This window comes from Sorex araneus, chromosome 4 (genome assembly GCF_027595985.1).
Source record: "Sorex araneus isolate mSorAra2 chromosome 4, mSorAra2.pri, whole genome shotgun sequence".
Classification (NCBI taxonomy): domain Eukaryota; kingdom Metazoa; phylum Chordata; class Mammalia; order Eulipotyphla; family Soricidae; genus Sorex; species Sorex araneus.
This window is the reverse complement of record NC_073305.1, coordinates 135,252,822-135,359,411: the sequence shown is the minus strand read 5'-3', so window position 1 is coordinate 135,359,411 and position 106,590 is coordinate 135,252,822. Positions and strand designations below refer to the sequence as shown.

General features: G+C 44.3%; 2 protein-coding genes across 2 annotated transcripts; both read right to left on the bottom strand.

Moving 5' to 3' along the window:
• Positions 1-19,173: 19,173 nt before the first annotated feature.
• On the bottom strand, positions 19,174-84,120 carry CCDC162P (uncharacterized). Its single transcript, XM_055137083.1, has 18 exons — positions 84,000-84,120; positions 82,008-82,109; positions 77,532-77,693; positions 61,941-62,053; positions 61,444-61,579; positions 60,994-61,197; positions 53,002-53,194; positions 50,330-50,451; positions 41,031-41,231; positions 39,772-39,893; positions 36,601-36,829; positions 34,353-34,555; positions 30,892-31,047; positions 29,614-29,707; positions 28,487-28,624; positions 20,593-20,704; positions 20,099-20,148; positions 19,174-19,228 (listed from the first exon to the last, which is right to left on the bottom strand). The coding sequence occupies exons 1-16, from the start codon at positions 84,108-84,110 to the stop codon at positions 20,597-20,599; spliced, it is 2,394 nt and encodes a 797-aa protein (XP_054993058.1). The 5' UTR covers positions 84,111-84,120; the 3' UTR covers positions 19,174-19,228; positions 20,099-20,148; positions 20,593-20,596.
• A 2,531-nt stretch (positions 84,121-86,651) lies between these two features.
• Positions 86,652-105,322, bottom strand: LOC129404365 (putative uncharacterized protein C6orf183). The gene is made up of 8 exons (XM_055136720.1): positions 105,311-105,322; positions 104,480-104,634; positions 100,617-100,689; positions 99,611-99,721; positions 94,896-95,009; positions 92,104-92,298; positions 90,751-90,898; positions 86,652-86,821 (listed from the first exon to the last, which is right to left on the bottom strand). Exons 1-8 carry the CDS (start codon positions 105,320-105,322, stop codon positions 86,652-86,654), a joined length of 978 nt encoding a protein of 325 aa, XP_054992695.1.
• Positions 105,323-106,590: the final 1,268 nt, after the last annotated feature.

Below are 106,590 nucleotides of genomic sequence, written 5' to 3'. Positions count from 1 at the left end.
ATGGGGGTGGGGGCGGGGTGGTGGCTGCAAGAAAGACTTTTCTGCACCAGGAAACTGGAGAGGAGACTTTTCTAAAACTTTTCCCCAGGACAGGGAAGGAGAAGGGGTGTGTGTGTGGATGAAACAGAGGAAGGGAGGGGGCAGAAGGGAGACAGAGAGAAAGGAAAAGAAACAGGGAAAGTGAGGGAAGAGAGGTAGGTAAGAAGAAAAGAGAAAGAGAGGGAGAGAGGAAGAGAGAGAGAATGCGAGGGCGAGAAGAGAGAGGAAGGAGAAAGGAAAGAGAGAGAGGGAGAGAGGGGTGGTGGGTGGGTGGTGCTAGAAAGGGAAGAGGAAGAGAGTGGGAGAGCGAAGGGGACAGATGAGAGAAGAGGGAATCAGCACTCATGGAGCCTGTCCTGGAGGAACCCTCAGAGCCAGTCCACTTTGCTCCTAGCTGGCTGGTCTCAGGAGTTCTGGATACCCTTAGTTGCTGTACCTGGGCGTTCACTGGCCTCCTAGTTCTTTACAAGGAAACCCAGTGCAAGCTCCCAGCTACAGCCTGTGCTTCTCTCTCACTCCAGAGGGACTTTCAAGGAAAGAGAATTCGACTGCAACAGAAGGTCTGCTTTCTTCGTTCAACTGTGAGGCCCCAACCCTGAAATCTGCAGTCTCCCTTTCAGAAATATTTGAGCGAGCCAAGGAGGGGGTCCAAAGACTGGTGTCTGTGCTTTGCACGCAAGGAGGTAAGGGTTCAGTTCCTGGCACTCAGTCTCTGGAGCACTGTCAGCGCCAAACAGAAGCACAGGTCTGGGAGAAAGTACTGAGCACCTCAGGGTGTGGCCCCCAAAGAAACAAAGCAAAACCCTATTTTAGAACATGTAAATCCATCAGAATCATTCTCTCTGACTCCACCAGCCCTGAGCAGGCTGGAAGGAGCTGGGTGGACCCAAAGACTGACACCAGCCCCTTTCTACCTTCTTTCCCCCCTCCCCTCTGGGAAGCACCAGCACCCGGCAGCCTTGGCCTGTAAACAAATAATCCCAGAGTAACACTAATGTTTTCACTGCAGCAGGACGAGGCTGTACCTCAGAGGCCTGCGCCCACCTCTTGCCATGGGGTCTGGGTTAGAAGCATAGAAACAGTAAGAAACCATTTCCTTTCTCCAGAAATTGAGGTCCTCAGACTTGTGGCTTTGTCTCCCACTGGGTCTCTGTATTATATTGGTGGACATCACCCTTCTCCGGGACAGGCATGTGCAGGCCCCCGGTGGCTCTTGCTCATGTTCTTTCCTTAGCTTGCTAGGATGGTCCAATCCCTTGTTCCTTTCTTAGCTTGCCGGGACTGTCCCTCTTTCTTTCTCCACTGACGTGAGCCGGGGTCTCCTGAAGAGGCCAGAGCCCAGACCGGCTTCCTCTAGGCTCACCTCTTTCAGCTGTCACGGGACCCCCTTTGGAAACGGACCTAGCGCCTTCCACCTCATCTCTATGGGGCATCTCTCTCCCAGGGAAAGTATTCTTTCTAGCCCTGACTGAAATCCAGCACCCACACCCACCCCAAATCCAGCTGCTCCCCCTCAGATGCCACTCCAACAGAGTATAGGGGCGACTAGGAAACTTCCAGGAGGTATTGGAGACTGACTTGGAGCCTCATGCCTACACGGTTTCCCCTCTCCCTCTGAAATCTAGGAGCATCTTAATTTTTCTCTCGAGCAAAGTCCACTTACAAGAGTCCCTGAATTAGTCAAGAGACTTCAAAGTGTTTCGAGATTTCGCTGGCCTCTTGATGCTTATGTTGAATACTGGCTTGTAGTGCTGAAAGTGTGCTCTGCAACAGTTCTGAGCCTTCTGCTCAGGCAGCACCACCCCCTGCCTCTCCCTGCTGCTTCAGATACAGCTATCCGAATCTCTCTGCCTTCCCCCCAACTCTCTGAGACTTCTGCCTGAACATGTCTGAACTCGTGCAGTACTGAGCCTGGTGCAAATCTCCTGGCAAACAAGCAAGGTCTCCCACAAGCATATTTCCTCCATTCACTGCCAGGGAGGAAGAGATTGCAAGCGGATTATCTATAAGATCAGTAGGTGGATACAGGCTCCTTCTGTTCTTTAAAACTCTAGCCAACAGGGTCCAGGGTCCAGGCATGTAGCACCGCATGGTCCCCAGCGCATACCAGTTACAGACATGGGAGCCCCCAAGCATTGCCACGTGTGGCTCTGGGGATCCTCAGCAATTCAGAGTCTGAAAAGTGTCCTTGGGCCTTCACATTGAACCACCAGCCCAGTTGGCTAAGTATCACTAGGATGATACTGGGCCCAGGTCTCTTGAGCACTGCTTGGGAGGGCTCCCATATACACAAGCAAATAAATAAAATCCATTAATTACAAAACAGAATAGAACAAAATCAAAGGCACTCTATTCCAGAATCATCCACACCTCAACTTAGGGTTCTTAGTTTCTCTTCCTTTATTTAATGGAACTCTTTCTCCTCTCTCATAGGTCCTAAGTAGCACTGTAGCACTGTCATCCCGTTGTTCATCGATTTACTCGAGCGGGCACCAGTAACTTCTCCATTGTGAGACTTGTTGTTATTGTTTTTGGCATATTGAATACACCACGGGTAGCTTGCCAGGCTCTGCCATGTGGGTGGGATACTCTCGGTAGCTTGTCGGGCTCTCTGAGAGGGATGGAGGAATCAAACTGGGTCGGCCGCGTGCAAGGCAAATGCACTACCTGCTGTGCTATTGCTCCAGTCCAAGTAAAACTATTTATTTTCCTGGGAGAAAAATCCTTGACTACAGTGTTATAATGTATTGTTATTAGTTGCTTAATATTTATATGACTAATTACATCATTTGGGCAGGAAGAAGATGATTAATAGCAAGATCGATGTTCTTGCTTCTAATAACCCAGTTTAATAACTTGTCTACTTCTCAAAGTTACCTGGTGCATCTATCCTAGAGTATAATGCTGAGTTGAGTACACAGGTTAGCTCCTGGCACACAGCACGGATACCTCAGTATTCTTACTACAGGGCCACTAAGTAACTGAGGGCTGTCTGCCAACTTCCTGAAAATAAATGCTTAGCTCTGCAAAGGTTAGGGAGGGAAGAGGAGGAAAGGAATATTTAACAAGGTTTGTCTAATCTTCTAGAATTTTTTACAGATTTTAATCCACATAGTATCTCTCTAAAACAGGTATGGGGAGCCAGAGAGAGTAGATCATTGGGCTGAGTGCAGGCTTTGAATGCAGAAAACCCAGGTTTGATCCCTGGCACTGCCTGGCCCCCTGAGTATCGCTGACAGTGATCCCGGAATAACTCGCTGGAAATAGCCACTAATCACTGCTGTGCCTGGCCCCAAAACAAATAAATAAAGCAGGCATCATTGTTCATTTTCTAGAATAGCAACTCAGAGAAAGAAGTGCCCAATTTCCAGTATCCAAGTGGCAGATCCCCATATTCTCTGTCCCCCATCCCTATCTGTATCTCTCTGTCTCTCTGATTCTCTGTCTCTCCGCCCCACCTCCTCACCCTGGCTACTTTGTGATTAACCTGCCAATTTGCCAACATGGAACCAGCTGGTTTGAATACAATATATAATGGCATGTTCCCTCTGCTCTTCTTATTGCTGGCACCTATGAGAAAGTATTTTAGTTCTCTCTCTCCAAGTATTAAAAACTTCATTGTAATTAATTAGAAAGGGAATTATTTCACAAATCATCACACTGTATACTTCAGTAGCTTACAATTTCATGTGTTAATTATATCTCAATATATCTGGTAGTGGAGGAGAGAGTTTCACAGGATTTCAGCTGATTTGATCACCCTTAATCACTTACCAATGCCATCAGTTCCTCCCCAGTCATCTCTCAAAGGGCTGGGACTTAGAGGAAATTCAAAACACACTGGACTATTTCCAAGTTTGGCAAAACTGAGAAGGTAAGCCACAATGTCATGGAGAGTGGCCATCAGCTGCAGCGTCAGCTCCAGGGCTTGAAAAGCTGCCTGAGGAGAAAATTAATACCAGGATGTAAGTTTTAAGAAGCTTCTAAGAAGCATATAAAATATGGGAGCATTGATTTGGAACAACATCTTTAAGCAAGATATTTGGGTAAACATTTTCACAGATATGGAATAATGATCACAAGATAATGGCAGAAAAAGAGAACAGCATCACCTAGGCTTTGGCATGGGTGTTCTCTGCCTTTGGATTAGGAATCTTTTGTGGGGAGGGATGGGGAAGCGTTTGGCAACACATTTGCCTTTGTTGAAAATCAATGTGGCCAGTAGCCCATCAAAATGTGTTTATATGACAAGCAAATGAATTCCTAGCAGTGACCCATAGTCAGGCAACATTGCTCTGCGGCACAGAATATGAATATCTATAAACATAAATATTTATTGACATGAATTAACATGTTAATGAATTTAGCATGAGCTTAAACATTCCACTGAACATCAAACATTAAATATTGTTAGAACCAAAGTACAGCCATTTCCAGCGTGAACCAAAATGCAGCCATTTTAGTTGTTAGTAGCCATTTGCTATTCTGTATGATTATGTAACTGACAGCTGAACTGGGCATGAACCCGAGACCACATCTTGGGAAAAGGAACAGAATGAACAAAATTTACAATGCTTGCAGATAGTGCCAGCCAATTAATTAGTAAAGAGAAGAAATCTAGTGGTGGGCCATGCATAGAAAGAGTAGAACAAAGAAGCACCCACAGGTAGTACTAAGCATTTTACAGAACAGTTAGGGAGAAAGAACAATGTGGTTTTGGGGTACTTAAACCCTTCCCAGCTGGCGGGGTCATACACCAAACATTTCTCTATGGGGTGCAGCTCTGGCCAGGGTCAGTCTGTAACAATTCTCTCTCTCTCTCTCTCTCTCTCTCTCTCTCTCTCTCTCTCTCTCTGTAACAATTCTCTTTAATAAAATCTTTGAACTCCTTACAGTTGTCTTGTATTCAAATCGCAGACCCTAACAATATTAAATCTTAACATTCAAGTGAAGAAAAAGTGAAATATTGTACTCTAACTGCAGAAGGTAGTGTTTTTGAATATTAAACACTTAAATTAGCTTTTACTTTTTAAAAGTTATTTGTTTGGGGGCAACACCAGGAGTTTACTCCTGATTCTGCACTCAGGGGTCATTCCTAAAGGGGACTGGGGGAAAATAAGAGGTGCCTTACACACTGTACTCTTTTTTCAGTTCCTTTACCTATTTTTTAAAAGACGCTTGAGGATTCTTAGATGAACAAAGGATTGTTCTTATTTTAAGTCTTCCAGGAAATGTCATTCTGTTTCCCCTAATGGTAGCACCAATTTACATTCCTATCCACAGGAAAAATGTTTCCCTTTCTCCACAGCTTTCCCAATATTTGCTCCCATTGGTCTTGACGATAACAGCCTGACAACTGTGTGATAATATCTCACTGTGATTTGTATTTCCTTGATAGTTAATCATGATGAGATCCTTTTTGTGTTCTTATTGAACATTTGTTTGTCTTCCTTGAAAAAATGTCTGTTGAGGTCCTTTGTTCATTTTAAAATAAGATATTTTCCCCTAACTATCAAACTGTATGAATTCCTGTAAAAATTTTGGCATTACCCTCATGTCATATGTTTGGCAAATAGTTTGTCCTGCTGTGCAGGTTGCCTGTCCATTTTTTCTATTGTTTCTTTTGCTGTGCAAAGACTTTCTAGTTTGATAAGATCTTATTTGTTTGCTACATATATATGTATGTGTTTTGTTATATATGTAACATATATCATATTTTATTATATATGTAACATATTAGGTGATGTATATGTTTTGTTATATGCGCATATTAATTACAATATTATTGCCGAGATAAATGTTAAGGAGCCTTTCCCCCTTTTTTCTAGAAGCTTTAGAGTTTCAGGTCTTTTAATCTTTCTTTTGTGGGTGGTCTATAGGAATATAGGGGAAATTTCCTTCGACACCCTGAGGTCCTTCTTGGACTGTCACTGTCATCCTGTTGCTCATCGATTTGTTCGAGCGGGCACCAGTAATGTCTCTCATTGAGAGCCTTATTGTTACTGTTTTTGACATATCCAATATGCATGGGTAGCTTGCCAGGCTCTCCGAGAGGGGTGGAGGAATCGAACTGGGGTCAGCCGTGTGAAAGGCGAATGCCCAACCGCTGTGCTATCAAATTTAATTACATGTATATGGAGAATTTGTAAATCATAGGGTAAAATGAGAGCCTGATTCCTCTACCCAGAGCTGAGAGATGACAGGTCCTGGGATATCATGGTGAGAGCAGGGGTCTCACATGACAAGACAGTTCATATGACAGGATTGTTTTTTTTTTTTTCTCCAGGAGGAAAAGGACATTTCTTTCCATACAGCAGATAAACAGGGATGTGGGCCCACCCCAAAGAGTATAAAAACCCAATGCAGGAGAAGAGGGCACAGGATATGGGAGTGGCACCAGACATTGCCCTTGGGCCCCCAAATTTGGTCGTGGTGGTATGACCTTTTGGTGGGGACAGGGCCTTTAGATCACAGGACTGGGATAAATGGGGGGAGGGTAGGGGTGGTTAAACTTTCTTCTGCCAAAGATCATTTGGATATTTATCACATTTGTAGGTCATACTAATAATTTTCAGGATGTACAATGCATGCAGATGGATCACAGTCAGACAATAAGAAACGTGCATGAGAATCCCCTTATTTACGGGGACAGACCACATGATTTCCAGGGGTTTCTACAGCCCACATCTAGGTGTTCCTCACCCCTGCTCCAGAGGCTCGCCTGCTTTACAGTCAGGTTCTCTTCATTCTTTATGGGAATAAAACAGTTTCTCCTGAAACCTCACAGGGCCTGGCTGACCAGCTTACTAGAAAAGGCTAACTGATCATTTTTTTCTTTCAGGTTTAAGACAGAGGTTAAAGTTCCTTCTTTGGTGCCTACTATTACTACATGATCCAGCAACTCCACTTCTGGGTGTATATGGGAATGGAATATAATCAGCATTTCCAGGAGATTCTCTGCACTTCCATGTTCACTGTGATCTTATGCACAATACTGAAGACAAGTAGACAACCTAAGTATCCCAGGGACTGATGAAAGGATAAAGAAAATATCATACATACCTTCCCCCCTCACACACACATGCATATACATATACAGACATGCTCTTTCTTTTTACTGTGGGTTGGGCAGTTTGGCCATATCTGGCTGTACTCAGAGCTTACTCCTGGCTCTGTGCTCAGGGAGCACTCTGACAGTGCTCAGTGGTGCAGGTCTGGGATCAAACTGGAATTAGTTTATGCAAGGTAAGTGTTCTATCCACTGCACTCTTCAGCCCTATACAGACATTTTCAACCATAAAAGAGAAGAAAATAATGTCATTTGTGACAATACAAATGACCCCAAGTCATTTTGCAAAGTTAAATAATTCAGAAAGGGGCTAGAGGAAGAGTACAGCGAGTAGGGTGCTTACATTTGCATATGGCAGCCCTGGGTTTTATCCCCAGCATCCAACATGGTCTCCACCAAGTTTTGTCATGAGTGATCCGTGGGCGCAGAACCAGGAATAAGTCCAGAGTACTGTGAGGTGTACCTCAAAAACAGAAAGGAAGGAAGGAAGGAAGGGAGGGAGGAAGGAAGGAAGGAAGGAAGGAAGGAAGGAAGGAAGGAAGGAAGGAAGGAAGGAAGGAAGGAAGGAAGGAAGGGAGGGAGGGAGGTAGGAAGGAAGGAAGGAAAAGAGGAAGGGAGGGAGGGAGAAAGGGAGGGAGGGAAGGAGAAAGGAAGGAAGGAAGGAAGGAAGGAAGGAAGGAAGGAAGGAAGGAAGGAAGGAAGGGAGGGAGGGAGGGAGGGAGGGAGGGAGGGAGGGAGGAAGAGGAAGGAAGGGAGGGAGGGAGAGAGAAAGAAAAAAGGAAAGACAGACAGAAAGAAAGACAGACAGAAAAAAAGAAAGAAAGAAAGAAAGAAAGAAAGAAAGAAAGAAAGAAAGAAAGAAAGAAAGAAAGAAAGAAAGAAAGAAAGAAAGAAAGAAAGAAAGAAAGAAAGGAAAGAATCCAGGCAGAGAAATGCACATATGGTATGATCTCACTCACATGTGGAATTTAAAATCAGAACCAACAAAAAGCCAAACTCATTGCAAAGTAGCTGCCAGAGGGTTGAGAGAAACAGGGGAACTGATGGTCCAAGTTTACCAAGTTTTAGTTACAAGATTAAAAAGTTTTTTATAATATGTTTAGTTATATTTTAAAAATTTGGGATCTAATATATTGCATGATGCCTGTAATTAATGCTAATATATTGTATACTTTGAAGTGAGTATTCTTAACACATATATACACATAGTTAATTTTGAGGCAATGGAGGTGATGGATGTGTTATCCATGGAAAACATTTCACAATGTATATATGTCTAATTCCTCCCGTAGAATACTTGGCATAGATGTTAAGATGTTATTTGATAGTTTACTCCCCCCATGATCACCCTGCAGCCACCCCCCGAAAAAAAAGCTGGTGAAAAAGAAAGGGTGAGAAATCTCTGTTTAACTTTTCACAGAATAATCAGAATGTTCCCAAATTGCCATTTTCAACATTTTAGTTTAGAAAATATTTGAGTGCTTTATGAAAGGATTTTAATGTTTGGTTTTTTTTTCTGTTCTTTATCATGACAAGTGCTTTAACTTTTTCCTTAACTTAAATGCTTCATTCCCAAGAGCACGTATTTATCAACAGTATAAAGCTCCAAAAGACACATTTTTTTTTCATGTGGTAGTAGATTTGGATAGTTTATACACTTTCCAAAAATGCCTCTTCAAAGAAGCAAATAATGACACCCCCTAATTTCGAGTTCCAAGTGTTTCTAAAGGAAAATGTTAGTGAAAGCAACGCAGAGGTATGGGGTTTCCAAGATGAGACAAAATTTTAAGACAGTCTTTGGTATTTTAAGTATATTTTACTGTAGCAAATATTTACTAAAAATATCCATAAAAAATGTGGAACTATGATTTTCTTATTCTTGCATCTGATAATTAAAGTGAATTAAAATCTCTTTTGAGGGGTTGCCCCCCGACCCCCAAAGTAGTGCTTGGGATCTCTTCTGGAAATTCTCAGCTAACTGGGCCTGGCAGTTCGGTGCCAGAGCTTGAGAGGGCAGAGGAGCTTGGGGCCCAGAGGTGCCAGGGATCTGGGCCCCAAGGGATCACCGGGTTAAATCCCCCTTTATTTATTTTTTGGTTTGGGGACCACACCCAGCAGTGCTTAGGGCTTACTACTATCTCTGCACTCAGGAATCACTTCTGGTGGTTCTTGGGGACCATTATGGGATGCTGGGGATTGAACCCAGATCATCCATGTGCAAGGCAAAATGTCCTACAGGCTATGCTATCACTCCAGGTCCCTAAGTTCCCCCTTTTAATGGATCAAATTAAATTATATATGTATTAATATGTGTTAACTGGAAGATGAATATATCTCCATGCCCTCCACCTCCACACCTCATTCCTTTTTTTTTTTTTCCCTTCTATCAGTAAGTTTGGCATTTGGAATCACCCCTCAAGTCACCAATTGATTACTTCATTAAGTGTGATCTCAACTATGTCTCATTAGCTTTAAAGCCTCATGGTGGAAATTTCTTGAAGGGGTTGGAAGGAAACAGAATTTATTAGGAATGTCAGAAGCTCAAATTAGTGTTCGGCAATGCCTATGGAGAAACAGAATTCAAGATGCCCAAAAGAAATGCTGAAGAAGCTGGCAAAACTATAAATAGGGGCTGTGAGAAGATTTTAGTCTAGATGTTCTTAGAAGAGGGGAAAAAAGACAACCTCTGAAAAAGATATGTGTACCCGTGAGACATCAGAAACCCACACCCCAAACTCAGCCTGCTTCCGTTTTGGCACACATCAAACTTGACAAACCTTTTCTGGCAGAGTTTTGAACATAACCAGCACTTCGGAAGGATGGGGTATGAACCATAAATTGAGGAAAACGTTCCCGTCAGCAGACAGCAAACATCGCGGTCGGGGCTGAAAACTCCTGCAGATGAGAAGACAGCGCGGGTAGCACAGTTTTCCTCTTCAAACAGGAGGTGGGGGAGCAGCAACTATTTATACCTCCTCCCTCCAGCCACAGCCGGAGCCCAGACCGGATTCTGGTGGCCCACAGGCTGGCCTCCTAGCCCGGGCCACAGGCTGGCAGAGGTGCCTCACAGGTGTCCACTGTTATAAATATCTGCACTGAGGACCGGCCAGCCAACCAGAGTTCACCTCAGCTGTGGGAAGAGGAAAGTGTGGGCATGCAGTGGGAGGGAAGATGTGCAGAGGAAGGGCACAAAGTAGGTGACCTCGCCATTCTGGATTTCACATATCTCCTCACTTTGCTCTTTCAGCAGCCCGAGGTGTGCCTACTTTATTTCCGCCTTCCTGAAGAGGGAACGAAGGCCTTGGGAAGTTAGGTGGGGCTTGTCTACTCAGTCCCGAAGCCTCTCCAGTTCTAGAATCCAGACTCCAAAGACGTGGGCCTGAGGCCTCCTCTCCTCACCATACTGCTCGCTGTGAGCTTCACACTCTGGTCAGCTTTACTTTCTTTTTCTTTTTTGCCTTTTTGGGTAACACCCAGCAGTGGACAGGGGTTACTCCTGGCTCATGAACTCAGGAATTACTCCTGGCGGTGCTCAAGGAACCATATGGGATGCTGGGAATCGAACCCAGGTCGGCCTTGTACAAGGCAAATGCCCTACCTGCTGTGCTATTGCTCCAGTCCCCAGCTTTACTTTCTCCCCTTCCTTATTCCCCTCTCCCATAAACCTCATAACTCAGGCAGTCATGCAACTGTCTTTGAGTCCAGGTTTATATCAAACAGCATCCATATCTATTAAGTACATTTATGCTGGTGTGTAGCACAGGTGGCTCACACATGAGTGAGGTTTAATTAACATCAATTGCAGTGCCACTGTCATTGTCAACATGTAAAGGACTCCCTCCAGCCCATGTACCCACTCCGAGCCTGAGAAATATGTCAGTTACCAATTCTTTGGAGTCTCCAAATCTCCCTGGGGACCCTGAGAGGAACCACCCTCTTGAACACTGGTCATTGCTGGCTTTTCTCTGTAGTTTTTTTCCTCAAATGTATACACCATTAAATGCCTAACATTTGGGGTTTTTTTCCCTTTTATTTTAAAACTTTCATACAAATGGAAGCTCTTGATCTTTCAATTATCCCCACATGGGAAAAGTTTCTATCTGAACAGATTCTATGCTGTCAAGTCCAATGAACTGTGTTCATCTGGTGTGTAAAATGGTGTGTTAACTGGTATGGAATTTGGCATCAGAGAACCTGATTCTGAGATCCATCAGCTACTGCTGCATGACCTCAGACAAACTATGCTCTGTGTCCTTTCATCCATTAAATTGGGATAAACATAACTAAGAGTGGTGTAAGAAGTGATGTAAGGGGAAAGAGGATTTTTTTCTAGGATTTTGTAGAGGACCTCTATTAAGTTTGTTACTATTTCTGTAGTATTGACAAACGTGGCTGACGATGAGAATTTTCATGGCCCAGGAGAGAGGCACGTAGGGCTGGGTAATGTGTTAAGAAGTGGGGATCTGAGTATGCAAATGAGGGGATGTGCTAGAATTGAGGGTCTGAGCAAGGCCAGAGCCCAGAGCTACCCCAGGTTTGTCTTGCGTGCTGGGCCAGACAGCAGAAGGAAGTGTGCTGAGGGTGTCAACTCCCCTTCATGGACCCAACCATGGAGCCTGGGCTTCACCTGAGCACTAGCTGTGTTCTCTCTGCTCTCCCCTGGTTCTGGAAGATTTTAGTCACTTTTCTGGCCACGGTTCCCATCCAAGTATCAGTGGCTTCTTGAATCTGCATGCTCAGTCCTTATTTTCCTCAGGGTAACAGTTTGACACACATCAACTGAAAGTTCAATGCTTCTACCTCTCCTTCAGTCCAGGTCTAGTTCTGTTATCATCTCACATTGTCATCAGTTTTCCTTCTGATTTCTCTATATGTTGGGGGTCTCACTGTCCAGGGGTATTTTTGAATGGCTGATCTTAAATCCGAGTCTCCGGGTGAGAATCTGATGGCCCTTCTTTACTTAAGTAAGATGGAATTCATTCTGAGGGCCAAGTGCTTCCAGTATCAAACATTCTGAGTAAGAATTTGTGAAGTCATTAAAACTCTGTTTATAAAGGGAATCACTGACCTTGAGCCACTTTCACCTCTCCCTGCCTCCCTCCACACTCGGGTCACTTGGCACTCAGTAACAAAGTACGGGATGTCTTTGGAGAGTTTTCTTTGACTTTAGCAACCACCAAGTCAGACTGTCTTGCCAAGGAGCAGATCAAAATCACCTGAATCCAGTCTCCTCCCTTACTATTCCACCATGGTATTGGATGGTGCCTCAAGATACGCTGAATGTAAAAAGCACGAAGTCACAGGACTGCATCTGCGCACAGGGCCCAGCGGATCTTGGCGCTGGCAGCAGCCTGTGGAGCCCTGTCCTTGGCCTCTGACAAGTGTCCCAGGAATTGCAGGAGCCTTGCGCATCTTGCCTTGTCCACTCACCCACTCTCAGCTGCCACTTCCATCCCTGCCTGCCCAGAGTGGCCTCAGCTATGGGAGGAGAGGAGGGAGCACTGGGTGCTCCGGATAGGGGCAGCGTGAGGTCTGAGCCCCATGAGAAATCTCTTCCCCTTGGGCTGGTTCAGCCTTTCTCTGGTCTGACAGTTCATTCACAAGCTCAGCAGCATCCCTCATCACTTGTCTCTTCCTTCAGCTGCCCAAGCCCTGACCTCAAGCCAGACCCAACCACCACCTGGAATGATGCTTCCTCCAAGGATAGTGGACACCCCATGTTGCCAGCCTCACCTTCCATACCTTCCTTTTCCTCACCCAGTCTCATCCCCACAAAATATGTTCCCTGGTGTCATGCCGCCCTCTGCCTTCCCTTCCATCTGTCAGTCCCCTTCTGATCTTACTTTCTCCCTTCCTTGGCTAAGTTCCAGTTAAGCCCATGGATGATTGTCACCAGAACCTTTGATTCTTTGCTGCTTTGAACTTATAATCCTCCTACTAAGCTCCTCCCAACCCCCCAATTCTGAATTTCTCCACTATTTTGCTTTCTGCTTCTAGCTCATGCTGTGAGCACAGCTGGAGGAAGTCACACATTAATTCACACTGATACAACAAGAAACCGGTTTCCAGCCTATGCTGTGTCACTTGGGGACAATCCCTCTGCTTTCCTTTGATCAGCTCTCATGCCTGTGTCCTTTCTCCATGGATGCCAAGTCTTCTTGAAGCCTCGTACCCAATGCCCAATAACAGATCTGCTGTGACTCTAACTGACTCCCCTGCATTCCCCCCTCTGCTCCCTACCTTCTTCCTTTGCACTAGAGCAGCACCCCTGGAATACAAATGAAGAGCTCCTTTGCCTTGAGGCTCTTTCTTCCCAGAGAAGGGCAGGATGTGTAGGGAGACTCAGTGTAGGGAGACTCAGTGAATGAATGGAGTAAGAAGCATCTGAGACTTGTGGGGAGATGAATGGCAGAAATTCATAGCTGAGGTTTCTAAGCTGTGATTCATCATCTCCTTCTCCAGATCTCTTCCTCTCAGTGGTACTGCCATCCTTTCTCCCTCCATTAAAAATTCTGATTAAAAATATACATTCTTGGGGCTTGAGTGATAGCACAGCAGGGAGGGTGTTTGCCTTGTATGCAGCCAATCCGGGTTCGATTCCCAGCATCCCATATGGTCCCCTGAGCATCGCCAGGAGTAATTCCTGAAGTGCATGAGCTAGGAGTAACCCCTGTGCATTGCCCCCCTCCAAAGAAAAAGCACACACAAAAAAACATTCTTGGGCTGGGGAATATATAGTAATTAGGATGTATATCCAGCATGTGCCTGACCCGAGAATCTCTGGGTGTAGTCTTGGAGACACCCAGCACCATTGGGTGGTTTAGGTATCCCCAGCACTTGCAGGATCCAAACACTATCATGTTCTCAGGCCTTTGTGTTGAACCAAAGGCATAGCTAGCAAAGAATCACTGGTGGAGTCCCTGAGAACTACTTGAGAACCCCCCCCCACCGCACCCCCAAAACACACACACACACACACACACACACACTCACTCACTCACACAAATCTTGGGTTGGAGAGAGAGTAGCAGACAAGGGATTTGCCTTGCACGTGGCCAACTACTGTGTTTTTTTTGTTTGTTTGTTTTTTATTGCCAACCCCAGTTTGTTCCTCAGCGCCACATATGGTCTCTCAAGCACTGCAAAGAGTGATCCCTGAGCACAGAGCCAGTAGTAAGTCCTGAGCACTACCAGGTGTGGCTTCCAAACAAACAACAACAACAACAACAACAACAACAAATCATTCTGAATCATTCTGCAGTGTACGAGTCTGTGTCACAGAGGGTATTCACAGATTACAATCTTCACCATCATCTCCAGAACGTTTTGTGTATCTTCTGGAAGGGAATTGAATCCATCTGTGAAGAATGGCACTGCTATCTTCTCACCCACCCACTCTGGAGACTCAGGCGACAGCCTAGATGTCTGCCTCTCTGCAGCCCTGCACGAAACTAGCACCTTGCTTAGCTCACCTCCTGATCATCCCTTGTCTATGGCGTTTGTAGCATTATCAGTGGTTAGGACCAACAGCTAGCCTGTCTGTTGAACAACAAAGCCCGGGCTTCCATTCTTGCCCATCACTTTGTCCATTCTACTTCGTGGAGCTCCTCTCATGACCTGGAAAGAAGCCACTCAGAAGTCCACTCTGTCTCACCACACAGTACGTAAGCACACAAAGACTTCTCAGGTTAGACTAGACTTTCTCTTGCACACCTGAAAAACCGGTCCTCTTCAACATCCTAGTTAGGGGGCCCTTCCTCCCTGAGGTTTGCTCCCTTACTGCCACCCCAACAAGTTTTTCAACTAACATTGAGTATAGCTTGGTGGGTTCTTTCACTATACATTTATTCATTGTCACATGCACTCTCCTTATCTCCTTCCCCTTTCATGGAGGATAAGGATTATGTCCAACCCACTGCTAGTAGGAGCCTGGAACCATGACTGCCATGTACAGTTGTTCAAGCTGTGCCCTCAGGTGTCTAATGGTGGCCAAGATCCAGGCTCTACCTCACTTGCCAAAACTCCACAGCCTGCTACAGGGCTGGCCTGGCCAGGGAAAATGCTAACTTTGAAAGTTATAGCATGTCGCATTGTCTGGTCAGCATACATTTAATATTACTGTCTTCTCTGTATTACCTAAATGGAGTCTAGTATCCTTCTAGCTCTTTCTGGAACCATGATAGATTTGGAGTCCCTGGAAACTTCTTGAAAGGAGAGTTCCTCTTGGCTCCTCATTCTAGATATGTTGAGGGACAGTTCCCTGTTTAAACTAGACACAGTGCTCTATGGCCTTGTCAGGATTTATAGCATCTTTCAATCTTATTTGATTTTGTGTTTTTGGATTTGCTTATGCTTTTGGACCACATCCTGCAGTGTTCGGGCCTTACTCGTAGCTCTTCATCAGGGATTACTACTGATGGTGCTCAGGGTTTGCCAAGTACAAGGCAAGCACCTTACCCACAGTACTATCTCTCTGGCCCTTCAAGTTGGTTTTATCTTTTCCCGTTTGATTTTAGAGCCACCACCCTGGGGCTACTCCTAACGCTGTGTGGGTACCATATGGTACTCTGGATGGAACCCAGGCCTCCTGTGTGCAAAGCCTGCACTTAGACATCTTCCAATTTGATGCTCTTTCTAGTTGAGGATGGCAAGTCCAGAGCAGAGAAACCTTGCTCCCTCTTTCCTTGACAGTGGCAGATTGTCATCACATGCAACATTCTCACAAGTTTTGGGATATCACAGAGTCCTCTGCAGGGCACTAGTGCATTGTTGGAAGCGACACTATAAATTAAGCTTATTTCTTACCCTGGGTCTATTGAAACTCCTTATTTTATAAATGAGGAGAGCCACCTGTCTTCCATGACCCTTGTTTCCCTGCTCTATCCTTTTGTCTCTAGTCAACCTTGGCTTGGGATAATTCCCATGAATCATTTCATGTACACTCTTCAGTGACACTTTCCCAGGAAGTCCTTCCTCAGCACTCCCCCCTGTTCCCAATTCACTGGAATCAAACTCTAGATGTGCAAGCACTAAGAATCATAGCATGTGGAACTTCAGAGAGCTGCTTCAATTTCTTCATACACTGTGTGAAGGGAGGAGGGTCAGAGATGGGAAAGAAATCACTTGCCTGAGACTGCACATAACTGAGCTGGGGAATGTCTCAATATTCAAACTCAGAACACACAGCTCTCTCTATTACCCCTTCCTGTGGCTGAAGTTCAATTTTTTATTAATAGTTCAAGGACTTTGGCCTTAGAAAGAATCTTTCTATGGTACCACTTCCAAATTTTCATGGTAGACAGAAGTTTCTTTCTCTATGTTCCAGTTTATGGGAGTTGGAGAGATGTGTAGAACCCTACAGAGCTCAGAGAGCAGGAGATGGTATGGAGGAGGAACCCTCGACTGGGATCAGCACCAGCTCCTGCCTGGCTGCCTGCCTTGGGCTCTGGGTGGGCCCTCACTTTGCTCACACTTTCCTGGCCCAAAGTCTTACCCTGAAATTATCACACATTAACTGACCAGATGATTTAGGGGTCTGGACTCTCCACCTTAAATGACTCTTTTCCATTTACACAAAAAATAGAGAACTAGACCAGGACCAGGTAGTCAGAAAGATTCCCTGCCTCCTGTCATCTTCCCTCCCGCCCCTCCTCCCCACTCCACACATACACACACCGTCCCACTTCTACTTCCTGCTTTCTTTATTTGGTGGCTGCAAATAAAACAGTTCAGGAACAAAATTAGACTTCCCAAATACATTTTATCCTGAGCACAAACGTAATAAGCTAGAGGTTAGACTTCTGGAAACAACTTTTTGATGCTAAATGGAGATTGAGTTTATAAATAGTTGTGTTGGCTAGTGGGTAAGTGAGATCATGCAACTAGGAAGCCTTAGAGGATTATTCAAGGCCCATTTGTGTGTTAGAGAGATGCTCTTCAGTCTCATCAAGCAACCATTATCCAGTCAAACCCTTCTGCAAAACAGCTGATGAAGGCATCAGTGCCTCTTCTCTTCTAAATCTGGTCTTCTGTGAGGTGAATCCTAAAGTTGCACTGGCTGAACTCAGGAACCCTTCTCATCAGAGCAACCCTTCTCATCAATTGGACACATTCCAGGAATCAGCAGGACTGGTCACTGTTTTCACAGTCAGTTATTAGTGAAGAGTTAAGGACTCAACTCCTTTCTTTTGTTTGTATTTGGGCCACTTTCGGCAATGCTTGGGTTTTTTTCTGGCTCTCTGCTCAGAGATCACTTCTGGTGGTGCTTAGGGGATATATGGGATGCCAGAGATGGAACTTGGATCAGCTGTGTGCAAGGCAAATACCTACCCACTGTCCTACCATACAGGTCCTATCAACATGTTTCTTGTTTGTTGTCAACTCTCCCTGCCCAGGCAGGTTTTCTGGTGCTGATACTGAATTTAGCTCTTCATTTCTTTAGACTTGTTCTAAAGGGGACCATACCCAGCAGTTCTCAGGAGCAACTTCCATTTCAATACTGGGGGTTGTTCCCAATAGTGCTCAGGGAACCATGTAGTGCCGGGGATCAGGCCTGGGTGTCCTGCATGCAAAGCACATGCTCCAGTTCATTGAGATAACTCTCTGGCCCAAGAATTCAACTTTCAATCTCTAAATGGTATTACTTTTTTCAGCAGTTGGAGGAAACTTGGGGGGGACCGACTGCTGCTGTAAACTACTACTCTGGCCTTTTTTGAATTGTTTTTTCATTCCTGTCTTCTAGGTGAATGCCAGCTTCTCTATTATCTCATCTTTGAATGCCTCACGACCTTCCCTTCCCACTTCCCCTCCCAGTCCCTCAGTTAGAAGCACTCTCTTTTTGCTTCCATAAACTTAAAATATTTTAAATCTTTGGAGTGATTTGTTCATCTACAGAGACAAACATTTACTATGCTGCACATGTTGTTGGATCGAAAGGCTTATTCACCTTTGTTAATCAGCATATAGCTAAGAGCCTGGCACTGAGAACGTAAGACAAGTCTAAAGAAATGAAGAGCTGAATTCAGTATCAGCACCAGAAAACCTGCCTGGGCAGAGAGAGTTGACAACGTCTAGAAAATTCCCCTTATCTTGTTCTACTGGATAAGAGGCTGGAAGCTTTCATCAGAACTCCATCTGCCGTTACACTGGAAGTGTGTCTCCGGAGATCAGCCCAGGAGTGAAGTTATTGATCATTCTGCCATCCACCAGTCTGTAACCCATCTTCCTGAATATGTGCTTCCCTTTTCTTTTGATCACTATAAAAAGGCCCTTGCGATTGGGCGGACTTGGGGGTGGGGTGGGGGGATGTGAGTCTGCCATCTCCAATCTGCTGAAGGACTGACCACTGACTGCAAAGGCAAGCAGGTGAGTGAACACTAGTGGGGTGAATGAAGAACATTTGGAAAGTGGAATGGAGCCTGAGAAGGAAGTATGGAAGCAGCTCTGCTCTAATCACTGCATATCACGAGGCCTCTCTCTCTCTCTTTTTTTTTTCTCCTATGAGACAAATATAGGGCACTGACTTATCTTGGGCACGAATGTACCATTTCCCACCCCCACTGAATATTTCTTCTTCTCTACTGAGTAAATGATCTGAAGCCAGGACAGCTCAAGGTCAAGTTTAGTAATTTGTTTGCTTTTTTTAAGGTGCTGGCTTATGGTTGAAGGGCATGACTGATGAAAATCCCTGGGCTCTCAGGCAAACAACTCTTCATAGATTGAAAAAGCAGCCCACAGACCCTAAACAAAGAATGCCTTCTAGGTTCAAGTACAAAGGTGCTCTTATTCTGGGAGCATTAATGTTTCCTTTTGCTCTTTAGGACCCAAAGAAACTCAAGGTCAAATGCAGGAGGGAGAACAAGATTTTCATCCCAGTCTTACTTTAGCTCTCTCCCCTGGGATGGGGTAATGGCATGGAGGGCAGCTAACAGGGAAATTACCTACCTGGGGTTAGCCTCAAGTCCCTCCGTGGAGTCCCCCAATGCCTTTTTCTCTTGTGGGTGCCCCAGCATGAAGAAAGTGTCCCTGACAGCGGGGAAATCGGCCAGCAGGGCTCTCAGGCTGTTGCAGTATGCCAAGATTTGACCTCGAAGTGCATGGTGAGACATACGGCGGGTTAATCTACAGAGTCAGAAGATAAGGTGCTCTAAAAGAGACTCCAAACTGTTTATTCCATCTCTCACAAAGTTTCCCCTATCCACCTCCAGGGGAAGACTTTTCAAAGAGAATACATGTCCAGGGAGCAAGCTCAAAGGGCTAGTGCTCATGTTTTGCATACAGGCCCAGGTTTGATTCCTAGGACCGGAAGGTCCCCCTGAGCATTACCAGGGAGTAAACCCTAAGCACCACGCCAGGAGTAGTCCTCAAATACCATTTGGTAGTGCCTCAACAACAAGAGACTCTAGGGACCTAGAGGAATAGCACATGGTGCTCAGAGCACCTGCCTTGCAAGCATATGGTCACAAATTCAAATCCTCAGTGTCCCACAAGTGCATCATCTACAAGGGCACCTCAATGAAAGAGATGAATGCCAGGGTTTGGAAGTGTGGCCTCTGGTGAGCAAGTGTCCGAGAACTGCAGCAGCCCCGAGCAAACTCCACAACAGTAACTATATGTCTCAACACAGAGCTCGAGACCCTGGCCAGCAAGTGTGCAAGCACTGCAACTGAAGGAGGGCAAAACCTGGCGAGTGCCACAGCTGTGTGAGTACCACACCCCACTATACCACCCTTATGAGCACCACGGCTAAAAATGGCAGGGCCTCTACCATGGAACCAACGATACGTCTGGCCCAGAAATGCCTAGTCTTTGCTTCCATTGCTTCTCTGTGAATTGGAGGAGAATATATTTGGTCTTTACCAATAGGTCTGGGGCTTGTTTAAACATAATCTCGCTGACGCGTTGGATTTCTACAGTATTTATTAGGTACAATTTGTTATTGAATTCAGGGCCAGGGAAAGCAGCTTGTGTGGGTCACATCACTCTACTTACTTCTGACAATATTCAATTATCACATCTCGCTTGATTTTCCCAATTTCATCCTGTGGTAAAAGAGAATGAGGGTTGGCAGTCAGAACTTCCCAGCCTGTATGCTTATAACTTGGTGCCAACTTCAAGTGTTGTTGAGTTATCCCTCCTAAAGTTCCCCTTGTTGGGAGTTCAAGTCCTCGGGTCTCTCCTGCTCCTACACAGACTCTTGAGCATGCCCAGAAGGCAGGACCCAGACCACTCTGCACCTGGGCTTCTTGGGTGCTGTCTGCAGAGAGTCCTGGGGTTGGGGTGCACTCTCCCTCCAGGAAAAGAAGAGTCTTGCTCTACAAGAAGTCACTCAACCCCACCAAGGGCCCTGAGATCCTTCATGTTGCCTTTGAGGCATGATAGGGCAGTAGCAACCCACTCTGCTGTAAACAATCATGCTGAGAAGTTGGCTGTTTGAGGTGCAAGGGCTAGCTAGGGGCTTTCATAGTTCCTTCTGGCACACTCACAGGGCTATGCATCTTGTCCCCTGCTGATGATTTCCGGAGGAGGAAAGTGGTCAGCATTGCATCTCGCAGCCCCACTTTCTCTAGTTGAATGGACACAAAAGCCTCCGGGCTCCTGATAAGAGAACAGAGATGTAATAGGACCTGGATTCTCGCAAGTTATCTGGGGCCAAGAGCACTCAAGGTCTGTGTTGGGTGTTGGTTCTGAGACAGGAGAGCACGTGCCTCCCCTGCTTCCACCATTACTGTTTCCTCACTGGGCAACAAAGATGGACCCTTCCTCCATCTGCCCAAGGCTGGTACAACAAACCTCATGGCCTGGCCCAGTGTGCTTCCTGGGTCTCTCTGTGCCTCCCTGAACTGAAGTGACCTCCCCAGGGGCCACTTGACAAGTCGTGTCTGTTTAGCCCTTCTGTCCACACCTGGGGAATGTGGATGGGGGACACCTGAACTCTTGCTGGTTACATGAATGAAACCAATAGAGTAGCTTTGCCTGTGGGTTTTTCTCCCCCTCTTCTAAATTTGCCAGAATTAAAAAGGAATGCCATGGGTAGACTTCCATAAAATATTCAGAGGTGTCATGTTTCTACAGAATACAAGCCTCCCTCTTTTCCTGCCAAAGTGAAAGGAGAGCAAGACATCCTGGGCCTCTCCTGACACAGCTCTGCAGGGGCCAGGGTTCGCCTAGAATTCCAAACTTGCTAATACAAAACCCTTGTCTGACAGGAGAAAGCCATTCTGGGCTCTTCCATTTAAAATTGACGTGAAAACTTTAGAGATTCATGCTCGTATTTTTTTGTTTTCTTTCTTTTTTATATTTTGCTTTTTGGATCACACCTGGCAATGCACAGGGGTCATTCCTGGCTCTGTACTCAGGAATTACCCCTGGTGGTGCTCAGGGGACCATATGGGATGCTGGGAATAGAACCCGGGTCAGCCACATGCAAGGCAAACATCCTACCCACTGTGCTATCACTGCAGCCCCTATTTTTTTGTTTTCTATCATCTTTTGAGTTTCAAAAATACGAAGGAAGGGAAGGGAAAGAGGAGAGGGAGAGGGGGAAGAAGCTGACATTAAGAACTGTTGGCTCTCCTTCCTAGAATGGAATATACTGGAAGGTGCTGAGTCTTTTCAGACTTCATACAAGGTCATCATACATGGTCTTGTTATGATGGAAATTTATTACATGTATCTTTGGTTTTATAATTGATTTATAGAATCTACTTGAAAGAGATTATTTTGCTTGTGGGTAGAAAGTTTGAAAAAGTTGCCCACCCTGTCTGCACTTGGGATGAACTTCCCTGTTCCAAGCTAAGAAAATGCTTACTATAGGAAATGCTCTGTAACCATACTGATAAGATGCCATCATGTGTGTGCGTTCCTGCATTGCTTGAGCGTGAAGCAAAGTAATGATGAGTTAGCAGTATTGCCCTATAAAGACAGGCCCTTGGACCCCTGATTTTTAGGTGCCTGCCTAACCTAGAACCACAGGTCTGATCAGGTAGTGTAATAAAGACTGTCTTGTTTACTCACCATGGATTGTCTCGGTGTGCTTGATTAAGTGAATACCTACTAAAAATTAAACACCTGCTGGGGTTGGAGTGAAAATACAGCAGGTAAGGTGTTTGCTTTCATGCGGCCACGTGGAGTTTGTTCCTCAGCACCCCATATGGTTCCCCAGGAATGATCCCTGAGCTCAGAACCAGGAGTCAGCTCTGAGCACTACTGAGTGTGACCCCAAAGCAAAAGCAAACCCAAAAAGTAAACACCTGCTAGTCACTGGGAATTTATGCATCCTTCAATTCTATAACTCTATGTTACGATCTGACTTATGGGAACAATTATTAGTTAAGTATCCCTTTTCCCATGTGGTACCTTTTGGCAGCCTGGAATCTCTCTGAAGGATGAGGAAGGGTGTCTGGGGCTCTGTGGGGTGAGGCTAGCAGCAGGTTCTCTCTGCCATTCACAGTCCTGGAATGCCTTTTGAGTGGGTCTGTTCCACCATGATTTCTCAGGTCTGAACTCATTTCCTATATTATTCAAACCAAATTGAAATCACTTGGTTGTATTTGTAAGTCTTATTCTACTGGATGTAAAATGGGCTCATAGTTTGTGACCCCGAACACATGTTTGGACTTTTGGGGGATTAGGGGAGAGAGAAGAGAAGGAAAGAAAGGAAGGGAGGAAAAAAGAAAGACACTGCATTACCCAATAAAGGGGAGAGGCACTAAATGTGGTTATTTTCAGACTAGGGTGCAGTTGTCTAGCATGGTGCTTCCCTAGCTTTTTCTAACCGTGGCCCCCTTCCAACCTCCTTTCCTTCTATGATGTCCCCTGTCCTACCAGTTGGCTCCCTAGTCTCATGTTGTGACACCCTATTTACATTATCTTCACAAATATCCTGGGTGTCCACAGGTGCCTATACAGCAGCTGGTTGAGAATTTTAAGTCTAAAGGTGTCTGAAATTGCTACCTCACAAAGTGGCTAGTTAGAAGGCTAGTTATAGTATGGCCTCCATGAACTATTGCTGATGACCTTTCTGTTGCAAAACCTAAAATCCTGCTCCCAGGTGCCGGCTTTGAGGACAGGTTCTGAGGCTGCTCAGATCAGGACCTGAGACCATTCCCAGGTGACCCTGTAGGCAGTTTCTGAAGCTGCTCCCAAGTGCCTCTGTGCACAGGTCCAAATGCTGCTCCCCGGTGCCTTTGCAGACAGCAGAGTCTAAGCAGAGGGGCAGGTGCTCTGTGCGTTCAGGTGCACCATCCACTCCAGCAAGGAGAGGGAGGCATAGGGACCCTGGGAGACAAGGGAAGGGGAATTGGACACTCCCAGTGTTTCTTTTGGGATTGGCGTTTGCAAGGTACGATGGATAAAGTGTTTTCACATCTCTCTGAAATACTAAAACAATTCTCCCAAGGAAAATTCACTTTTCTTTAAAGAAAGAATAACAAGTTCTCCAACTCATAGGACTGAAGGGCCATAAAAAAAAAAGTGAGACCAAAGAGAAGAAAAAAAAATTGGTAAAATGTCTAACATTTCCATCCTGCTTTTTTTGGGGGAAAGAAACCTGAGCTCCCTAGGCTCCTGAAAAATGTTAGAAATCATGGCTCAGGGGTGTGAGAAGGCTGTGCATGAGGAAATGGGGAAAAACCCCTCTGCCTTCAGATGGTAGGACGGATGCTAAGTCCTATCTCCTCACTAGGAAAGGGGGCGAGGCTCTGCATCCCATGAGGATATTGATTTTGGGAGTCACACCTATCAGTGCCTAGGGGGTGCTCAGGAATCCAAGCAGTATCAGGAATTGAGCCCAGGCCTCCATGTGCAAAGCATGTGCTCTAACCTGCTGAGAGGCCTCCCTGGTCCATTGGGAGGCTATTGAGGAGGTTCTAGGAGCCCATCTATAGCCATTACTTAGCTGGCTGCCTGCCTGAATCATAGCTGCAGAATTACATTCAGGTCTGACTCTCTTCATCACATAAGATGCCAACCATGCCCATATTTCAGGCTGTTCTCATGGCTGCCTCTTGTCCGTCCTGTCCTACTAACATATTCATATCTGTTTTAATATTTAATTGCCCTGTACCTCAAATGTCCTCCTTATTTCTGTTTAAATTTTTTTATGGGGGCGGGGAGGAGAGAACAGTGGCTTCCAAGCAGGACCCAGTTCCCTCTGAGAGATTCGTAGCCAACTGGGATATGGTTTAATTCAAGGGAGAAGTGAAGGACATGGTGCCTCTAGGGCCCTGAGGTGTTGGAGATTACCTGGTGGTGCACCTCCAGGGCTGTAGCTAGCAAAACTTGGGGACAAGATAGTACCAGGGATTAAATCTGTACCATTGAAAGACATATATATATGTATATGCATGTATATATATACATATACATATATATGTATATGTATGTATATATACATATATGTATATGTATGTATGTATACATATACATATACATATATATATATATGCCTTAATCCCTATCCTGTCACTCCAGCTCCTGATCAAACTTCCTAAAGAGTTATCATGAAATAAATATTTGTGTTCCAAATTTGTAGGTGACAGATTTGGGGAGCTGCACCTTCTAGAGAAAAGTAAGTTGGTCAAGGTCTTGAGAGGGACCCTGATCTGAGAGGCTGGTGCCCTTAGAAAAAGAATGAGGGACATCAGACTTTTTTTCTGTAAATGTAGGAGTACTGCTATTTATTCAGCCATTGATTAACCTGATCGAATTGGGCAAGGAAGAGATCACTTAGCTTCCTCTTCCCATAGGGGGCTACAGTGAGAATGAGGGCAAGAAAAGGAGCTGCCCAGACACCTGCAGTACAGGCACTTTGATCCTGGACTTGCAGCCTCTAGAATACTGAGAAAATGTATTTTTATTATTTAAATCACCCGGCACAGGGCATTTTGGTGTGGCAGCCTGAGCAGCACACAGTTGGGAAAATACACACTACTCTGCTTTGATTACCTCCTTACAGCTCAACTTGGACGACCTGGCTTTCCCTCATGGTCCAGGAGCAGAACAGAGCTCAGAGAGTGAGCAAGAAACTTCCCAGACCGTCAGGTGGCCTTCTCTCTCCACCGTCCCGACTGGCCTTCAACTTTTCTGTTTACTTTCTCCTTTGAAAACCAACCACTTGAGGGCTGGACAGAAGGCTCAGGAGGCTTCGTGTGAGCCTTGCATAGAGGAGGCCCCGTGTTCCAGCCCTGGTGTTGCTCCAATACTGTTGGGAATGACCCCAGAACACCACGTCAGGAGTAGTCCCTGAGTGCTACCAGACATGGCCCAAACAAAACAAAAGAAAGAAAGAAAAAGGAAAGAAAAAAAGGAAAAACAGTTGTCTCATTAGGCTATAACCGACACATATAAAGTAGCATCTATGTGAAGTGTTTGGCCATAGTGGACCATGGCCACACAGACCACAGCCATCTCCCTACTCTGCTCCCTTTTTCCATAGCTATCACCCTACTTCCTGAAGCTCAGGTTGGAATGCATCACCTCAGATAATATCTAAATGGAATTGTGCCATGTGTACTCTTTTTGGTCTGCTGTCTACCATCTTGTTGTCTACACCTACGGCTCATTTCTGTGGACTGCTGAGCAGCATTCCTCTATTATGGAAATGTCACCACTTATTCGTCTACTCATCTGCTAATGAATATTTGAGTTATTTCATGTTCTTGGCTGACTTAAATAAAACTGCTACAAACACACGTGTACCAATCTTTGAACGGACATGCGCTTTCATTTATTTTGGATGAATACTGAGGACTGCAAGTTGTTTTCAGAGGTGATTGTACCATAAGTTGGTTATGAGAGTTCCAAACCCTCCTCATCCTTGCCAGCACCCACAATGGTGAGTCTTTAAAATTTTAATCATTTTAATGGATGTGAAGTGACTTCTTGCTGAGCTTTTAATTTGTTTCTCTAATGACTAATGACACTATACATTTTTATCTGTTTAACCACCATCTGTTTATCTTCTTTGGTGACTCATTACTTCTTGAAACTCTCCTCTCTTCCTCTCTCTTTGCCTTCCTTTTCCTTCAATCCATATCATCATTCAATTCTTATGAAGTCATTAATGCCCTTCCTGTCTCAGTTTTAGGAGAGCCTGTAAACACACACACACACACACACACACACACACACACACACACACTACGCTAATTGTCTCTCCTTGTCTTTATAGGATATTTTTTGAATGCTTTCTCCTATACAGTGACTTTTAGCATTTGGGCCTTTCCCCTAATACACACTAGTCTACAACCTTCTAGAGATCATGAATTGCACCTCATTGTTACCTGAGAAGCTTAATTTACAGTTGGGTACTGAATTAAGATTTTTGAGGTGGAATTAAAAGAAAATCAATTCACCCTCCCTATTTTACTTTTGATTTCAATAGTATGAATGCAGTAGATGTAGAGATAGAATAATCTTGTTAAAATCATGCATTTGAATGATCCTATTAATGTGAAGAGTAGCAAGAGATAAAGAACAGTTGATGAATATGATGAGCTTAAAAGGATATTTATAGACATCTGGAAAGGTGGTTTCCAAAACCCATATAAGATTTTATACTTGCTACATTCACCAGTACTCAAAAACATATCTTCTTACCAAAAACATCTTATTGATGAAATGTTCCCAGCAGCAGAATTTATAATAACCAAAAAGTTAAAAGAGCCCTCTTGGGGCTGGAGTGATAGCACAGTAGGTAGGGCATTTGCCTTGCACATGGCTGACCTGGGTTCGATTCCCAGCATCCCATATTGTCCCCTGAGCACTGCCGGGGTAATTCCTGAGTGCAGAGCCAGGAGTGACCCCTGTGCATCACTGGGCATGACCCAAAAAGAAAAAAAAAAAACATCCCTCTCTCTGTGAATTGATGAATGAATAAACAGATGTGGTAGAGCCTTTTAATGGAGTATTACTCATCAGTGAAAAGGAATGAATTACTGGGTCAGGAAATAACTCAAGTGGTGGAGCTCTTGCCAGCATGTGTGTGGCTCAACTTCACAAGTCCTCAGCAGTGCATGATCCTGTGGCCCTAGCATCAACCAGATAAGTCAGGAAGGCTTCCCAGCACCCTTGATCCTAAGCCAGTATCTTTAGTTTTACACTGCCAGGAGTTGCCCCAGCTGCACTGCTGGGTATGGTGCCTATTTCAAAACACAGGAAAGAAGTAGTGATAGTCTATGACTTGAACAAAACTTAAAAACATGCAAAGTGAAAAAGTCTAGACATATAAGTTACTTTGTTCTATGATATCACTGAACTGAAATGTCCAGAATAAACAAATCCATAGTCACAGAAAGTAGATTTCTGGTTGTGAGTGTGAGGGGAGAGGGAAGTGGGGAATGACCATGAATGGCTACCGGATTTTGTTTTGTGGGGCGGGGGCAAGGGCCACACTATTAGTGCTCAGGGGCTATTCCAGGATCCAGTCCTCAGGGGTCACCTCCTGGGAAATCTGGGGACCCATGTGGTTCTGGGAACAAAACCTGGGCTTCCTGCATGTTTTCCAGCATTTTTCTCTCTGAGTTTTCCCTCTGATCCAGCACAGAATTTCACTGGGGAGTGATGGAAATGTTCTGGAGTCAGATAGTTTTCAGGATTACATGGTACACTTGAAAGGGGTGAAATATCCCTTTGCTGTTGTTCATCGATTTGTTCGAGCAGGCACCAGTAACATCTCCATTGTGAGACTTGTTGTTACTGTTGTTACTGTTTTTGGCATATCGAATACACCACGGGTAGTTTGCTAGGCTCTTCTTGTGTAGGCGGGATACTCTCAGTAGCTTGCCGGGCCCTCCGAGAGGGGCGGAGGAATCAAACCCGGGTCAGCCGCATGCAAAGCAAATGCCCTACCCTCTGTGCTATCGCTCCCGTCCATATATACACATATAAATATATATGTATTTAAAAAAATTTATATACGTAAAGTTTATTTATGTATGTTTTATTTGTGTATATTATATACAGTGCATGTATTAATTTTTGTGGAAAATAGAAGGGACAAATGTAACCATTTACTTTTACAAAATTAAATAAAGAATTAGATGCAACAGAAAGCAACAGAATAATTCATATACAAAATGGGTTGGAGTCAAAAGAGAATATTTTCTGCTAGATGATATTAATTTGTCAGTACTCTAGAATCATGAACAAAGCATTACCAGCAACCCATTGACAATTAAGAGACCAGTGAGGTGTTTACTGATCTTCAGAAATACAGGAGGAAGGTAAACAAAGAACGAAAGAAGGTGAAAATACAGGGGAAAAAAGAAAATGGAGAAAGAGAAGGAAGGAAAAGGAGAGAGGGATAAGGAAAGGCAGAGGGGACACAAGGGGTTGCCTGGAGGAGAGGTGGGGGGAGGGCAACAGCCTCAGGCTGACCTTGACATGTGCAGGGCGGCCCCCTCGGGGCCTGTGGTAGGAGAATGCTTGCTGCACAGCCACCATCAAAGCATTCTTCTGAGCAGCTTGGCATGCAAGGACTACTTGCATATTTTCCACTCCCGAGTGGAATAAGAGCTAGAGGAAGAAAATGTGAACTGTGTTAGGAATTTCTCTCTGCAACAGAGGTCAGCTGTGGATTGACACTTGTTCGACATGTGAATGGATGAGTCTCTCTGCAGGCCATGCTGAGTCCTGGTGCTGTGCTCCTCAGTCACAGGGTGGACACATGGGCTCGCCCTAAGCAGCCGTCGTCACCGTAGGAAGACAGCCTCCAAGCCTGCCCATTTGCTCTGCAGCTGACACCTTTGGGCTTCCCCACTGGCCGGAAAAGGTTCACTAAGCTCCAGTGAACTGGCAAACACGGGCTCAGCTTCGAGCTCTTGTCAAACTGCCAGTATCAGATTAATGTTTAACACAAGCAATATAAATGCATACACGCATACATAAGGACAAATCTGCCTCTGTGACACAGTAAAAATGGTATCGATTTAAGATAATCAGAGAATAACTCCAGGGCAAGTGCATTTTGAGGGAGGGGGATGTCACACTTTGGGATGTTTAGGGCTTACTCCTGGTGCTGTCACTCACCCCACTGTACTATCTCTCCTGCCTGCATCTTTTAAAGCCTTGATCCAAAGATGGTTCCCCACCTGCGCTTTTTAATATCTAACAGAAGCTATTTTGAGAGGTGTTAGTTTCTATGGTTTGAGTCGGGCCCATGTGCACTTCAATAAGGCAAACTCTTCATCTAAGAGGCTGGAAGCGTTTCTTATACACAGCAGCCAAAGCAATACAGATAAAATGTGCTGATTTTGTCAGGAACACATGAGCACATTGCTGAATGTTGCCATAGTTTCCTTTTTCTTTTTCCTTCTTTTTGCTTATTTGGGGACCACACCTGGAAGTACTCAGAAACTACTTACTGCAGTGCTTGGGATTGCTTTTTGGGGTGCTCAAGAAACCACATGATGTTCGGGTTCAAACCCTTCCCTCCGGCATGCATAACCTGTGGACCTTCCCTGTCTCCTACCCCCATTTGTTTCGAAAAACAAAAAAGAAATTACCTTAAGAATGGTTTCTTTTGTACAGAAACTAAATTTGCCCACTTGGTTATCATCTACCTCGGAGATGGCTAAGACGAAAGTAGTAGGAGCATATCTGCAAGAGGAAACAAAGTTGTCTTTATGAGCTGTGCAATTAGCCAAGAAATGTCCATTCTGATGGGACACAATGACAAGGACTGAGTTGTGGGATATCAGTCAGAGAAAATAAAGACTTTTATAAATGCACATGTTTCTCCTCACAGCCTGAAGGACCCCAGGGTCTTTTCAGTCCTGGGACTTGACATCCTTGCAAATTGATTATAGTGACTTATAGTGACTATCCACTCTGGCATATTTGGAATTTTTCTCTCTTCGTCATCATGTCACTGCTCTATACTGTTTTCCTCTCCCCCCCCCCCAATTTTGGGCCACACCTGGCAATACTCAGGACTTACTCCAGGTTCTCTGCTCAGGGATTACTCCTGGTGATGCTTGGGGGATCATATGAGACACTGGGAGTAGAACCTGGGTCGGCTGCATGCAAGGCAAATGCCTTGCTTGCTGTACTATTGCCCCGGCCCACTCCTCTTTTCCTCTAACCTTCTTGATCTCATCTGTGCAGACCCCTCACTGACTTGGTTCCCATGTTTACTCCCAAAATGTTGTCCAGTTCTCAGCCTCACATGGTCCCAACGATCATCTAAATGTTCCCGACAGCCACATTTCTGTCTTGGGCTGAAATCCTCTGTCCAAAACTCAAATCACTTATTATCTTGGTTTCTTTACCTGGAGTTGGATGTGTCCCTTCTCTTGCAAGGTGACAGAATAATGGGCATGCCTCTGCTTTTAAAGAATAAGCCACTCTACTTGTGTTTGATATCTGTCTGCTATAATGGTAGTCCAGAGACGCAGCTTTAAGGAATGAACAGACATCAAACAAATGCAAATTCAAGACATAATATCCTTGGATGCGTAATTCAGTGGCCTCCTCAGATCTTGCTGGATCTCTGGGTCATTATTTGGAGGACCAGCCATGGCTGGGGCAGACCACAGAGCACTGGGACTGCTTTTGCTGACTAGCTATATTCAAATTCGTGGATTATGTGATTGCCATCTTATTTTTTTCTATCTCTTATTAAAATAAAAGGGAGAGGGAAAGAAGGCATCACAGCAGATAAACTATTATGCAGAGAATTTAGACTGCAATAAGATTTGTGTAGTCAGCGGTGAGAGAAATGATTTTGTACTGCTCATTCATTCTTACTGTTCCCTTTTCACTTGGACCTTCTCAAGGCTCACCTGTCCACATGGTCACTGTCCTCCAGCACCGAGGTAATAAAGACAGGGGGCACACAGTCTGCCTTGTCCTTGAGTGATGCAAATTCAAAGTGAACAGGTCTCAGATACAAATGGAACTCTTCAAACCCCATCTCCCATGCCAGCTCCTTATAGAGACTAAAAGGGGGAGAAAAGAGCCAAGAACATTTGCTATTATTTGCCCTGAAAGGAAAGTCAGTGGTAAGAAAACCAAAACATCAGAATAAGCAAAAAATCGAAAGTCAAAACAAGAGTAAAGCCAAGTCCGGTATGAAGCAGATGAGTCATTGCAAAGCTCTGTGTCTGCTCTATGCAAGGGCTGTTAAAGATAGTAGTCAGGGTAGAAGGAGATGCTTCAGTACTTCCTAACACTCTCACTTCCTGGAGGCTGGCTTCTCTTCTCCAGACTCTGCAGGACACGGAAACTGTGATCTTAAAGGGACATGGCAACCTGACATGGCCCTAGAACTGTTTCTCCAGTGGGCAAGACTTTCCATGTGTGTGTGTGTGTGTGTACTCTCCAAGGGGGTGAAACAAAGGGCACTTTCTGTTTATTTGCTTAAAGAAGGTAGATTTCCAGAGAGGCACTAAGTAATCTTTTTTTCCTGAAAAGAGGGTGATAGGTCATGTAACTTTGAGAACCTGTGTCCTAGAAGGGCAGGGTTCCCTGACATCAATACATTGGATTAGAAAAAGCAACCACACCGTGTTCGCACATGTTTTTCAGGAACTACTCTGCAGAAGCAACAACTATTTCGTGGGAAGGCTTAGCAAGCAGAAACTCAGACCCCCTAGTGTTCCCCCACTTCCATTCCTGCTTGCCTTTTACTTTCAAAATAGCCAGAAGAACCTAAACCCTTTTATAAGTTCTGTTTTAGAAGGAAGTGCCAGAAAACACATCATTATCATCATCATCATCCTATTTTCCCTAGACTTTCTATTTTTTCCTCAAGGTCTTCATTCTGTTTCAAAACCCACTTTATAATTTCCAAGAAATAGACAAGATAGAAGCTGATCGAGTGTTCTAACTGCATAGATATTCCACAAAGGGACAGAATTGTTTCAAATTCCATGAAACAAACAGTAGATGTGATTACTCATGCCTTCTTCACAAGGAAGTTCATTCCCAGCAATAAAGCCGCTCCCTTCTTACAAAAGTGGGATGTGTTTGGCTTCCTCAGGCATCAGGTGGTGACATTTGATTTCAACACAAAAGTACCCTCAACACAAGCACCTAACCATCTTTTCTCAGAGCCTTCCTGCTTGGGCAACCTCCTTTGAGGAATTCCATTCCCCATGGATCCTGGGTCCCCATGCTCTGGCCTCATGACCAGTCTCCCAGTCTTCATCCATCTCTCCTCTTGTTTCAGTTCCTGGTATTTCCAGAGGTTCCCAACTTAGTCCTCTTCTGAGCATCTCTGTCTCTTCTTTGGAGACTGTGGCACTCCACCCTCCACTGTAGTACTCCCTTTTCTTATGCTTACGAAAGAACCTGCCACTCCATCTTTGTTCTGACTCAACTCTGAGGTCTACTCCCACAGTTCCACAGCTTGTCATGAAGCTCCATTCAGAAGTCTGAAAGTGAGAGGCTGCCTTTGCTCTGCCTTCCCTGCTCTCCCACTCCCATTTAACTCCATTTCATGCAGCTGGCACAGCGAGTTGGCACACAATGGCCCTGACCCTGTTTGCTGGTTGCTGTAACCAAGTACCCTAAACTGTGTGGCTTAAACAACAACACTTGGCCCCAGCACTGGAGGACATGGTGTTGGCAGGGCCCATTGCTTCTGAGGGCTGAGAGGGAAGGATGTGTTCCCACACTCTCCTAGGCTTACAGATGCCATATTCTCCTTGTGACTTCACTTTGTGTGTTCTCTGGTGTGTCCAGTTTTATTCTTCTGATTAGGACACTAGTCATATACTTGTGTATGACTAATAACTTCAGTTGAACTTTATTGCTTCTACAAAGGCCAATCACATTCTGAGGTACTGGCATCCAGGTCTTGAACATAAGAACATTGATGCGATACAGTCTATAACATAAAAGCCCCTTTTCCCTTATCCACCAAGAAATAGCCTGGGATTCTATAGTGTTTTTGTTCATGTGACAGGTACAGATTTAACTTTAACCTTACAAGCACCCTGAAGGCAAGAATAAAATATTTTGAGGGGTGCAGCGGAGGCCAGAGAGATAGTATAGCAGCTAAGGAACTTGCCTTGCATCCCACCATCTCTGATTCAAATCCCTGGCACCTCATGTGGTTCTGACCACTGTCAGGGGTCCTTCCTGAGCACAGAGTCCATAATAGTCTCTGAATATTACTAGCTGTGGACTCCAAACCAACCCCCAACTCACCCCCAAAACTAGAAAAGAAACTTTAGGGAATGCATTAATGTATTAAAGAATGTATTAAAGAATGTATTAAAGAAGTTTGCAATATTATCTTGGCTCCTAGTTTGAATTCTGTGTCTATAACTCTTTAGTTATGGACTTTTAGGTAAATAATTAATCTTAGCTTTGGTGATTAGGAAGTAAGCTACCTCGTAAGTTTGTTCAGAGAATAAATGAACTATCATATAGGAAATCCTCATACAGGTCCAGCCATAACAGGCCTCGGTCATGATTGGTGGGGGAGAGGATTCTTCATCTTCAGGACCTCATGGGAGGTGTGGGGGGGAAACAATAGTCATTCTATGAGTTTGCCACAAACTCTAGTTCTTTGTTTTCTGCCTGGGTAGTGTGACCATTTATACACTTTGTCATCATCTCATGATCACACTGGCATCCCCTCTCCCTGATCCCTGCTGATCTGGCCTGGACTCCACCACTGGATCATCTGTCTCCTTTTCCTGGCTCCCAGCTTCTTTGAGTGTGGATGCCGTCCCCCACACTTGCCATGAGGTCCTGACACTGAAGTCACACAGAAAACTTTGGCAGCAGTAAAAGTCTTCTGAATGTGCAACTGCAAAAATGAATTCAAGATCAACCGCCTGTGTTGCAGGTTTCTGGCAAAAAGGGTTCACACATGCCCAGAGTTTAAGCAGCCTTTCTCTGGGCACCCCCACCTCATCTTCTGTTCTGCTATTCAACTTCATTGCATCCAAGAGCAAATCCAATCCTCACACACCAGGCGCTGGTATAGGGCGCCTTCTCACAGTATGACGGACAGCCTGGTGAGCAACATGGGTGAGGCTTCTGGGCTCTGAGGGCTTGGGGAGAGAAGAAATGGATAGTACCAACACTGTGTACCTCAGCGCAGAGCTGAGGGAAAGAGCTGGAGGAGTGAGCCAACAGGCCCTAGGGAGCCTGTGAGGGGACTGAGCAAGGGGCAAGGCGAGGCTTTAGCCATTTTGAAAGATCCCTCTGGCAGTCTTGGGGGGTCCCCAGGGGTTGCAGTTGCAGGAGGAGAGCCACCCTCCTCTGTTCACCCAATCCCCACACTGACCGGGCTAAGTGTACACTGGCCAGACTCATCTCTATCAGCCGGTGACGGAGCGTCAAAAGTTCCAGAAGTTTGGAAAATGTCTCCAGGAGCAGCGTGGGAGAATGCTCGCCTTGGCTCTGCCTTGTGTTGGTTGCAGCCTTGAGCGCCAGCAGACCCATCTCCCCGACGAGAAAGGGGTTGCCCATCACTTTAGTGGAAAAGAGCTACAAGAGAACAGAGTACTTTTCATCACACACACACACACACACACACACACACACACACACACGCACGCACGCACGCACGCACGCACACACACATGCTCTCACCCACGCACGTGCACACAGAGTGATGTTGTTCCGGGGGAATCACAATATTGCTACTGTTACTGATTCTGGATCCAACTCTCCTGGGCTCTGACACTTGCTAGTGGTAAGACTTGGGGCAACAAACTCCTTTCTGTCATCAGTCCCTGTCCTCCCACTCTATGCTGGAGTTAGGGACAGGAACGCCGCTGTCTGAGAGGAAGTGGTGGTTGACAACCACTTAACAGGGAAGTGGGGAGGGTGAAGTGAGTCACCATCAACAAAAGGACCTGGTGATAGCATTAAATGTTACTTGTGGAATCAATAGGTTAAGCCAAAATAAGTAGGAAAGACAATCCACCTAAATAGAAGCAGAAGTTCTTGAGATACTTATAGTAGTTTAGTGACTAAAGTAACAATAACTATTCTTATAAACCCCTCTGACTTTGGGTGCAAAATGCCGAAGAATGTTAGGATCTATGGACTTATTTATATGGTCACAAGCTTGACAGGAAGTAGGTATTTTAGATGCCACTGTCTCTGCTTCCCAGGTGAGGGATGAGGCGACACCAAGCCTCTCTCAGGCCACACAGATGGAGTAGGAGAAATCCTGACAACTTACAAGGGAGCTCATGATTCTCTACTTGAAACTACATTGGTTTTTAATGTGTCAGATCACTGGGCTCCTCCTCTCTGACATCTTTATCCCTGTCTAAGGCACCACCTCTGGGGGCCCCCTAACTGGTTGTAGTTTCGTTCCCCAAGGATGAACAAGCTCCCTTAAGAATCCACTGACCTACTGTAAGCTTTACTTCCTTGAGGTTGAGTCCTCCAGACTCTGAAAGTTTCCCAAAGTGATAGACTGGGCAAGTGACAGGAAGGTCTCACTTAGTACTGTTGATAAATTCTGTCAAACTGTGACTTTAAGTCACATGCTATAGACCTGCAAGTAGGTTCTTGAATAACACTCTTTATTTAGTGCAATGTTGTCGGGCTCCTCTTTTTCTCAGGATATTATTAGAGGGCTGTTGTTTATTTTCTGAAGGAAATATTGACCCATAGGAGTGTGTGTGTGTGTGTGTGTGTGTGTGTGTGTGTGTGTGTGTGTGTGTGTGTTTGGGGTCAGGGACTAATACAAAAGATTGAGCTGAATATTTACCATATATAGGTCTAAATTTGAATGCATTTCAAAAAAAAATAATAATTAAAACTGGGATATCAGAAAGGGGGAACTAGAAAGGTATCTCAAAGACTGATTGTGATTGATAATAAAATTTAAAATTCACTTGAAATTTTTGCTACCATATTATAAGATGAAAAAAATTCCCCCCAATAAATGGTAATAAGGTAACTGTTTGGAAATTTGACATGAAAAATTCTACTTTAAGCCTACCTCAACACACACACACACACACACACACACAGTGGAATAGTAAAGAAATAAAAAAAATTTTTTTACTTTTCAGGGTGGGGGTGGGGAGTTTGTTCACACCTGGAAGTGCTCATGGTTTACTCCTGGCTCTGTTACCAGGGATCACTCCTGGCGGAGTTCACATGTGGTCCTGGAAACTGAACTGGAATCAGTACATGTGAGGCAAGAGCTCCCGTAAAACAGAGCAGTGCCCCTTAGTACTCCTAGGTGGGGCCCAAACTCCCCACTACCATCCAGAAAATAAATAATAAAATATACAACAATAAATTGTATACAATAAACCAGAAAACATTTTCTCTGTACCTATAGCTAGCTAGCTCCTCTTTATTTTAATTGTAGTAATATCTCAATAGACTAAAAACAGTACTAAAAAGGAAAACATCACTTAAAGATGTTGGCAAGGTGGAGGCCTATGATCAATCATCTTATCCAATCTGAATACGAAACCAAACATGACAAGGAGGCTAAGTAGTAACATCTGGAAGGAAACATTCTCTTTTAAGAACCCACCCTCAGCCTTCAGGAAACTCACATCTTTCCTGAGCTGGGCACTGTACCAGGTCTCCGGTTTGGCGGGGTTGAGCCACACCTCCAGGGCCAGCTGAAGCACCCGTCTTTCCACTAAAGCCAGGCGGCCTGCAGATGTGGGTTTGCAGACATGGCGGGCCTCCTGAAGGAGGTGTTCAAGGGCTCTGGGGATGAGTGATGCCAAGCCCAGGGAAGGGTGGAACTCCAGCAGATAAATATTTTTCAAAGTTGGGCTTAAAGAAGAGGTAAAATTAATGTCGATATTTTGCACAATAAAGAACACAACCTGTTTCCAAACATCTGTATATTGTATGTTTTAAAAGACGAATATAAAATACTTTAATTCCAGGGTCAAAATCTTGAGAGTTTAAAGGTATCTAAGAGGCCATCCATGGAACCTACTAGGTTACAACATACTTTTTGCTTTAATACTAGCCCCTTCACATTGGAAAGACACAGGAATATAGCTTGGAGTCTAATAAGAAGACTCTGAAGGCCGGGGCTACAGAGATAACTGACAGGCTGAGCTCATGCTTTGTGTGCAGGAAGCCTGGATTAATAATCCCAGTACCCCACAGTCCCTTGAGCACTGTTGGGGGAGATACCCCTGAGCACAGATCCATGAGCAAGCCCTGAGCACTGCCAGGTATGCTCTCTCCTAAGGACAGACTCTCTTGGGCAGAGAGATGATTCAAAGGGCCTGAGCACTTGCTATACATGTGGGAGCCCTGAGTTGGATTCTTCTTACCACATGATACCCCCAAGCACCACCAGTATTGATACTGAGCATGGCCAGTTGTGCACCCCCATCAACAAAGAATAAAATTCTAAAATTGTATTTAGCAAGAGTGTTTACATTTTAGGCAAATAAATGAAAGCAAGATAACTTAAAAATGATTAAATATAAAAAAATTCTTTCGTTATTTTCTTTTTTTTAACCTTTCTTTATTCCTTCTCTTTCTCCCCTCCCCCCAAAAAAAACCATTAATGAACAAAGATCATCTCTAATTTGCAGATAGAACTTCTGGAATCACTCTTGTTTGCCAAAAGGATGCAATATTTTATAAATGGATTAGGCCAGAAACAATACAACACTTGTCTGTGAGCAATCCTCTGGAAACGGAAGACACAACCCAAGTTAAGGGTCTTTTCTGCACCTATTGAATAAAAGACTATAAATATTTCTTAGATCTACACAATGGGATTCCTTTTAGTCCCTTAAGATCTAAGATTTTTAAAAAAATCAATCTACAACTGGAAAGGAATCTCATCTAGCAAATGTTATTTGCTTTGGAGACTCTGACAACAGTTCTTGGTAACCATATAGCCCTTGCAAATTCTGCCAAAAACCATTTCCTGAGCAGGAGGCGTTTGCCATAGCTGCATACACACGCAGCTGGTCTCTCAAGTTTATTACAGTGAAGAAATCAACCCTGAGAAAGTCTGTGGAGAAATGCAATCTTGGGTCAGAGAGAGACAGAGCGAAAGAGTGAGCACAGGCTTTGCACACAGGAGGTCCAGGTTCTATCTGCGGTATCTCATGTTCCCTGAACATTGCCAGGAGTAGAAATGAGTATCACTCAGGTGTGCCCCACCTACCCCCACATCCCCCCTTGAAAGAAAGAAGGAAGGAAGGAAGGAAGGAAGGAAGGAAGGAAGGAAGGAAGGAAGGAAGGAAGGAAGGAAGGAAGGAAGGAAGGAAGGAAGGAAGGAAGGAAGGAGAGAGGGAGGAAGAGAGAGAGAGACAGAGAGAGAGAGAGAGAGAGAGAGAGAGAGAGAGAGAGAGAGCGAGAGAGCGAAAATACACGTGTGACGTGTGTACTCGAAACTCCCAGGGCTCTTTCTCAAGCAGCGGGGTTAGAATGTCAGCTATGAAGCCCCATGGCAATCTGCTGGTGCCCAGGATGACACCATTGCCTGATGTAGCTTTCTTTTTTTCTAGACAGTCTGCTGCACTGTTGAACTGGACGCTGGCATGTGTACAAGGCCAAGCCTCTGTTGTTCAGAACTGCATCCTCACCCCCTAGCACACTGCTTAGTGCTCAACAAATATTTGTAGGATGTGGAAAGAAGCTTGGAAATTTCTCCACCCACTTGGAGGCTAGAGACAGTGTGACACTGAGCTGCACAGACCAGCCTGAGATGTGGCACATCCTTCCCAGTTCCCTCTCTCCTCTCAGAAGCTGGGAGGGTGAGGGGGAGGAGGCATATGAGTTGCTGAGAGGGTGACTAAAGCATGTATTCTCTCTGCACTTCATTCTGGGAAATGGATCTGCTTCTTATGGGGGTGAGGTCACAAGGTGAGGCTGCAGAAAGCTTTTCGGCACCAGAATAAGTAAATTCTTTTCTGAGAAACTTTTGCACACGTCTGAGTTGCAGAGATGTCAGCTAAGGGGCACTTCTGGTTTAACTCCTCTGATGGTATTTTAAAAGCAATTGCTGTTGTTCATGATTTCTCCAAGGAATTAGATTCTGTACCCAATGGCAAAAGTCAAAATTTTAGCCAGCTATTTTTGTTATTCAATTTTTTTACTGGGGCCCAAGAGACAGCACAGGAGTTAGGGTGTTTGCCTTGCATGTAGCCAGCCCTGGTTTTACCCCATTCACCCAGCCAGGGGTCATTCCTGAGCATAGAACCGGGAATTGTCCCTGAAAATCCCTGGGAGGACTGCCAAAAACCTAAAAGTTTATTGAAGTATCATGAATGCCATCATGTCACTATCCTTCCACCTCTGTTTCTTGGTCCTTCAGGGTTCTGTGCTGCTCGCACTACTGGCCTTGGTTCTGTCCATGGTATCGCAGTAGCCAACTATTCTTTGTTTTACTTTATTTGAGGAGAAAAACCCAGCAATGCTCAGGGCTTATTCCTGGATATGTGTTCAGGGTTCACCCTGGTGAGGCTCAGAGAACCATATGGAATGCCAGAGATTGAACCTGGGTCAGCTGTGTGCAAGCAAATACCTGAACCCCTATATTCTTTTTTGTCCTCTTCTTTATTGCTTACTAAGCAAACATGTTTTGAGCATGCAAGGGAAATCCTTTCCTGAGGCTTTCATACCTACTTCTCTCATCTCCTCAAATACTTGCAAAGTGCTCTGGAGAATAGTATTTAAACTTAACACTATACCCTTAAATCTTCCAGAGGAATAAGTGTGAAATGGTTAAGACAACTAACCAGCTATTGTTGATGGAAATAAGTTGTTGGCGAATGATGTTCAATGGCAGTCCAAACTTATCGCTGTCATCTGCATCATCTTCTCGCCAAAGCCTCTGGACATACTCCCGCTGACACTCTATCTAGAAAGTAGCATAAAAGCAAAAATTAGAAAAGCTAAACTTTCCCATGGATGTCAGACTTGAACCTTGGCAGAAGAACATCAGTTCTTTGCTCATGTCTCATCTTATGGGACCATCTTTCCATCACAGCCAAAAAAAAGAAAAGGCAATCAACTTCCTTTTTAAGAGGCAGAAGGAAACATTTCAGTGAAATATTTGACCACCAGAAAACAACTCTAACAGGCCTAAGGTAAATTTGCAGCAATTACTTTATCTTTTGGGCCTTTACCCCAAAGGACACATATTATGATCATCTCCTTCAGTGTCCTAGGAAAACTTGAACACAGAAATATGATTATGTATCTATATTAATGCACTGTAGCACTGTCGTCTCGTTGTTCATCGATTTGCTTGAGTGGGCACCAGTAATGTCTCCATTGTGAGACTTGTTGTTACTGTTTTGGCATATCAGATATGCCACAGGTAGCTTGCCAGGCTCTGCTGTGTTGGCAGTCTATTCTCAGTAGCTTGCTGGGCTCTCTGAGAGGGACAGAGGAATCAAACCCGGGTCGGCTGCATGCAAAGCAAATGTCCTACCCACTGTACTATTGCTTAAGTCCAATCCATTAATATAGACAGAATTTTATACATGAATGTCTTAAAAAAGGGGTCATGATTCATCCATTTTTTTTAGTGCAGATAAATGACTGTTTAGTGAAAATAACTCATAGATTCTCTGCTGACCAATAAATGCAATTAGGATGAGAGATCTTTCCTTTAAAACTGTATTTTGGACTGGAGAGATATGACAGGGGTCAAGATGCTTGTCTTGCACACTGCAGACCTGTTTCACATTTGGTCCCCCAAACTTTGCCAGGAGTGATTCCTGAGCACAGAGCCAGGAGTAAACCCTGAACACTCTCTAGTATGCCCTGCAGTTCTGCCCTCCCCTCCCCCCAATACACACACAGACACAGAGACACACACACAGAGTGCCAAAAACAAACAAGAAAGCTATACTGGCCATGTCACCCTAGCAAACCCTGATCTGATTCTGGACCACAATAAAAGGAAAACACAATTTTTCTTTGTACACGCAATCTTGTCCTGTGAATTTCTTGTCACCCAAGACCTGTTTGAAAGCCTGACTGTGCCCACCTGCTGGTTGAGGATGCCCCTCACGAGCTGCAGCATTAGCTGTAGGCAGGCCCGCTCATCCTGGTAAGCTCTGATGAAGTAGGAGTGGCGGAGATCAAACCTGGGGCGCCTGTGCATGACGTCGGTGATCACCTGTGCTAAGGCAGACCTCTCTTCTGGGTCCAGGGCGTGCTGGTAGGCTTCAAAGTAACAGTCAAGAAGCTGCAAACAAGGCAGAGAGTCAGGGGGTACAGAGGCCACTCTGGGCCCGGCAAAGAGAGCTGGGACGCCCCTCTGCTCCAGGCTCTGGAAGGGCCTTGGCCATCAGCTGAAGAAAGCCCAGGAAACCTTGCTGTCTATTCTGGGGCCGGTGATGGCAGCCCCACTTAAGCCAAATGCCAGCAGCATGAAGGAGGCTTAGACACAGCGCAGGACGGCAGGGAGGAACACTTGGTTTGCTTTGGTCCCTATTTTCCCTATCGAAAAATAGGGGTTATAGAGTTAAACTTTTTTTTATTATTTAAATTTATTTATTTTTTAATTAGTGAGTCACAGTGAGGGTACAGTTACAGATTCACACATTTTCGTGCTTGTTTTTCCCTCATGCAATGTTTGAGAGCCCATCCCTCCACCAGTGTCCATTCTCCACCACCAATGAACCCAGTATCCCTCCCACCCCCCAAATCCCGTCCCCCCCCCCCCGCCCCACCCCACCTCTGTGGCAGGGCATTCCAATTTGATATCTGTTATAGAGTCAAACTTTTGGAATGTGACTCAGTGGTAGAGCATTTGCCTTGTATGTTACGGCCCTAGATTCGCCCTTGGCATGGGGGTGGGGAGGGCCAGAGAGATAGTACAGGGAATTAAGGAATTAAGCACTTGCCTTCCACATAACCGACCCCAGTTCTATCTTTTGCACCCTGTATGGTCCCTGATTCCCTCCAGGAGTGAGTCCTGAGCTCAGAGCCAAGAATAAGCCCTGAGTACTACTGGCTGTGACTCAAAAAACGCTCGAGGGAGGAGTGTGTTTATATGTAATTATAATTTAATAATGATAAACTCTTGGAGGCACTCAATGACACTTTATGGAAGGCATTTACCTCCAACATCTCCACAGAACCCTTGCCCCTCTCCCACTAACTTCAACTCCAAAGGCTGGCGGGCTGCACCTTCCTCTTCCTCAGACCCTGAGTTCTGACCTCACTTCTTGAATAGTTTACCCAAACTTTATCCCTGCAGGAAGATGGGGTGGGGCTAGCATGCTGCGGGTGGGTGGTGGTGGGAAGAACCTCCCCCCAGGAAGGCATTTGGGAGACCATGAAGCAGGGCCTGGGTGTGACTCAAGGTATCATGGGAGTTTCTGATTTAGGGGAGTTGACGTCTTTTCTAAAATCCAAAGAAAACTGCCAGATACAGACCATTGACGAATGTGGAAGTTCAGAAAGAGATCCACTTCAGTTGCCCTTTATTTACATTTGCTGGTGAGCACTGGAATTTCTGTGGTGTGTGTAAGTGCTGATTGTGTGCAATTAGTCTCGGTGCTGATGAGAAAAAGCTTGCTGGGCTGGAATCCCCAGTGGGGGAGCCTAAGGGCCAGAAATCAGAAGTTCTGACCAACACAATTACTTGTTTCAGATTTGAAACCCTTAACATGCCTAAGATACTTTTGGAGACCCTGTTCCACACTGTACTAAAGGTATTGAAATGTATTTGCTTCTCAGTTAAATATTTTTCTGTAAAAAATTTAAAAATATTTATAGTTTTCCCTTTTAGATTATTTGACTGTGAGCAACACGCTTAATCGCTTAATAAATGATTGGCTATGATTTCTGGGCACTTTTATATATGGGGATTCTTATATTAAAAATAATCATATTTTTGTTTGTTTGTTTTTGGGCCACACCAGCATTGCTTAGGGCTTACTCCTGGCTCTCCACTCTGGAATTACTCCTGATGGTGCTTAGTACACCATATGGGGTACTGGGGATTGAACCTGGGTAGGTTACATGCAAGTCAAGCACCCTACCTGCTGAAATATTGCTATGGCTTCTTGCTTTTAGATGTTCAGTTAAAACAAAAATCATTACATCTCATAGACACATAATTTAGAATTTATTGATAGCTAGTTTTTATTTTTTTAAATTTTAGAGTAGTGCATTATTTTCTCTGAAAAAAAAATTTCCAGCCCTGAAACATTTGATGGCACATAAAAAGTTCTTTTCTTCCTTTTTTCCAGGTAACTAAAAAAAAAAACAACAACATTCTTGGGGCTGGAGCGATAGCACAGCACGTAGGGTGTTTGCCTTGCATGCAGCCAACCCGGGTTCGAATCCCAGCATCCCATACGGTCCCCCGAGCACTGCCAGAAGTAATTCCTGAGTGCAGAGCCAGGAGTAATCCCTGTGCATTGCCATGTACTAGATACTGAATTATGCAGAATTTCCTTTGACGAGCATGCTCTGAAGGGATCTTGGATCAGCCTTACAGATGAGAAGAAAAACACCCATGGGGCTAAAAAGCTCAGGACACAGAACGTGTACCACAGGTAAGAAACACACTTGCTGGGTGTGCGTGAGACCAAGGAAGGTTGTGGTCACTTTGCCTTTAAGTGAATCCAGGGTAAAAAGATGCAGATGGCGACCTAAGTTAGTGACTTCAATTTTTTTACATCTACACTTCGGTGGTGGAAAACCACAGACTGAAATAGCCTTGCTCGGTCTGCAGAGTTATGCTCTAGAATAACATTCAATGATTAAGTAATAGAAGACGAAGCAAAGAAAAAACAACCCAAAAACCATACAACACAACAAAAAACCCTAATCAAAACTAAACAAAACAAAAACCCCAAAACTGAAGCAGTGACTAGTTACAATAAGAATGGTGCCGCTCAAATGCCGTGAGGCAGATGAGGAAAGAACAATTACATCTCTAATTCAGTCTGGACTAGCATGAGTCTTTCTGGCTGGACCAGGCCAATCCGAGGAGCTGGGTTTTAGTATCTGTACTGCCGTGAGCTGTTTTTGTATAGAGCCCTATTGTTTGGTTTTTTGGCAGGGAAGATTCTCAGGGAGGACCTTGCTGCTGAGTACGATCTGCCAGTGCTGGGTGGCAGAAACGTCCATGCTTGCTTTTGTGGTGATTAGAGTTGATGAATTAAAAGGCAGATTGTCTAAACTAAGTCTGAAGCTCTGATCAACAGTGAAAACTTCTTTCGGTAGAGTGTCATAAGCACTCTCCTGCTTGACCTTGCAACCCTAGCTGTTAAGAAGAAGAAAAATAATGGCAACGGCTGTTCGAGCTTTGCTCTCAACATGGAAAAGCTCTCTACAGGACCCTGGCAGGATGTTTTTATAAATTCTTTCCCACCAGGGCGTAGGGCAACCCCACAGTCCTGATCTTTCTGCCTTGTGGATTCTATTTATTATCTATTTGCCAACTGGCCCATTTTCATTTCAATGTTAGGCTGGTATTTGCCTAAGAGGTCTTCCCAGCCTGTCAAATGTCATCTGTGTGTGTTAAGAACCAATTCTTTGGCCAAATAATACATGGTACATACTGACAGTTGACATTAAGTATTGGAGCAATGAGAGAAATTCAACCTTATCTTACATATATTCTTTTTACCACAAGCCTTTTAATTTTTGGAACTAAAAAATACCTTAAAATTCCATTTTGGGGAGTAAAGAGAAAGTATGGGGGTAAGGCACTCAGCAGACTCTGGTATGATCCCTGGTAACACATATGATTCCTGAGCACAAAGTTATGAGTAATCCCCTAGCACAGAGCCAGGAAAAAGCCCTAAGTACAGCTGGATGTGGCCCCCAAACAAACGAACTAAACATCCATTTTGAAATGTATTCATTTTATTTAATTTATTATTATTATTATTATTATTATTATTATTTTGCTTTTGGGGTCACATCTGGTGAGGCACAGGGCTCTGCACTCAGGAATTACTCCTGGCAGTGCTCAGGGGACGATATGGAATGCTGGGAATCGAACCCAGGTTGGCAACGTGCAAGGCAAACACCCTACTAGCTGTGCTATTGCTCCAGCCCCAAAATGTATTCATTTTAGGTCAAATGAAAGTGTACGCTATAAGTCACAAAAGCTGGCACAACTGTTCAAAGGAAAATGTCCTTTGGGAATCATGAAATTCTTGTGTTCAAGTGGCTCTGAGTTCATGTCCCCTGGTGGTGGTGGAGAGAGTTACCAGTTGATGCAAGTATAACTTAGGAGCTGAAAAGCTGATTGTTTTCTCTGAGTCCGAAATCTCTAGCTTCTTAAATTGTGAGTCATGTAACTGAATGTTGAGGTAATTAAATTTTTTTTGTGCTTTACAATCGGCAAATGTTTCGTTTGTATATCTATTTTATATACTTATGTACCTGGGGTCATGTAAAAATTTCTTAGGACTTCAAGATAACCCAATTCTTGTTTTTTTTTTTGAGGGAGGTATTTGGAGGCTTCACCCAGGGGTTCTCAGGACCTACTCCTGGCTTGGTCCTCAGGGATTTCTCCCAGTGATATTTGGGGTACAATGTGGTGTTGGGGATTGAACCTCTGCCTCCTGTATGCAAAGCATGCTTTGACCTCTCTCCAACTCCAAGATAATCCAATTCTATACTCTTATTACTCCAATATACTTAATAATAAAAAAAATCTGAGAATGTTGGCAGTAGAATCAGTACTGAAAATCTATTATGGTCCAGCTAAAAATCTGATTTGTCTATGAAACAGAGCTTACATGGAAGAGGAGGCAGGTCAGAAGGTGCCCTTGACACACTGGTGCAGGAAAGCAGGCATGCTGGGGATGGGTGTGGTGTGGGAATGACATATGCATGAAAAATATAATTAACAGTATCGTAAGTCCAAGTGCCTCACGAAAATGGTTCAAATAAAAGCTAGTTCTTATGTGATAGTGGCATTGGGTTATAGAATCCACATCTGTTTTTCCTAATTGCGTGCTAAAGAATGAGAAGTGAAATATCATAGTAGCCTCATTTTATTGAACTACTTAGCAATGAACAGAATTAATCTACCCATTTAAAAATCAATGAATCAGAAAGATGGCTCCATGGGCTGATGTGTGTGTGTTTTGCATACAGGAATCCCCATCTTTGATACCTTAAGGTTTGCCAACCACTGTGCCAAAAGTAGCCCCCCGAAGCACCATTCGATGAGGCCCAAAAGTAAGAAAAAAATTAAAAATTGATTTCAAGAACACTTCTTATCAGAAAGCCACAGTTTGGGCACAATAAGTTAGTTTCTACCGAACATTTACTCTTGAGGTAGAAAGAAGGGAGATACTTTAAAATATGATTCACATTCTCACATTAAAAAAATTTAATTTACCATATCAGAAACTATTGGTCAATCCTGCAAGCTTAGCACAGGCCAAAGTGTGGAGACATTGCCACCCACCTCAACACTCACCCCCGCCCCCACCCCAGTTCTCTTTGGCCTTCTAAGTTTTGGTTTTGCTAGAGTCTACTTAGGACCTCCATGGGTTGGGACTTGCAAACACAATGAGGGAAGAGGGGCAGCTTGGGTACAGAAAAGGGGGCTCTGCTGATGTTCCTGGGCAGTTATCTCAGGGATGGGGGTGGGGTGAGGGAAGGAACTGTCTTCAAAGCCCCAGGCTCATTCCTTTAAGTTCTGCCAATTGTTTTCAAACATAGGGTGATCTACATCTCCAGGAGTATCAGAACAGAGAGCAAGGGTAAACCATTAATTCTACTTGAGAAACAATTCAAAGAAAACATTTCTACTTCTCTTCTAACCCCATCACAGGTCACTGAGAAGTGGCTTCCTCCACCCTTGATTCTGACAGGACTGTGCAAAGCTGTCTGGCCCACCAAGTCATGGTGAGGGCTGGTTTGGAACACTCCCCCTTCCCTTTGTCTCTTGTCTCTCACTAGTCCTTCTTCCTCTTATGAATTCTTCCTGTTTGATTTTTGTTTGGGGGGCCACACCCAGAGGTGCTTAGGTTCTTACTCCCAGTTCAGTTCTTGGAGTGGGGGTGGCGGTCGCTCCTGGCAGTGCTCAGGGGACCATGCTGTGCTGGGGGATCAAACCTGTTCCTCCATGATGAAAATATGTGCTCAGCCCTCTGAGTTGTATCTCATGGATTCTTATTCTATCATCCTCTGTCCTTCAGTGGGTTACAGAGGCCCCATTTTAGGCATCTGTTTTTTTCCTCATCATTATGACTTTTCAGCTGCATTTCCCCATTTTCACTCATGCTCAGAAACAATCCTTAGTTCCAAACCCACTGCTTTCCCAAAGTCCACCCCCAACCCATCTTCTAGCAAACTCCTCAAAATATCATGCATGGAGGCCAGAGGAATAATACATCGAGTAGGACACTTGTCTTGTACACAACTGACCGGGGTTCAATCCCCTGCATCCCATATGGTTCCCCAAGATTTGCCAGAAGTGATTCCTGAGTGCAGAGCCATGAGTAAAGCATGAGCACCGCTGGGTGTGGCCCCCAAACAAAAACAATAGAATGCCTTGCATCCTAGACCCTAGGTTCTCTTTTCCTCTCTCTAGCCAGCCTCCTGCATTACTTCAGGTCATGGTTTCCTCTCTGACCCTGTACCAATCACTGGATTCCCACTCTCATTCTCTCTGCCCAGGAGACAACATTCAAAGCCCGCAGAGTCCCATTCCGCAGTATTCTCCAGCCTGCCAATTCTCTTTCCTCCTCACTGCCTGCCTTGTATAGATGCCCTCTTTGAACTTTTGGTTTATCTTGTAACAAAGGACACCTCTTTCCTCCAGGAGCTCTTCATGCCGATCAGTTTCTCACACTGATGCCCAAACAGCTGTTGAAAATAAAGCCTGGATCATGTTTCTCCTCCCCCACCCCAGCAATGGTTCTTCTTTTCATAAAAGAATAGTTCTAAACATAGCTCAGATCGGATCAGCAGGCCCTTCACAAGCTGCGTGCGGAACACGTGTTCAATTCCTCCCCAGGTGCCTTTCTGTCCCAATGCCAACCATCTTCTCTCTGTTCAAGCTTGCCGTTCCCAGTTTGCATCGCCTTGACATTACTGATGCTGCTTCCTCTGTTTAAGAACCTTTCCTTTGCTGCCAGACAACATCTTGATCATCTTTTAGTAAAGACAAAATGTGTTTGGGAAGACTAGCAACCATTTCCTTTACTCAGCAGGGCAAATCTTTCCCTACTGGATCTTGAATGTGTTCACTTGTAAGCTATTGGGTTAACATTTTTACTTAGAGATTGCATCAAATTTTATAGACTTAAAATTCCTTAAAGATTGAGCTCATCTTCTCTTATTTATTTATATGTCCTTCGTGTTTGGAGCAGTTCTTGGTACAGAGCAAATACTTCCTGTTGCATGAATCAGCTCTCAGCAACTGATTACTCAGGGGAATAATTCAGGCTAAGGACACAAATGAAGAGCCGTGCATCTACAGAGTTCCACTTATTATTGAGCCAGGAATTATTTAAAGATATGAAAATGTTGGAGACAGAAAAATAGTACAGGGCACTTGCCTGGCATGCAGCTGACCCCTGGTTGATCCCTGAACCACCTATGTTTCCCAAAGCACTGCCAGGAGTAATTCTTGAGCTCAGATTAAGGGGCATTTCCTGACCATTTCTAGGTATGGCCCAAACCCTTCCCAGGGTTTGGGATACACCAAAAAAATACACTTTAAAAATGTGCTATTTAACTGCTTTAAACTTACCTTGTATATTTTTGCTCTGAGAACTTTCCCAACTGCTTTCACCCACCCCCAAAGGTCATAGTAGGGTCAGACCACTTGTCTTGTCTTTCACAAAGTGAGACTCATCCCAGACTGGACTATGAATGTGGATGAGACCATCATTCATTCTTGAAAAGCATATTCCTTATCAGAAGGGCCAAGATTTTCCAGCCTTCTAACAAACCAGGCTCATCAGAGAAGAGGACCTTCTAATTTTGTGTGTGTGTGACAGGCAAGAAAATGAAATTTATTATTCACATCCTTGCAAATAGCTAGGTTAATTAAATGAGGTGATTATTTACTTGGTTGGTAGCCTCTTTGACAGACCCACTGGGCTTAAGAATCAACAGGGCCAAAAAGACACATGAAAAAATACTCCTCATCACTAATTATCAGGGACATGCAGATCAAAACAATAATGAGATATCATCTCACACCACAGAGACTGGCCCACCTCCAAAAGAACAAAAGCAATCAGTGTTGGCGCAGATGTGGGGAGAAAGGGACTCTCCTTCACTGCTGGTGGGAATGCCGACTGTTTCAGCCTTTTTGGAAAACAGTATGAACACCTCTCAAAAAATTAGAAATTGAGCTCCCATTTTGACCCAGCAATACCACTTCTGGGAATATATCCCAGAGATGTGAAAGAGTATAGTAGAAATGACATCTGTACATATATGCTCATTGCAGCACTGTTTACAATAGCCAGAATCTGGAAAAAACCTGAGTGCCTGAGAATAGATGACTGGTCAAAGAAACTTTGGTACATCTATACAATGGAATACTATGCAGCTGTTAGAAAAGATGAAGTCATGAAATTTGCATATAGGTGGATCAACATGGAAAGTATAATGTTAAGTGAAATGAGTAGAAAGAAAGGGATAGACATAGAAAAATTACACTCATTTGTGGAATATAAAGTAACAGAATGGGAGACTAACAATCAAGAACAGTAGAGATAAGTACCAGGAGTGGGCCTTGCATGCTGGGGGAAAAGGCAGCTCAGATAAAGAAGGGACCACCAAGAAAAGGGTGCTAAGAGGGCCTGTTCAGGATGGGAGATGTGGGCTGAAACTAGACTATAGACCGAACAAGATTGCCACTTAATACCTCTACTGCAAACCACAACACCCACAAAGGAGAGAGAGAGCAAAAGGGAATGCCCTGCCGCAGAAGCGCGATGGGGTCGGGGGGGAGGATGGGGTGGGGGTGGTAGGAGAGATGCTGGGACCATTAGTGGTGGAAAATGGGTGCTAGTGGAGGGATGGGCACTCGACCACTGTAAAACTAAAATGTACACATGAAAGTTTGTAAGTCCATAATTGTACCTTACAGTGATTCACTAATAGAAAATTTAAAAAAAAAGAATCAACAGGGCCAGAGTACAAAGGTTGAGATGGTCATGGCTCTGGCACTGATTCATATACCAGCACCATGTATGGTATCGAGCACTGACTCACATGGCCCCTGAGCACAGGCCAGGGTTGGCCTCTATGCACTGCCATATATAGCCCACAGACTAAGCAGCAAAAATGTTGTTAGAACACTTATCAGATGCTTTGTTTTCTTAGTTAAAAAAATACCTGGCGCTTTTTTTCTAGAAGAGCTGCCTCCCATGTCCACAGGTCCGTCAGCACAGCAAACCTGTCCACCTCCGCATGTGCCCATTTCCCGACAGCAGCAGATGCACTGTCACTTTTGTGACCTGGGAGAAGAGGAAAGGGACTGATCAGAGGGAGTCCTCTAAAGATGTTCCAGGAGAAAGGCGAGGTTGTCAGCTCCATCTCAGAAACGAAGGCTCAGAAATCAGTCACTGGGATTCTGAGAACCAGCTGAGGAGCCATGGACAAAGATTTGATACACAGCATCATACATGTTGATTCCTAGGTCAACAAGGGTTTAGTTTATCTTTTCTTTCTTAATTTAAGCAATATAGATGGATTTTAGAGATATAATTGAAATTCAGTTAACTTGAAACCATCATCACCATAATGTCCTTAAATCTATCATTTAACTATAAAACACACCTTTCCCCTTCTCTAATGGCAGATCCCTAATGAGTTAATGACAAAGCCGGTTTAACTCGTTTTTTCAATTGATCTTAGTCATGTCAAATACTGCCAGAGATGAAGATATTCCTTAATTAATTATGGTCATTACTAACTTAAGCAATACAGGTAATCATGATTATTGTTTAGCTGAACTATTTTCTTAATATATTCATGTCAATTTTTACTGTCAGCATTATTACACTTTAAGTTTGTGAATAGCCTTTTTCAGAAGAGAATATTAAAAAGAGATTTTCAGGCCAGAACACTGCTAAAGTGATGGTGCACAAACTTATCATTCCAAAGGCCCCGAGTTTGATCCTTGGTATCACCTTGTGGCCCTAAAGGCCCCAAACATCACAGGGGATATTACCAAGCAGTGAGCACCTCCTGGTGTGATGACTATTTTTAAAAGTTTAAGGGCCAGAGAGATGGTAAAGGTGTTAAAGCTCTTGCCTTGCATGTGGCTGACCCTGGTTTGATCCCTGGCACTACATGATCCCCTGAGCACAGGGTGTGGCCCCCAAATACCTCTCCCCAAAGAAAGATTTTCCCGGTACTATGAATTCGAGTTTAATAGTGATCACCTATATGATAGGAACAAAAGAAGGACTTTGATCAGGAGCCCCTTTAGCAGCACTTGGAAAACCATTTCACATCAGATGAGGGACTACTTCCTCACTCAGTGAGAAGGCAAACATGTGGGAAACGTAAGTGACCACCGAGTAAGTGTTCCAATCAAATGAAGTTCTTGGCAGCTGGAAATAGCATGGTGATATAAATTAACCTTAACAAAAATGAGGTGCCAGTGTGTAAGATGCACAGTAAAAGTGAAAGTGAAGAGCTGGGGGCCCGGAGAGATAGTACCGCGGGTGGGGCATTTGCCCTGCATGCAGCTGACCTGAGTTCAATTCCCAGCATCCCATATGGTCCCCCAAGCACCACCAGGAGTAATTCCTGAGTGCAGAACCAGGAGTAACCCCTGACCATCACTGGGTGTGACCCAGAAAACAAACAAACAAAAAAGTGATTATCTTGAGTGAAATGTCCTGAGACAGCACCCCAGAGCTCAGATCCCCACATCTGTGAAGATGACAGAGCTCCACTGAGATAAACTCTGTGACCTGAAAAGCTAATTGTCAAACATTCTCGGAGCAGCTCGGAGCAGCACTTTATAACAATATGAAGAGTAATTCTTCTGAATTAGTCTCCATTGTTTCAGAGTAGCACAAATCCTTGCCCAAGATTCTTTTAAGAATCACCATGTTGCTGGAAACTCTAAGGTCTCATGTTATCTAATTCCAAAATAAGAGTCCCGCTGTCTTACCTCACCTATTTCTAAAACTGGATAAATCTGGATGATGCAAAAAAGGAAGAGAGACAACACAGGATGGGTTATTGAATCACGCTGAGTAATGATTTCTCCCTTTGGGGCTCATCTAGCACTTTCTGGCCAGAATCTTTTCACATCCTTATAGTTTTTTTTTTGTTTTTTTTTGTTTTTTTTTTTACTAAGAACCCAAGAATGTCTCTACTTCCAAGTGTGGTTTCCCAAAGTCAATCACTATTTTGTGTGTGGATCACTTAAAGAAAAAATGACTCATGTTGGGGCTAGAGCACTGGTATAGCAGGTAGGGCTTTTGTCATGCACACTGCTGACCTGGGTTCTATCCCCAGCATCCCTTATGGTCCCCCTAGTACCACCAGGACCAGGAGTAATCCCTGAGTGCAGAGCCAGGAGTAACCCCTGAGCATTGCTGGGTGTGGCCCCAAAATAAAAACAAACAAACAAATAAAACACTTAAGCAGCAAGAACAGTAAGGAAGGCTGGAGGGGCAGACACCGTGTCCTAGAGAAGGGGGACAAGGAGTATGCCTGGGAAGCAGCATCTGCTCTAAAGTGACTGTGTTGAAGGTAGGATGTGCTTATTGAATTCTCTGATATCTTGTCTCTGCATTTATATTTGGGGAGTGCTAAAGAGAGTCCTTGTGCTTTTGTTTGGGCTACTTTTTTCTTTGTCTTTTATCTTGTTGGGGGCACACTCAGCAGCACTGTGGGGGAGTTTGGGGGACTCTCGGGGGGACCATGTGGTGCTGAGGATTGAACCTGTGCTTTGTAAGAGCTTGTGTGCCAGCTCTTACAGCTCTGAGCTATCACCCCGGCCCTTGACTGTTACCCACCCGCCATCTCCCAGGCCGACTCCTGACCTTTTTCTTTCTCGATGTAGTGGCTAGCGATGAGCAGCAGCTCTGTCTCCAGCTCCTGCAGGTCCCTCAAAGCCTGGTCATAAATGACATACACTCCTTGTGGGTCCTGGGTGTGGATGCAGCCTGCCTCCACACTGTAGTAGTCGTCCTGGTTCTCTACTTCGGAGAACTCCATGAAATGGGTGCCATGGACCTGAAGGAAGAAAATCCAGGGCAGAAGTTACTGGAAAAGAGAGAGTTCTATTTCATAGGCCCACTGAACCAAAGAGCGGGCTTCCGTTCCCACACTGCAGGCTGTCAGCATGGAGCTGCAGAAATTCTGGCTGCTTAAAACCTGGGTAGAGAAAAAGATATTGATAATGAATATTGGTGGGGGAAGGCACGTTTTTTATTTTTCATTTTTGCGTGTTTGGCTTGTGGCCCAGACCCCTGTGGGATGCAAGAACTGCTCTTGGCTCTGTGCTCGGGGCTTGCTTCCCAGCAGTGCTTGCTGGACTGAACCCAGCCTTTCACATACCAAGCATGTGCTTAGCCCTTGGACCATTTCCCCAGCCAGGAAGGGTAGCTTTGAGATTGCGAATGAGCTGGTAAAGGGTTGTTAACCTGGTTATCACAGGATTACTTGGGAAAAGGCAGACAGACAGTGGTACTGGGTGATAAAGGGCCTTTGAAGCCAGTGAGCCGGGCATCAGGTCCAGCCGCCAGGCTCACACCCCTGCCAAAGTAACTCAATGTCACTGGCCTGTTTCCTCATCTGTACCATGGGGGGCCACCACAGTTATGGGGTCAGTGGGGATGTCACAGGGTTGTGAGGGTCAGTGACACTATACCTAAGAGGCACTTGAACTCTCTAGACCTTGCAACTGCAATTTTAAAAAATTTAATTCTCTAAATATTTCTAAAAAGTATAGGCACAATCTCACTTCTTAGTAATATGCTATGTTGGATAATACCTGCCCCAAATTTATGTCCAACTGAACTAAATACAAGGAATGCTACTTTACTGCTGCAAATAGTCTTGGTAGGTGTGATCAGGTGAAGATAAGGAGATACTAGGAGGTAGCTGGTTCCAATGACTCCAGTGACTTTTTTTTTTTTAATTTTTAAAATTTTATTGAATCACCGTGAGATAGTTACAAGCTTTCATGTTTGGGTTACAATCTCACAATGATCAAAAACCCATCCTTCCACCATTCCCCACCACCAATATCCCGGGTATACCCCTCCTTTCCCACCCTCCCCCTGCCTCTAAGGCAGACAATTCCCCATACTCTCTCTACTTTTGGGCATTATAGCTTGCAACACAGACACTGAGAGGTCATCATGTTTGGTCCATTATCTACTTTCGACATGCATCTCCCATCCCAACTGGTTCCTCTAGCCATCATTTTCTTAGTGATCCCTTCTCTATTCCATCTGCCTTCTCCCCTCCGCTCATGCAGCAGCCTTCCAGCTATGGGGCAGTCCCCCTGGCCCTTGTATCTATGGTCCTTGGGTATGACTCCAATGACTTAAAAGAGGAAATTCAGGGGGTTGGGGGTGCTCAGAGAGCTCGATCAGCTGAGTTCCTGGCACTGCATGGTCCCCAAAGCACTGCTGGGAACAATCTCTGAGCACAGAGATAGGAGTAGATCCTGAGCACTGTCAGGTGAGGCCCCCAAACAAAGCAAAGAGAATCTTGGGGCCTGGAAGATAGGTCAAAGGGCTGGAGTGTACATTCCAGCATAAGACCCCGGGTTTGGTCCCTGGTACCACAGGACATCTGAGTCTGGACGGAGGTAGCCCTGGTGGCCTCCAGGGGCACTAGGGAAACAAACATGAAAAACAGAACAAATCAGAGACAGAGACCAGACACTCTTATTCTGCCTTTTTCCAAGGGCCTGTCCCTTGCCTCTCTCACCCACCCTGTCAATTTTGTCTCCAGGGCCAGCGGATTCCCCTGCCTCTCTCAAATCATCCAGGTCTTGTACCTTCAGCCCCCACCATATTCTTCTGGGCTGTTATTATCTGGACTGGTCTAGAGTCTCTCAAACGGGCCAAAATTCTTAATTGATCTAGCCACATTTCTTCTGGATTTTCCTTCCTTGCATTTCATGCATAGCTGTTAGAGAATCTTCTAGAAATGTAGTTTTTTATGCTTTGGAGGGGGGGCAGGGGAAGGAAGGGCTGGGTCACTCTTTGTAGTACTCAAGGGTTATTCATGGCTCTGTGCTCAGGAGTGACCCTCGGCAGTCCTGAGGGTACTTAAGCAGTGCTAGGGATCAAGCTAGGGTCAGCTGTGTGCAAGGCAAACACCTTACCTGATATACTATTTCTCCAGTGCAGTATTTGCATAATTTTTATATGAAATTTTGATCAGCTGAAGTAACTAGAAGTCATATACTTTGAGGAATGGGGAACTAAGCAACTGCTATTTCTGGCTCTGTGCTCAGGAGTGATGTCTGACAGTGCTCCAGAGAACAGGTGGTGTCAGGGATCAAACCAATAAGGAAAATAGAGCCCCACCCACATTTCAAACAGGCTGACATTTAAGAGCAAGAGATGCCCAGGGGCTATTGGTACAGTCCCTAACCTTACTCTTTTTCTGTCTAGAGCACAGGTAAACACAATTCACCCACTCAGATACATGGTTCATCTCTGGTATTCACACTTCTTTGGAGGAAGGGAGATAAACAGAACAGCAGCAGCAACAACAAAAACTCTGAGAAAAGTGTTGGGTGTGATTTGCTGCTACATGGTTGGAACTGGAGAATATCATGCTGAGTGAAGCTAGTCAGGGGAAGAGGAACAGACACAGAATGATCTCTCTTGTATGCAGGATATAAAAAAAACATAGTAAGGGAACAGAAATGAGGCAAAAGAAAACAAGATCTTGTCTATAGAACTGAGAGTACCAGGGAGGGTGCCAGGGGCTGGGGACAGTGGGATGGACACTGGAACTCTGCTGGAGGGTGTGATGTTGGAACACTTCATGCTAATAGTTTTTAACTATTTATTAGTCTCTAACTTCATGTTAATAGTCATTAACAGTGTTGTAATTCATAGTGTCTCAAAAACTTTTTAAAATAAAAATGATGTGTGTGTGTGTGTGTGTGTGTGTGTGTGTGTGTGTGTGTGTGTGTATGTGTGGTGTTGATCACACCCCAGCCTTGTTCAGCTCAGGGATCCTCCTGGTGGTGCTCAGGAAACTATACATGGCGTTGGGGAGGGGACTGGGGTTAGCCATGTTCAGGGCAAGTGCCTTACCCTTGGGACAATCTCTTTAGACCCTAAAAATGTCTTTGTGAGAGAAAACAGTAGAAAAGTTTAGCAACATTGGCCTATTTTTTATTACACAAAATAAAATTTTAAATCATACATCACATTATTTTTTTTATTTGGGGAAGCCACACCCAGCTATGTTCATGGATTACTCATAGCTCTGAGTTCATGGGTCATTCCTGGCAGGCTTGGGGACAGTAATGGGTGCCAGGGATCAAACCCAGGTCAGCATGTGTCAGGAAATTGCCTTACCCACTGTACTATCTTTACAGGCCTCATATATCACATTTTATTTTATTTTGTTATTGTTCTTGTTTATTTTTTGGGACACACCTGACAATGCTTTGGGGTTGCTACTCACTCTGCACTCAGAAATTACTCCTGGTGGTGCTCGGGGAACCATATGGGTTGCCAGGATCGAACTTGGGTCTGCTGTGTGCAAGGCAGACAGACACCTTACCTGCTGTACTATTGCTCCAGTCCCCCATATATCACATATTAATGGAAAAATACACCAGAACATTTATAGATACTTATCCATTTTAAACGTACAGTTCAGTGGCCTTAGACACTTTCACACTGTTGCACAAACATCACCACCAGTCAATCTTCCATTTTGCAAAGCTGAAACTTGATGCCCATTCAACTAAAACTCCCCATTCCTGCTCTTCCCTGCCCCTGGCAACCTCTGTTCTTTTATTGTCTCAGTGGTGTGACTACTCTAGATCCCTGTCAAAGTGGAATCCTACATTGTTTGGTCCTTTTGTATTAGTTCCTCGCACTTAGCATACTGCTTTCACCAGATGTGTGCGTGTATTGTATTTGCTCATCCAGCCAAGGACACTTGGATTGCTTTCATGTTTTGGCAGCTGGGAATAATGCTGTTATAAGCATAGGATAAAATATCTCTTCATATCCTTCTTTCAATTGTTTGGGTATATGCCCAGAAAATCTGAGTCATGTGGTCATTCTGTCTATAATTTTTGAGAAACCACCATTCTGTTTTACATAAACAGCAGAGCATTTTGCATTCCCATCAACAGTCTACTATGATTCCCATTTCTCTAGATGCTCACAAACACGGGTTATTATATATTATATCACGAATCACAAATTATGAAATCCCCCTTAATGGTTGATTTCTCGAGCGGGCTCAGTAACCTCTCCATTCGTCCTTTCCCTGAGATCTTAGAACTCTCTCTCTGCTTGGCCCTCTCAACGATGTCACACTGGAGGCTCTTTCAAGGGTCAGGGGAATGAGATCCAGCTTGTTACTGGATTTTGCATATGAATACACCATGGGAAGCTTGCAAGGCTGTCCCATGTGGGCAGGAAACTCTCAGAAGCTTGCCAGTTTCTCCCAGAGGGAGAAGTAGGCTACAAGATATCGTGCTGTGCGCTTTTGGGAGCTTGTTTTTAAGTCTCTGGGTGCTGACCATTGATGGAATTATACACACCTGTGTTCCTCTGCTAGTACCTTCATGAATGAGGCCTGTCCAAATGTGTGGAGAGGGGCCTCGAGCATGGCTGTAACTAGGTTCGGGTGGTCTTTGGCCACTGGGAGCTCTGCTCAGGGTGGGGAGGGAAGCTGGAGCCCATCCCCTTCGAGGGGCCCTGGGGAAGACAGCCAGGCATTGCGGGCAAGAGACTCTCTGTATATATGTATTATACATATATAATATATATAAAATTTTTGAGAAAATACGTTTTGGTGTGTGTCATTTAAAGTATAAAAACAAAGAGCCCACTCTTCTATCCCCAATTTATTTTCCTTATAGCATTGTACTTGGGTGAGTATGTAATTATTGGAAGAGATGTTAATGGTAAGGCATTTGCTTTGCATGTGGCTGATTTGGGGTTTAATTTCCAACACTGCATATGGTTCCCCTAAGTACTGTTAGGAGTGATCCTTGAATACAGAAACAGGAGTAATCTCTGAGCACTTATAGGTACGAGAACAACAACATCATTTTTTTTAAATAGAATCCATTTATTCTCTCTAAACAGTCATAATATCCTGGCTCTCAGCAGACATGCCATTTGATGTGTGTCTGTAATATTCTCCTCTGAAATCATTGCACACATAAAGATGATCATCTGCTTGGACAGTTAACTTGCCAGTATCAGAGTGTCAGTTGGGTGGGTACTATATGGGTCCTTTCAGTTCTCTGGTTCTGAATTTCTATGGATTGTTTTAAGTGCACTGCATGACAATAGGCTTAATTTCCTTGAAAGTTCTCTTCCTTCTCTCTTCTGCCCTCCTTTCCCCTCTGCTGTTAATGTGATGACTGGGCTTACACACAAGCTTGGTTGTGGTGCCTACACATCTGGTAGTGGTGTTCACCAGGGTCACTCTGTTCAATTGTGGTGCTCACACACATCCTTGCCAGGGAGTTGCATCCACAGTTGCCATGCTCACACATGGCTGGCTGGAATTTGCTGGCATTGCCAGGTCCTACACGGCTGAGCCATCAGGAGGGAGCATATACCAGGGATTGAAAACATGATGTCACTCTTGCAAACCAGAATTTATTAATTAACTAATTATCCTTATTGTAGTTGAGACCACAAGGTTACAATAGTGTTAGTGTTTTGGTTTTGATTTTGGTTTTTGTTTTGGTTTTACTGCACCATCTTCACCCTCCAAGTGCCCTAGACCCTCCACCCCCCACCATTCTTATGTCATCTTCTAGTCCACCTTCTCATTTACCCTACCAAGCCCCTCAATTTTGTCATCCAGGACCAAGAGTTTATAATCATTCATTATATTAAAAAACAAAGCTAAGGAACTGACTTTTTCAATATTTTGGTTAGAGTAGTAGTATGAAAAGGCAAGCAATAATTACTTCTTCAGCTAAAAAATAACCCAAACTTTGGAATGATTCATATATTTTTAAGTCTGAAAATTAACAGATGCCAAAATAACTATTTGAGAAAATATCATAACTACAGAAACATTGGTGACCACTTTTTCTACCTTATTGCGATCACCTGATGATATAAATTTTAGACCTTTTGGTAATGTAGTTAATAGTTTCCTCACTAGATTTAAAAAAAAAATCATCTGTTCAGAATTTCAGCTAAGGCCTTATCAAAATTTACTGAATGACTGACACTATCCATTGGCTTCAATCTTTCAATCTTTTTGCCTTTGGGTCAATGCATTGGCTCTCCTCAGACTCCTCTCCTACCACTGACTCACAACAGCTTTGCCACAGGCCTTCCAGAGGCCCAGAAAGGGATAGCGTGACCGTGCAGGGTAGTGAGTGCTTTGCTTCCTGGGTATTGTTGTCGAGTGAACAGATGTCATTGCTAGTCCTGCACTTCCTGCAGGGGATTAAACACACTGGGCCTAGGGAAGGGTCTTTCTCTTGGGACTTTTCCGAGGTCAGCTCCCTAGGGTGGCAATCCCAGTGACCTTACTCCCAGAAGCCTAGGCCCCCTCAACCTTATGGAACAACCCAACAAATGAACCTTTGTGTCTCCCATCACCCACATGAAGAAGAAACCCAGAATCAAGGATAGTCATGTTGGTTTAAACACTGACTAGGCTCCATACAGGGAGTGTGGCTCAACCACATGTCCTGTAAAAGCCCTGTTCAGGGTCAGCAAGAGAGCTCAGAGGTATGTCTGTGACCCCGAAAACACTCCACCCTCCCCACCACAAGGCCCTCAACACTGCCTGGCACTGCGGGGGTGGGGGAGTGGGGCTTCGTGTCTCCCAACAAATTTAACTAGGCCCCGGGCAGCACTAGGCCTGGGCAGCATTGCCACACCAGCCCCAGCAATAGCCACTGGCTAGGCACCCACAAATGTATTTAACAGTAAATAAAACCTCTGACCAAAGGTCACTTCTAGAGTTTCATTCATGAAAGCAGCAGCTTCCTGTGGCTTGTAAGAAGGTCCCCCAGTCACATTGTTTCTGAGAGCATGGGTTTGAGATCAAGATAATGTGTTCTTTCATGCACCTCTTCCTACATTTGATGGGGCAGGGTGAGATTTGTTTCCCTTTCTTCTTCTTTTTTTTTTTTTTTGGTGTTGGAGTCACACCTGAGCATTGCCAGGCCTTAGTCTTCGCTCTGTACTTTAGGGGTCACTCCTGGTTATGTTCAGGGACCCTGAGTAGTGTGGGGATAGAACCAGAGTCCACGACACGCAAGGCAATCACCTCACCTGCTGTACTGTCTCTCTGGATGCCTTCATTTTTACCTCCTACCTGCATCCCAGAACAAACAAAGGAGAGGGCTCATGGATAAGAAGCTTTTACAAATCTATTAACAGATAGCACACTGCTGATATGATATGAAGTAAACTAATTATTAGAGCCAGAAGGATTGGTTTTATAGGTGTGTTTGTTTCCGAAGTTTCTTAACCTTCTCCCTGCTCTGCCGAAAGGCATACTCGCCGGCTTCAGTGTGCTAAGCCAGGCCGGTTCTAGGGAGGAGGGCAGCGGGGGAGAGAGAGAGAGTCTCCTGCAGTGAATGGCTGGAGATGAGGAGGAGGAGGACACTCGCCAAGGAAGAAGAGCAAGCAGAACAAGGGGCCTTGGCTTCTGGTTGTGACTGTCATGGCCCGAAGCAGAGCTAGACCAGAACAGTGCTATATTGCCCACCTGAGCACTGAACCAACTGGCCTGGTGTGCGAGTATCACCAGGAATGTGCCCTCTTCCCCCGAGTCCTGCGTGGGGCCACCCACCACCTCTCCCAGATCAAAGCAGAATCCATCCATACCCTGTGCTCAGCAGGTGTCCTGTGGACATAGTGGTCAGATCCAAGACCGTGCAGAGTGCCCAAACCTCCTTTGGCCGCATTCACCCCAGAACTGTCTTCCAGGGTCGGGACCAGGTTCCCAGCAACCACAGTCAGGCCCGCAGTGTTGATGGTCAGTGTTCGCTCAACAGACCTGAAGTAGTTGAGAATTCCTAAGCAGATGCGCTGAAACAAAGAACAGAGTCAGAACTGTTTTCCACCCACCTCCAGCCCTGGGGAATAGCAAGGGGAGATCTGGACGGTGGCAGGAGAACCCGGCTGCTGAGAAAGGGAAATGCCAGAAAGGTGATGATTTCATGAAAATATCAGAACATGGAACAAAGTGGGCAAATATAACAGGCGTGGGACTGTCCCGGCGCAAAGTTTCTTTCTCAGCAACCCAACTTCCAGATGTCTGGGCCACCCCTGTACCTGCAGCTCCCTGATTCGCAGGTGACGTAGGTACAGAAAGGACAGGTAGGTCCCTCTCCTCAGGACAGGATTCCTGTCACTGGGTGCACACCCATCGTCCAGGCCCAACAGCTGTAAGGTCGTCACATAACTGTACCTTAGAGGCAGGAGAATTAAAACAAACACCCTTCAATGCCAAGTGATCAATAAATCAACTAACTCCACAGATCAAAAGTCATTTTTCTTGAGTTAAGGGAGCTTCATGGTAGTTACTATTTTTTTTAAATGCTTTTTTTTAAAAAAAATGCTTTCTTTAAGGAAGTTTTAACAAGATGATTAGTTTAGTGGTTTTTCTCTAGCAGTCTTGCTTTCATTTCATTCTTTTAAATTGCTTTGAAATTCATTGCTTTTAAATCTTTTTGAGTTAAGTGGTACCCGGTGTATATATCAGTTACTCAATGCTCACCCCTACCACCAGTGCTACATCTGTTTCCTTGAGTCAGTAATATAATATTTACCCTGTTTCTTTTCTCTGCTCTCCCAGTCCATCCACATGTAGACCGAGACTTGTTGGTGCCTGGTTGTTTCCATGCCCTTCCATTAGGAGATCTTCTTCCTTCAAAGTTTCATTCTATCAGGAGAGTAGCATTAGTTAGAGGGCACAAACATTCGCCATAGCTTTAACAAGGTCACTAGTGGATTTTCATAGAAGTGAACCTCATGATGAACATTTAGATGAACAAGTGGAAGAGTATCTTTCCCCTGCCCCCTTTTAAATTGAATCACAGTGATAAACAGTTACAAAGTTGTTCATGATTGGATTTAAGTCATATAGATAGATAGATAGATAGATAGATAGATAGATAGATAGATAGATAGATAGATAGATAGATAATATTCCAACACCCATCCCTTCACCAGTTTACTTTTCCCACCACCAATGGTCTCAGTTTTCCTCCTGCCTTCCTGCCCCTAATGCCTGACACTATGGCAGGTACTTTTCTTCTCTCTCTCTCTCTCACTTTCTCTCTCTCTCTCTCACACACACACACACACACTCTCTCTCTCTCATTCTCCCTCTCTATCTTTCTCCTTGACTCTCACTCTGTCTCTCTTTTGGAGTCTTATGATTTGAAAGATTATCAAGTATATCACTTTACCTACATTCAACACTCAGTTCCTGTCCAAAATGATCATTTTCAACTATTATTGTCATGTTGGTTCCTTCTCTGTCCTAACTTCCCTTGACCCCACACACTTGTGGCAAGCTAGAAGAGCATCTTAACCCATTTCACATGAACATCACTGTATCACTGTCATCCCGTTGCTCATCGATTTGCTCGAGCAGGCACCAGTAATGTCTCAAAATATGAAAATCCTGAGTTCTAAAATAAGTTGGGTTTCTCACTTGATTGATCATTGAATCTTTGCTTGATGAAAGCATTCATTTTATAAAAATCAGATAGTTTTTTGGGAGGAAGGGGGTATTTAAGCCACATGAAGACTCCTCAAGGACTATTCCTGGTTTTGTGCTGAGGGATCATTCCTGGTGGGGATCGGGGACCATAGGCAGTGCCAGGGATCAAATTGAAGTCATCAGCATGCAGAACCTTGACCCTCAGCCAATGCAGTCTTATTCCAGGCTGAGAGAGATCAGTGAATAAATGTCTCATTTTAAATTCTGAGCTATTTTATTTCATCATTGTAAGTCATTGGTCAGTTTTCATCTTTGTGAGATGGCATGAGAATAAAGAACAGTAGCCTGAGGTGAGGACAAGATGGTACAGTGGACATAAAGCCTGGTGACCAACACCTCACAGGTGTTCTCCCAGCAGCCACCCACGAATGCCTGTCCTGTCTGATCAACCGCAACATTCAACATGAACACTTGTTTCTCGGATGCCAGAAAAGGATGTGGGCATGTTATTTTTTGTTTTGTTTTTAATTTGGGGGGTGATACCTAAAGGTGCTTATGGGACTACTCTTGGCTCTGTGCTCAGGACTGATCACTGGCAGTTCTCCAGGGATCATGTATGGTGTTGGGGTATGAACCAGGGTCACAGGGATGATATTGGAGATACTGAGGATTTGGCTTGCTCTGATCTGCTGGTTAGCCCTTCTCTTAATTCCTTTCACAACCATACCTGGACCTACCCCTGATTCTTATGAGCCTATTCTTTCCTAAGGGCACAGATCCTCATTAAGATAGTGAGTGACCAGGTTGAAGGCTGAACCTCCCTTCTTTGAGTCACTATATTCTCACACTTCATTCTGACAATCCCAGCAGACCCTGATGGCAGACACTGTGGGGTGTATCCCAATGTCCAGTCCCCCCTCTTCCCACAGTAACCGAATACTTTCCCTGGCACATACTGCCCATGAAGAGGACATTTCCAGGAGCTGTAGAAAGCGCTCAGTGGGCTGAGCACAATGCAACCTGGCTTCCACCCCCAATACCCTGTGGACCCCCGACAGCCGCCAAGAACTACCCTGAGAACAAAAGCGGGGAATAGCCCCTGAATACCTCTAGGTATAGTCCAAAAGCAAACAAAAAGATATCTGGAATTTCTGGGACTCTCTTGAAGCCATGAATAGCAAGGGGCTACTAAGTTTTGCCCCATGAAGGTAAAACATGGTATGTGGCAGTTTCTTGATATTCCCCAGCTGAGGAGGCTTCCCCTTCCTGTCAGCCATGTTGCAACTCAGAATATGAATGGTGCCCCATGGCAGAGCTGGAATGGGTCCCTGGGGCAGAGACCATATTTGTTGGAATATGAGGAAGGGCGGAGTTGGGCCCCTGAGACCCTGTGGAACAGAGTCTCCAGACCAATGTTATGCTTCCACTCAGGAACTCTGGATCACAAAAAGAGAGAGAGAAAGAGAAACTCCCTCTTCTATAATTTCTGTTATTCTGTGTTTAATTATAACTAATAGCCAAGCCTAACCTTAACCAATATAGTCCCTGGAAGGAGAAGAATGAGAGCGGGGGTATGGGAGAGAGAGAGACAGACAGAGACAGAGAGAAAGAGACAGAGAGAATGAGAGAGTGAAAGAGTGTCGGAGAGAGAGGGAGAGGGGGAGAAAGGGATTGTCCATCTTGATGGCAGTGGGTAGGGTGGCAAAGGAGAATAGATGAAAGAAATTTACCTAACCAGAGATCATGTAGTGGCAGCCCCTCCTGCCCAAGGTAATTATTGGACTTTGTTCTGCGTATGTTTGCACATCAATGGGTTTCCCTGTAAACCGTCCACAACACCAGGATGGGAGCAGTGCCTGTACATTGCCCTATGCATCCTCTTTGCTGCACAGAAACACAAGTTCATCCTCCTCAAACAGAGAACCAGAGAGCTAGTACAGCAGGCAAGATGCCTGACTTGCACACAACTGATCCTGATTCAGTGCCCAGCACCCTTATGGTCCCTTGAGCTCCACTAGAAGTGATCCCTGAGGCAGAAGTAAGTCCCGGAGTACTGGTGTGTATGAACTCAAACACAAAATTGTTTTTCAAAAAGACAAAATAAAAGGAACAAGTTATTTTAGAAAAGTGTTAGCAGGGCCAGACAGATAGTTCAGGGGTTAAAGCTTATGTCTTGCATGTATTTGATCCCAGTTTTGTCTCCAGCACCATGTGGTCCTAGGAGCATCACAGATGCAGCCTAGGAGGCTCCTGAACACTGCTAGGTGTGACTCTGGAGGCCCCCAGAACTGCTGGGGGAGCCGGAGCTCCACAGCAGCATCTTCAGGCTCATGCATTGAACCCCTGACTTTATTGGCCAGAGCCCTGGGTAACCTGAGCTCCTCCTGGAAGCCTCCCCCAGCGCCCCCCACACCCCAAATCAGTAGAAATGCATATACCACAAGGGAGAGAGGAATTAAGATGGTTTCTATTTTATCCAGAATGGGGTTGCCAAGCTTCGCCTCTCTGTGCTCTCATGTAGAGGTCAGTGCTGCCACTGGAGGCTGTGGGCACCAGGCTAGAGCTGTGCCCTCCTGAGACTGGCCTGTGACTTTCTCCAATTGCTTCTCAATGACCCAGCGTCACAGACAACAAGACATCTGTGAGAGATGCTTTGAAAAATATGACGTAAAAACCATCAAGTGCTGCTAAAAGTCCATCTGCCAGGGAGCAAGGGAGGAGCCTGGCAAGGGACTCCACCACAGTGTCCCAGAAAGGGGCTGCTCAGACCAAAAGGCCCTGGGAGTGTGGTTCTGAGAGAAAGGGATGCTTCAAAACCCTCAGGCCTTCTGAGGATTCTTCTTCCTATCTCTGGGAGGTAAAGCCCCCTGATGCTGCCTTTCCCTGGGGACAGGGGCTTAACCAGCACAGAGGTGGTCCTCTATTTTATCAGCACTGAACTCACACTGATTGCAAATCATATTTTGTCTTGGGAAACTGGCAGGGGAAGTATGGAGTGGGAAATTTGGGGGGTAAGTTGAGGCAATGTACATTTCTCTCTTTTTAAAAAATAATGTAGGAGTACTACTATTTGTTCAGCCATTGATTAAGCTGATTGAATTGGGCATGAACTCCACATTACCTTTTTATTTTTAATTATATCACTGTGAGAGTTACAAAGCTTTCATGTTCAAGGTTCAGCCATACAATAATGGAACACCCATCTCCATCAGTGCACATTTCCACCACCCACATCCCAGTCCTCACCCTGCCTCTATGGCAGACAATTTCCCCAATACTCTCTCTCTAATTTGGGGCATTATGTTTTGCTCGAAATTTCCCACCACCTTTTAAGCCTATCTGCCAGGAGCAGACACTAGATAATTTATTTTTCATTGCTCATTTTGAATATCATGAGAGCTCACACAGCAGCAATTGTAAATGTAAATTTCTAGATTGTAAATGATTGGGTTCCAGAGACATCTCTGTATGGCACTAATCTGTTTTGGGATTCAATTGGGAGTCTCTGGGCCAGGGCTGTTGGTGCGCTAAGATGGTACCTGGAGGCAAATTGTTGGCATGACAGCCAATGTGTTAGGCGGGCAGGGACCTGACATGTTTCCTTCCCATTTCACTCCCAAAGACTTGATCCCGCCATCATAGAGCTTTTCAGGACTATAAGAATCTGTCCTAGAGCCTAGGCCAACAGGGAGACTAAGATAAGGGGCCCAAAAGCCCAGAACTATTTAGACCATTTAGACATCATTGCAATTTTCTGGCCCTTTTGTAAACACTTGCTAATTGATAAGGGATGCCAGAAGCCCTTAAAAAGGCCTTTACCAAACTCCCTTACCTTAACTTAGTCTTATACTAAGTTTCTTCCCACTCGGGGAGCTTCTTTTCTTTCCTCTTCTACTTTCCAATAAACTTTTCCATTTTCCAACTCTGAGTCTGAGCATCTTTATTATTCAATATTTTCATTCTTGAATGAATGAAATGTCCCTTCCATCTCAGGGACATCAAGAGAATCTGTCAACACTGGTGGAGGGACATTTATACTGGTGGAGGAATTGTGTTGAATTACTGTATGCCTAAAACACAGCTAAGGTAACTTTGTAAAGAATGGCTCTTTAATAAAAATAAATAAAATAAAAACAAAAATGATCTGCTTTTTAATTGACTTTATTTTATGGTTTTGGAATTCAATAAAGGTTTTAACAGACTAAAAGGAAAAGGGAGAAGGCAGGAAAGGGCATAGATTATAGGAGGGGTGTCCCTAAGTTGGATTCCCAAAAACATGTGGTTTTTTAAAAAATTGTCTGTTTGTTTTTGGACCATACCTGCAGATGCTCAGGGCTTTCTCTTGGCTCTGCCACCAGGGATCACTCCTGGCAGGTTTGGGGGACCATATGGGGTGTCAGGGATCAAGCCTGGGCTGGTGGCATGCAAGGCAAACACCCAATCTGCTGTACTATCTTGCTGGCTCCAGGACATGATCATTTTTAAATGCCCTATTAAATGGAATAGAGTCTCTTTTCCGCATGCCTGGCTGTCTTCCCTGGGACCCCTTGGAGGGGATGGGCTCCAGCCTCCCTCTCCACTCCGAGCAGAGCTCCCGGTGGCCGAAGACCACCGGAACCTAGTTGCGGCCATGCTCGAGGCCCCTCTCCACGCGTTTGGACGGACCTCACACATGAAGGTACTGGCAGAGGAACCCAGGTGTGTGTAATCCCATCAACGGCCAACATCCAGAGACTTAAAAGTGAGCAACCAGAGGCGAACGGCTGCTTTGCGGCCATGTGATACCTGGTAGCCTACTTACTTCTCCCTCTGGGAGAAACTGGCAAGCTTCTGAGAGTTTCCTGCCCACATGGGACAGCCTTGCAAGCTTCCCATAGAGTATTCATATGCTAAATCCAGTAATAAGCTGGATCCCATTCCCCTCACCTTGAAAGAGCCTCCAGTGTGACATCATTGGGAGGGCCGAGTCGGGAGAGACTTCTAAGATCTCAGGGGAAGGACGAATGGAGAGGTTACTGAGCCCGCTCAAGAAATCGATGATTAATGGGATTTTGTGATTGTGATCATGATTGAATGGAATGAAGGAAACCAAGGAAAGGGTCCTCTGTTTCCCTAGCCTTTGCACACTGAAGCATGGACAACACTTGATGCTTCTCGGGGACTGCTCCTGGCTGGGGGCTCAATGGTTGCTCCCGGCGGTGCCTGGGGACACTGTGGTGTCAAGACCAAGCCCCAACCTCCAGTGAACAGAGCCTGTGCTCAGCCCATCAGTGCTCTTGACTCATACTCATCCTGACATCTGACCTCTGGAACAGGAGGGAAGCAGTTGATGGGAGCAAGGCTGACTAGTCCAGATTCTCCTATGTGTGGCCAATGAGAAGAAGCAAAGGAGCAGGCAGAGAGCTGTGTTTCCTGCCACGTGACCCCTTTACATAGTCAAGAAGAATGGGCAACTCAAACCACTGCTTTAGAAGTATGATGGCCAATAATAATAGGACTTCGTGTCACACAAAACCATTTTATCTAATTATTGATGTATTTTTGCACCTGACATGTCAATACACCAATTTTCTCTTGGGAAATCGCACTCGACCCAGATAACTTAATAGTTGCTGGTATAGTGGGATCCACTCAGGGCTGGCTGGCCCATTCCTTCTAATGACAGTGGGTTTTTGCAAGAGAACACTCCCCACGTGCAGTCCATTTGGACCTGAGTTATCTCCTTCTAGTCAGACATGTCCATCAACCTACAATACAGCAGGATTCATGTTAAGGTGGATTTGGGAAAGCAGGTGATCTCATAAATTGCAAGTTGCAGGGGAAAATTGTTGGGCAGAATCTATGAAAAAGTAGAATTTTGTGTGTTCTGTGCCCACCCCAATTCACTGTTAAGTATATCATCCAAAAACTAACACGTGGGTAGCTGGAAAGGTAGTACAGCAGGTCGGGCACTTGCCTTGCACACAGCTGAACCAAGGTTTGATCCCTGCATCCTATATTGCTCCCTAACTCACCAGGAGTGATCCCTGAGCACAGAGCCAGGAGTAAGCCTTGTAAAACTTCTGGTATGGCCCCCAAACAAAACAGAAACAAAAGAATCACACAAGGGCACAAAGAGGCACGTATAAGAAAGTTCAGTAAGTCCTGATTTCTCAGGGGCTGGAGGAGGGGGCAGAGAGGTGGTCACGGTGCCCCCAGGTGTAGCTACAGGACACAGGGAGCTGGAACACAGCCTTCAAAGGAACAGCTGACAAAACTCTGAGACATACTGCTGGGTGGCCAGCCACAAGTGGCAGAAAGACCTTCGAAGAAATACATCACTCACAGAATTCCACTGTTGGCACTTCCGCAGTGCCACACATGCAGTGAAACACATGGAATGAGTCAGAGAAGTTTTGGAGCTCACCTCTGAGCAGGCAGAATGGAGGCCAGCAGAACCTGGGTGAAAGGGGTGACGGTGGTGGGCATGAAAAATTTGGTAATATTTGAAGTGTTTTTTTTCCAGGAGCAGGTATTTTTTTTTTTTTAAGTTCTGTGTTTGGGGGCCGTTCCCAGGACTCAGTCCTGGATCTGTGCTCAGGGATCACTCCTGGCTGGGTTCGAGGCATCGCCTAGAGTGCTGGGGATGTAATGACAGTTAACTGCATGCAAAGCAAATGCTTTGCTCACTGTACTATCTCACTGGTCCCTTAAAATTATTATTTTTTTAAAGTCTCAGCAACCAGTCTTTCTATTTTGAGCCCAGTGAAGGGTGGAAATTTTGGAGGCCAATGTGTATGCCTCTGTGGTGATGGATACTTTGCCAACCCTCAGAAGCAAGGTGGCTGCTGTGAGTCTAGCACTAACAGTAGCTCTGCAGTAACTGTAGGTTTTAATTGTCAGGAAACAAAGCAGGAGAGGAGAGCTTGAGAAGTGACAGGGAAGCTACAGGTCACACAAATCTGTGAACACCGCCAAGCTCAGTGGTGGCAAAACCTCAAAAATAAAAAAAAAGACATTTGAGACAATAGGCAGATGCAGAGTAAAAACCTCAACGACTGTATTTGTGACTCATTGACTAGTGGGTCATTTTTGTTTCTATTCTGTGGAAATTGTGAAGAATTCCAACAAAGGGTTTTAATGCATATTTTTGGAACCGATGCTGTTGATTACTAAATATAATAGTCTGGTCATGCGCCATCAAACACCACCAGCTCAACCCTGGTATCTCGTGGTACCTCAGTGATAAGTCAAGCCGAGAGACCAGCTAGAGATGGTCAGGGGCATATTAAAGAAAGGAAGTTAGTGAAACAAGTCACAGATCCTCAGAGATGGGAGACAGGCCGGACAGAGGTGGCAGATTGTGGAGGCAGCCTGCAGTGTGAAGAGGGCATTCTGGGAAAACTGGCTAATTCCAAACAAAGTACAGTTAACAGGAACATACCAAAGTCAGTTCCTTGCTTGTGACAAATGTTCTCAGGAACGGAATATGTTAAAATAGAAGAGTCTGTCTAAGAACACTTGGGAATCTCTTGTACTCTTTTTACAACTTTTCAGTAAATAGAAAACTATTTCAAAAAAAAATTCCAATGCAAGGGGTATTTTTTGTCCCTTGCCATCTTTGGGCTGATTAGCATAAAGAGTTTGATAAAATTCAGACTGGACTGCTACACGCTTGTAAGTAGGCCTTTCACCTGGGTCCTGCTGACCTCCATTCTGCCTCCTCAGAGGTGAGCTCTGAGAAGGCTCTAGCATGTTCCATGTGTTTCCATGCATGTGCGGCCCTGCCATAGCATCAACAGTGGAATTCTGTTAGTGATGTGTCACACCCTGTGAAGGTCGTTTTTTGTTACTTTCGGTGGAACCAAAAACAAACCAAAAAATGAGAGCTGGAGAGATGTTACAGGTTAAGCCACTTGCCTTGCCAGCAGCTGACCCTCGTACTGCATATGGGCCCCCAAACACCACCAGAAGGAACCCGCAATCATAGAGCCAGGGGTGCTCCTGAGCACTGTCAGATATGCAGCCCAATAAAACAAAACAAACTAAATAAATAAAATAAATCACTGTGTCACTGCCATCTCATGTTCATCTATTTGCTCGAGTGGGCACCAGTAACATCTTCATTTGTCCCAGCCCTGAGATTTTAGCAGTCTCTCCTTACTCATCTTTCCCAATGATTGGGGGCTCTTTCAGGGTCAGGGGAATGAGACCTGTTATTGTTACTGTATTTGGTATATCGAATACGCCACGGGGAGCTTGCCAGGCTCTGCCGTGTGGGTGGGATACTCTTGGTAGCTTGCCAGGCTCTCCGAGAGGGACAAAAAAATGTGTAATATGCCTCAGTGATAAATCGAGAATACAGTGATAAATCAGAGAATACAAGCAAGTATGTTAAAACCAAACACATGTGTGCTGCTTTAGGCACATCAGTGGGCTAGACTATAAGAGGTTGTGTGGCTGCACCAGGCTTTCTTCACTGGGTCCCCTCGGAGGGGGGTGGGTTGAGTTCCCCCCCGCCCCGTCCCAAGCAGAGCCCTGGATCCCAGTCACAGCCATGCTTAAGACCACTCTCCACGCACTCAGATGAATCTCACACATGAAGGAACCAGCAGAGGAATCCAGGCATGCGGGACCCAGGGCTGAGATCTTTAAGCCTGCTCGGATTGGGACTGGGCCTCCTCCACCCAGATCCCCCCATTTTCCAGTAGTTTGGCAGTGACACCCACAAACTATTCCCAGTGCCATATAATCCCAAAAATAGCCAAGATCCAAATAAAATAAATATTAAAAATTAAAATTAATAAATTTCAATTAATTGATTAACTAAGCAAATAAAACAGAGCTGTCCAGGCTATCTCTTTCATGTATCTCACTTGCTTGGCTCTAGATATCTTTGCTTGCTTATTTCCACTCTGAAGTAGCCCGTGTTCTCCCCTGAGCTCCTACTTCTCTCTTTCTCTCTCCTCATACCTTCCTAAATAAGCTTGAGTAAAAACGATCTTGCTTAGCAAAAACAAAAGCCAACCAACCAAACAAAACAAAAGTAAGATGGCAGCAGTCTAAAGGAAGGTTACTGATGGACAGACTCCACTAGCATTGAGAAACGATTCTGCAGCTGTTGCCATCGCTGGGCTTGCCTCGTTTCCTTGGAGCTGTCAAATGGATGGGGCCACTTGCCTTCATACAGAAAGCCCTGAAGACTATGTTCCATGGGATATTGTTTATCCCTTGCTACCTTTAGGCTGATCAGCACAAAGATGCAAAAATTCAGACTGGACTGTTACATGCTTACAAGTTCGTGACAGTACTAGCATTCCTCCCACATTCCTGCCACCTCTGCCAGTTGCTGCTTTTTCACTCCCTCATCATCTCACTGTGTTCTAGACAGAAGTAGGCTTCCTCTGTGCCTTGAAACTGCATAAAGGGACTCTTAGCCAAAGCAGAAATATTTGGGGAGGTCACAAAGTAGCATCTGTAGGAAACTATGGTGAGAATCTGCAAACTTGGTTGTTGCCTTATAGTGCCTTTCTGAGATCTAATGGTCTTAGGCTCCGTCTTGAAGGAGTTGTTATCCATCCCATTATCAGGGATGGCTTCTTCCCACTCATCCAGTTTCGGCTTCAGAGCCCTCCGTTCTGACAGGTCTTGGTCAGCCTCTCCTCTGGCCAACAGGCAATTATCTCTGTTACATTGCTCTCTCCTCCTGAGGTTATACTCATGACTGCTTCTTTCATCTTTACTCAGTCACATCCAGAGCCCAGTACAATCCTGGTACAAAGGCAGCATCCATTCAACATCCAGTGAGTGAATGAATGGGAAATAAAAAATTACAGAGAACCAACACTTCACAGTGTATGAGTTACACATTATTTCCCCTCCTGTTCCACCTTTGAAATCCAGGAGGTGTCTTTAAGGTCTGTCTGTCATAAATCAGCTTGAAAATACAACTCACATTTGTGTGACTTTGGCCAGTTCCAAGAATGGCATCTACACATCAGTAAATACTGAGAGAAAGCAGTTCTCATCCACATGACAGTGCTCAGGGCACCATGTGGTACTGGAGATGGATCCTGGGGTTCCCAGAGACAAAACCTGCACTACAGCCCACTGAATCAGCACCCTGAACTGGTCCAATGTTTTTTATCATCCACAAGTTATTTGAGGACTTCTGCAATGATTATGAATCCTTCAGCGAGAAGTGGCAATGGGATTGGGGAAGCATGGATCTTTTGCTCGAGTTTGCAGGATGCTTGCTGAGGTGCAGGTTGCTGATTGCAGGAATTCAAGACCCAGGAACTCCTTGCTCGGACTGGCTGCATCTGCTCCTGTGTGGCCATCTCATCGTTCTAGAGCCACTTTTCTTAACCAGAGACCACAGGGCCCCCTTGGGGCCCCCAGACTAGCCCAAAGTGAAAATTGATCAGTGTGGGATCAAAGTGTGGTAAGCAGCAAGGGAACAGGAAGAATACAGGATTGGAAGGAGATAGGGTCCAAAAAGGCTGAGAAACTCTGGTCTAGATTCTGGTCTAAAGAGACTGGAAATTTACTGGTGGTGGTGTGTGTGTGTGTGTGTGTGTGTGTGTGTGTGTGTGTGTGTGTGTCTGTGTGTGTCTGTGTGTCTGTGTGTCTGTGTACGCGCATGCATGCACATGCATGTTGTGCGTGTATGTGCATTTCTGTGCACGTGCATTTGTGTTCAGCTATGCTGACTCCTTAGACCCAATTTCAAGTTTCACTTCCCCCGTGGCCAGCCTGGGCAGGTGAAACAGGACAATGTTCCTCTCTCTTGCACACAGATGAACTTCTCCAAACTTTCAGGGAATTTTAGTTACTTGAAAAATATCTTTCAGAACGGGAGTAATACATTTTCATGCAGAATGGGCTGGCTGCAAATTCATGCCCTCTGAACTTAACCTGCGTCCGCTGGACCAGGCACTGGTATAGAAAGGTTGAAAACCACTGTTCTATATCACCTTTCTCTATCCATCTTGTTCTACCTAATTTGTCTGGACCAGGGCACAGGACAGTTGCTATCCACAGGTGTGAAAATGTTGAAGTGTGCTGCTCTGGACTAGACGGTCCTTCTTTCCTTATTGAGGAACTTGTGACCTTTCCCATAGCAACAAAACTCACATGGCACTTTTGCCTTCCACGTCACCAGCACAGACAACAACCTCCTCCAATCTTTCCTTCCTCCTCTTCCTTGACTTCCTCCCCACACCTTCTCTCTCCCTCTCTCTCCCCCCAACTACCCTCACACTTCCTCCCACTCCCATTCCCACCCCCCACTCTTTCCGGGACAATTCTCAAGTCCTTCCTGTATCTTACTGCTTTTTACACCTAAAAATTTCGTAGCTCTCTGTCACCTTTGCAAGGAACAAATGTCGTTCTCCATTCTTCGGTTCTCCCTTCTTTCCATGATCTCTTCACCCCACGACCCTGAATCCTGCTCTCCCTCATCAGAATCTGCTGTTACAAAATGGTTCTTTCGTATCTCTATCTCTTTTTTTTCCACCCTCCTTTCTCTCAGACTATAAACACATTTGGATCTTCCCATCTTAAACAATCCAGTGAAACAAACATTTCTCTTCAAGAATAAACAATACTTTATAACTTCAAAACGTAAGGGATGAAGAGATAGCACAGAGGTTAAGGCACTTGTCTTGCATGTGGTAGACTCCAGTTCAATCTCAAGCACCCCCAGTATCACCCAGAGTGATCCCTGAGGACAGAGTCAGGAGTAAGACCTGAGCACAACCGGCTGTGGCTCAAACACCCCCACCCTCCCTCTTTCAAAGTTAGGGTACCACTGTAAAGACAATGACCTGTTGGCTTTGTGTAGAAAGAATGTCCATTCAATGCCAAACTTCATGCCTCTCCTACCACCACAATCTCCTTCTTTTAATACAATAAACACCCAGTTACTACACTTATCTGCCTTTAAACTCCAGCTTTTATAATCAGGCAGGATAAAATAACAGCTTTGCACATATTACTTCCCGTACACACAAAGTACAAATTCCTTAACAAAGAGTTTATAGGCAATCACAGTTATGCTTCTTCCACTAAAACAAGTGGGATGATGGCTCAGAGCCCAAAGAGTAGCTTTGCATGCTGGAACCCCAGGTTGACTCCGGGTACACATGATTACCCCAGGCAGTGTGGGGAGCAGCCAGCAAGCACTGAGTCAGCGCTAGCCCTCAGCACAGCTCGGTGATCTCTCACCTCAAATTGTTTTTTCAAAGAGAACTTTCTTCACTGTATTTCCACACGAATCTCTACAAAATCAAAGCAGACGTCAACACTCTGTCTCCCCTGAACCACAGTTCATGCTTCTCTTCCTGAATTTACTTTCTACCACCTCCACGGCCACTTCCCTATGCCTTTGCTTCCTCTACATTAAGATCAATTTCCTCCTTCTCAAGACGTTTCCTCAATAGAACTCTCCCCACTGGAGGGAACTAGGGACGGGAACCATTTTCACTAAACCAGGGATGGGAACCATTTTTTTTCTGCCTAAGGTCATTTGGATATTTATAACATCATTTGTGGGTCACACAATACAGGAATCAGGGCCACAGGCAGCTGATGAGCAGCAGTTGTATTTATTCTGATATGTGCCAGGATCAGACCACAGGAGTTCACGGACCCCAGACTAGATGTTGCTCAACCCTGCTCTGAACACTCAGAACAACTGTCAGGCTCATTGATGTGAAGCTAGGTTGTACAACTCAACACTGATATTCACGTGTTCATGTCACGACAGAAACATTTTAATTTTATTTTGCATAATTATTATTATTGTTGGCAGTCTCTTGCCCCCGTGCCTGACTCTCTTCACTGGGGCCCCTCGGAGGGGGTGGGTTGAGTTTCCTTCCCCGCCCTGAGCAGAGAGCTGGCAGTCGAAGACCTCTGGAACCCAGCCACAGCCATGCTCGAGGTCCCTCTCCACATGTTCCGACGAGCCTCACGCATGAGGGAACTGGCAGAGGAACCCAGGTGTGAGGGACTCGGGCTGAGATCTCCAAGCCTGCTCAGATGGGAACTGAGCCTCTTCCGCCCAGATCTTTCATTTTCCAGTAGCTAGGTGGTCACACCCAGAAACTGCCCCTGGTGCCGTGTAATCAGCGGCCAACATCCAGAGACTATAAAACCAAGCTCCTGGAAGCTCACAGCCAATACGAGAACCTGGCAAACTACCGAGAGTTTCCTGCCTGAATGGGAGAGCCTGGCAAGCTCCTCTTGGCGTATTCATATGCCAAAACCAGTAACAATGATGGGTCTCATTCCCTGACCCTGAAAGAGCCTCCAATGTGGCACTGTTGGGAAGGACAAGTAAAGAGAAGCTGCTAAAATCTCAGGGCTTAGGATGAATGGAGATGGTACTGAGACTGCTCGAGAAAATTGACAATCAACGGGATGATGATGAAGATGATGATGATGATGATGATGATGATGATGATGATGATGATAATGATTGTTATTATTAGCTTTGGGGCCACAGCAGGCAGTGCTCAGGACTTAATCCTGGCTCTCTGCTCAGGAATCACTCCTGCAGGTGCTCATTATGATGTAGGCAGGTAGATAGGGAAAGGCCCTTGGCAATGAAAATTGAGATTTAACAGAGTCTCTGGGAAGGGGACTCTTAAGATGTGCAGATTCAAGAAAACAAAAGACCCGGAAGAAACCATCAGCAGACCCTGAGGATAATGGACCCCTCCCCAGGGGGTTCCCCAAAGAAGGCCATCACCACTCCCAACCTCCCTGGTAACCTCCTTAGCAACGGACTTTTACCTGGGAAGAAGCCCCCACGTGGGGGCAGGTTGGAGAAACCCTATAAAGGCCACCTTGAACAAAGGAAGTGCGCGCATATGCTGCCTGAGCCCATGTGCTGCTTGTGCCATGTGGCCGAGCACATGTGTCGCCCGCATCTCCCCCCTTGAGATGTGTACTTTTATGCTTTCGTGTCCAGTGCTAGGATGTGTGTAGAGCTCTCTCCATCTTTGGAGGAGCCCGTGTTCTTTGTTGAGCGCGTTACTCCTACTGGTTTTCCTTTTCCACTTATCCCTTCCTCCTTCCCTAAGACCTTCTAAATAAAGTCTGTTACTTCACTGCTTGTCTACTCCTGAAATTCTTTTCCGAGAGCGAGACAAGAACCCAGTAACCCTGGGTCCCGGGTGTTTGAGGTGGTTGGAGAGAAAGTGACCGTCTTTCTCCTCCCCGCTTCACGAAAGTCACCCGTGGGGCCCACCGACATCAATTAGACCATATGTGGTACTGAGAATCGAACTGGGGTTGGCCTCAAGTGCCTACCTGCTGAATGTCTCTCCAGCTCAATTTTCCTCTTCTTAATTATCATTTAATTTTTAAACACATTCCTGTTTGTTTGGGGGCCATACTTAGCAATGTTCAAGGGTTACTTCTTACTGTGCACTCTTTAATTGCTACTGGAAGGGCTCGGGGAACTATATGGGTTGCCAGGGATCAAACCCGATCAGCCGAGTGCAAAGCAAGCACCCTCCCAGCTGTGCTATCTCTTCAGCCTCTTTATGTAAAAATTTTCTGCATAAGGGAAATAAATCTAGCTAGGTAATAGCTTTCTGAAGGGAGGGGAAAGGATCACTGAAAAACCATCAAAGTAAATTTCTAAGGGCTAAGCATAGGTAATGTGTAGAGCAGAGAAGCATATTAATTATTTCTTCTTTTTTACCTTGTACAGGTTGATGTTGCTGTAAATATTCTCCCATATTTGGTCATAATTGTCCTGGTACAGACCTTGGGAAGCCGCAGAAGTTGAGTGGGAGGGGGCCAGCAAGAGTGTCTTTGCAGCATGAGCTTGGAGTACTTGCATTACTCGCTCAGGCTGGGAAATCTCAAGTAGAGGAACAGAAAGAAGAAATGGTAGGAAAAGAGTTATTCCCCTCTCTCAGAAAAATTAGGTCATTAGGGCAAGAACCAGAAAGAAGCCCCAGGCAGGACATTATGCATTGAAACATATTTTACTTTCCTGTAGGGATGTACATCCAATGCAGTAAGTATCCAAATATTCTTTGCAATTCATTTAAAATTCTGAGGTAAGGGACTGGAGCTATAGTACAGTGGGTAGGGCATTTGCCTTTCATGCAGCTGACCCGGGTTAGATCCCCAGAATCCCATATGATCCTCTGAGCACCACCAGGACTAATTCCTGAGTGCAGACACAGGAGAAACCCCAGTGCATTGCCAGGTGAGGCCCAAAAAGCAAAACTAAAATAAAATAAAATTCTGAGATAAGTCCCGAGACATAATAGCTGGTAGTACGCCTACAAAGGGTGCCACCAGTGAAACAATGTTTGCTTAGTTTTGTACAGTCTGCTATTAGGGGCTTTGGGAGATGGAAGAGGAAACTGTCGTGTCGTGTTAGGTAGGCAATATTTGAATACTGAGTTTTCCCACTGGGCAGACAAGTCTTGCTCCCAGGAGCACTTCATAGAGTCTATCCCAGTATTGCTTCAAGAAAACTGGCCTGGAATGGGTGGTGAATAACTCTTCATTCTCTACATCTAAAAATTAAGAATGGAATTATAGTCCCAGAGCTGAAAATCTTTCATTTCAGTGATACACATATTACTGTATTTTAATCCCTGTAATATGATAAGAAGCATCAAAGACCATTCATACAAATTCCTATCAAAAGTCTCAATGGTAATTTCTGCAGAAATAGAAAAATGAATTCTAAAATTCCTATTGAGCTTCAGGGGACTCCCCCCAAGTCTTCTGAAAGCAGAGAATAGTATTAAGGAACTCACACTTCAAAATGAGGCAGTGATATTTCAGTCATGTAGACTGATGGAATAGGATAGAAAATCTAGAAATATACCTTTGAGTACATAGTCAAATCACAATCCCTCAGTGGAGAACGGACAGTCCTTCAACAAAAGATGCCAGGAAAATTAGATATACACACGCAATATAATATATTTGAGCCAAATCCTAAACCATATGCAATACTTAACTTAAAATGAGCTGAAGGTTTAAAATAGGACATAAAATTATTATAAATTTCTTCATTAAATTTCTTGGATGTCATATCAAAAACACAGACAAGGGGCTGGTGTGATAGCACAGTGGGTAGGGTGTTTGCCTTGCACGCGGCTGACCCGGGTTCGATTCCCAGCATTCCATATGGTCCCATAAGCACCGCCAGGGGTAATTCCTGAGTGTAGAGCCAGAGTGACCCCTGTGCATTGCTGGGTGTGACCCCCCCAAAAGGACACAGACAAAAAGGAAGAATGGGCAAAAATAAACTAATGTGACTACTTTATACTTAAAAGCTCCTGTGCCTCAAAGGGCAGAACTCAAAGATTAAAAAGGCAACCTACAGAATGAGAAAGCATTTCAAAATCATATTCTGATATATATATATTTTTTGCTTTTTGGGTCACACCCGGCGATGCTCAGGAGTTACTCCTGGCTCTGCACTAAGGAATTACTTCTGGCGGTGATCGGCTGAACCATATATAGAGGATGCTGGGAATTGAACCCAGGTTGGATGCATGCAAGGCAAATGCCTTGCCTGCTGTGTTATCGCTCCAGCCCCTGATATGGTTTTAATATCTAAGATATAGAAAGATCTTCTACAACTTTAAAAAAATCAAATAACCCAATTTGAAAATGGCCAAAGAAATTTACTAGGCATTCTTCAAATATGATATGCAAATGTCCAGTGAGATATCACCTCATCCCCACTTAGGATTGCTAATGTAGAAAAAAGAAAAGGAAATGGTAGGGGTTTTTTTTGAAGATGTAGAGAAATGGGTGCCTTTGTACTCTGTTAGTGGAATTGTAAAATGAAGTACCTGTTATTGTAGGAGACTAACACCCAAGAATAGTAGAAATAAGTATCAGGAGGTTGACTCCATGGCTTGGAAGCTGGCCTCACATTCTGGGAAAAAGGCAGCTCAGATAGAGAAGGGAACACCAATCAAAATGTGGTTGGAGGCCACTCGGGGGAAGGGTGAAACATGCTGAATGTAGACTAGAGACTGAACACAATGGCCACTGAACACCTTTATTGCAAACCACAACACCTAATTAGAGAGAGAGAACAAAAGGGAATACCCTGCCACAGTGGCAGGGGAGGGTGGGGGGAGATGGGATTGGGTGGGTGGGAGGGATGCTGGGTTTATTTGTGGTGGAGAATGGGCACTGGTGAAGGGATGGGTTCTCGAACTTTGTATGAGGGAAACATGAGCACGAAAATGTATAAATCTGTACCTGTACCCTCACTGTGACTCACTAATAAATAAATTTTAAAAAATGAAGTACCTGTTATATAGAAATTCCTTCAGAAGATAATAGAATTACCTTATTATTATCTGTAGATCCAACAAATCTACACCTAGGTATATATAAAAAGTAGGGGACAGAGAGATAGTATATTGGGTAGAGTGTTTGCGTGCCTTACATGGGGTCATCCCAGGTTTGATCCTTAGCATCCCATATGGTCCCCTGAACATTGACAGAAATAATTTCTGAGTTCAGAGCCAGGAGTAAGTCCTTAGCATAACTAAATGTGGTCCAAAAGCCAGAGAAAGAGAGAGGGTGAGAGAGAGAGAGAGAAGAAACTGAAAGCAGATTTTTGAAAAGGTACTTATAGATTTATGATCTGAGTACTATTATTCACAACAGTCATGAGGTGGATGCAATTCAAATGCCCATGAAAAAGTGAGTCAGTAAGTAAAATGTTTTGAGTACTTACAAGACAATAATATTCAGCTTTAGAAAGGGAAGGAGATTCTGGTTTATTTTCAAACCTGGATAATACTTGGGGATATTGTGGTGGGTGATATAAGCTACTCTTTAAAAGAACACATATTGCAAGACTCCACTGAGAGTGATCACGGTCATAAGGATGGATAGGAGAACATGGGCTGGAAGGAGGGTAGAAGGGGATAGTGTGCCTCTGGGTGAAATTTCAGTGTGCCAGGTGGGTAGTTTCAAGGTCACACCACACTGAGGATGTGCTATGATTACTCCCGGAGAGCTTGGAAGACTATATGTAGTGTCATGGGGATAGAACTCAGGTATTCCACATGCAAGGCAAGCACCCTACCCACTGTACTATTGCTCTGGCCCCAACCTTAAAGATACAATGCTAAGCGAAAGAATCCAGTTACAAGTGTCTGGAGAGATAGCATGAAAAGCTTAACTTTTTCAAAATCCTGTTTCTAGTTTCCTCTCCCTCTCTCTCTCCTTCTCTCTCTCTATCTCTCTGTCTGTCTATCTCTCTCTTTCTCTTTGCCTTTGGCCACATTTAGCTATGCTTAGGACTTACTTCTGGCTCTGCACTCAACCATGCTTGTGGCTGAACCCAGTTTCATTCTTAGCACCACATATGGTTCCCCAAGACCACTAGGAGTGGTCTGAGCACTGCTGGGTGTGGCCCGAATCTCCCTACCATCCCCACCCACACCCCAAAAAGAACCCAGTTACAGAGCTGGGAGATGGCTGAGAGGAGCAGAGCACATATCTGGCAGGGGTGCACCCCGGGCTCGATTCCAGCTCCTCAGGCCTCCCGAGTGGTGCCAGATGGTCAGAACTGTCAATCCCAGACATTGATAGGGAAACTTCAAAACAACAAAACCAAACAAAAAATGAATCCAATTATAAAGCTGGAATATAATCAAATATAAAGCTGTATGTGTCCCCCTACAATCCAGGTATAAAAAAGTAGTCAGAGTCATAGAAATAAAGCATATAAGTAGGTGCTAGATTGTTGGAGGGTGAAAAAAAAAGGAAGGTTGTTATTCTTAAGGTCTGCTTTATAACAGGATGAATAGAAAAACACCACTGACCAGAACACTTAATAGATAATAAGGTAAATTTTATGCTTTTTCTTAAATCACAATAAATGTAGGTTAGTTCAGCATTTTTGTTTCACAAATGAAGAAACTAAAGCTCAAGGAGATTGTGTGATGGATGATGGATCACAGAAAAGCTTAGTTCTAAAGCCAGACTTTTGACAAATGTTATTCCACTGAAAGTTAATAAGGATTTAAAAAATTTGGCAATGATATTAGAAAGTTTCAAATAAATCCTTCATAGTGAATCCACGAACCTATTTTTTGGAAAGAGAAAGAAAACTGAATTTTCTGAGAATGGTTAGTAAGAATTTTATTTGCAAGGGAACAAGGTACACTCTTACCTTCAGAAATTTTGCTTGGAGTTGCATTAATACATCTATCCTTTTCCGTTCTTTTAGTTTAGTCAAAAGCTTCTTTTGCCAAGGATCACATTTTGGTTTAATCTGGTGGGCAAACATATGCATGGGTAGTTACCATATAACAGCAAAGTTGTTGCAAAAGGATTTAAGGACCTTTTTCAATGCGGGAGGTGGGGAACTCAGGGCTAGGAAGTTTGCTGGCCAGAGCAGACTTGGTGAGGGTCTACATATCTCAGACTCATCTCAGCCACACATGTCATATCCAGTCACTTCCTCTGATCTATACTTAGAAACTATAACAATTTGAAACAACGGGGGCCAGAACCATGGTATAGAGGGCAAGAGGTGCTTGCCTTACATGCAGCTAACCCAGGTTTGATCCTTGGCATCCTTTATGGTCCCCCAAGCCCAACAGGAGTAATTCCTGGTAAAGCCAGGAGTAAGCCCTGAGCACCACTGGGTGGGTGTGCCCCCAAAACCAATCTTTAAAAAAAATAAATAAGAAAGTGATTCACCATATGCCCACCAGCTATTGCTCAAGTTCTCCAATATGGAGTAATCTTTGATGGTTTTCCTTTTTTTCTGTCCACCTTTATCACATAAAACTCTGTGTGTGAGTGAGTGTGTGTGTGTGTGTATGTGTGTGTGCATGTGTGTTGCCAGTTTCTCATACATACAAAGCTATAAGGCACATGCTGTACCACTGAATCACTTCCCGAGCCTCTTTCACAGAAGACTTTTCTTTCTATCCTCAAATAGTGATTCCCATGATTCATGGGATTAGTTGATGTTATTGTGTTTACCTATTCCCAAATACTTACCTGCAACTTCCAAATCAGTCCTGAGGGACCCAGAAATAGGGCTGGAGTACATGGTTGGCTGGAGTACTGGTGTCTGAATTCAGACACCAGTATCACATCTACCAGCACTGCCAAGTCAAGAACCCGAACAACCAAACCCACATTTATGGGCCAGGTATAACTAGGAGTGTCCCTCCCAACCCAAACACGGCTGGGAAGGCCTCCCTCCCAAAATGGAGAGAATAAAATGTGTCAGTGTAGGAGGAGTTTGGGGGTGTGGCCAAACAGATTGGAGAGGCACAACTCCGCCTTCTCAACTAAAGACATCAGGCAACATTCTGCCTTCTGTTTTCCACTCTTATCCTACAAACAGAGATCCTGTGGGTGGTCTGTTTAGTGCTACGCTTATGCATTTGTGCTTTCTGTTGGAGATTTTCACTGCTTCGAATGGCCCTGAAGGGCTGGGAAAATGACCCAGTAGTTGAAAACTTGTGTGAGATCCTGGGTTCCAGCTGTGACACAGAGGGTTGTTGTTGTTAGTGGTGGGACATCTAAAGAAGAACCCCAAGGTCATGGGGAAGTGCCTGCCATCCCCAAGCACTGGAAGGCTTAGAGATGAAACTGCGTGTTTGAAAAACTTCCTTTGGACAAGAGCTATTATGCAGGGGGTCAGAGTTTTGACACTACTGAACCAACAGCACACACTCAACAAAGTGTCTTAAAACAGAAACACAGAAAATAGGGCTCTGTAACTCATCATGAACCCAACCCCATATTGCCTCTCTGAATAATGATTTAGTGTTAGTTAATTCAGTGACCACTTTATAAAACGTAACTACTCTATTTCCCAGTCATCAGAACAGGCTGCTCTTGCTTCTTCCTCTGCTGTCTCATCCTCTCCCTTGAGCAGCAGAGTCTGTGGATAGGCCAGTAGGTGGATAGGCCTGTCAACAGAGACCAGAGGAAGGGTGGGGAGACACAGTGCACAAGGTCAGGTGCTCTGGTTCTTTTCTGAAGTTTGCGGGAAGCTCTCCTAGGTCCAAGGGAACAATTTTCTAAGGAATTGAAGGAGAATGGGGACAAAAGAGATACGGCAAGTTTCTATGCACTTTTGGAAGTCCTTGGGACACTGCTAGTACAACAGACAGGTGACTGTCACTACTTGTCTCCTTACCTTAATAAAGGAAGTCCAATTGGCTCTCTTCTTCAAGGCCATGCCTCTTACGGCCGAACCCAAAGTCCCCCCTTTGGCCATTGCAGAATCATAGTCGGGAAATGTTCTCATTTTCTGTTGCTCCATGAAGAGGCTTGGGAATTTTTGGGAAACCTAAATGGGATCAAGAAGAGAGATACAGGGGGCTGGAGCAATAGCACAGTGAGTAGGGCGTTTGCCTTGCACACGGCCGACCCAGGTTCGATTCCCAGCATCCCATATGGTCCCCTGAGCACCGCCAGGAGTAATTCCTGAGTGCAGAGCCAGGAGTAATCCCTGTGCATCACCAGGTGTGACCCAAAAAGAAAAGAAAAAAAGAGAGAGAGAGAGAGATACAGACCACCCCCACCCCAAATAAAGAAGTTTCAGATTGGAGACAAATTCAAGGAACAGCTATTGATTTCCTTTGAATTGTTTTTTTGGGAGGAGGAGTAGGGGAACACCCAGGGGTGCTCAGAGGCTATTTCCAGCTCAGTGCACAGGGACCACTGCAGTTGTGCTTGGGATACTATGTGGTGCCAGGGATGGAACCTGATCAAGTCTCCTGTATGCAAAGCATGTGCTCAGCCCGTTGAACTATCTCTCCAGCCCCGATTGCCTTTGACACAGTTTTGGTATCGAACTAAGTCCTAAGACATGGCTCTGGAATAGTGCCAGGCCTTCAATAAATAAACCTGTGAGGCATATGTGCACATTTCCTTAACATGGCTGTGTGAGTGTGTGTGTGTGTGTGTGTGTGTGTGTGTGTGTGTGTGTTCTGTGTTCTCAATAATCTGCTCTGAAGACTAGGACTATTTGTAATATACATTTGCATGTAAATTTTGAACTGGGCTCTAAAGGGGAAATGAACTGTCAACCTTGGGAAATGTATCATTTCCCCACCACCTACCCCATCATTTGATAAACAAATAAATGGTAGGTGTAGATAAATTTTGCTCCTGGCAACCTAAGCAGGAAGTTGTTAGAGAGAAGAATCTGAATGCTGGAACCTGTGAGGCCACTTCTGGGTATCTCACTTCCTGCCTGTCTCACTGCCAGGCTGAGGCTACCGCTGCCTTCTGTGAAATGTCTCCCGCTATCAGGATGCCTAAAGCATTTTTCTCCTCCTTCTTCAAAGCTGGCCAGGCCTCCTGAGCTTGTGGTAGCACTTTGGGTACACGGGCCACTTGGGGTAATGAGGTCCTCAGTACTCAGTGAGCCTCTTGAGGCCACATGCTATGAAATAAATGTGCCCACTCCACTCCTGATACCTGGAGAACACACACTTAGGAGAGGATTAAGAGGCACGTCTTAAATCCCGTGTACTACACCTGCCATGTATACCGTTGGCTCCAGGGACCTTCAGGAAACTGTGCTGTTGACCAAGAGACATCATTCTGGTAGGACGACGTTGGAAAATGCAATGAATGGGGGAATGAAAGAGATACAGAGGCTCCTTCTCACCCAGCTGGCATGAGAAAGCACTCGGGTTTACTTTTCTGCTTGTGTGGCTCTATCCTTTTATTGTGTTCACCTAACTAAATATCCTCTTGCAAAGATTATACAGCATGAACTAGAAGAATATCTTCATCGTGGGAACTGCTGAAATTGTGGTTTGAGCAAATCTAATGTTCTCAGTTCTACTTTCCAGTTTGAGATAAATTTTAATATAATTTAAAAAACTAATCATGAAGAAACTGAAGAGATAGTATAAGAGATTAAGCACTTGCCTTGCATGAGGCTATTCAAACCCTAATTTTAATCACTGGCACTACATATGGTGACTTGAGAACCCCTGGGGTCACTTCTGAGCAAAAAGTCAGGCTAGCCCTGAGCACTTCTAGGGCCCAGCCCTCTCCCCCAGCCCCAACCTGCCATGAAAAAATATCCTGGGTTTTTTTTTTTGGAAGAAGTGCAGCAGGAGCTGGAGTGATAGCTCCAGCAGGTAGGACGTTTGCCTTGCATGTGGTCAACCCGGGTTCGATTACCAGCATCCCGTATGGTCCCCTGAGCACCGCCAGGGAGTAATTCCTGAGTGAGGCAGGAGTAACCCCTGTGCATCGCTGGGTGTGACCCAAAAAAGAAAAAAAAAGTGCAGCAATTCAGTGTAGCACTGTGTGGCTTTAGACATTACTGCACAATGGACACTATATTGAATTAAAAGCACAATTTTGCCACCATAACAGTCTCAGAATCAAAAAACTTTACACATTTGACAACCCCACCTTGCAAATCTGTCCAATCTCAGTGACATTTTTATCATTTTGAAAATTTCAATAGCACTGCACTGTAGCACTGTTGTCCCATTGTTCATCGATTTTCTCACAATGGTACATTACTGGTACCCGCTCAAGCAAATTGATGAACAAATCGATGAAAATTTCAATATTTTGAAAAAACTCGAACCTACCCCCTTTTCCTAAATTCTGCAGAAAAGCATCTTGTGATCCCTGAGATGACTATTCTAGAGTCCCATCATCCTTACAGAGAGGGGTTTCAGGTGCTAATCTAAATCTCCCCAATCAGTTTTAGATATTATACCCCTAGAACCTATGATGAGAGTACAAATATCTACCTTTGGGGCAAAATATAGGTATTTTCTTTCATGAACATCTAAGTTTGTATAGGAAAGAGTCAACAAAGTACCAAGGAGAAAAGTTCCATTTCCTTAGCGGAGTCCCCGAGCTCGTCCACATTGTACGGAATATGGAAATGGCAGAGCAGGAGCCTCAGCTGAGGTTTCAGATCTTCTGTTTCCGTTGTGTGTTGCGGCAGGACAAAAGTAACCGCTGTTTTTATGGACTCTGTAGAAACACAAGAGCAAGAATATTAAGACCAATGATAACTAGGGTTCTTGTGTTGACTAGTAGTAGGACCTTCTCTTCTGACAGGAGGGCCTGTCTGAGCCCTGCCCAGCCTTCTCCTCCTGGGATGCTTCCATTAAGCCAGCTCTGTCTGACAAATCCTTCATTCATGCTGGCTTTCTCCAGGAGGTAGTAGCAATGTCCTTTCTTTATAGACACAGGAAGACAGTTAATGCTATGCTTTTGTAACATGGGAGTTAATTTACTCCAAATAATATTAACTCTGGAACATCTGTCATATTTACTTAAGCCTCAGTTGCCCTTAGATTGACTTTAGTTCCTAGTGTCCTAAAAAGTGGGTCCTGCTAAGAACCCAGGGCAAGCCATAGCTACCCTGGCTTCAAAAAGGGACAGCTAAGTGCCATAAGAGGTATGATAAATTAAGAGCACGTTCATGAACAAACTCTGTCATGACCCAAAAAGAAGTAACTGAACTTTTTAATAACCTGTTGGGGTTATTAAAAAGTAACCTGGACTGAGTACTGTAGTCTGGGAAATATAGCAAGGTGTCCCCAGGAAAAGTCACTCTTGAAGCGTAATCTAAAGTATAGATGAAAAATAAAAGCCTATATCTCTTACTGTGTTTATACTAAATTATTAGAAATATTTTTAGGAAGTAAATTTAATATGATTGTTTAAATGGACTACCAGCAAAGGGAAGGAAAAAGCAATATGCCTCTAGATGGAATTCCACCCTTGGGCAGATGTCCTAGTAGGAATCTGGAGTGCTGGAGTCCTTAGATGATATTCTGTCCTTGGGTGGATCTACTTGAAGAATTTACCCTGAAAGTAGCTGAAGTGGAGCTTTATATCTGTTTATTGTTTATGTTAATGTTCAACCACACCTAAGTGTAATTGCTGCCCCCTAACCCTTCATGATTCCTCTATAATAACACTGACAGATTTGAATAAATGGCTACTGATTACCAACCACTAATAACCAACCTGTGGCCCCATTCCTTCATCCGTCAGCTGGGGGGCAGGGGACCCTGGTCAACATAGGACAGTGGCAATGACAAAACATAAAACAAAATGGAGGGACTCATGTTAATACATGACAACCAAAGCAAGGAGGAGAGACACACCTTGGTGTAGCCAATCAGAACGTGAGAACAAGGAATGGCCAACAACCCTTGTTGGTCAGCCAGATAAGAGAGACACTGGTCCCTTGATAGAGTCTGGAGTAATGGATAATAGTCTAGGGTATTTGATAAAGGTTCAGGGTCCACCCAGAAGTGTAAATGAAGGGAGAAGAATTCAGAACATTAACAGAGATGACCTCTGCAGCCCTCTCCAATGTATCAGTGCTCACAAGCAATGTACTCCAGAACCCAGGGACCATTCTGTGTGCAACCTGATCCTCTCTCCTCTCCAGCCAATGGCTGCATCATGGAGTCCCCTTAAGCTGTTGTAAGGCCAGAAGCATCTCAGTATTTGCTCCCAGCTTGAACTTTGGGTATCTTGGACTCTGATACTAAGTGTGGGCTGATCCTGACTTAAGTGTCTGGGAAGCTATATGAATCAGAACCTGAGTGATAGACTTTGTGTGATAAATTAGATCTTATATGGATTTATGGGTGTTCTATAGTGTGAAGGGTAATAAATAATGTTAAAAGGTATATGCATAGTTGTATTGAATCCTGTTTCTAGGGAACTGCTCACTACACTTATTAGAGGCAACAATGCCCTTAGTCCTTTCTGATAAAAAAGGAAGTTGATTTATCAATGAAACAACACATTTAGGAGAGGCGTTATTCTTTTCCTTCTTCCCCCTAGCTCCCTCCACCTCTCATGACCCCTGTTTGGATTCTAACCCCACAGTGAGGTTCTGTCTGGATTTCTTTCTTTCTTTTTTTTTTTTTTTGTGATCCATTCTCTATCCCAGCTGCCTTCTCCCCCAGCTCATGAGGGAGGCTTCCAACCACAGAGCAATAGTCCTAGCCCTTGTCTCTACTGTCCTTGGGTATTAATCTCATAATATGTTATTTTCTATTCCACAAATGAGTGCAGCTCTTCTATGTCTGTCCCTCTCTTTTTTTTTTCTTTTTGGGTCACACCCGGTGATGCACAGGGGTTACTCCTGGCTCATGCACTCAGAAATTACTCCAGGTGGTGCTGGGGGGACCATATGGGATGCTGGGAATAGAACCCCTGTCTGGATTTCTTACAGGCATATCATGTACTTACCCCAAGGAAATATGTCTCAGAGTAGAAATCGAATTAAGTTCCATAGATGTTTCTAACCCAAGGAAGGTAAGGACAGGAAGTCTATTATGTTAGTTCAGATTAAATAATGTAATATTTAAATTTAAGGGATTTTAGAGATTATTTCATCTGAGCAGTTCACTTGGAGATAAGTAAATTGAGGCCTACAGAGATGAAATTATTGGCTTGCTCATCCAAGCCTTTAATTCTCCCTTAAACCTTTTCCTCTTTTGTTTTATTTCCACTCTAGAGAAGTCTGTGTACTTTCTTGAACAAATATTCCTCTCATTCTATCCTTCATGTATTTCTAAGCGAATTTTGTTAAAAAAAATTATGTTGCTTCACTTAAAAAAAAGAAACCCAGGAGACGACATGACTGAAACATGCTAATCTACATGAGGCCACTATAGGAATAGATCAATATTCCTGACTTCAACTTTCGTTGCTTCTTAATTTGCTAGTTTTAAAGGCGAAGATAATCCTGTGTAAGGAAGTAATTATTATTCATTTCCCATCAGAAAATATAAAATTAACAGTTGTTCATTAAGATGATATAACACTTAGGTAGCACTGTAGCACTGTAACACTGTCATCCCGTTGTTCATCAAAATTCTGGCTAACACATTCGCCCCATCCCCTGCACTCCCACCACTGGAAAACCCAACAGCCCCCGCCCATACCTGTCAGCTTGCTGGCAGACAAATAACTGATTCTGAACATAACATGACTTGGCTGAATCTTCCCAGGCAGACTGGTCTGGACTGAGAACTCTGGGGCCTTCTGGAATGGGGGCCGGCAGATTCCCCTTTCTGCCTAAAGGCACAGCAGCCCACACCTGACACCCTCCAACATAGAAAGGGCCTGGCTCTACAACTGAACCTCATCAAACTGCCAAGCCACCAAATCGTTCCAGATCTGTAAGTCCTGGGCCTCATGGCCTCATATGGCAGCGACACAACACTTCCAAATTTCATAGCACTGTCAGCCCAATAGGATCACAGCAATTCTGATGGAAAAGTTGTATAGAAGACCCCCAAGTTTGATGAGCAAAAGAAAGAGTAGAGAAGGCTCAACTAGCACCAACCAGCTTAGTAAATTCTCAGATAATGACTTTAGTAACACCATTGAGAGATACAACAATTGATATTTCCATTTGCCTTTGTGTATGAGTTAAATTTGTTTGTGTCTGCTATGGGAGCAGGCTAGAATAGTAGGTGGGAAACTGAGGGCATTGGTGGAGGGAAGGTCACATTAGTGGCGAGACTGGTATTGGAGCATTTGATGCCTGAAACAACTATATGATAAACAATTTGGTAAAACACAGTGTTATTATAATTTTTTTTTAAATTTAAAAAGAAAAATTTTCAAGGACTGGGGCAATAGTGCAATGGGTAGGGTGCTAGGGTGCCTACCTTACACATAGGCCACCCAAATTTGATCCCCAGCATCCCATATGGTCTCCTGAGCATGCTAAGAGTGATTTCTGAGTGTAGAGCTAGGAGTGACCCCTGAGCACCACTAGGTATGCCCCCCCCAAAAAATAAAATAAAGAACAAGGGGGAAATCTTTTCAAGCATGAGAATGAAACAAAAAAACACACGTGTGTGTAAAAGTCACTCTTCTTTTCTCCTCATTATCCTAGGGGAAAGAGTCTCTTTTCTTACCTGAAATGCTGTCATCGGTAAGGCTGACAGATTCAGGACCCTGGGTGCTGGGGTCCATGTGACTGACCTGCTCCTTTTCCTGACCTTCCTCAGACACTTTGTCAACAGTGATGCTCAGAATCTGGGACATGGGTAAGAATTGGAGGGCCTGGAGAAGAACACAATCAGGAAGATGTATATCAACCTCATTCTCACAGAAGCTTCCAGATCTATATGTAGGAGTGTCTTTGACCACTTTAACAGAGGAGGAAGTTGGCCTTGAGAACATTCCCAGTCATGACAGGCTAAATACAAAGCCAAGAGACTAATTCTAGTGTTCTTACCTGGAGCCAGGTCTGTACTGATAAAACAACCAGAGGAAAGGCTTTGTGTGAAGTACTCAGGCTAATAGGATGAATAAGACATGCATCCAACACAGCTTGTTCTACTGTGACTGGAAAGGTAGACCCCCATTTTGAATGATCAGGAGAGGGAGGAAGTGAAAATGATGTTCATGTTGTCTCTGGTTTGGGTAATCCATCATTCACTTTACGGATGGTGTCACATTGAGATAAAAAGTGGAGGAATAGGAAAGATTGTTTTGGCAAAACAATTATCTTCTTGATTTGGGGTGTTGCTTTGTTTTGTTTTTGAGCACCTAGAGGTACTCAGGGCTGACTGCTGGCTCTATACTCAGGAATCACTCCTGGCAGTGCTGGGGGAATATATGTGGTGTTGGGATTGGAACCAGGGCCAGCCACATGAAGCAAGCATACTAATCCCTGAATGTCTCTCCAGCCACAATCATCTTTCTAAAGTGTATATGTGATCGTGTCATTCCTTTCTGATACCTCTAATCTAGGTGTGGGCATGCCTTTGGACTCTCTTTATCCTTATTGTTTTCTTTTTATTCTTATGTCATTGTTTTTAAGTGAACTGAAATTTGTTTACTCTTCTTCCTCCTAATATGGGCATATGTTAACTTTTCACAGCAAAGATTATACTTTTTACAAATTTGTCAAAGACATGCACACAACATATTAGATCCCATAAGATATTCTGGAATGAAAAAGTGAATCTATATTGAGGACTATGGATACTGAATCAGATAACAAAAATAAGAACTTCACAAGCTGACTATGAATTCATCTAACAGACACATCTCTGAGAAAACTGAATTAGTGGAGCAATTTCACTAAAGCAAGTTTCCAAAATGTGCTCATTTCAATAGAAAATCTAGTGAGCCATTACTTCCTGTCATAAGTAAAAGCAGCTGAAATGCAGAAACTCACAATCAAAAGCTTGTAGATAGGTGTGAGGAAGCAATGGATTAACCATGGTGGGACAGTTGTCATGTGACTATGCTTTACATACCTGCAGGTAATGGTGAATAGTCTTGAGTGAATGCAGGTGACACACTAACCATTTTGTGTAAATAGTCAGGTCTTGCTGTGTAACCAAGTTCGGAGGGTTGTTTTTCCCCATAAGGAAGTTTTCTCGAGCAACAGACAATCTTTCAGCTCTCTGAAGGGCATCATTGTATTCCCGCATAATGTAGGCAATTTGTTTCTGTTGAGAGAGATGCAAAGACAGAACTTGGTGATTGCATGCCTTGTTCTTTTCTGTCGTTTGTTTCCAAGCATAGAGCTATGTCATTTGGGGGTCACATAAGAGTTCTTAGAATACCACAATGCATTCATATTCTGAATTTTGCAAAGTTGGATCTGTCTGACTGACAGGGCAAGTTCTTAGGACTTGAAAGAAAATCTAGCAAAGAATCAGGGCAGAAGTATTTTTTGTAGCTGGCTGGGGTCAGCTTCTTAACTTTTACCAAGAGCAAAAGAGGTCCAGTCTTCAAAGGAGGGCATATTTCCCCTCATATACCTCTTCCTTCAAATCTCATTCTTAAAAATAGGGATATTGTCTTCTACCACAAGCATAACTAGCCAATAGGTACATCCACTAGTTTTGCTGCTACCTTTAGCTGTGACTTAATATTTTTTTATGAGTTATGTACTGTGGTGGGAATGTAAGTTGATGCAGTTATTTCTAAAAACATACAGAGATTCCTCAAAAAATAGAACTGTCATATGATCCAGCAAGCCCTCTTCTGTATATATATATGTATATGTGTATATACACATTATTATATATGTGTGCATCACTGCCACTGACAGTGACAGTAACACACACATATATATGAAATTAAATCATTGTCTTGAAGAGCTAGCTGGATTCTCATGCCTATTGCAACATTATTCACAATAGTCAATTTAACAGTCAGTTGGTGGATGAGTGGATAAAGATGTGGTGTACACAATGGAATACTATGCAGCTGTTAGGTAAAATGAAGTTATGAAATTTGCCTATAAGTGGATGGACATAGAGAATGAAATGAGCCAAAATGAGAGGAAAAGATATAGAACGATTTCATTCATTTGTGGTATATTAAAAATATATATAGTAGAAGACTAATATCCATGGCCAAGGAAAACAGGGGCTAGGAGGATTGATCAATGGTTGGAACTAACCACAAGTGTGTGTGGGGGCTGAGAGTAGGTAAGATAGAGAAGATACCAGTATTACAATAATAATAATAATAATAATAGCAGGGAATGATCATGATGGACAAGATCTGAGTGTTAAAAGTAGGTAAAGGGATATTCTTGATAACCTTACAGTATCAATATTGTAAACCAAAATACCTGAAAGGAAAGAATGAGAGAGAGAGAGAGAGAAAGTACCTGCCATAGAGGCAGGCAGGGGATGGGGGGTGGGGGGATGGGAGGGTACCTGGGGACACTGGTGCTGGGAAATGTACACTGGTACACTGGTGGAGGGAGGAGAGATGGGTGCTGGAATACTCTATGACTGAAATCCAATCATGAACAGCTTTATAGTAAAGGTCTATCTTACAGTGAGTCAATAAAAAAAGGTAAAAAATAATAACATTTTTAAAAGATGTGGTGTATATTTCTATATACATACACACATACAAAGACCTTCCAGATCTTCTTTATTCATTTATAAAATTCAAATTATGATCTGACAATTATCCAATTGCTCAAGTTACATTATTCCATTACCCACTCATAATATCCCATATGTGTATACACACAGGCACATACACACAATAGAATAATATTCATTAATGAGAGAGAAGGAAATTTTGCCACTTCCACTATTATGGCTGATCCTAGAGGACATTATGCTAAATGACATAGACCAGACAAAAAAATCAATACCATAAGATCTCATGATCTCATTGATACTTGGAATATTAAAAAAAAAATAGTGGATCGGCTTGGAAGCTGCCCTCACATGCTGGGGGAAAGGGCAGCTCAGACAGAGAAGGGAACACCAACTAAAGTGTAGTGGAGTATCCACTCAGGATGGGAGAGGCAGGTTGAAAGCAGACTATAGATTGAACATGATAGCCACCCAGTATCTCTATACCCAAAAGGAGAGAGAGAACAATAAGGAATTCCCTGTCTCGGGGAGGGGGGCGAGAGGGACAGCACAGGGGAGGGAAGGGACACTGGGGCCATCGGTGGAGGAGAATGGGCACTGGTGGAGGGATGGGTATTCAAGTATTGTATAACTGTAGCACAGGCATGAAACTCTGTAACTGTACCCTCATGGTGACTCATTAATAAAAAATTTAATTAAAAAATAGTGGATCTCATAAAAGCAGAGAATAGAACAGTGATTATCAGGGTATGGGGTGGAAGTGGAGGATGAAGAGATATTGGTCAAAGGGTATCACTGTAGCACTGTCATCCCATTGTTCATCGAGTTGCTCGAGTAGGCACCAGTAACGTCTCCATCGTGAGACTTGTTGTTACTGTTTTTGGCATATCGAATATGCCACGGGGAGCTTGCCAGGCTCTGCCATGTGGGCAGGATACTCTTGGTAGCTGTCAGGCTCTCCAAGATGGACAGAGAAATCGAACCCTAGTCAACCGCGTGCAAGGCAAAAGCCCTACCCGCTGTGCAGACTACCCGCTTCAGTCTGGTCAAAGGGTACAGTCTGCATAAGGTGAGTAAGTCTAGATAAGTAATCAGAGGCATGATGACTATACTTGGGAATAGTGTATGAACAAGCTTATCACTATTTTGATTCATTGGGAGAAACAACCCACAGTTTCTGTTCACAGGTTTCCTACCTTGTAAACAGGATAAAGTTGCTCCATGATCTTACTGTGCTGGCAAAACCTCTTCCACCTAAGCATGTGTAGATACTTACAGTGGGCCAGCTGGGTGGTTCTCTCTGTGTAATACTGAACAGCAAAAGAAATAATTAACCCTTAGCATAGAATAAGAAGACTGAATTAAGTCTGAAGAACGGCACCAACAGGAAAACCCATCTCTGGTTATTTGGAAAGGGAGGTTTCTTCAAATGAAGATCGTGGCATTGAGAAACCTGGCTTAATGTGCCATTCACATTTGAATGAAGCAAGTATGTAGTCGTGAATCCACCTGCTCTGTTGCCAGTTGTGCTGACTGTAGGTTCCTGTCGCAGTTCACCAGCAATTTTAGCAATGGCATAAAAGTACAAAATTGTCTAAAGCTGAGCTTAAATTTTCTGAGAAACCAAAGTTCTGAAAATTATAAGTCGAAGACTGAAACACATTTGTTTTAAACCTTAGAATCAAGAATTTTATTTTTTCTTAAAGAGGTACAGGAGGTGGTTAAAAAGTTGCAGGAGAGATAGCTCGGTGGGCTGGAACACATGCCCCACGTGCAAGAGCACCACATGGTCTCAGGAGCATCACCAGGAGTAACTCTTAAGCAACAAGCCAGAAGTAGCCCTAGAGTATAGCCAAGCGTGGCCCCCAAATAAGCGAACAAATAAATGCATGTACTCTTTTAAAAAATGTTTTGTTTCTGAGAGAAATAACACTGGCTATGATGGAATAAATAAGATCACCTCCATCAAAAAGAGCAGAAAACAGAATTAAATACTCTAGGAAACTATTTTCTGACCGCAAGCAAAAGGTCTCATGGTCCTTGAGAGAAAGGAAACCAACAGAATGAGCCCTCCTTCCCTACAGGTTCTGCCTGAGGGAGGCAAGTTCTGGCTCCCAGTAGGGAAATGGGAAGCCTGAGCAGAGCAGGAAGGTCTCTGAGTAAAAGAGAAAGTGGTCTGAATTCTGCTGAGTCTGCAGAGCAGAGTACTAAAAGGGAAGACATAGAAAGCTCCAGAAATCTGCAGAGGGGTGCCTTCGGGGTGTTTAATAAACACTTAATCATGCTCACAGAGGGTGGAACTCTGCAAGACTGTGCAAAGGCTAACAGGCAAGGGACTTGCAAATATAGAAGGTCTCAGGTTCGAACATGGCTCAAACATGTTCACCTTCCGAAGAGAGCAGCTACTCTACAGTTACCCTAAGCACGCTTCGACAGAAATTAACAAACCCAAGGAAAGTGTAAAGCTGATCTGCAAGTAATATGATTGCCTACTAGGATAAAGTTCAACATTCGTTAAAAGAATTTTTTAAAATCAATATTCAATAAGGTGAAATTGGTAACATTGCAGTGAGGTGGGGGTCCTGGTGGTGTAAATTGGGGAAGATGCTATGTCTTCAATCGAAAACCGGTCAAGAGTCATGAGGGCCTTTGAAACATAACATCTGAGAAGCCCCTTTAAGATGCAGAATTCCAGGCTCAGCATGGCTAGAAATCCTGGGAGGAGGGACTCCAACTAGGAGCAAAGACCATGTAAGAACATCAAATAAAACCACCAACACTTCCAAATGATCCCCCCCCTGAAAACATCTTAGCACAGACTTCAGGGGTGGAAGGAAAAATCGGGAAAACTATATCCAAACTAACTTTTCAGGGAGAGAGGTACATATTTCTCTATTCTTGGTGTGTGTGGGGGGGAGGGGTGAGAGGAGGCGGGGCGGGAATCTCTACCTGAGATGTGTCCTCACTTTCTTTTATTTTATGGCATGCTTTCTTGGGATTCTCCCACAGCTCAGCTTAGTATGTGTAACTGACTCTTCTCTGGAGCAGCCAAGTTCTAGCCAGTAGGGCGTTTGCTTTGCATGTGGCCAACCCGGGTTCGATTCTTTGGTCCCTCTCGGAGAGCCCAGCAAGCTACCGAGAGTATCCCACCCGCACAGCTATCCCTGGTGTATTTGATCCCGCCCGCACAGCTATCCCCGGAGTATCCAATATGCCAAAAACAGTAATAACAATTCTCACAATGGAGACGTTACTGGTGCCCACTCAGAGCAAATCAATGAACAACAGAAGACAGTGCTACAGTGCTACTTCCCAAAGAAGCTTATCTTATTTCACTATTCACTATTTCACTATTCATGTATGAAGAACTAAGAAAATATGGCAAAAGAGAAACGAAGAAAAACTAACTCAGAAATGCCATTGGAAATGAAATGAGCAAACAAGAACATCAAAAGAGCTATTAATATGCTTGGCATATTCAAAAATTGAGAGAACGTGAACATATGAGAGTCATTTTAAAATATCCAAAACAAAAAAAACCAAATAAACAAACAAACAAACAAAAGGTATAATATAGGAATGAAAATATTCATCGGATAGCATCAACCACTGGTTAGACTACAGAGGAAGAGATTAGGAAAGTACAGGGGTAATGAGGCCAGAGAGATGACCCGGAGTGAAGGATACATGTGTAGGACCCCAAGTTCAATCCATGGCACCATGTGACCCTCCCCCAAGCACCACCAGGTATAGTCTTAGAAGGGCCCAAGCACTGCTGGGTGGCCTGGTGACCCCTAGCATTGGGGACTCAAACAGCACCACAGAGCTTGGATCCAAGTGCTGATCCAAACAGCCTCAATGGCAGAGTATGGCTGGGGCAGGTGACCTTAGGGTCCCTCCCAGAACCACTGCTTGAAAGATCCCAAGAAAACAAAACAAACAAAAAAATAACAATTGAAAAGATGGAAAATGGAGCATTGACAGAAAAGACTTAAACAATTTAACTGCCTCTGTGACAGGCTAATAGGACGCAATTTAACGTATGTGTAAATGGAATGCTGGAAAGGATGAGGATAGAAAATACATTTGAAGAAACAATGGTTGGGAGAAAAAAATGCTTAAATGATGAAAATAATAAAACCACAATCTAAGATTTCAGCCAATTTGAAGTAAGGGAAACAAGGGAATAGCCCCATCAAAGACTGTCATTATCAAACAGCTTAAAGCCATTAGGAAGAAATCTTAAAAGCTACCCTGAACAAAAGGAGACATTGTAGTAGAAAATGGAAACTGCTAGCCAGAAGATAATGGAATGTCTTTTAGCATGATAAAAGAGAAAAACTATTAACTGAGAATTCTACAGTGAAAAAAAAAAAACATCTTTCAAAAACACTTTCAAAACAAACAACAGAGATTGAGAGTGTTTGCCCCTGGCAGATATGAGAAGTGTTAGAGTAAGTTCTTTAGGCAGAAGATAAATAGTATATGGAAATTTAGACTATACCAAGATATTTAACCTAAACACTCCTGACATTTGGAAGCAGATAATGAGAATGGAGGGGCATAGGGTGCTATCATGTGCACTATAGAATATTTAATAGCATCCCTGAATATTTAGCAGTGACCTATCAGAAGCCAGTAGCAATCTACCCCACTCCCCAAATTATGACAAAAGCCTCCAGACATTGTCCAGAGCCCTTCTCGCCAGTGAGAATCACCAAGATACACAAAGAAATGAAGAGTGCCAAAAAAGGAAAGAGAATCCTGGATGAAAATAATAACAGCAGTTTGACTTGCAGGTAGAATCTCAACCCCTTTTGTTTCTTTGGGATTAATTTATTAGTAAATTGCCAACAAGCTAATTTGTGTGCAGAGTGAGCTCATAAGATTCAAAGAACAAAGAATTTAAGAAATCAGAACAATAAATGTTATCGTAGGAAATAATAGCAACATGGGCTGGAAAAATTGTACAACAGAAAATAAGGTGCTTGCCTTGCGTGTGGCTGACCCAGGTTTAAGCCCCAGCACTATCTATGACCCCCAAGTACTACCAGGGGTTACTCCTGAGTACAGAGAAGGAAACCCTCGAGCAAACCAGGTGTGGCCCAACAACCTCTCTCCACTCCCCAGAAAAAAGGGAAAAAAACGATATTAAAAACACATCAAAGTAAAAAGTAGAAATTCATAATCAGTCCTCCAAAGACAATGATCACTGTCATTTTGGCCTCTGTCTTTCCAAGTGAATTTTCTCTATATTACATAACCGTTATTGTGATAAAGTTTCTGTCACGTACAGCAATGCTTTTTCTTAACACTCTCTCCTACTGTTAGCTATTTAGGCAATTCCACTCTTTTTTCACAATCATTACAATGATGCAATAGCAATGTCCATGCAAAATTTCCCTACCCCTGATGTTTTGCATTCTTGTCTTTTGGTTTGGGGGGCCCTCCACGTAGTGCTCAGAGTTTACTCCTGGCTCTGTGCTCATATATCACTCCTGGTGGGCTCAGGGAACCATATGTGCTGACTGGGATTGAACCTGGTGTGCCATATGCAAAGCAACCGCCCTATCCGCCACATTATTGCTTCAGCCCTGCACTATTTTCTTAAAAGAGATTTCTTAAGAGAAATATCTTTCCTTCAGTGGGGCAACAGCAGGTGGAAGACTGCAACTTGGTCAGTGACATATTGCCTCATAAACACCAGCCCAGGAGCAATTAGTCGTCAATTGTTTAGTAACTAAACAGAACCAAACTGCAACGTGGGACTCTTAACAAAGAATCTTAACAAAGAATGTTCAGCAAAGGATGTGCATAGTCTGTAGATACATAAGTGGACAGAGAATACACGAGTTTTGTTCGTATACACAGGTTTCCAGATCTGTTCTGCCAACTGCTAAAGGCCCCTTACCTGCAACAGAAGCAAAGGTAGGTTTTCAGGTGTGTACTCTCTTCTTAAGCAGCTCTCGAGCTCCCTCTGCAGGGAATCTGCTTGAATAACAAGGGGCTTTGACTCTGCAACCTGAACCCAGACAAAAGAACAGGATCAGTGTTCATGTAAATAGAGTAACCAGACCAAGGAGAGGAAGGGATGGAATGATCACAAACTCTTGGTCCTGGATTACAGAAAGTAGAACATCAAGGGGAGTGGGGTGGGAGTGAGGGGTGATTTGGTGGACTGGAAATACATTAGGACAATGCTCCAGGATCTTTGACACTTCAGTAAAGTCAAGTTGAAGTAACTGTGTACATCAAAATCATAAGAATCAGCACTATTGTAAGCAAATGATCCAAGCTATAATAATTAAAATATAAAAATCAGTTTGCTAAGGAGGCAGAGTGGCAGGTGAAAGATCTTGGGGCCCAGGTGGAGGGAAGCCGATAGTGGTGGATTTGGAGCTGAAATAGTCTATACCTGAAACTTATTAGCAAACAATTTTGTAAATATGTTGCATAACTGAAAGTTAAAAATTAAAAACGAGTGTTTATGGTAGACCTGGAAATGTTCAGGTGTTACTCCTGGCTCTGCACTCAGGAACTACTGCTGGCAGTGCTCCAGGAACCATGTGGACATCAGGGATCAAACTCGGTCAGTCGGCAAGGCCCTGCCCGCTGTACTATCACTCCAGCCCCACAATGACAGCTTTCTACAGGATCCTCTTATCCCAAAGTCTCCAAGGGGCACGAGTTCACATCACAAATGAAAGAGCCGTGAAACTGAAGAAATCACAAAAATCAAATATGTTTAAGGAAGTTGTACTGGTTTGGATGTGGCAGTGAGATGAATATTGGAAGATTTTGTTCTTGCAACCATTAGATGTTCGTGTGCAAGCATAAACTTTTTCCTGCTGAAAATTTCCAACAAGGCAGAAAAATCTAACTTATTATGTCATGGGCACAGCCATTCTCCTACTCACCTGTAAAGCTTTCTTGAGTGCCAGTTCCCTTTCTCTTCTGAAGTAAGAAATGTCCTTTGGCATTCGAACTGAGCTGCAGAAAGTTTGTGCAACGAAACACTGATTATAGAAGCGACATGGAATCAGATGATCAATGGCGCCCTAGGAAGGCTGGCTTCTCCATGAGACTGTACTACAGTGGGTTGCTATGGGCAGGGAAGGGCCCAGGCTTTTGTCTTGGTCAGAGTCTCTCTGATGTCAACATCATGCTCACTACTCCTCTCCCTGCACCCTTTTCCTCTCCTCCTCCCAGGCAACCGTCAGAGTGCTCTCTCTATTCAGGCTCCAGTGCACAAGGAGATGTATCATGGTAAACGTTTTTATGCCCCCTCCCCTGGGCCCAGTATTTTCTCTAGTATCCTCGTTTCTAAGGACTTCTTTTGCTTTTCAGATGTGTATGTGAACTTCACTGACACAAAATCAACACTTTGTTCCTCTTTCTTCTCTTCCTCCTCCTCCTTTTCCTCCTTTTCTTCCTCCTCCTCTCCCTCCTCCTCCTCCCCTTCTTTTTTTTTCTTTGTTTGTTGTGGGGCCACAGTCAGCAATGCTCAGGAATTACTCCTGTCAGTTTCAAGAGACCATATGGAGTGCCATATGGTCCAGGTCAGCCGTGTGCAAGGCAAATGCCCTACCTGTTGTACTATCTTTCCAGCCCCTTTTTCCCATCTTCTCACACATGCAAAGCCATATGCTCTACTACACCACATTCCCAGCCCCAGCTCACAAAAACCAGGACCTGACTAAAATGTTTTGTTTGTTTTTAAAAAATAAATAAATTTTTTTAAAAAAATTCTATGCAGTTATCAGGGAGGTGGAAATGGGCCTTGCGTATCAAACATGACATGCTTTGGGGAAAGGCTCAGTGGGAGTTCCTGCCTCAGGAAACAGCATTTCTCCCTGGGAGAAATGGGAGCACAGCTGCCTGCTCCACCCTGCTGCTCCGTGGGAGATGCATCCGCCCTGGACTCCAACATGAGGAAGCTCAGGCAATGCTGCTGGGCCTGGTGAAAAGGTGGGACCCTGGGTGAGGAAGAGGAGCACTCTCCCCACTTGGTGTCAGAGACACCCCCAGAGCTTGAAAACTTGAGGAATATCGAGGACTGACAACCCTGGGGCAGATAATCACTTTTTTCAAGTTTGGGATTTGCAACTCAGTTAGAAAGCCACCGAAGATAGTTCTGGAACTCATGTGAGAAATCACTAGTGACTGGAGGGATGCTGTAGGCAATAAAATTCAGGTTAATGTTACTGATCTGATCCAGTACATTTCCATGGACTAAGGTGTGGTTATCCATTTTCATTTTGGTTTTGGTTTTAGAGACACACCCAGCAGTAGCTAGGGCTTACTCCAGAGTGGTTCTGTGCTCAGGTCTTACACCTGGTGTGGCTCAGGGGACCCTATGGGATGCTGGGGATAAAACCTGGGTCGGCTGTGTGCAAGACAAGCGTCTTATCCTATGTACTATCCTCTCTGCATCCCTCCACTCCACTACCCCAGTAGATAAGATTGAGGGAGGATTGCAACAGACCATGAGTGTGTATACTGCCGCAGTCCCTGGAGGCAGTGGTCTAGTGGACACCAGGCTGAGCATCAGGAGCATCGGGATTGTCCCATCCCAGAGCCCTGTGATCCTAAGCAGCTCATTGAGCCATTTGCATGACTCCCCACCCCCATCTGTGTTGCGGCAAGGGGCTCCCTAATCTCAGATCATTGTTTTGATGGGGGAGGAGGAAAGGAAGCTCTGAAAGCACGTTGGGAGTAAACAGACTCATCAATCAAAGGTCTGATTTTCAGCACTCTAGTACTGCTCCTGGACATAGAAAGCAGTGGCGAACTGAAAACAGGATCTGCCTGGGGCTCACTGACCAGATCCTTTCTTATTTAGATCACATTGTTCCTCCCAGAGAATCTCAAGTGATCTCTAAACAGCTGGAAGGAGACTGGTGAGCATAAATGGTCTTAAGCACTAAAGCGTAAGCACATCAGTCCACAAAAACAGTTCGCAATCACCATTCACCAAGCATTGTTCACTTAATATTCATTCAATAAGCATTTATGAGATATTTAGCCATCTCAAAGACCAGGCTTATAGGAGTAAGACAAACAAATGAGAGACATAGAGACATAGACTGAGAGAGAGGGTGGGGGGATAGAGAGAGTATAGGTACTCTCCGGTTTTTAGTAGATGTTCTGTCTGGGGAAAATTAGAAAGCTCAAGTGATGATTGGGACCTTTCCATTTCTCTGTTCATCAGCACATGGCCAACCAAAAGTGCTCTGTAAGTATTTGTTGGATTAATAATCAGATTTTCCCAGGGGCCATGTTTAGGTGTTGGAAGTTAGAAAAACAGGTGTAGCCATAGATCTTATCACTCTGTCCTGGAAGGGACTTCAGGGAACCTTTCTCAGAGGCTAGTCTGGCACTTGGCATTTCAGTGCCAGCATCAACACTTATCTGAACAAGGTGTTCTCTAGTTTTCAGAGAATTGTAACATGCATGATTTCACTTGATGCTTAAGAGACAGGCATCTATCTCAAAGCCTATCTCAAAGATATATCTCAAACCTGGCTTTTAGAAGAAAGGTTTTCCTTTCAAAGAAAGGAAATGACATGGAGAGCAAATATAACTTGTAGAGTTCCATTACCTTTCTATGTCTTTATACAATCCTCGCTTTGCTTCATACATGCAAGAGCTATACAAAATAAACTAAAAAATACATCAAATACTGGTTCTTTAGAATCATGTGTAGAAGGCAGTACAAATGCATCTATGCTCACTCCTGCTTCTGCTCTTCAGCCCTCATCACCCACATTGTGCTTTCCCAGCTCCTCTGTCTAACAGTGACCTCAACTTTTTTCCTCTTGATCAATTGTGGCAGCAACAAGACAGAGGGATAGGAATGTCCTAGCATGTACTACTTAGGGCTGATCTGATTCCCTGTTGCTCTAAAACATAAATAAATAAATAAATAAATAAATAAATAAATAAATAAATAAATAAATGGGATTCCTATCACTGGCAGCACTTACCACATCCTAGAGAAAGTCATTTTGCGGAATCCATTACCAAATTCCTAGGGCCACCAGAGTGATAGTGAAGTGGATGGGCCATTGACCTTGCATGCAGCCAATCTGGATTGGATTCCCAGCACCCGATATGGTCCCCAGAGCCCACCAGGGGTGATCCCTGAGTGCAGAGTCAGGAGAAAACTCTGAGAACCACTGGATGTGGCCACCAAAACAGAAACAAACAAAAAGAAAACTAGAACAAATTCTTAGCATCATTTGTTTGGGAATTTTTCATCAACACCAAGGTCAGGGCTAGAAAGACACTCAATGGGTGAGTACATGCTTTGTATATCAGAGGCTCAGGTTCAATCCTAGGTACCCTGTGACCCCCCCTTACCCCTAACTTCCCCAAGCTCCGCCAGGAGTGACTCCTTATCACAGAGCCAGGAGTAGCCTTTGAATACTGGCGAATGTGACCCCCCAAAAGATAAAAACACCCTCCCTCCCCAAATCAAGGTCAAATTCAATTAGAATAACATAGGATACTCTGAGTCAGATTTGTTTGGTAGCTTATAGAATTTTAAGACCATGGTATTTCTAAAATATAGGAGCACTTTCCCATTTTCTCTGATAGGACACTGCCTCTGAATGCCCTGACAACTCCTTGACAGGGGCATCAATCAAGTCTGAGCTTGAGACGATGCTATTATTTACGCAAAAAAAAAGAATGGAAAAGAGTTGGGGTGCCACTGGTGACTATGGGGCAAGTGCAGGCTGTGGCCCTTGCGCTGCTCCTCTTCTGCTATGAATTTCACCTGTGAAATGCCTGAGTGGTCTCCTGGAGGGTTCCCTGAGCCTCTAGCTCCGTCTTCAGTTCACTCAGTTGCATGGCCAGTTCTTTCTCCAGCAGCTGGACCCTTTCTGTGGAAGCCATCTTATAAATGTCATCCATAGTTTGTGCTGACTCTTCCTGAAAAATAAGAATACAGAGCTGGGGACTGACTTCTTGGTGACCATTACCTCACCAATTGGACTTTGTCTCTCCTCACCCAAGCAGCTGCATGGACTTTATAGAAATATGTGCTTCTGCAATTTGAAAAGCAACCAGATGAGATGATTATTGCTTTGATTTAACCACCCCCTGCACACAAGGGATAAATGAGGCTAGACTCTCTGTTGACTGGGTCTTTGCTCAGCCCAAATACTTTCAAATATGCTTCTGCTGCAGATTGGACTGTGGGCTTTTCAAAAGGAGAATCCATCACTCAACTTCTGCTGTTCTAGAAAGCCTAATGGGGATTATCTACGAAATAGCTCAGAGGGTTTTGATCATTAGGAACAAATGGTCGGTGAGTGCAGGATCATTTTTGGTTCCTAGAGTATTTCTCCATAAGCCCTTCTGACCACATGGGATTCTGACTCAGGAGCGTAAAACCATTGTGCGTCTAACATGAACTTGCTCCTTGCTCTTTTAAGTTTGGAAGAAAATCAGACCAATGCATTTGAGTTATGTCATTCTGCCTTCAAAATATTTTAAAGATAATTACTTATAGGGGTTATTGAGTACACAGGAAGATTGTGTGTCGTGCAAGGGATTTGAACTAGGGTCACAGCTGGTGTGACTGAATGCAAGGCAAATGACTTACTTCCTGTACCATCTTTGTAGTCCATCCTCTAGATTGAATGCTTATATTCTGCATACCGCTTTCATCAGTAAATGAACTTGCTGATACTGCCCCCCCTCCACCAACAACCAGTTCATAGCTTACAACATTCAACATGGTTTTTGCTAAGTGCATAGTGTCAGTAGTCTAGGTTAACATAATACCCAGAAGTCCTAGGACTCCCACTTTGCAGCGGGTTCAGATGGAGCCTGTGGCCTGGGCTCCCACTACCTTTTCCTGCCCAGGCTGGTAGAGATATGGTGACATGAAGGCTCCAGTAGAGAGGTTTGCAACACTTAAACCTTCCCTTTCCCCTTTAACATTTCTAGATTCTCCTTTTCTCTTTCAGAGATATCTCATGCTCTCAAATTAATCTCATATAGTTTCAGCAAATACTTAAGCTATGGAGATATTTTATTAAGCAGCCTCCTTTGGGAGCCTGTTGCTTCTTTTAGAACTATTAATAATGAAGCTGGAGGTAGTAGAGGGCTTAAGGTGCTTCCTGGATTGTGGCCTACCCCACTTCAAACTTGCTATGTCGGGGCTGGAGCAGTAGTACAGCGGGTAGGGCATTTGCTTTGCATGCACCGACCCAGATTCTATTCCTAGCATCCCATATGGTCCCCTGAGCACTGCCACGAGTAATTCCTGTGTGCAAAGCTAGGAGTAACCCTTGTGCATCACTGGGTGTGACCCAAAAAGCAAACAACAACAACAAACTTGCTATGTCAATTCAAATCTCCAGCACCACATATTATCTCCAGAGCACCTCAAGGAATGATCCCTGAGCACAAAGCCAGGACTGAGCCTTGAACACAGGTGAGCACGACCCACAAACTACCTCCTCTAAAAAGGAGAGATGAGAAGCATTTAAAATGGTAACGAGGGGGCTGGAGTGATAGTACAGCAGGTAGAGTACTTGCTTTGCATGCACCTGACATGGGCTCAATCCCCAACATCTCATATGGTTCCCTAAGCACAGTCAGGAGTGATTCCTGGGTATAGAGCCAGAAGTAACCCCTGAGCGTTGCCAGGTGTGGCCCCCAAACCAAAATAAATAAATAAATAAATAAATGCCGATGAACTTCCAGTGAAGCTGGTCTGTGACCCTACAGATAGCCGCATCACTTGGGTCTTGCCCACCGCTGGGACTTTGCCGAACCACTTGGCTGTGGCTCTTTGAAAATGAAAATGTTGCTTTCAGGTTGCAGCAAATTGCATAATTTCTTATTCCTTACAGCTATATAGTATTCCATTGTGTC

Coding starts and splice junctions, on each gene's coding strand:
- LOC129404365 (XM_055136720.1), bottom strand. Junction 99,722..100,616: donor CACTCAAGAAAGCTTTACAG/GTGAGTAGGAGA, acceptor GTCTGGGTTCAG/GTTGCAGAGTCAAAGCCCCT. Junction 95,010..99,610: donor TACCTTTGCTTCTGTTGCAG/GTAAGGGGCCTT, acceptor TTTGCTGTTCAG/TATTACACAGAGAGAACCAC.
- CCDC162P (XM_055137083.1), bottom strand. CDS start 84,110: ATGAGAACATTTCCCGACTATGATTCTGCAATGGCCAAAGGGGGGACT. Junction 61,580..61,940: donor GAGCAGAGAAAAGAAACAGG/GTAAATATTATA, acceptor CCTGCCTCTAAG/GTACAGTTATGTGACGACCT. Junction 53,195..60,993: donor GGACACCTGCTGAGCACAGG/GTATGGATGGAT, acceptor TTCTTCCTTCAG/GTCCATGGCACCCATTTCAT.